At 36.5% G+C, this 144,179-nt stretch overlaps 6 protein-coding genes and 2 long non-coding RNA genes across 8 annotated transcripts; 7 read left to right on the forward strand and 1 right to left on the reverse strand.

Moving 5' to 3' along the window:
* The first annotated feature begins 14,321 nt into the window (after positions 1 to 14,321).
* LOC135740365 (uncharacterized) lies at positions 14,322 to 17,286 on the forward strand. Its single transcript, XM_065258659.2, has 6 exons — positions 14,322 to 14,500; positions 15,435 to 15,495; positions 15,626 to 15,991; positions 16,117 to 16,449; positions 16,540 to 16,641; positions 16,857 to 17,286. Exons 1-6 carry the CDS (start codon positions 14,498 to 14,500, stop codon positions 16,997 to 16,999), a joined length of 1,008 nt encoding a protein of 335 aa, XP_065114731.1. The 5' UTR covers positions 14,322 to 14,497; the 3' UTR covers positions 17,000 to 17,286.
* Positions 17,287 to 21,435: 4,149 nt separating this feature from the next.
* LOC135740361 (uncharacterized) lies at positions 21,436 to 26,136 on the forward strand. Its single transcript, XM_065258633.2, has 6 exons — positions 21,436 to 21,598; positions 24,529 to 24,589; positions 24,679 to 25,047; positions 25,175 to 25,507; positions 25,602 to 25,697; positions 25,912 to 26,136. The coding sequence occupies exons 1-6, from the start codon at positions 21,596 to 21,598 to the stop codon at positions 26,055 to 26,057; spliced, it is 1,008 nt and encodes a 335-aa protein (XP_065114705.1). The 5' UTR covers positions 21,436 to 21,595; the 3' UTR covers positions 26,058 to 26,136.
* A 2,783-nt stretch (positions 26,137 to 28,919) lies between these two features.
* LOC135738364 (uncharacterized) lies at positions 28,920 to 30,853 on the forward strand. Its single transcript, XR_010528692.2, has 5 exons — positions 28,920 to 29,560; positions 29,899 to 29,996; positions 30,137 to 30,222; positions 30,303 to 30,425; positions 30,564 to 30,853. It is a non-coding gene; the product is annotated as an uncharacterized lncRNA (long non-coding RNA).
* Positions 30,854 to 39,218: 8,365 nt separating this feature from the next.
* On the forward strand, positions 39,219 to 46,627 carry LOC135740368 (uncharacterized). The gene is made up of 6 exons (XM_065258674.2): positions 39,219 to 39,322; positions 44,770 to 44,824; positions 44,947 to 45,312; positions 45,445 to 45,777; positions 45,871 to 45,966; positions 46,142 to 46,627. The coding sequence occupies exons 1-6, from the start codon at positions 39,320 to 39,322 to the stop codon at positions 46,282 to 46,284; spliced, it is 996 nt and encodes a 331-aa protein (XP_065114746.1). The 5' UTR covers positions 39,219 to 39,319; the 3' UTR covers positions 46,285 to 46,627.
* Positions 42,669 to 43,714, forward strand: LOC135738358 (uncharacterized). Its single transcript, XR_010528691.2, has 3 exons — positions 42,669 to 42,712; positions 42,994 to 43,055; positions 43,215 to 43,714. It is a non-coding gene; the product is annotated as an uncharacterized lncRNA (long non-coding RNA).
* Positions 46,628 to 47,627: 1,000 nt separating the features above from the next.
* On the forward strand, positions 47,628 to 51,723 carry btg3 (B-cell translocation gene 3). The gene is made up of 5 exons (XM_065258620.2): positions 47,628 to 47,949; positions 49,633 to 49,839; positions 49,969 to 50,106; positions 50,195 to 50,396; positions 50,612 to 51,723. The coding sequence occupies exons 2-5, from the start codon at positions 49,667 to 49,669 to the stop codon at positions 50,822 to 50,824; spliced, it is 726 nt and encodes a 241-aa protein (XP_065114692.1). The 5' UTR covers positions 47,628 to 47,949; positions 49,633 to 49,666; the 3' UTR covers positions 50,825 to 51,723.
* A 1,296-nt stretch (positions 51,724 to 53,019) lies between these two features.
* On the forward strand, positions 53,020 to 94,943 carry cltca (clathrin, heavy chain a (Hc)). Its single transcript, XM_065258594.2, has 32 exons — positions 53,020 to 53,320; positions 63,010 to 63,217; positions 66,793 to 67,061; positions 67,176 to 67,337; positions 67,673 to 67,786; positions 67,871 to 68,044; positions 75,781 to 75,978; positions 78,466 to 78,666; positions 79,189 to 79,341; positions 79,654 to 79,776; positions 79,941 to 80,078; positions 81,837 to 82,001; positions 82,098 to 82,278; positions 83,081 to 83,244; positions 85,816 to 85,941; positions 86,018 to 86,160; positions 86,456 to 86,690; positions 86,787 to 86,909; positions 87,052 to 87,197; positions 87,367 to 87,550; positions 87,634 to 87,826; positions 88,025 to 88,182; positions 89,061 to 89,225; positions 89,312 to 89,419; positions 89,511 to 89,678; positions 90,959 to 91,108; positions 91,270 to 91,401; positions 91,508 to 91,618; positions 93,025 to 93,195; positions 93,293 to 93,514; positions 93,594 to 93,669; positions 93,757 to 94,943. The coding sequence occupies exons 1-32, from the start codon at positions 53,279 to 53,281 to the stop codon at positions 93,891 to 93,893; spliced, it is 5,040 nt and encodes a 1,679-aa protein (XP_065114666.1). The 5' UTR covers positions 53,020 to 53,278; the 3' UTR covers positions 93,894 to 94,943.
* Positions 94,944 to 95,326: 383 nt separating this feature from the next.
* Positions 95,327 to 96,025, reverse strand: ptrh2 (peptidyl-tRNA hydrolase 2). Its single transcript, XM_065258607.2, has one exon. The coding sequence runs from the start codon at positions 96,005 to 96,007 to the stop codon at positions 95,483 to 95,485; it is 525 nt and encodes a 174-aa protein (XP_065114679.1). The 5' UTR covers positions 96,008 to 96,025; the 3' UTR covers positions 95,327 to 95,482.
* Positions 96,026 to 144,179: the final 48,154 nt, after the last annotated feature.

The following is a 144,179-nucleotide window of genomic DNA, read 5'->3' on the forward strand; positions in this document are numbered from 1 at the left end:
AGTCTAAAGTTATTGGCGCGTTGCGCGTTGTTCATTATGCTATTTTAAGGGCGCATGCTTGACCATAATGTATAGCGTGCACAACGGGCACACACTTTGCTTATCTAATCTACACAGATGCAACAGTTATTTATGCAAATCATAAATTGTTACACTAAAAAATATTAATACACGAGATAAGGGGAATCATGGTGGTGAGCATTGTGGTGATAGTTTTTATTTATTGTGTGGCTGCGTTAAAAAATTCTCATGCAAATAACGATTAAAATATTTTCATAAGTTTGTTGTGTGGCTGTATTACGTTTATTTTATGTAAATAATAATTAAAATGTTTTCAAGAAACCTTAATGTATATGAACTTGATTTGTAAGTTTACTTTGGGGTTGGACTGCTTGTGTTTCTTGGGTCCGATTTCAAAGCCCCCAAACCCTTGCAGCGGTGAGGGTGGACGCAGCGATGTCTTCTGCTGGCGTCAGGTCCTGAGGCAGATCCACCTCCCGTTACACGGCGTGCCCGATTTATGCTGGCAAGCTTGGGATTCCCCCGTCTCCTGACATCATTGTAGCGCTTGGCGCAACGATGGGGATGCCAGCTGATGAGACAATTGTGGCTATTTCCTCTCACGCCTGTTTAACCTACGCTGATTTGGGCGGGTTTCTCCTATCCCCATACAAAACAACTTCTCTGTCTTTGACTGCTCTTACAAGAACGTCGATCTCCTCAGCTGTGAACCGCTCCTGGCGTGCGCCTGGCAAATCCGTCATAATAATAGCAACCCGCCATGGAACTTGCGCCCTTGCGTTTAAAGGGAATGTTGGATAGCGTTCTGATTGGTTTATTTGACGTTACGCCCAAACCACACCTATGAATAATGAACCTACTTCAGACCAACCCCTTATTGATTTGTGCCTGGCGCAAGAATTATTTCTACCGCCGGGAAAATAGCAACAGCGCCCAAGATCCGCCCACAAACTCACTTGCGCTTTGCGCTTCGCACTTGCGTTTCAGATCGTTAAAATAGGGCCCAATGTGTTCAGTACCTCATTTGGGTGGTGTGAAATAAAGGATTAAGTTAAAGGATAAAAGCCCTTGATCGAGTATTATTTTTTAGTTAAGTTTCACCAGGACCTCTTTAAAGTATCACAATTCAACAAATTGGCATAAAGTGTCAGATTCCTAAAAATCTGCCTACAAATCGTCCTGTAGATACTAGAGAATGTTAGTTCATCAACCAAGGTATAATTTCTTCATAATATTGTACCACTGTGTGAATGTTGTATAACTTCTCTAAAACTTTAAAACCACATTTGCTCATCTGACCTGATGACACTTGGGCTGCATTTAGCCCAGACAAAACGTTGCACAACGTTTTAAATAGAAACGGTGGTGCGTTGAACACCCTGTACTGATGACGCAAAAGTGGCAACTGTGGCAGCCGAGGTCATTATTTGTGTTGTTTCTGAAGAATTTTCCGAGCCTGATGAAGTCGTTATAAATACGTGTGTAAAATACATTTGATGTTACAGTCACTGCCCTTGCTGTCCATAATAAAAGATAACATATAGTGTGTAGCCCTTATGAAAATTAACCAAGTTTTTATTGTGGTTAAAGTGTAGTAACCATGTTTTTATTGTTTGTTTTTTGGTGTATTGATTAAAGGGGCAATCAGTAGGATCTACCCCCATCTAGTGGTGAATTGTATTTTGCATTCAAACGAACAGTGCTTACTAGCTCCTCCCCTTTCCAAATGCGTGTTGCAACTACGGTAGCCGTTATGTAATCGCTGATCTCCTTGTCCGTTGCAGCTGGTTCACGGGTTCTGAATGAAAACGTGTTGTGGAAACGTGTTGGTAGGCAAGTGCTTTTTGTCCCTCTCTGCTATTATAGTTTATCAATACGGTGGAACGATATGGATGCCTCCTTGGACTTACCCGTTCAATGTAAGTAAAGAGAAGAAATTCTAAGCTTACAAAGAAAAGTCAGATCACTGGCAGAGGTCATTTGACACAAACGAGGACATATTTATGAATAAAGACATTGATTTTGATTAATAAAACACTTAAAATCCTACTTATTGCCCCTTTAAAAACTGATTAGCCTACTTATTCATATGTTGCACAAACTTAATAGTTACTAAAAGAAGGCGAGAATTTAGCGGAAACTGTGAGCATCACCTCCCTTACATCTGTTTTGGTTTCTGTCCCGATGACATCAACATCTTAAAGAAATAGTTCAACTTAAATGTCATTCACCAACCCACTTTCTCCTTGAAACATGAAGTGCGTATTGACCAAAAACCTGCTGAGGTTTAAAAGACGTTTTACTCCCCCGCAGGAGAAGTGTAGTGGTTAATACAAAACCATCAAAGTTCATCATAATAGTTATATTTATACTCCAAAATAAGTTTAACATGGCTTTCATAAAGTAGGATTAGGCCTAAGTAGATCTCAGACATCTCCACTAGATGGAGACAGAAAGCAAACTTTCAGCGAAACATCGATTTTTACACTGTTTGTAGATGAAACCATGCATGTTCATTTATTTGAATTTGTCTACTGTATTGTGATGTATTTACTCTAAAAGTTTATTGAAGCTGCTAACTATCATAGACATACGAATTTGTGCAAAACTTTGCTGCAATAGACTGCTTTAAAAACAACCAAGACCTTACAATAAACTTTATCCTGAACTGAATAGGCAGCCACCTGAGCAAGCCCAAAATACGAAAAATATTCTCACACTGTTCTGCTATGCTGAATTAATGGTTGCATGAAAAGTTGTCATTGAATGGTCATCATACAGTACTTCTACTTAAAGCCACCCAACCTAAAAAATTCACTTTTTTTCTCTGCATTTAAAGAGTACCTATTCTCCGATTAATGTTTTTACATTTTCTTTGGCGTGTAGGTGTGTATTAGTACACGTTAACAATATGCAAAAGGTAAAATCCCCAATGTAAACAATGACGCGAGTTATCGTCTCCCATGTAAATCTCTTTTCTTGGACTACAACAAACACACGGATTGTAGGCAACAGTTTACTTCCTGGGATTGGTGATGTAGACAAGACCAACATTATCATAATTCCTCCTGTTTCAGACTCACAGCCTGTAAGTTAACTCCTGTTAGCATTGCATTGTGTGCGAATCTTTCAAACATGATAAGGAGCGTCACATTTCCGGCTGACATCAGAGGTATTCAGACCAATCACAATGTACAGATTAGCTGGCCAATCAGGGACACAAAGCTTTTCAAATCCGTGCTCTTCTGGAAGAGAGTGAAATCTGGAGCTACAAAAATTACGGTATGTGGAAAATAATGTGCTTTTAACCATAAACCACGCAAACACAGTGGGCCCTTTTTTAACGATCTGAAATGCAAGTGCGAAGCGCAAAGTGCAAGTGAGTTTGTGGGCGGATCTTGGACACTGTTGCTATTTTCCCGGCGGGAGAAATAACTCTTGCGCCAGGCGCAAATCAATAAGGGGTTGGTCTGAAGTAGGTTCATTATTCATAGGTGTGGTTTGGGCGTAACGTCAAATAAACCAATCAGAACGCTATCCAACATTCCCTTTAAACGCAAGGGCGCAAGTTCCATGGCGGGTTGCTATTATTATTACGGATTTATCAGGCGCACGCCAGGAGCGATTCACAGCCGAGGAGACCGACATTCTTGTAAGAGCAGTCAAAGACAGAGAAGTTATTTTGTATGGGGATGGAAGAAACTCGCCCAAATCAGCGTCAGTTAAACAGGCATGGGAGGAAATAGCCACAATTGTTTTATCAGCTGGCATCCCCAGGACGTTGCACCGCAAGCGCTACAATGATGTCAGGAGACGGGGGAATCCCAAGCTTGCCAGCATAAATCGGGCACGCCGTGTAATGGGAGGTGGATCTGCCTCTACACAGACGCCAGCAGAGGACATCGCTGCGTCCACCCTCACCGCTGAAAGCCAAGAAACGCAAGCAGTCCAACCCCAAAGTACTCTTACAAATCAAGTTCACATACAATAAAGTTTCTTATGAAAACATTTTAATTATTATTTACATAAAATAAACATAATACAGCCACACAACAAACTTATGAAAATATTTTTATCGTTATTTGCATGATAATTTTTTAACGCAGCCACACAATAAATAAAAACTATCACCACACTGCTCACCACAATGATTTCCCTTATCTCATGTGTTAATACTTTTTATTGTAACAATTTATGATTTGCAAAAATAACTGTTGCATTAGATAAGCAAAGTGTGTGCGCGTTGTGCACGCTATACATTATGGTCAAGCATGCGCCCAAAATAGCATGAACAACGCGCATCTGACTTTAGACTAGTTTTTTCTGGTCAGTGGCGCAATTGTTTTTTGAAACTGCAAAATAGCATCAGGGATGGTTTGCGCCGCAACACGCCACCTTTTATGCGCTGAACCGCACAGGGAGCGCAAGTTCATTCCCTAGTTTGCCGACGTGCGTCGGTGGAGGGAAAAACCCGCTGTGCGCCGGTGCCAATTAGGGCCCATTGTATTATAACAAATACCAAAGACTATTTCATTATTGCGGAAAACACCTAGGTCATGGGCCCTTTAAATTATCTCAGTAGATGCCATTCAAATAAACATACAACATGAATATATTTACAAACTTTGCACATGGTGCATAGATGCAAATATAAATTTACCCACTCCTGCCCACTCAGTGTTTGTGGTTAATAGGCACATATAATGCAAACTTTCTTTTACATCCTTTCTTAATCTTAACATGATGCAGTTGTAAAGTCACTTGCAAAAAACATAAATATAACCTCTTAACAAACAAAAAACCATGCTGTTTTAATGGAGATAAATCAGCGATGGTTGAAATATTAAGAACTGTTCCTATACGTCACATAACTTAAAGAGGAAATCAGTCTCAAAGCACAATTTCACACCTATGAGACATTTTCTTTAAACACACAAGACAGCAGCCACAACGTGCACTTTATCTGGACAGAATGATGGTGAGTTTGTTATTTTCATTATTACTGAGTGACTATCACTAAATGTAATGTTTTTTGACATTTGTGTATCTGCTATTCACTGTATAAGGCAACTATACGTTACTGATCAAGTGTTTACATTAATATTTCTTTACTTAAAAATATCTCTGTAAAATATAACTTTACCTCCTCACTCAATAAATAAGATTATAAAGTTTATGCAAATAATTTTATGCATCAAAATTCTTTACAGTGTTTCTCTTTGGTGTGTTGTATGCTTCTGTCTTCAATTTTTGGTAATGCAAATGTTTTTATAAATTATATAGAACATACTGTAGTAATATACTGTAGACATTTATTATGAATAAATTAATAAAGCTTGTTAAATTTATCAGATATATATTTTCCACATCAGAAAACAATATATAGCACAGGAAGCTCAAAATTAAGCTACAATGTGCAAAGTATGGGAAGTAATGTTGTTTTGCTGTTCTGTCTTTCACAGCTTTAGGAACAGTAAAAGCCGCTACAACTTTTTACTACCATCAAGGAGATTCTGCCAATATCAGCTGCAACTACTTGCCACCGAATGATGCTGATATTATGACAGTGGGACTTAAAAAAAATAAAAATGTATTGTGTTCATACATGTACATGCAGGGGAAGTCATGGATTAATCATTCGTGTGATGATCATATCAGATTTATTTGGATTCCAGAGACTAATGAAATATTATTTGAGCTGTCAGATCTTCAGATAAATGATATTGGCACATACAACTGTACTGTCACAAGACAGGCACCACCACCTGAAGTGATTCTTAGGGAAGAAATAACAATAATTCATGTTGGTAAGTCCATGGCAGCCTAAAATTATTCAAATCAAATTCCTCACAAATGCAACAGGCATATAAGCTATATCATTTAATCTTTAACAAGTTATTGTAACTCTTTAAGCGGTAAGTTTAGCACTATGCAGATCTTATTTATATAAGTACATGCATTATTTATTAGTCAAACAAATATTGAGTATGCAAAGTATGATAGTTTTTTTTAAAAGCTTTTGCGATGTCTGTGTATTTTTATTTTTTTGTAGATGTGACGTTGACGATTGTGTTGGTGTTTGTCATCTCTGCTGTGCTGATTGTATTTGTGATTATTGCAGTTATTGTGATCACACGTAAATGTTACAGTAAGTTTCAAACATAACTTCAATGTTAAGCACTTAGCATTTTTAAGCAGCCATATCACCCTGTAGCCCAAGGCTGGTGGTTGCCCACTGAAGCTAAGTAGGGTTGAGCCTGGTCAGTACTTGGATGGCTGCTTGTAGAGGTGTTAATAAGACCAGCAGTTGGTTTGTGTGGGTCCTATGTAAAACGTTAGGCGCATAGGTTCTTGTCACATGACCTACGGCAGTGGTCTCAAACTCCCGGCCCGCAGGCCATTTGCGGCCCGCCCTCCCCCTCCCCTACGGTCCTAAAGTGTGCTTGCAGCATTCTGAAAAGTTGAAATGTTTTTAAGAACATAGATGTTGGATATATACAAAGCAACTACAAAAATCACAAATGTAATGATTGGATCTCATCACTGTCTGCAATGACTCATGTTTTTTTTTTCAGAAAGAGCACAACCGCGGTCTGCTGTAGTAGTTGGTGTCACAGCTGACCCTGTCTACCAGGCTTGCCTGCAGTCTCCTGTATTGTATTCAACAATGGGTGATCACCATCCAATCCCATAGCCCTAGTGAAGTCTGGTCATCTTTAAATATGAACTAAACAATGTACTTGGCGTATGACATTAAAATATTGCAAGAATGATTTAAAAGCAGTCACTCTTGAGATGTCTTATGTCATAAATTGATCAATCTGCGCAGTGCTGCATGTGTTGCAGATTCTAACACGCCATTTTGTTGTTGTTTCTTTAAAAAACTTACATTATAATGTTTAAAACTGTATTTTATTATGTCATCCATGAACATGAGTCCTGAGTGTCCTGTTGGATTTATTTGCATCCACAGTGGAGGTAAAGACTACAACTCCCATCATTCAAAGGTCTTTCACAGTTTCATCAAGCTACGCTTTTTTAATTATACGGCGATGTCTAGGAACAAATATTATACAATATGCCTTTGAAAGCCAGCTGACTTGTTATAAATGAAAACCCAAATAAAATGCATTCCTTAATGCCTTCATTTGACACTTGCATTATTTTATGCACACAGAAAGGCTATCATGGTCTCTGTATAGTATCAGGGTGGCTACATTCAAAACACCTAAACCTAAAACTACGGTGTAACAGCTTTATATGACATTAGCTACAGTAAATGCAACTTGGTTAGTAATGCTCATTGTAAGTAATTAATTTCTTATTTGATATGCTCTGCTTTGACATGTTTTCTTTATGTGACCTACATGAATGTTCAGTTCACCTGCTTCAACAAATCTTTACCAGCCTCCTACAGTGTGTGGTTAAAGTACCCAGACCTCATTGCTTCTTTACTTCAGCTGAGTTGACCAATCAAAAGATGAAGATGATTCTCTTAAAATTTGCGTCAACTATTACTGGTAAAGACGTTTGCGATGCATCTGATTTTCCATAGGCTTAGATGCAATGTAAAATATTATCATGCCACAACATACCAGACACAATGCTTGCAGAGCATTGCAAACACTGTACCTCTGTCATGCTTGTCTCATCTGATCACTTCACTTACCAAAACCTCACCCCGTTTTGTTTTCATTAAAGATTAAGGACCTTACAAGACAAGGCCACTTCAATGCCAAAATCACTTTTTATCACCTACCACAAGATAAAGGAAATGATACCAATAGAAGAACATTATGTTATAATTATACCACAATATCATTTTACATGTTGTTTCATACTGCCATTGTATTAAACTCTGCCAACGGCTGTGACATTTACTTTTGCAGGTCTTTCCTTTTAAGACCTAGATTTTTTACTTCCTGTCACACCGTGTGGTTAAAATAACTAAACTTGCTTTAGTTTAGCTACCCAATCACAGATTGAGGCTTTGATGTCTTTGCTGCAAGAGAAACCATTGGTAGAGTCAATGGTATCAATGCTTGAAACTGCATATTCATAGATGTGTAGTCACACTGTCAGATAAAATGGTCCCTAGCTATCGCTGAGGTGGTACCCTTTCAAAAAGTACACATTTTTACCTAAAGAGTTCATTTTAGTACCTCAAAGGTCGATATAAGTACCAAACTCATACATATTTGTAACTACATGATACATATTATAACCTTTTTTAAAGACTAGTGACGGTTTTTTTTATTTTTATTTTATTTTTTAAGACTAATGACAGTTATTGGGACCATTTTTGGCCATTTATAATGACAGTGTATGCATTATGCACAAATATGAGGAATGTAATAATGAATGAAGTTAATGTATAAAACTCACGTTTTAATGAACTGATCATACTTCACAAAAAAATGAAAGTTTGTTTAGTAAGTAACAGTTCATCATTTAATTCCTATGAAATACATCAGCCATGCATGCTAATGCTGTTAAAACCTCAAACCACATTTGTTCATCTGATCTGATGTTACGGGCACTTTATTTAGGGCATATTGTCATGTAGAAGTGAGTTAGAATTGGTTTCAACAAATGTTAGACTCTCAAACACTCCTCTCTTTTCCCCTTGGTAATGAGAAGCTGCTTGTTTTCTGTTTCCTAAGATATATTTTCTAAAAGGTTTCTAATTTTTGGGCACGCCACTGCAGACAGACACATCCAGCATTACAGATCAAGGCTTCATTTTCATAGGAGAAACAGAACGACCATTATCAAGAACAGAGGAACCATCCGATAAAATGGTAAGAAGATGGGTTGTTTGGAAATCCTCACTTACTTTAAGAACAGATAATGTATATATTATTTTTAATAGGACATAATTAATACGTAAGGAATAATTTACGACGGGCTGTTGAATTATTCGAAAATAATACACACCTGAGGTGGTAATGCGTCACAAAGTGAAATTATCTTTAAAGTACATTTTCTTAGACAGAGACAGAAATATTGAGAAACTGTTATGATGTCTATTGAGTTGGCTTGCACTATACAACCCATTGCATGTAAAACCTGGACAATTTACATTTCTTCAAAGGAAAAAATGCATCTGTTTATAAATATAAAATACTTAAACGGATCTAAATAAATTATTTATGGTCATCAAATTAATGCCAATGGGGATCAGAACACCAACTCAAATTTAATATGTACGACATGAAAAATTTACATTTGTCCGAAGAAACAAAAACACATCTATTTATATTTTAATTTATAGTCATTAATTATAGGCACAAACTCAAATTTCACGTATTTATCCAAGTTCCGTCACTATCATTACATTGTCCGACCTGGAAATTTTACATTTATCAAAAAAAAACATTTTTGGCAAAAAAAATCTGCCAATGGGGTAAAAAACACTAAACACTGGTCTAAACACTAAAATTATTTTCTTGGGTCATTTTTGCTCATTAAGAAAATGCATCTTGATTAAGAATTGTTAGATATTTGTACTGAAAACAAAACAACAATACTAAGAAAGAAAGTATTTTTGCAGTATACCCATCCATTCCTTTATTTTTAAATCCCAATGTTTACAGGTATTCTACAGCAGGTACAATTAGTGTCCTTTTTCAGGAATGGTAAGGGGTTAAAAGATTTAATGAAATGTATTACTTTATTCATATGTTGCACAACTAAGAAATATTTAATAAAAGAAGGCGAGAATTTAGCGGAAACTGTGAGCACCACCTCCCTTTCATCTATTTTGGTTTCTGTCCCGATGATATCAACATCTTAAAGAAATAGTTCAACTTAAATGTCATTCACCAACCCACTTTCTCCTTGAAACATGAAGTGCGTATTGCCCAAACCTGCAAAGGTTTAAAAGACATTTTACTCCCCCACAGTAGAGAAGTATAGTGGTTAATTTCAAACCATATCATAATAGTTATATTTATACTCCAAAATAAGTTTTACAAGGCTTTCATAAAGTAGGATTAGGCTTAAGTAGATCTCAGACATCTTCACTAGATGGAGACAGAAAGCAAACTTTCAGGGAAACATCAAGATCAATGATCTTCTATTCTAAGTAGATGCCATTTATATAAACATACAACATGAATATATTTACAAATATTGCACATGGTGCATAGCAGCTTCTGCGAAAATGTCAGTAAAACTGACTATTATCAGCTTAAACCATAAATTCTGCTGCATACCAAAAAATCCTGTAGGAGAATGTCTGACCTCAAGCTGAAGTGAACTTGGGTTCTGCAGCAGGACAATGATCCAAAACACACCAGCAAGTGCACCTCTGAATGGCTGAAAAAAAACAAAACAAAGTCTTTGCAGTGGCTAAGTCAAAGTCCTGACCCGAATCTTATTGAGATGCTGTGGCATGACCTTAAAAAGGCGGTTCATGCTCAAAAAAACCCCAATGTGGCTGAATAACAACAATTCTGCAAAGATGATTGGGCCCAAATTCCTCCACAGCAATGTAACAGACTCATTGCAAGTTATCGCAAACACTTGATTGCTGCTAAGAGTGGCCTTACCAGTTATTAGGTTTAGGGGGCATTACTTTTACACCACTGTATGTTACATAAGAGGAAACCAGCCTCACAGCCCATGAGACACTTTCAGCAAAACACTGTTAGACCGCAGTCACGCTGTGCGCTTTCCCTGGATAGAGGGATGGTGAGTTTGTCATTTTTATCAACATACAGTACTGAGTGACTATCACTAGAGTATATGAACTATATGTGCTTACAATGCATGCTTAATTTTGTTTGTGTTCTTGCGTAGACATCTGTGTATCTGCAATTCACTGTACAGCAACTGATCAAGTGTTTCCATTAATATTTTTTTACTCAAACATATCTCTGTAAAATATTTCTTTACCTCATCACTCAATACATAAGATTATGAGGTTAATCCAAATAATTCAATGCATCAAAAATCTTTGCAGTGTTTCTCTCTGGCGTGTTGTGGGTGGATGCTTCTGTCTTCAATTTTTGGTAATGCAGATGTTCCTATAAATCTGATTTATAGAAAAATATAAATAATATTATGGCATGAAATTTTAACTGTTTTAAGTGATACAGTGTAACATACTGTATACATATATTATAAATAAATGAATAAAGCTTGTTAAAATGATCAGAGATATATTTTCCACATCAGAAAACAGTATACTGCACAGGAAGGTTAAAACGAAGCTATAGGAAGTAATGTTGTTTTGCTGTTCTGTCTTTCTCAGCATTAGGACCAGTAAACACCACTACAACTCTTTACAACCATCAAGGAGATTCTGCCAATATCAGCTGCAACTACTTGTCATCAAATGATGCTGATGTCATTACAGTGAAACTTAAAAAAAATAAAAATGTATTGTGTTCATACATGTACATGCAGGGGAAGTCATGGATTAATCATTCGTGTGATGATCATATCAGATTCATTTGGATTCCAGAGACTAATGAAATATTATTTGAGCTGTCAGATCTTCAGATAAATGATATTGGCATATACAACTGTACTGTCACAAGACAGGCACCACCACCTGAAGTGACTCTTGGGGAAGAAATAACAATAATTAATGTTATTAGTAAGTCAGTTGCAGCCTAAAATCAATCAAATAAAATTTAATTTCTATTCATCATTTAATTAATATATATTTATATATTGGTATCAGTTTTAAATCAGAAAAAAAGTGTATTTCAATGTTTTACATTGAGGCCCTAAAAATCTCTTATTTTCTATACATCTTTCCTCTTTCTTTAGTGTCTCCTGTATTGTTTATGTCCTGTGTGAGGAAGTCTAATGGATCACTAATGATTGTCTGTAGCACCGAGAGATTTTACCCCGCTGCTCTTCAACAGCTGTGGATGAAAGATGGAGAAATCATCATTAACTCAAACAACAATGAGAGTTACAGCACAAATACAGATGGATCTTTTACACACAAATCTTACCTGGAGTTGCCATCACAAATGTTTAATGAAACAATCTTCATCTGCTGGATAAACCACTCATCCCTAAATGAACCGATCATGGCAAAATTATCCAGCACTGCCTGTTATAAAACAAGCGGTATAACACTATTCATGCAGATTTGGCACAAAAATGTATTAAATGCATTATTTATTAGTCAAACAAATGTTGAATATGCAGTTGAGTAATGGTTTTATTACAAGCCTTTGTAATGTCTGTTTCTTTGTTTTTTGTAGATATGACTTTGATTGTGGTGTTTGTCGTTTTTGCTGTGCTGATTGTCTTTGTGATTATTGCAGTAACTGCGGTTACATGTAAATGTTACAGTAAGTTTCCAACATAACTTCAGTGTTGCACTAAGCACTCAGGCTTACTTACCATTGAGGTCAGGACAAGCAACGTCGTAAACAAGCAAAATGCTAAATTTTTCCAGATAAGACAGTGATAGTTTCCTCTGTGGATAATGAAAGTTATTTTTTACATCTAGCTGTAAAATAAGTAATGTATCACAGTAGGTACAATTAACCCTTAAATCTCCCACACTTAGTATCAGTTCCTGGTTTTATTATATGAGCTCAGTTGTCTATGAATCTGATCCACAAGCAAATAAATTTGTATATATACAAAACAACAACAAAACAAAAATGAAAAACGTAATCGGGGAACTCATCACTGTGTGCAATGACTGAACAATCTCTTGGGTTTTTTTTTTTTTTTCAGAAAGAGCACAACCGCAATCTGCTGTAGAAGTTGATGTCACAGCTGACCCTGTTTACCAAGCTAGCCTGCAGTCTTTTGAATTGTATTCATCATTGGGTGATCACCATCCAATCCCATGTAGCCGTAGCCCTAGTGAAGTCTGGTCATCTTTAAATACGGACTAAATACATTTTACAATGACAGGTCACTTGAAACTTTTATATTACCTTTACTACTGTCTTTTACCACCATAGAAACCATACATTGTGGGTGTGTTTGACTTCATGCAGCGCTGCACAGACCACTTAGCGTATGACAATAAAATATTGCTTTCTTCACTTCAGCTGCCCAATCAAAAGATAAAGATGATTCTCTTAAAAGAGGTCTCAGTAACAATCACTAAGAGATGTTTGCAATTCATCTGAATTTCTATAGGCTTAGATGCAATGTAAAATATTATCATGCCACAACATACAGACACAATGCTTGCAGAGCATTGCAACACTGTAACTCTGTCATGCTTGTCTCATCTGATCACTTCACTTACCAAAACCTCACCCCATTTTGTTTAAAGATTAAGAACCTTACAAGACAATGCCACTTTTTTCACTTTTTTATCACCTACCACAATGTAAAGGAAATGAAACCAATAGGAGAGCAGTGTGTTATAATTGGTCCACAATATTATTTTACAGTAAATATAAGTATACATTGTTTTTATAATAAAATATTTCATAATTCTCTATGAGCACATTCATGTTTTCACATATTGCCATTGTAATAAAATCAGCCAACTGCAGTGACATTTACTTTAGGTCTTTCCTTTTCAGATCTAGACCTTTACTTCCTCTCACACTTTGTTGTTAAAATAACTAAACCTTTATTGCTTCAGTTTAGCTGCCCAACCACGAAGTGACGCTGTGATGTTTTTGCTGCAAGACAAACTATAAATAGAGTCAATGGTATCAGTGTTTGAAAATGGTTCCTAGCTATCACTGAGGTGGAACTCTTTCAAAAAGTTTTTACCTAAAAAGTTTACATTAGTACCTCAAAGGTACATTATGGTATCAAATGTATATATATCAGTACCTACATGATACATATTAGGACCTTTTTAAAGGCTACTGCCCCAGTGACAGTTAAAGGGACCATTTTTGGCCATTTAAACTGACAGTGTATGCAGTATGCATAAATATGAGGAATGCAATAATGAATGAAGTTAACTGTATTTTAATGCATGCATTGTTTGACTCACAATGAATAAATCTGTTTTTTATGATGAACTCACTGAGTGCATGTAATCATGTAATAAGCTACTTCATTATTTTACATCAGTGTTGTTGTTATTATTGCAGAAGCAAAACTTATAAATTGATCATATTTCACAAAAGAAAACAAAAAATGAAAATTTATTAGGTTTAGTAAGAAACAGTTCACCATTTAAATTCATATGAACTACATCAGCCTTGCATGCATCATGCTGTTAAAACCTCAAACCCCATTTGTTCATCTGATCTGAGGTCAAGTGCACTTTATTTAGGGCATATTGTCATTTAGGAGTGAGTTAAAATTGGTTCCTTCAACAAATGTTAGACTCTAAAACACCCCTCGGTAATGAGAAGCTGCTTGTTTTCTGTTTCCTTAGATATAATTTCTAAAAGCTTTCTAAGATATATTTGTCTGCACGCCACTGCAGACAGACACATCCAGCAGCGCAGATCAAGGCTTCACTTTCATGTGAGAAACAGAACGACCATTATCAACAACAGAGGAACAATCTGATAGAATGGTAAGAATGTTGTGTTTTGAAATCCTTAAATCCTTTAAGAACAGATGTATATATAATGTATGTATATATATTTTTTAACTGGACATAAATAATATGTAAGGAATAACTGATGACGGGCCGTTAAATTATTTGAAAATAATGCACACCCAAGGTGGTAATGTGGTGCGAACGAAGTGTTGTTAAACCACGGTTGTGTGCATTATTTTCAAATAATTCAAAGTTAATTATTCCGCTTATACCACAAACATTTCTCTTGTGGTTAATTTAAGACATTTGACAGGTCAGGTGTGCGTTTTACAGAAAAATAATCAACACCTCCCTTATGAAAATGAACCATGTTTTTATGTGGAAAAACTGTAGTAACCATGTTATTTTGGTTTTAGTAAAACCATGGTTAATTTTCGTAAGGGCCGTGGGAAAATGTTGTTTCATGCATTCACAGCTTGCACTGGAACACTAACCACTTTATAATCTGTGTTTCAGAAAGACTTTTTAAACATAGTTTAAGGGCTGCAGCATGCGCTTAGATCCTTATAATAGGGCCCAGGTTGTTTCTCGTTTCTTGTTTGTGCATGTTTGTCTCCTTTTCTGGCTTCCTTCCTTGACTCACTTCTTAGCTCCACCCCTTATAATAAGATGTAAGGGAGAGATACACTTGTTTATCCTTATGACTGCTCATGAATCTTTCTTCTCCTCGTTCCTTACCTCCTCACTGTTGAGTTAGACAGTTGAGATCTTCTTCAAGATGGCTGCTGGATCAGTTTTTGGCTCATGAGCTTGAGGACAGAGCGGCCGTTGTTTGGCCATTAATGTGTCCAGCTTTCCACTTTTAATTTTTATGGTTAAATGAGTGCATCATCTGGGTATCATTAGGAAATTTTAAAAACACACTACTCACACTAGTTATATATAATGTTTTTCATTCTCTGTGCAGAAATCACCAACGTTTTTGACCTTTACCTGCTTTGTGTTGATTCTTCCATCTTTGATTATAGGTAAAAATACTTTTTGTTTATTTTTGAAGCTTATAAAACACACAAAAAATTTTGAAAACAAGATATTTATTTCCAAAATTACAAAAATACTGAGCAATAAAATGCATGTTCCTATTTTTTGTCCTATTAGGTCAGGAAACACAACACAGTGTGATGAACCGCCACCGGGTTTTTAAGGTTTATCGGGGAATGTCAGTCAATATCAGCTGTAACTACAACAAATCTGATGAAACTGAAACATTTCATGCAGCTCTACATTTAAATAGAAATCATAAATTGTGCTCATATGTTATTAATACTACTAGTAAAACAGGTATGCGTCGGTCATGCAATAGAGACATCAGATTTATCTCGATTACAGATAGTAAAAAAATAACATTTGAGCTGTCAAATCTTCAGATAAACAATTCAGGCACCTACAGATGTAATGTGTTTAGACAAATACCTCCTCCTGTTATCACTATAGGAGAAAACAACACAACTGTTCAGGTTTTTGGTAAGTCATTTAAACAATCCTAATTTTGCATGATTATTATTATTATATAATATACTGACATGGTTGTGCTCTTAATCATTGAGTGTTTTACTAACAGTGCCATGTTTCGTTAAACCCATTTCTAGCACGTCCCCATGTGTTCATGTCATGTTTGAAAGAGCCTGATGGACATCCCATAATTCTGTGCAGCTCTGAGGGGTTTTATCCTTCTGATCTACAGCAGGTGTGGTTGAGAGATGGAGAAATACTGAACATCTCTCATACACACAGCACTATCAGAAACAATTCAGATGGATCATTTACCCTCCATTCATACTTAAATTTATCTTCTGCCACATCTGATCCTTTAAACTACTCCTGTGGGATAAACCACTCATCATTAAACAAACAAGTTGTGCTCCATCTGTCTCTTGCAAATTGTAATGACAGGAAACAGGGCGATGTTATTACAAAAACAGGTAATCAATTATATATGTGTATATAAAAATATATGAATTAATCAGCCAGTGCAAAATATTTGATGTTATGTTTACTCTATTTTGTTCAAGAGCAATCTTTACATATAAGTAATAATATGAAGATTGCTCTGGTGATCTCTGCATTGCTGACTCTTATCATCTTGATCATGGCAGTAGTGCTGAAGCACTTCAGTGAGTTTCAAATACGATCTTATCTTCTAACACTTCATATTTTTATCCCAATTAATCTCATCACCTCCTCACTAATGTTAAGATGATGGCCGAAATAATAATGAAACAATAAAGCACAAGAAAACTTAAGTTTTAAGATCCTTTAGATCAGATATTTCTACATCAGTGTCTGTAAATACACATTGAAGTAGTTTGACAATCTCATGTTTCTCCAGGAAAAAACAACAACGGATCTCCTGCATCACCTATACAGTTTAATCTGCAGACAGAGGTTATTTATTCAATGCTGGGTGATGATTATACCGTCCCATGCAACCACCCTAACCAGACATCCACCTGCACATTAAACACTGACTGAAGAGACACCAAACAATGACTGACAGAAGAAAACTCCATGGATTGTTGTTCAGTTAAATTCTGAATCTCTTTCGGCATACAGTGTGCAAAGTTTGTTTAGTAGTGAGTGACTTGGTCACTGTTTGAAATGTAAGCTGTTTATTTAGAAGGGTTAAGTTTGTCTTACGCAGAGGGAACTCTCTTTAGTGAGTCAACAGATCGAATTCTTGCACAAACTATTAAAAACAGCTCAGTGTTGTCTGCAAATTCAGAAAATGTATATTTAGTGTGTGATTGTTTAATTCTCTATTGCGTAAAAAAATTGTATTTTCTTGGCTTTTGGTAAATTGCTTTGTGAAGACAATACATTAAACAGATTAAAAATAATTAAACAAACCAATAAACTGTCTTACTGCTTGGAGTTTTTTGTGGATATGTAATACAAAAATTTAATTTAATTTTCAGCTTTCATTTTAAGGGAGTCCAAAAACACAGTAGTGCATTTATGCCACCTACTGAGCCGCAGTGTGCACAGAGGCAATAACACAAAAAAGAAGATAGAATTTATATGATCTTAATGTATATCTTTTATATTTTCATGACATCACATTATGTCTCTCTCTCACACGCACACACACACATTCGCACACACGCACATCCTGATTGGTGTTTTCTGCTAATATAGCTCTGAAGTTTTCTTCAAGGTAAAGTAAAAGGTAGTTAATACTGAAAAAGAAGCAGATTTTTATAGGACAATGTTTCTGAGCTTTGTATTTGGTAGATCAAAATTGCATCGCAATGTAATACCCATCCCAATCTTTTTTATCAATAACATGTGGCTGCAAATTACACTTTTCACACGTTAAGACGGCACAATTTAGCCCAATTTCTAAAGCAAAATGTTTACATCTGCTTAAAGATTTATTTATAATTTATATTATGTCTTGCCTGTAAACAAAGCAATGAGTTTGTCAGTTAATGAAGTCTGATGCATACTGAGAAATTACAAACCAGTATGAAATTCATAATGGTTCATACTATGAACCAGTACATTGACTGATGGAGGATCAGTAAAGCAGAAACTTTATCTAATATCCCTGAACTACCTCAAAACAAGATGTGTTTAATCTGCTTAAAACCACCTCTGTCAACAATGACCCTGGACTCAGGGCCATTTCTAGGCATAAACCAGATGCAGGGGGCGCCAAAGAGCACATATACGTTTTGACTGCTGCTTCATTGACTTGAATGTCACGTGTTTAACAAAAATGGACAGCACAATATTTCACCAGCATCAGACAGAAGGTGGTGTGTGTGATTTGCTCAAAAGTATTGCAGTTTTTCAAGACTACAGCTTTGTTCTCCTCTATTTTCCTCTGTTTTTATTACATATTTTTATTACACGCAATGCACTTTTGATACAGAGTAGTGCTACAATTTTTTTCCAAAATATGAAATTGTTTTCTGAAAAGCAGGGTAAAGATAAATGTCCAATTATAACTTTAATACAGTAATAACTGAGTGTTGATTTGGAATGAATGTGTATTGACTCTTCAAAACTGTGGCCCTTGTCAGGAATTTGCAAGGAAGGAGAACCCAAATGCAGACACAAAATACAAATGACAATTTATTAACAAAAGGGAAAGAAAAAACCCACGAGGGGGCAACAAACAGGATAACAATTAAGTGGACAATTTATCAAAACGGACACTATATATGACTGAAACTCACTGATGATCTACAGAGACTCAAGACAGGAACACCGTACAACACGCAGGAAGAACCCGTAAAAAGTGACAAACACAGGAATCTTAAATAGGACAAAGTAAAATACATACACCAGTAAAATAATCACACGTAAGGGACCGGGGTAAAAAGTGACTAGACACTGGAAACACGTGGCAAGATACAAACAATAAAAAGCCACATGTACCCACACAGAACATTGTACTGTCGGGACCCTGCCATACAGAAATACCAAACAAGGATCTTGCAGGATCCCTACAGCCCTTCAGTCAAAAATATTTGCCTACCCCTAGTCCAATGGGTAGCCCAACTTGGCCACAGTCACCCTAAAATTGATTGATTGCTGCTCCCAGTAAAAAGCACTGCTTTGTTTAATTTAATGCATTTAAGATTTGAATGTTACATGATGCACATGACTTGATTTGTGTTTTTCATATGTAATATTGCATGTAAAATATAATGCATGTAAAAATATCCCAGTCATTTTTACTGTATGTCATTAAAATATTGCAAGACTGATTTAAAAGCAGTCACTCAATCTGCACAATGCCGCATGCGTAAGTTGCAGAATAGCACCCCTCTCTGTTGTTGATTATTAAGCCAATTACATTATAAATGAATGTACAAAACTGTATTTTATTATGTCATCCATGAGCATGCGTCCTGAGTGTCCTGTTGGATTTATTTCCATTGACAGTGGCGGTAAAGACTACAACTCCCATGATCAATCCAAGGTCCTTTACAGTGTCATCATACTACGCCTCTGTAATTGTACTGCGACCTCTCTAACAACGAATATTATACAATGTGCCTTTGAAAGCCAGCTGACTTGTTATATGTATCTGACAATACCAAATAAAATGCATACCTTGATGCCTTCATGTGACATTTGCGTCCCATGTATTATGGAATCTGTATAAGCTTTATATTACATTAGCTAAATGCAACTTGGTTAGTAATGCTCATGGTAAGTAATTCATTTCTTATTTCGTATGCATTGCTTTGACATGTTTTCTTCATGTGACCTACATCAATGTTTAGTTCACCTCCTACACTGTGTGGTTAAAGTAACCAGACCTCATTGCTTCTTCAGTTTAGCTGGCCAATCAAAAGATGAAGTTGATTTTCTTAAAAGAGGTCTCAGGGTAAACAATCTAGTAAAAGACGTTTGCAATGCACCGGAATTTCCATAGGCTTAGATGCAATGTAAGATATTATGACACGACTATACTGGAGAGCATTGCAACACTGTGTCATTCTTGTCTCATCTGATCACTTCACTTAGGCCCTGTTTACATGGTTATTTTGAAAAACTCAGACATTTCCCTTCGTTTGTGCCCTTCGTTTACACGCAAACGGAGAACTCGCCTCTGAAACCGATTCTTTCTAAAAACTCCGGCCAGAGTGGAGATTTTGAAAATTTTCGGTTGCATGGTTGCATGTAAACGGACAAACCGATGTTTAGGCAGCCAACGTCACTTACGCCAAAAATGCGACCTTGTTCAAAAGGGAAACAGGAAGTGATTTGTTGCTGTTTTCGGGATTCTGATTGCCTTACGTGAGCTTGAGTTTCTCATTAAATATACACCGGTACGTGTCAATAAACACTTTTCTGAAAACTGACATGTGTGCACAAAGTTATTTTTGAAACTGGAGAGGTTGAAATGTCTGTTTGTGAAAATAGCCGCCCACGTGTAAACGTAGGCTTAAACCTCACCCCATTTTGTTTTTATTAAAGATTAAGGACCTTGCAAGACAATGCCACTTTTATCACTTTTATCACCTACCACAATGTAAAGGAATAGAAGAGCTATACCACAATAATATTTACAGTAAATACAAGCATACATTGTTTTTCTATGAGCATATTAATGTCTTCACATACTTCCATTATAATACAATTTGGCAACTGCAGACACATTTGTAAGTCTTTCCTTTTCAGACCTACGTTAAGCCTTCATGTTGTTCTGAAACGTATACATCCTCTCACACAGTGTGGTTAAAATAACTAAACTTGCTTTAGTTTAGCTGTCCAATCAGATAGCGAGGCTTTGATGTCATTGCTGAGAGAAACTACTATTAGAGTCAATAGTATCAGTGTTTGAAACTGCATATTCATATAGATGTGTAGTCACACTACAAAGTCAGATAAAATGTCCCCAGCTATCACTGAGGTGGCACTCTTACACATTTTATCTAAAGAGTTCATAATGGTACCAAATGTATACATATCTGTGCCGAAATGGTACTTAGGACCTTTTTAAATGCTACTGCCCCAGTGACAGTTATAGGGACTATTTTTGGCCATTTATACTGACAGTGTATGCAGTATAATGAATGAAGTTAACTGTATTTAACTCACATTTTAATGAATGAGTTTGACTGCACAATGAATAAATCTGTTATTATGATGAACTGAGCACATGTAATTGTACTTTACATTACTTTACATCAGTGTTGTTGTTATTATTGCAGAAATGTAGCAAAACTTATAAACTGATCATACCTTACAAAACACAGATTAAAAGTTTAGTAACAGTTCATCATTTAAATTCATATGAAATACATCAGCCTTGCATGCATCATGCTGTTAAAACCTCAAACCACATTTGTTCATCTGATCTGATGTCACATGTATTTTATGGGGCAAACGTATTGTCACTCAGAAGTGAGTTAACATTTGTTCCTTTAATAAATGTAATGGTAATGAGAAGCTGCTTATTTTCTGATTCCTAAGATATATTTTCTAAAAGGTTTCTAATTTTTGGGCACGTTACAGCAGACAGACACATCTAGCATCACAGATCAAGGCTTCATCTTCATGTGAGAAACAGAACGACCATTATCAAGAACAGAGGATCTATCCGATAAAATGGTAAGAATGTGGGTTGTTTGGAAATCCTTACTTACTTTAAGAACAGATGTATACAGTACTGTGCAATAGTCTTACGCGACCATGCTACCATTAGATTTGTTGTCTTTGCAATTGTATCATATATAATTATTTCTCAGTCTCTTTATTAGAATACAACAAGAAAATACAGGAAATGCTATGTAGTATTAAAAATAGTATAAAAGTATAAGCTGATACTTGATAAGTGTCAAACTCCCCTTCCACTTGAGCAATAGCAGGAAAGTGCAGGATCTCTTAAACCTATAAAATTAAATCCTAATTTCTAAATCTAATCTATGACTTCAGCACTTCAGTTTCCTTAAAAAAGCTCAAGATGTGTTTCGTGCCGAGAAGGGTCACGCTAAATACTGACTGATGCCTGAAGAAGACATTTAGTTCTGAAAAAATTTTGTTTTTAATTTTGTGTACATATTTCCTGTATTTTCTGTTTGTGTCTTAAAAAAGAGTGAAAAATTAATAGTGATAGACATAAAACTTTGCTAAAACAACAAAGATGTGATGGTGGCCTAAGACTTTTGCACAGTACTGATATATTATTTTTAAAAGAACAGATAATACGTAAGGAATAATTGACGACGGGCCGTTGAATTTTTGAAAATAATGCACTCCCAAGGTGGTAATGTGGTACACCGTGGGTGTGCAATTATTGCTCTGGTGGTTAATTTAAGACATTTGACAGGTCAGGTGTGCGTTTTACAGAAAAATATTCAACATCTCCCATATGAAATTTAACCATGTTTTTTGTGTATTGATTACTATTAGCAATACCATGGTTTTACCCATGGTTTAACTGTATTTTTTTTGGTTTACAAAAGCTATGTTGTGGTGACCATGGTCTGCATGCAGCAGGCACTTATTTTGACAAGACATGTGATGCTCATAGGATCACTCGACATGTAGAACACATATTTTGAAATAAGGAACCACACACATGACGGGCTACATGCATGTTGTGACGAACTTCGCATCTAGCGCCCTCAAAAAAAGAAGTGACCGGCCCCCACTGTTTTTGAATAATATTATTTGAAGCTTATAAGCTTTACAGATTTTGAACAGTGGCTTTATGATAAAAGAGACACTCGCGTTTGCCAGATACTCACATAATCTCATGCGTAATCAGAGTTTACTGTTAACTGAGTGTCTTGTGTGTAGCCTATTTTTTGAAAATGAGCGTCTCTTTTATCATTTTACGCGAGTGCAGCAGGCACTTACTTTGACAAAACACGTGATGCACATGGTTCACATTACGCAACAAACACATATTTTGAAAACACAAGCAACACACATGACACTCCAAACACTTATTTTGAATTTGTGCCCCTCGGAAGTTTAAGTTTAGGGTACTTAAGTCGGCATTAAGTATTTTAATGCTTTTATAAAATGGTTACCACACAATAAAAATATTAAAGCCAAAATATGTATCAACACAACTTTTCAAGAAAATCGCTAAATGTAAATAAAACACAGCTATTGGCCAATCAGAAGCAAGCACTGGAACTAACTATTTTATAATATGTGTTTCAGAAATACTTTTTTAAAATAGTTTAAGTCCAGCTGCTAGTGTAATTTCATAGCTAATAACGCTTGTTATAAATCAAATGTAATTAATGTGCAATTTTAGTTTTTTTTTTTCTCGCTCACACATACAGATTAGTACTTTTCCACTTACATTTACATTAAGTCCTTTAGCTGACGCTTTTATCCAAAGCGACTTACAAATAAAGACAATAGAAGCAACACCTGACCACACCGGAGCTCATCCTGTTGAGTGGCAAAAAACATTCAACAAAATGGCTGGCCGTTCTAGCGGCGGACGTGAAAATATCAGTAACTGACAATTATCAATAAAAAATTTAAATTAGTTGGACTTGATAGTGACCCTAGCAACTTGTCAACCCACCTGTGGTCAATGAATGTTGGCAGGACGATCCATTTACTTCTCCTTTCAGTGTTTTTGCCAACCTGTAAAACGATAGCTCAGAATTTTCTTTTAAATCTGTTAGTTCAGTCTATTGCATTAAGTGTCTATTGTGTCTATTTCCGGCTGACGCTGAAGTCTGTCCCAAAATATGACTCCGGTGCGCCCTCTTGGGCCCTGTCCCAAATGGCACACTCTGGACTTGTGGACCTCCTCAGAGTTCACACTTTGATGACATCATATAGTGCAGACCTTAGGTACCCTTGACGCAAGTCGTATTTTGGGACAGACTCGAGTGTCACGCCAAAAATAGGAAGAGAAGTTGTCCATCAGTGTGAACTCCTCCCTTTCATCGTCTGATTGGTCAGACTGCATTATCGCAAAGACTTCTGGGTTGGTAAAGTGCGCGAAGCCTGCTGCAGTGGGGGCTTTGCCGAAAACCGCATCAAGGGTGCAAAGGGGGCGCTGATGGGCACATTTCGGAGCGTAAAAATTACAGATTGGACACCCTACAGACTCGTAGACTAAGCGAGCACATGCAATTTAAGGCCACGAGACCGAAAGTCCACATGAGGTGCGCCATTTGGGACAGGGCCTTGGACTTGTGTCAAGGGTCCCTAGGGTCTGCACTACATGATGTCATCAAAGTGTGGACTCTGAGGAGGTCCACAAGTCTGGAGTGTGCCATTTGGGACAGGGCCGTACACATGTGTGCCCTTATGACTGCTCAGGAATCTTTCTCACTCCTCGTTCCTTACCTCCTCAATGAGTTGGACAGTTGAGATTTTCTTCAAGATGGCTGAGCTTGATACATTTTTGGGTCATGAGTGATATTAGCTTTCCACTCTTATTTTTTATGGTTAAATGAGTGAATCATCTGGGTACCATTCTTTTAGGAAATTTCAAAAACACGATTCTCACACGTTTTACACTTCAAAATTCATATAATTTATGTTTTTCATTCTCTGTGCAGAAATCATCAAAGCTTTTGGCCTTTACCTGCTTTGTGTTGATTCTTCCATCTTTGATTATAGGTAAAAAATACTTTCTGTTTGTCTGAAGCTCATAAAACACACACTGATAACAAAATATTTATTTCCAAAATAAAATGCTCTTTTTTTAGGTCTGGAAACACAACACAGTGTGCTGAACGGCCACCAGGTTTTTAAGGTTCATCTGGGAATGTCTGTCAATATCAGCTGTAACTACAACAAATCTGATGAAACTGAAAAATTTCATGCAACTCTACATTTAAATAAAGATAATAAAATGTGCTCATATGTTATTAATAATACTACTAATAAAATAAGTACGTGTCAGTCATGCAATAAAGACATCAGATTTATCTGGATTACAGATGGTAAAGAAATAACATTTGAGCTGTCAAATCTTCAGATAAACAATTCAGGCACCTACAGATGTATTGTGGTTAGAGATATACCTCCTCCTGTTATCACTATAGGAGAAAACAACACAACTGTTCAGGTTTTAGGTAAGTTATTTTAAAAATCCTAATTTTGCATGATTATTTTTAATATTATATAATATACCAGCAACACGAACATGAATGTCCTCTTAATCATTAGTGATTTACTGACAGTGCCATGTTTCATTTTTAGCACATCCTCATGTGTCCATGTCATGTTTGAAAGAGCCTGATGGACAACCCATAATTCTGTGCAACTCTGAGGGGTTTTATCCTTCTGATCTACAGCAGGTGTGGTTGAGAGATGGAGAAATACTGAACATCTCTCATACACAAAACACTATCAGAAACAATTCAGATGGATCATTCACCCTCCATTCATCCTTAAATTTATCTTCTGCCATATCTGATTCTTTAAACTACTCCTGTGAGGTAAACCACTCATCACTAAACAAACCAGGTGTGCTCCATCTGTCTCTTGCTAATTGTACTGACAGGGAACAGGGCGATGTTATTACAAAAACAGGTAATCAATGAGAAGTGTGTATATAAAAAATATAATAATTAATCAGCCAGTGCAAATAGTGTTTTGATGTTATGTTTACTCTATTTTGTTCAAGAGCCATCTTTAAATAATAATATGAAGATTGCTCTGATGATCTCTGCATTGCTGACTCTTATCATCTTGATCGTGGCAGTACTGCTGAAGCACTTCAGTGAGTTTCAAATATGATTTTACGTTCTAACACTTCATATTTTTATCCAAATTAATCTCATCACCTCCTCACTAATGTTGAGACGGTGGCTGAAATAATCATGAAACAATAATGCACAAGCTAACTTAAGTTTTAAGATCCTTAAGATCAGATTTTCCACATCAGTGTCTGTAAATACACATTGAAGTAGTTTGACAATCTCATGTTTCTCCAGGAAAAAACAACCACAGATCTCCTGCATCTCCTATACAGTTTAATCCGCAGTCAGAGCTTGTTTATTCAAAGCTGGGTGATCATCGTCCTGTCCCATGCAGCAACCGCCCTAACCAGACAACCACCTGCACATTAAACACTGACTGAAGGGACACCAAACAATGTCTGACAGAAGAAAACTCCATGGATTGTTGATCAGTTAAATTCTGAATCTCTTTTGGCATACAGACAGTGTGCAAAGTTTGTGACTTGGTCACTGTTTGTCACATAAGCTGTTTATTTAGAAGGGTTAGTGTGAATGTTTCAGTCCCTATTGCTAAAATGTGATATTTTCTTGGCTTTTGGTAAATTGCTTCGTAAAACAATGGATTAAAATAATTAAACGACCCATTAAACAGTCTTCCTGTTTGGAGTTTTTATGAATGCTGATTGGATATGTAATGCTAAGATGTAATTTAATATCTCCATCTCTCATTTTAAGGAGTCCAAAAATGTAGTGCATTTACGCCACCTACTGAGCTTCAGTATGAACACAGAGGCAATAAAACAAAAAACAAGATAGAACTTAATCAACTTATAAGAAATAATTGACTACATGCTGTTGAATTATTTGGAAATAATGCATACCCAAGGTGGTAATGTGGCACGACCGCGGGTGTGCATTTTTTTCAAATAATTCAAAGGACCAGAGTTAACCCGTTTAATCCCAAATTTTTTCTTGGAATTTGAATACATGCAATTTACTCTTTAGACCTCCCTAACACACAAACTTTATGCCTTCTTTGATTTTATGTTGGTTAAGTTGGTGAAATATGGGTTTTATACTCGGTCACAAAAGTGACCGGGGGGAAACATCAGGACTTCATTGAAATTCAATTAGACATATTTACATTAGAAACAGTGTGTTATACTACCGGTCACATTTGTGACCATTAAAAAAATCCTCAAAATATATCTGTAGGAGACCCCACCTACAAAATTGATAGTTCTATTTGTTAAAATGTTCTGCATTTATTTCGTCTTTGGTTTTAAAAGATGTGGTGCAGTCAATAGTTTTATCGCATCTTGAGTACTGCCCTATAATATGGTCAAGTGCATCAGAAAAGCACTTAAAAAAACTTCAGATTGTTCAGAATAGAGCAGTTGGTGCTCCATTATCAATTTCAGGCCAGTGTTGCTGATATGCATACACAGCAAAATCACCAGTGTTAAATTTTCAGGGATGGTGTTAAATTCACAGTGTTGATGCTGTTTTAACACTATCTGGTAATAAAATAACACTGCCATTGCTAGGCCAGTGTTATATTCACGACAGTGTCAGTGTAAAACAAGGGTGTTATCAGATTTCACTCTGAGCGGTGTAAATCAAGCCACGCCTCCACTTAACATATCCTGTCAGGGATTTTACCGCCATTTTCTTTCACAGGAGGACTGAAGAGATCAGGTAAATCAGTCTCATAATATTCACATGGTTTAGCTAAATTAAACTGTTATTTCTCTGTCTGACTCTACGCAGCCATATGCCAAAAAACCTAAATAAGATATTTTCCCATTTTATTTCCCCTTTGTTCGTTATTTGGTTCAGTTTAATCAGAGCTAAGTTACCTTGTGTTACGTTGTTCCCTTGTTAGCATAGCTGCCAACTCTCACGCCTTCGCCGTGAGACTCACGCAATTGACCCCATTCTCACGCTCTCACGCCACACATCCATTTTCTCACGCAGGCTCGTACCCACCATTTAGATTCCCATTGAGTTTAATACAAGACATTAAATAATTTTATAAAAATACCTAACTGTAAATACTGTAAAACGCCTATCTCTATCTGGCGTGCCTCAAACAGCATAAAGCGCTCGTCAAAGTCAAAATGATGCGAAGGCGAATCAAATCAAAGAAGGTGGAGTTATTGTCTACAAATGCCGAAGCGCCAGCTACAAACTACAGAGAGCGAGTGCGCGGCTGCGCGATGGTGAAAGAGCAACGCACGATGTAAGTAGCTAAAGCAGTGCTCACAGTATTGACACTTTTATATTTTAGCGTACCTTCACTGTCTTATGTGCCACCACTTCTCATGGTGCTGGTACTTTGCTGCAAAGAGTCAAAGAGCATTTCACTTTATGTGGCGCTGCGCAGGAAGTTCGGCAGCGAGGACATCAGAGTACCGCGAGAGCAAGTCGAAATGTTACAAAAGGGTCCGCCTTTACCTTTGCTATCGCGTGACTCTGATGTCATACGCCGATCAGTCAGCTCCGCACCAGTCGAACACACAAAGCGTCAAGGTCTGGATGAAAAGCAGAGAATTGCCCGGATTCCACGCACGCAGATACCCTCAGAAAACAGCAATTTTAATCAACCATCACTCGCGTCACGTGTGTATGTTTGCAAGCAGTACAAGCCTGCGTGATGTTTGCGGTGACAGGTTTTAATAAAAGAGAAAAAGGTCAATTTATATTTGACATCTATAAACAATAATATATATGAAATATAATTATATGGTCTTGACGTACACATTATCTCTTGCTTTAGTTTAATATAAACTACTAATTTGGTTTATTTGATTGTGACAGTCCCTCTATCACCAATCACAAATCATCACTTTACGCTTCTCTTTCTCACTGGATAAACTGAATCAAAGCTGCTGTCATCTGCAGTTATACATTTTACAGAGACCAGTATTCATTAGATTTTAAGAACTTTTTTGGCACTTTTATCAGAAGGAAAGCATAAGTGTATAAAACAATAGTAAAGACTCTAATCTCAGGCATTTAAACTCAGTAAAAGCTTTTATTTCAATTTAATTTCTAAAATATGATTCGATTTGTATTGAACCATTTTAACGCAGTCTTTTCCAACTATTTAACACAGAAATAGCTAAAATCCACACTATTATCAATTGGCAAATGGTTAGGACTTATATAAAAAATTATTACCACAACCCCCCCCCCCAAAAAAAAAATCTCACTCCAAGCTGAACTCAGAAGTTGGTAGCTCTGTTTAGTATAAAGTTAAACTGCTAGCTAAAAGTTTAAAACCAAGAAGGATAATTTTAACAGGAGATATGAACGAAAGAATTGAACCATGATAAAACGCGACATGCACTACAAATTGAAGGTATGAAATTAAGTTAAATGAAAGCTCGTTTATTCACCATATGATGCTCGTTATAAGGTAATCATACAGGCTAGATACCTTGAGTTAACGAGGTCGTTTACATGCACGTGAGTGCACGGATATCGGTTAATTATTCAAATTACTGAAAAACACGGAGAAAACCGCAACCGCATCGTCATGTGTTTTTCTAAGATGTATGCAAACAGGGGAAATATCGCCAAACCCACAATTAATTTGACCAAAACCTCACATATCATCATTTGTATGCACAGATTGGATGCATTGTGTGTTGTAAGCTTTTCGTGGCGCTAGATGTCAGACAGATGCAAATGGCAAATACATACGAAAGTGTAAAACGTGTATGGCGAACATTTGTTTTTTTCTGTCATTATAGATGCTAGTTTGGTGAAAGTTCACACTGAGTGCTTCAAATCATTCAGAAGAGATGCTGTTTTTAGGGCAGTTTATTAAAGAAGACCTGACATGGATGACTTCCAATGAGAAACGACTGCTAATACTTATATAAATTCATTACAGAAGGTAAGTTTATATATTTATACATATAAATCATTTTATTTGACATAACTGAACAGTTAACCAATCTTTTTAGTATATGTAGTTTTGTACATATTATTATTATTATTATTATTATTATTATTATTAATCTGGAAAGAAACTCACATGACCTGATGCCAACTTTAATAAAAAGATATTATCTTCTCATACATCGTTTTGCTATTGATGTCATATTAAATAGCAATCAAATTGATTACTATTTTGAAAATGTATAAATGAAGATTCATATTGTCTTGAGTGCTGTTTTTAATATAAAAAGAATGTTGAGTTTTCAGAGTCTTTATTGTCATTTTTTGTGATAGGACCCTACCAGGCTATATTTGAATACGGCATACCCATGAATTCTGGAACTGTTATTCCTTAACCCAGTTTGGAGGATAAGAGCTTACCAACTAGTTATGTGAGTACACACAGTACATTTGTACTGTACACTGTCTCTAACATGATTTATTATACTGAGATGATTTTGATTCAAATAACGGTTAAAACTGCACCCTTTTTGGTATTTTCTTGACTCTTTTTGTCTTTGAAAATCTGCAGAAATATGCTGAGGTGATGTATTGCAAAATAGCCAACATACAACAATATGGATGACCCTCTGTCTGGTCAACAGGAGTTTAAATATGGTAAGTGTACATGGGTTTGCTACTTTTACGGTTTTAAAGTTTAACTGTATACTCATGGTGTTTAAATTCTGTTTTGCTAGGACGGGACAGTGATGTGGCAGCTCTTCCCTGGCTCATTCACCTCTTGCCTTTCATTTGTGAAAGGAAGAAAGAAGAAAGAAGAAAGAGGGTCAATGTGCAACTGAAGCTACTGATTGTGCTGTGTAAGTTTTTTTGGTATTTTGTTCTAGTTATTTATTCAGCAGTTAGTTTGCTTGCATTGTTCACCCCATGTAAATACATACAAGTTCATAAGTACACATCAAATACATTCATCAAATACACTCTTTTAAAACACTTAGGTGATGAGCATCAATCCATGCTTTGAGGGGGATGAATCAGCACAGCCCTGCCTGCACTGCATTGGGAACAGAAGTTGCATCCAGAATTTTTGCATCATTCTGGACCAAAAAGCCATTCCCTCCATGATGAAGACCACTGATGCAGCCTTCCGCTACATCATGAGTAAAACAACTACAGAACTAAATACCAGGTTGGAACGTATTTAAGAAAAATGAAACGTCTTTTTAATTGAAATGTCTGTTTTGTTATGGAAAAATCTTTAGTATTGTGAAGGATAAGCATTTCTGCCTGCCAGTAAGGTAATTGCAGTGTATTTTAATGTAGAGCTGCAACTATCGACTATTTTTTCAACCGATTAATCTATCGATTATTTTTTCGATTAATCGAATAGTCTAATGATTTTTTATACATAATTCCCCAACAAATAATAAATGTAACATCTGCCATTAACGCTAACATTTTATTTAAGCATTTTCTTAATTAAACAAACACACAAACCAAAATTTTCAACATGAAAAATAAAGTGGCAATGCCACTTTAAAAGAGGCATTATTCACCTTAAACAATAAAATAGGCATATATTAATATTTTAAACATTAGTTTATGATTAGTACATGCATTAACTCAGCATTAGTTCAGACTGAAGTAAAAATAAGTTCATTGTGATTCATGAACCCTTATATAAGATGTAATGGTTATATTATTACTGTTAATATTATTACTATAAGTAGTACTGCATTCTCATTTAACTTTAACATTTAACTTTTCTTAAGTTCCGGGTAAAAAACAAGTTCAGTTAGTATGATCTTCTAATATTTTATAAACAGCGTTTACGCCGCTGTTACTTTAAATAAACGCATGTCAGGAATACCTTACAAGACGAGCTTCTGTAATATCTGCGCACATATTCGCAAAAAAGACGTTCATTGGGAACTCCGCACTGCCAGCTGGCTTTCAGTGCACGCGGGCACATGCCTATTAGTTCTCAATGTGACAGTAACTTATTATTTCATAACTTCTTAATATAAAAACATGTCCTGCTCTTTATTTACTGTTTCAACATACTGCCCAGAAGCGATGCAATGTCACGTCTGTCAGGCGTCTCGCAGCTCGTATTAAACGAAGATGTAAACGCAGCTGTATTAAGCACAATATGTATTGATTCTATTGTTTATAGAGTAAGTATAAAAACTTACTGTAATAGTTCAAATTCTTACGCTGACGTCTCGTCATTTTGAGGTCGGAGAGCTCCAGGTTTTCTTCTTTTAGGATGATCATACACAGGTGTTGCGCTGCTGTGGTATGCCATTTCAGTTTTACACAGTATGTGTTTTATTTGGTCTCTGCTTAAAGTATTCCCACACTTTTGATCGCGTTCTGTCTGTTTGGTATAACACTTGTATCACCCGGTCGGAGCTGAAGCCGCCTTCATTTCAAAATGTAAACAGTGCGACGCATCGACGCATTTCCGGCAAATCGACGTAATTACGTAATCGACGTAATCGACTACGTCGACGCGTCGTTCCAGCCCTATTTTAATGTTCAAGTTTTGAGTAGGGTGGCTAATTTTTTTTAAACTCTCATTTGATATATTAAAGACCTTATAATAAGTGGTTTTCATGTCACTGCGCTGTGGTATAAGATAACTTTCATTATTCCATACTGTATTCTGTATTCTAATTGTAGCTGAGGTATTTAAATAAGCAGTGTTAAATGCAAAGTGTTGTGTGTATCAATGTAAATATTAAATGTGATGTACTTTAATAAAAAGAGGTTTTGCAATATTTCTTGTCATTTGTCTTTTATATAAACAACCCATTAGCAACAAAAGTGTGGCTATTAATCAGTATTTTAACACTTAACATTGTTGAATTCACATTACACCGGTGTTGACTTTAAATTAGGAGTGTTAATTTTTAACACTGTATTTCTGTGCCAACACCAGTGTAGTGTGGAAACAACAATGAATAGTGTTGAACAAAGTGTAAAATTTAACAATATTGAGTGTTAAATTAACATATAATGAGTGTTGTTAAATTAACACTACACTTTTGACTAAATTAACACAGTGTAGTGTGGACACATATACACACTTTTCCAGTGTTAAATTTGACACCCTGGGTGTTATTTTAACACCAGTGATTTTGCTGTGTAGAAAATTATCATGGCTTTTAGTGAAGGACAAATTACATTTACGAGTGTTGGTGTATTTTTATAAGGTAATCAAGTATCACACACACCATGTTTTTTCTTTGAAAAGCTTGTATATGTTGGTTTTAGACACGATCATAAAACACGTCAAGTGAGTAAGTCTCAACTGTTTTTACCATGTCCACAATCAAATTTGCTGAAAAAAACTGTATTTTATCGTGGCTCTGCTGTTTGGAATGTTGTTCCTATAAAAATACGTAACAGTAATTCTACACATGTGTTTAAAAGAAATTGTGAAAACATGTTGTTAACGGTATAACCGTACTTCTGCTTGTGCTGCAACTATTAATATTTATGGGTATAGTTTTGTGATGTGATTGGATTAGTAATTGTATTTTTGTTATTATTTTATTTGTTTGAATGATTTTTTTGTATTGTGCAACTCTGTGGACCCCAGGAAGATTAGCAACCACTTTGTGGAAGCTAATGGGGATCCAAATTAACAATAAACAATAAACAATTAAGATGTTTTACTTCTTTTTGTGGTAGACATCTTCTTCTAGATGTGCAAGCAGGAAGTAAACTGATCTGTCATGTGACCTTTCACCCTAGTCACATGACATTGATACATTTTAATCAAGACAATCTATTGTTTCATTTAAAGGTTTAATTTCTTGTCCAGAGCCAACATCAACACTTTTAGATCTTTCAGAAAGAAGAAAAAAACACGGTCACAAATGTGACCGGTGGGATAAGCTCCGGAACGGATCTGCAACGGATCTGCTCCGAAGCCGACAGTTCCGGTCTGGATCCGTTGCGGATCCGCCCCGGAGCCTATTGCTATCAGGGATTTAACTAATACCACGGTTACTTACCACAAACAGTCACAATATTTTACCAGCATCAGACAGAAGGTGGTATGTGTGATTTGCACAAAAGTATTGCAGTTTTTTCAAGACCAAAGATTTGTTTTCTGTATTTAACACATATTTTTCATGATATATTCTCAAGCAATGCACTTGTGACCATTTGCCCTTAAGAAAATTAAGCATGATTAAACTATAATAAACATATACTGTAGTAAACCATTTTATTTCTAGTACCCACAAATTTATGGTCTTCTCACAATAATAACAACAATGGTATTATATTTGTATAAAAACTATGGTAGTACACAAAATCAACATATAATGTGTTAAAATAACACATAGGGCCCTATCATAAACCCAGCGCAATGCGCGACGCAAATGTTTTGCGGCTATTTTGAGGCAACTAAAATAGACTACGCACAATATTGTTTTTGTTATTTAAAGAGCACGTTAGTGATATGCGCTTATAAACAGGACGACAATGCGAGTTTGCTTATTAAACACAATGGATGCGCAGCAGCACACAAACGTTTTTAAATATGACAAATTAAAGGATTAAAATGTAAAAGATTATTACTGAGTCTCTTGGACATAAAGGAGGACAGTTTACAGAAGACATGAAGCCGAATTAAGCTTGCAGAAGAGCTGCTTCACCTGTAGCTTGGAAAGGAAGCAGATGTTTTTGCTTTTATGAAGTGCTACTATATATTGCGTTTATTCTGATTTTTTAAATGCTACCCCCGGATATGTATATGATGACTTTGTACCTGAGAATATGGTGAGGTGAAACCCATTTTTAAAGTGGACATTTTACAAGACTTTATTAAGATGTCAAATAAATCTTTGGTGTCCCTAAAGTACGTTTGTGAAGTTCTAGCTCAAAATACCCCATAGATAAAATTATAGCATGTTAAAAAAGCCACTTTGTAGGTGTGAGCAGCAGTGGCAGCGTTACAGGAAAACCTAGGGTATGTCATAATTTCCTCTGGGCGTACAAAAACATTCTCAAATAACAAATCTATAAAACAACATTACATGTGTACATACTCCACCATCGATCCAACAAAGATTCACTTATACAACAACAAAAGCAATACAAATAAAAAACAAAAATAAATTTAAGTTTAAAATGCTTTTCACTTTCAAGTGCAACTCCAGCAACAGATAAACTAAAACAAGATATTATCAACACAAAACACTTAGGCCTTTACTGTGACATCCTTTCACAGCCAAATCTTGTCATGATAACCGCAAAAAAAAACAGATTTTTTATTTATGTTATAGATCAGTGGTTCTCAACTCCAGTCCTCTGCCCCCGGCCCTTCCAGGAAATTTTAGATGTCTCCTTATATGAAACTTGGCCTTGTTCAGACCACCACCGGCAAGAGCGTCAATAGCCGTCAAAAGTAGCTTAGCATAATTCATTGAATCTGATTAGTCCATTAGCATTGTGCCTAAAAAATAACCAAAGAGTTTCAATATTTTTCCTATTTAAAACTTGACTCTTCTGTAGTTACATGGCGTGCTAAGACCGACGAAAAATTTTAAGTAGCGGTTTTTAGGCAGATATGGGTTGGCTAGGAACTAGAGCTGCAACTATCGACTATTTTTTCAACCGATTAATCTATCGATTATTTTTTCGATTAATCGAATAGTCTAATGATTTTTTATACATAATTCCCCAACAAATAATAAATGTAACATCTGCCATTAACGCTAACATTTTATTTAAGCATTTTCTTAATTAAACAAACACACAAACCAAAATTTTCAACATGAAAAATAAAGTGGCAATGCCACTTTAAAAGAGGCATTATTCACCTTAAACAATAAAATAGGCATATATTAATATTTTAAACATTAGTTTATGATTAGTACATGCATTAACTCAGCATTAGTTCAGACTGAAGTAAAAATAAGTTCATTGTGATTCATGAACCCTTATATAAGATGTAATGGTTATATTATTACTGTTAATATTATTACTATAAGTAGTACTGCATTCTCATTTAACTTTAACATTTAACTTTTCTTAAGTTCCGGGTAAAAAACAAGTTCAGTTAGTATGATCTTCTAATATTTTATAAACAGCGTTTACGCCGCTGTTACTTTAAATAAACGCATGTCAGGAATACCTTACAAGACGAGCTTCTGTAATATCTGCGCACATATTCGCAAAAAAGACGTTCATTGGGAACTCCGCACTGCCAGCTGGCTTTCAGTGCACGCGGGCACATGCCTATTAGTTCTCAATGTGACAGTAACTTATTATTTCATAACTTCTTAATATAAAAACATGTCCTGCTCTTTATTTACTGTTTCAACATACTGCCCAGAAGCGATGCAATGTCACGTCTGTCAGGCGTCTCGCAGCTCGTATTAAACGAAGATGTAAACGCAGCTGTATTAAGCACAATATGTATTGATTCTATTGTTTATAGAGTAAGTATAAAAACTTACTGTAATAGTTCAAATTCTTACGCTGACGTCTCGTCATTTTGAGGTCGGAGAGCTCCAGGTTTTCTTCTTTTAGGATGATCATACACAGGTGTTGCGCTGCTGTGGTATGCCATTTCAGTTTTACACAGTATGTGTTTTATTTGGTCTCTGCTTAAAGTATTCCCACACTTTTGATCGCGTTCTGTCTGTTTGGTATAACACTTGTATCACCCGGTCGGAGCTGAAGCCGCCTTCATTTCAAAATGTAAACAGTGCGACGCATCGACGCATTTCCGGCAAATCGACGTAATTACGTAATCGACGTAATCGACTACGTCGACGCGTCGTTCCAGCCCTACTAGGAACTATACTCTCATTCTGGCGTAATAATCAAGGGCTTTGCTGTCGTAACATAGCTGCAGGGGGTGCAATTATATTATGTAGTGTCCGAAAATAGTCCCCTGCCATTGAAAGTTCCTAAGGGGACTATTTTCGGCTACTGCGGAATATCATTGCGCCTCCTGCAGCCATGTTACGACATCAAAGCCCTTGATTATTACGACAGAATGAGAGAACAGGCATTCATCTACCTGTGAATGCAACAAACTTAGGGAACTGTCGTCTCCACTCTCCAAAGACCGGACACAGATTGTGAGAGATGCACTGGAGTGGCCAGAAAAGACGAAGTGGATTTTCGGAATCAGTGGATCTTTAGTTGAGTTATAACAAAACACTTTAAGGGGGGTTGGCGGATGATGAGAAGGGGACCTCAGGCAATGACGGCAGAAAGGCGGTGCACTCTTAGAAAGGATTTACACATCTTTGTGCGTTAAAGGGACACTCCACTTTTTTGAAAATATGCTCATTTTCCAGCTCCCCTAGAGTTAAACATTTGATTTTTACCGTTTTGGAATTCATTCAGCCGGTCTGGCAGTACAACTTTTAGCATAGCTTAGCACAATCCATTGAATCTGGTTAGACCATTAGCATTGCACTCAAAAATAACCAAAGAGTTTCTATATTTTTCTTATTTAAAACTTGACTCTACTGTAGTTTACATCTTGTACTAAGACTAAGACTATATTTTTTTATTAGGCCGATATTGCTAGAAACTATACTCTCATTCTGGCGTCATAATGAAGGCGTTTGCTGCCATTACATGTGCCTGAAAATAGTCCCCTTAGTATCTTTCAATAGCAGAGGACTATTTTCGGGCAGTGTGTTATATCATTGCGCCATATCTGCCTAGAAAATCGCAACTTTAAATTTTCCGTCGGTCTTAGTACGCAATGTAACTACAGAAGAGTCATGTTTTATACAAGAAAAATATAGAAACTCTTTGGTTATTTTTTTACGCGATGCTAATGGTCTAATCAGATTCAATGGATTATGCTAAGCTATGCTAAAAGTGGTACCGCCAGAACCAGAGATCGGCTGAATGGATTCCAAAGAGGTAAAAATCAAATGTTTAACTCTAGGTGAGCAGGAAAATTAGCATATTTTCAAAAAAGTGAAGTGTCCCTTTAAGCTTTAACACATTATGTGTCATTTTGTGTTGATTTTGTGTTCAAATATAACACAAGTTGTGTTAAAAGTAACACAAAATGTATTGTTTCAATAATAACACAGAGATGGGTGGATTCTGTGACAAAGCATTTAGTGTGTTGTCCCAGAATCAACACTAATGTGTTGTTTTTAACACATTCATTTTAAGAGTGTGGCTCTAGCCACTGAGCCACCCCCCTGTGCAAGGCCCTGCCTAAATGCACTTAAGACCATGCGCTTAGATTGTTAAAATAGAGCTCATAATGTGTTAAATAGCATAACATAAAACAATGTGCGAACTAGTTCGCCTGAGCATTCAGTCTTTATGATTATGATAAACAAACTTGCATTGCTGTCCTCGAAGGGAGCTTTGAACCTTCAGAGAGAGCAAACCTGTGGTTGGAGCACGAGCCCCAAGTTCAATTTGTGAATTTCAATAAGGGCTTAGATGCATTGTTAGATATTATCACGCCACTGCATACCAGACATAATGCTTGCAGAGCTTTATTTTACCCCTTTATTTTCATTAAAAATTAAGGAACCTAATGCCACTTTTATCACTTTTTTATCACCTACCACAATGTAAAGGAAATGAAACTAATAGAAGTGCAGTGTGTTATAATTATACCACAATATCATTTTACAGTAAATATAAGTAAGTTTTTCATATTTAAATGTTTATTAATTCTCCATGAGCATATTCATGTTTAACAACTTCTTTATTACTGGCACCCATAAACTACTTGGGAGTTTGCATCTGTTTTCAATACACATTTATGTTTTCACATACTCCCATTGTAATAAAATCTGCCGACTGCAGAGACATTTACTTTTGCAGGTTTTTCCTTATCAGACCTAAGTTAAGCCTCCATGTTGTTCTGAAACATGTTTACTTCCTCTCACACTGTGTGATTAAAATAACTAAACTTGCTTTAGTTTAGCTGTCCGATCAGAGAGTGAGGCTTTGATGTCTTTGCTGCAAGATAAACTATTATTAGAGTCAATGGTATCAGTGTTTAAAACTGCATATTCATAGATGTGTGGTCACACTGTCAGAAAAAATAGTCCCTAGCTAACACTGAGGTGGCATTCTTTCAAAAAGTACACATTTTTGCCTAAAGAGTTCACATTAGTACCTCAAAGGTACACAGCACCAAATGTATACATAACTGTACCTACGTAAATACATATTACAACCATTTTTGGTCATTTATACTGACAGTGTCCATGCAGTATGCACAAATATGAGGAATGTGATAATGAACGAAGTTACTTGTATAAAACTCACGTTTTAATGAATAAATTTGACTGCACAATAAGTTTATGATTAACTCAGTAAGCACATGTCCTTTACATCAGTGTTGTTGTTATTATTGGAGAAATGTAGCAAAACTTATAAACTGATCATACCTCACAAAAACACAAATTGAGTTTAGTAAGTAACAGTTCATCATTTAAATTCACATGAGATCAGCCTTGCATGCATCATGCTGTTAAAACCACAAACCACATTTGTTCATCTGATCTGAGGTTATGGGCACTTTATTTAGAGCATATTGTTATTAGGAGTGAGTTAAAATTGGTTCCTTCAACAAATGTTAGACTCTAAAACACTCCTCTCTTTTCCCCTTGGTAATGAGAAGCTGCTTGTTTTCTGTTTCCTAAGATATATTTGTCTGCACGCCACTGCAGACAGACACATCCAGCATCACAGATCTACCATTATTAACAACAGAGAAACCATCGATAAAATGGTAAGAACATGGGTTGTTTGGAAATCCTTACTTACTTAAAGAACAGATGTATATATAATATTTTTAACAGGACATAAATAATACGTAAGGAATAATTGAAGACGGGTTGTTGAATTATTCAACAATAATGCTCACCCAAGGTCTTAATGTGTGAAGCAAAGTGGTGTTAAACCAAGGCTGTGTGCATTATTTTCAAAAATTCAAAGAACCAGAGTCAATTATTCCGCTTGTACCACAACCATTTCTCTGGTGGTTGATTTTAGACATTTGACAGGTCATGTGTGCGTTTTAAAGAACAATAATCAACACACTCCATGTTTTTATTGTGGTAAAAGTGTATAACCATGTTTTTGGTGTATTGATTACTATTAGCAATGCATGGTTAACTATGTTTTTTGAAAACCATGGTTAACAAAACCATGGCTATTTTGTGGTAACCATGGTTTTTTTACAGTAACAATGTTTTTTTTTTGTTTAAACTGTAGTTCAGTTCATAAGGGCCGTGGGAAAATTCTCAATTAATCAGAATAAAGCATTCAACAGCCCATCAGCAAAGTTTTTTAATCATGTCACTTTCAAGTCATTTCTTTTTATTCATTTATGGCTGCTATACCTATTGTTTAGTATACATTTTATACTAAACTTATTATTTAGTATAAAATGTTTACTAAACAATTATGATTAACTCAGTAAGCGCATGTACTTTACATCAGTGTTATTGTTATTATCGCAGAAATGTTCAGAGATATCTAATAACTCACTTGTGATAAATCAAATATATGTGTAATTTCATTATTTTTTGATTCTCGCTCACACATTAAGATTAGAGATCAAACCTAAATTGAAAGGGTGTTAAGTAAATTAATTTTAAATATTTTTATTTGGGGCATTAAAAAAATATATATATTTGCTTTTCACACTTGCAGATTGCAGAAGTTGAACCTTAGCATTTCATATGAATGTTTGCTTTGCACCGCCAAGTGTTGCACACTTAAGCTGTGTCCCAATTTAGAGGCTGAATCCTTCAAAGACAAAGGCCATTTCTCAAAGGGGAAACTGCATCCAAGAAAGGTTGCATTTATAGGCTGCATACATCATAAAGACTGGCATATTTTAGAATATCAACAAGTTGACTATTATTCTTAGTTTATCGTAAATTGTTGTAATTATGACGTGCAAATGTAATGCTCAACTTAAATAATCCAGGCTTGATGATGTATGCAGCCCGCATATGTGACCATTTAAGAAATGGATAAAGGATGTTTCTCGTTTTATGTTTTTGCATGCACGTCTCCTTTTCTCACTTTCTTTACTTACATCGTAGCTCCACCCCCATAAGATGCCAGAGAGAGATACACATCTGTATCTACACTGTTAGATTTAGCAGAACATTACTGTAAAAATCCACAGTACTATACTGTATGTGTACATTACAGTACAGTACTGCAGTTCATAATGCATTCTGGGTAAATTTGTTTGAGCGGGAAAATTTTACAGTATATTTTGGTCTTGATGTAACCTTGCTGTAGCCATTGCTGTAATGTGCCAGGTGTACTTGCAATAATCAGAGAAAGTGCGCCAACGTCAAATCACACAGACAGCACAACTCCTGGCTGCAGCTGAAGGAGGACGATTGATTTCTGGCAGTTCGGTAAGTTTGAAATATTTCTGTTTCATGAAAACTTAATTTTTAGTTGAAGAATGTTGTCAATAGTTTGTCACAATATTGTTTTAAACGTGCAATGAGAGAGAAAAACGGTCGCCAACAAAGTTTCAATCTCCCTCAGAAAGTAAGCTTACACACAGATGTCTACCGCTGCTTTAACTCGCTTTACACCTTTATTAATGAATATAGGGTTGTTTTAACTAAATTATGAGGGTTTTGGTGAGTTTATATTGTGTTGAAAGTGTGGTGACAATTAATATTTTTAACGAAATGGACAAAGACAACCCGCCAGCGCGGTCTTGCGGTCCCAGCATAATGGTCGTTTATCTCGGCGTTTCATCCGTTCAGTTAGCGTCAGAGAAAAGTATTAAGTTCGACTGTTTGGTAAGGCTGACTCGTGGTTGTAAACAGTCAGGACTTGACACGCCGTACACAGCATACTGTAGTACCGAACAGTGAAAACAAGAAACCTCATATTTAACTGGATACATACATCGAACTCATCGCAGCTTTAACTTCGACCAAATATAATTCAGACCTGGGCTCATCTTAATATCAGATGAACGTAAGGGATTGCCGCGTTTATTGTTGTTGTTATTACATATTACGGTATATCAGCAAAAGCAGAGAATATCTTCTCTAAAGCGTTTTACACGTCCAGTAAGTTGTCCAATACATTTTTATGGCATATTGTTTCCACCACTTCAGATGCATTACATGCAGTATATATAAGTTTCCAAAACGCATCAAATCAATGCACGAAAAGAGAATGGGCTCCGCATTTACGTACCTTTGCCTTCTCGTCTCTGTCATCTGATCCTTCATCTCTGGATGTAAAATAGTCCATTATAACATCGTGTAGGAAACTGGCATCACCAGGATTGCTCAGATTTAGGCGATCATGTTTATATTTAAAGTGAGCAGCTAGCTACTAACTTAAAAAACTTTGCGTGAAATAGCGTGTTACACCGCAGCCGGTCCGGGTTAAACATTAGGGGAAGTCTTTTTACCTTGTCACTATAAATCGCTATTTTCTGCACTAAACGAGACATTTTCAGATATTTTCTGTAGACAAGATGTTATAGAATAATAATAAAAAAAGACTTATTTAGATATTTATATATAATAAATAATATAACAACTAATATATATATATTTGTTTTACAACTGACTAAACACTTACAGAAAGGTTTGATTTGTTAGCATAACATGATATTAGATTTAAACACTTAAAACATTTTTAAATCAATCACTTTGTCTCTGCACAATGAACATTATCAAATATTATTAATGTTGTAAAATATATTGTTCATTGTTAGTTCATATTAGCTAAGGCATTACCAAATGTTAAGGAATAAACTATTGTAGTAAAGTATTACTAAATTTTCTTTTTCCATTTCCTTTACAATGTCTACTTATTTCTATGGCTAACAGATTTTGTAACATTTGTATTTTTTACAGTCTTACCATTGCTTGTAAGCTGGATTGGGTAAGATGGATCATCTTTAAAGGAACCAGGCAAGTACATGACGTACAGTTACAAGTCATGTATTTTTTTGACTGCAATATTAAATGCTTTCACGTCACATGTAAAAGTACACAGTAATGTGGCTAATCACTTTTTATTTGTAGTTTACCTGAGTGTCCTTTGCACTTTTCAGGAGTTAAGGCAGATGTGGAGGCACAACGGGTGACACCAGACACACCCAAGCACATTATGTTCGGTAAGTTTGCACTTTAACACTACAGCTTCTTTAAATACCCATGTATACACTCAGTCACTCATTCACACACAACACTGTAACACGACCATACACAACATGTACAGAATTGTCTTAGTTTGCCATGTAGAAATATACAAACAGAAATATTCAGACTTTGGTTATAAGAAATTTAATAATTGTATTTATTTAGCAGAGGTGTCCCTGGACTTTATTGACAAAAGATTTTGTTTTCAGAATAAAAAGTTGTGTCCAAATCAGTAACAATTGTACTTTCTGTTCAGGACATTCAATCATGACATGATTCATGTGGATGCTGTCCATTGAGGAAAGAGTTTGTTCAGCGGTAAGTGAATCTTCTGTATTTTTATGTAATTAGGTGTGGAACAGTAGAATAAGAGCAAAAGGTTTCAGAATAGGAGTAAATTCAAGGCTGAGTTTAGTTTTTTAAGAATCTTTTTCTATCTTATATTTGTTGACTTAATGTTTATGATATTTCTAACAGGTTTCTGGATAGAATTAATTCCAAAGATGGGAAGAAGTGCACATGCAGACAAGGAGCAAGCAAAAAGACAAGGAACTTGGTGCAGAGAAAAGCTGTGGCCATTAACCCCCATGTGAACAGCTTCATGCAGTCGCTGATTGAGTTCGAATGGACGACTTCAAAGTAAAGGCCACTGTGGTCTGTCTGCCACAGTTTAATTTTAAATTTATTTTTAGTGTTCAATGAAATTCAAGTAGAATATTTAAAACTATGGGCCAGTGTTCTTTTTACCACAGTGAAATGTTACCTTTTAGTCGATGATGGACTTTAAACTGAAAACTTCAAACTATGGACCAGTGTTCTATTTGCCAGAGTTAAATATGTTACAGCAGGGGTCTCCAAACTTGTTTATACTTGTTGATTTTATTTTATTTAACTTGTTTATATGTTTATTATTGTTTAAAATCTTGTTTTAAATATGTTTTGTTTCAATTAAATGTTTTTTTTAAATAAAATTTTGATACATACATTGCTTGGATTGCCTTTTAATTCATTATGTTTTAATGTAGCATTTTTACCATATTAACAACTATAGATTTAAACCTAAATATCTAGCCATTATATATAATATTATTGTATTAACTGTAATAAGTAATAAATAGTATTTATGGGTCAATATAGACATTACAGTAAATTACTGTAAAAATAGACTACTGTAATAAAATATTGTAAAATTACAGTACAGTACTGCTTTGTAACTATACAGTACTAGTTTGTGTACTGTAAAATGGTATTACAGTACAGTACTGTAAAACCAAAATACAGTAACTTACTGGCAACCGTGCTGCCAGTACCGTACTGTAAAAATACAGGGAAATCGTTAACAGTGTACACAGTAAAATCACTAGTGTTAAATGTACACTGCTGGTGTTTGCTACCTGGCTCTCCTGATTTTGCCAAGTGGTTGATGTCCTCAGGGCAACATTATGTTGACCCTGGGACAACATTTCAATCAACCAATCAGATTTCAGAAATAAGTTTACAGTTTGTATTAAATTTAAGCTTACAACAAGGATTAGCTGTTTCTAGACCATTGTTTTTCACTTATCATGTCCCTCTGATTTTAGGGTTTGGTTATGGTTGGTGTTTGGGGTGGGTTTAGGTTTTATTTAGAAAAATGTTGTCCTTGGGTCAACACAATATGTTGCCCTGAGAACATCAACCAATTGGCAAAATCAGTTCGAGCTTGGCGATTTTGCTGTCTATGACTGCTCAGGAATTTCACTTCTCGTTCCTTATCTCCCCACTGTTGAGTTGAAAAGTTGAGATCTTTCTCAAGATGGCTGAGCTTGATCAGTTTTTGGGTTATGAGATTGAGGATAGAGCAACTGTTGAGTGACCATTAACGTGTCCAGCTGTCCATTCCTAAATTTATGTTTAAATGAATGAATCGTTTGGGTACCTTTGTATCAGGAAATGTCAAAAATATGCTACTATTTATACTACAAAATAACATGTATAGGACATAAGTATGCAGTTTGTTTCATATAATTAATGTTTTTCATTCTCTGTGCAGAAATCACAAAACTTTTTGACCTTTACTTGCTTGATTCTTACATCTTTGATTATAGGTAAAAATACTTTCTGTTTTGTCTGAAGCTCATAAAACACACAAACATTTCTGAAAACATATTTATTTACAAAAGTACAAAAATACTGAACATTAAAATTAATGACTTTTCTGTCTTTTTAGGTCAGGAAACACAACATAGTGTGCTGAACAGCCAACGGGTTTTTAAGGTTTATCGGGGAATGTCTGTCAATATCAGCTGCAACTACAACAATTCTGATGAAACTGAAACATTTCATGCAGCTCTACATTTAAATAGAGATCATAAATTGTGCTCATATGTTATTAATAATACTAATAAAATAAGTATGTGTCAGTCATGCAATAAAGACATCAGATTTATCTGGATTACAGATAGTAAAGAAATAACATTTGAGCTGTCAAATCTTCAGATAAGCAATTCAGGCACCTATAGCTGTAAAGTGTTTAGACATATACCTCCTCCTTCTATAACTATAGGAGAAAACAACACAACAGTTCAGGTTTTAGGTAAGTTATTTTAAAAATCCTAATTTTAAGCATGATTATTATTATTATATAATATACCTATTACACTGACATGGATGTGCTCTTGATCATTGAGTGTTTTACTAACAGTGCCATCGTTAACCCCATTTCTAGCACGTCCCCATGTGTCCATGTCATGTTTGAAAGAGCCTGATGGACATCCCATAATTCTGTGCAGCTCTGAGGGGTTTTATCCTTCTGATCTACAGCAGGTGTGGTTGAGAGATGGAGAAATACTGAACATCTCTCATACACACAGCACTATCAGAAACAATTCAGATGGATCATTCACCCTCCATTCATACCTTAATTTATCTTCTGCTATGTCTGAATTTGTAAACTATTCCTGTGGGGTAAACCACTCATCATTAGACAAACAATTTGTGCTCCATCTGTCTCTTGCAAATTGTAATGACAGGAAACAGGATGATGCTGTTAGAAAAACAGGTAATCAATGATATGTGTGTATATAAAAATATAGTATTTCATCAACCAGTGCAAATGGTGATTTGATGTTATGTTTACTCTATTTTGTTAAAGAGACATATTTAAGTTATAGTATGAAGATTGTTCTGGTGATCTCTGCATTGCTGACTCTTTTCATCTTGATCATGGCAGTAGTGCTGATTCACTTCAGTGAGTTTAATATATGATCTTAACACTTCATATTTTTACCCCACTAATGTTGAGACAGTTGCCAAAATAATGATGAAACAATAAAGCACAAGCAAAGATCCTTAAGATCAGATATTTCCACATCAGTGTCTGTAAGTACATTTTGAAGTAGTTTGACAATCTCATGTTTCTCCAGGAAAAACCAACCACAGATCTTCTGTATCACCCAAGTCTGTACAGTTTAATCCGCAGTCAGAGGTTATTTATTCAATGCTGGGTGATCATCGTCCCGTCCAATGCAGCCACAGCACTAACCAGACAACAACACCAGCACATTAAACACTGACTGACGAGATACCAAACAATGACCGACAGAAGAAAATGGATTGTTGTTCAGTTAAATTCTGAACCTTTTATGCAAAGTTTGTTCAGTAGTGACTTGGTAGTAGTCATGTTAGCTGTTTATTCAGAAGGGTTAGCTTAAGGTTGTCTCAAGCAGAGAAAAACCTCATCAGTCAGTCAACAGATCAAGTTCTTGACCAGACTACTGACAAAACAGCTCAGTGTTGTGGTATATTGTGGTAAATGTATATTAAGTGTAGTGTAAATGTTTAATTATTGCTTTTTCTTCTTGGCTTTTGGTATTGTTTTGTGAAAACAATGTATTAAAAAAAAATTAAACGACCCAATAACAGTCTTCCTGCTTGGAGTTTTTATGAATGCTTAGTGGATATGATATTGTTATACTAATGTAATTAATATCTCCATCTTTCATTAAAAATGTAGTTCATTAATGCCAGGTATGAGTGACAGTGTGATCACAACGGCACTTATTGAATCATTTCCATAATACAAAAACAAGATCTTAATATATTAATGTACATTTTTTTATAGACCATTTCAAAAGATGTAAATAACACTGGTCCAGAAGCACTTCCTGTTTCAGTTTTTTAACACTAGATAAACGTTGGGATAAAATACAACCAACAGAACATAGAACTGAGTCAAAAAGTTAAACAAACATCTTAAAGATAATGATATATGTGTGAAATAAAAAAAAAAAACAGTCACAAAATGAAACCGGAAGTGCTTCAATCTGGACCAGTGTTGTTTACATAGATATGTATAAAGGCTAGATGGCTCGCCCGCCCTGCTGGCCAATTGAGTGGAACGTCTGCATTTTGGCGGCCATCTTAGGACAGGGCGCTCGCTCACTCCTAGCATTGAGTTTTAATGATGCAGGTACTTTTAAATGACCATAACTTGCTTAATTTTTTACCGATTTTCAAACGGTTTGGTTTATTATAAACGTCAAAGATGTAACTATGACACTGCATACCTATACTAAAAATATATAAAAAAATCATGAAACATGTCAAAGCATCCAGTATTATAGCCACGTTAATAACGTTTGTAAAAAACCAAACCGTTTGAAAATCGGTAGAAAATTGAGCAAGTTATGGTCATTTAAAAGTACCTTCACCATTAAACTCAATGCTACGAGTGAGCGAGCGTCCTGTCCTAAGATGGCCGCCAGGTGATGCCATTAGGGACTCAGCGGTAAGCCATCTAGCCTTTATACATATCTATGGTTGTTTACATCTTTTGAAATGGCACACGCGCACATGCACGCACATCCAGTTAGAAAAAAATGGCGTCCAAGAAAGCGTCTGGTGCTGAAATTTTGTGTAGTTTTATTTTAACTTTTTACACATTTTTATTGCATTTCAAGCGAGAAATTAGTTTTGCAGAGATTTTAATTTAATTTTGTGGACAGTGGGTGGGGCCTGGAGTCAAATAGGTTATTGTGATCCACTGGCCTGCTGTGAGCATTCGGGAAAGCTCCAAAGAATTAAAAGAATCGATTCAGCCAAGCATCGTTTGCTCTGAGCATGCGTAAAATACAAAATGACGTCACTCGATACTCACATTGAGCAGCAGATCTTGTCGCGTGTGCCAGGCAACAGGCAGGAGTTACCCACATGTGGATGAAAGGAAAACACGGTCAGTATCTTTGTTTTTTTGGTGGTATGAGATCTCTAACAGATAATTTATGCTTTACAACATCTAAATGTAAAGTTACAAGTGATTTAATAAAGAAAACATTCGGATAGAATATTTTTCAAATGACATCGAGGCCACGTTAACTTCGGCTAGTATGTTAACGTTACGTTTGCTAGCTCTGGCTTTAGTTTGTAATAATTATTTAATCCCCTATTAAAAAACGGGATTAAAAATATGATTTGTAGTGTGTAAATAAGGTCGTCGTTAACGCGGTTTGCTCACTATTCTTTGTCGTGCAACTGAATCAAATGTTTCCTGTGTGACTAACAGACCAAGCAAGCATTGGGACATATAATGAGTAACAGTTAGTTAGATAGACGCCACGACATAATACAAATTACAAAAGCTGCGATTTTAGCCAACATTTTGAACCTAATCACTAACAAAAAAAATGCGCGTGTTTGTAAAAAAACAAAAAACAAATCTTTTTAAGCCTCCAGACATTCAAAATGATGCATTTTTTTTGTAATAAAAATAACAATGTAGAACGTGAATATTATACGTTTTTTAGGGATGCGATAAAGATATCAGACTGAGTCATTACATTCATTGTGTTTTACTTTCATATTTAAACGGTTGTAATGTATTCAGCGCGCCAATCTGACGCTCTCTCCCGCGCGTTTGCTTTGTTAATACAGTACTTGTGTTTGGTTCAGACAGCCAAGACGTTATGAGCTTATGTTTCTGATACACGTGTAACTTAGATTTCCGTTGCTGACATTTCATATTTTAGATGTATCTGTTTCGATTACGTCATTAATGAAACATGATCTGACACGTGTTGCAATATACTTAAAATGCGGACAGAACATGTGACAGTGTCAAATAGACCATAATCAGTTTTTATTTATTTACTAATTGATTTGTGTTTCTATATGTTTAAAATGTTTTTTTTTCTGTTGTGTTATTTGATTTTGGAGATGGCCCCATTGACTTGCATAGTAGGACTTGAATACCATGGAAGTCAATGGGGCCTTTGATGAGTTTGCTCAATTCCTTAAAATATCTTCCTCTGTGTTCATCAGAACAAAGACATTTATACAGTTTTGTAGCAACATGAGTGATGACAAAAGTTTCATTTTTGGGTGAACTATTCCTTTAATGCAATTGCCCCAAAAACATACAAGAAAGCCCCCATTTTATGTGTATTGGTAGTTCAAAACAGATAAAATACAATATAAATCGAATAAAGTAGAAATCACATTCTTGTCTAGGTAAGATGTTATAAAGTGTCTTTTTACAAATACATTGTATGTAAACCCATAACTCTGCCTTCTATTTACGTATGACAGCAAAATGTGTAACAAAAACGTAATAGTTCACAAATATATTGTGATTAAATTCATAACTATGATTTTAATTAAATATTTTAACATTTTGATTTAGCCTAGCCCTCTAATACCACTACAGCCCACAGTTTAGGAAGCACTGCTTGAAGTAGATGTAACTCTTTTTTTTTACTCAGTAAAAGTCAATATACAGTAGTCAACATTTGAAGTGGATCAAAACCTTTACTAAAAGTTGTCTTAAAACCAATACCCAATACCCGTTCTTGTCTTAGGACGACTTTGATAAATGTTTTTGATCCACTTCAAATGTTGACTAGTATATTTACATTCACAGACGTTGGACCAGGATTTCAGCTGAACAGCTAACAATGAAGAAAGAAATCGCAGCGGTGGTGTTTTTTCTCAAGCGGTTAATAAAGAAGGCTGAGAAGTTGGATGCAGAAAAGATGGACCTGTTTGTGGAACGGTTAACTGTAGCATTACAGGAGAAGTACAAGGGTCATTGGTATCCAGACAACCCAAGCAAGGGCCAAGCATTCAGGTACAACAGTACTCCATAATACTTTGATAACAGACTGTTTCATGTCTATGTATTGTGTATGTTATTCTCTTCAAAACTATTTGATGGTTCACAAAGCTAAAATGTGCCTCCGATGTGTTTTGTATGCAGGTGTATCAGAGTAAACCGGTTTCAGAAAGAAGATGCCGAATTGTTCAGAGCATGTGCTGAAAGTGGAGTGCAATACAAAGATCTTGGTCTGCCTAAAGAGCTAACTTTATGGGTTGACCCTGGTGAGGTGTGTTGCAGGTAAGCTATCACACACCTTGAAAAATAGCGAATATATTTTTTTTTACATACGTGTTGATGTGTTTTTTCTTCTGAAATTGGAATGCAGATACGGTGAGAAGAATCATGGTTTCACTGTGGCGACTTTCTCAAGTGATGATGACGATGATAAAGAGGATGTGACGAAAAGGGTGACGAGTGCTGTGGAGAGGGTCACATCGGATTACCATTCTGGGTCATCTTCTGATGAGGACACTAGCTGTAGAGAGCCCCTGTTCACCCCACCTTTCCACCACCACCCTCCTTACCAGGTACAAATGTCCTAAATGTTGGAATAACCTGATGGGTGTAACTATTTTAACCTAAACTAATTGATTTAGGATTCAGCTAGAAATTTTGGGGTTTGGCTTTGACGTGTATACATCTTGTATACCTGATTATGCACTTTTTACTTTCATCTTTTTGGGGGTTTATGTTGTTTAATTTTTTTGTTTGTTTATATCTAATTTACTCTTCTTTTTTTAAGCTTATATATGCCAGTCCCCCAGTTTGGCAGCCTGAACCAAGGAAGAAATTTGGACCTGGGAAGGGGCACTACCCTCCACGGCCACACTACATGCCCCGCCCCCCTTACAGACCTAACCACTCCTTTAAACCTCACACCTGGGTCCAGCAAGGGTACCGTAGCAAGCACGGTTACTGGGCCGGTGCTCCGAATCTTGCACACCAGCTCCTGTGACCACTGCAACCATGTTTGTTATTTGATATCAATGTGATAGATGTTCAGTTGAAAATTGTTTTTTGAAGTTACCACTAAGATGACTGACCAAATTTTTTAAAAATGTATTTTTCTAGTTCTATTGTCACTTTTTTTGAATTTGTGACTGGTCTATTTTTAAAGATAACAGTAACTGTTTGCACTTTAGATTATTTGTAATAGAGTTTGTATCGTACATATTGGATTAGATGTATTTCAAGTATTTTGATATTTTTATGGTAATGGTAATATGTGCTGTATTTATGTTAAATGGGATCATTGTAATTTGATAACACTTTACATCGTTTTTGTCATAGTTTCAATGACCAAATGTATTATTTATTCACAGTAAAGTATTATGTATTACATAGACCACTTAAATTATGGATGACATTAAAAAACATTTTCAAATATCAAACATTTTAGATGTTTTTAACTTGATGTTTTATCTGGCTGCAGTTTTGTTAGTAAACCACTAGGTGGCAGCACAATATTAATATTTTACTACTTGGGCCTGCTAACTGCGCACTTGGGATACATCCAACAAGGACCTGGTGCAAATCATTTGTCATGTCTTTAAGGTAGTACAAGACATAGTGCAGTACTGATTTATTAAACCAGGTAGTGCTTCTATTCCTCGTGGAAATAGATGAATGTCCCAATGCACGAATATGTATAACTGCATTCTCGGTACAGATTTTCTTCTGCATGAGTCAGTTCAGCAAGTTCAATATACTGGCCACACCTTCCTTAACTCTGAGCCCAGCAAACTATCCACAAACTCTGTGACATTGTTAGAGGAAATGGCTACATTTCATGGCTGTCAGCCCCTACCATTACAGACTTGAAGAATTGCCTAATCGTTCACTTTTCCACACCCATTGTGTCCATAATATCCAGTCCAATTTACACCATTTGATAAACGGGTTGCTTTTGAGCTGTTTACTATCTGCATCAAGAAATGTGCTTGCTTCCGAGCATTTATGTTTCATCATATAATCATTTACTATAAGTGTTTTGTAATAGTACCCTCTTTCTGGTAATAGACTGCATAAAACCAATGACTAGAGCAACAGCGGTGATGTAACTGTACCTCTATGCAAATTCGGAGCACTGTGGAGAACAATAATGCACTGTAGTGTTGTTCTAGAAATGTAATAAGTATAATGCCATGCAAGTTTTTAATTAATGTACTTTATAAACGTAAATAACGTTGATAGAAATCAAATTATATTAGCATTAAGCTTGACTTGCGGTCAGGCTGATCTTGAATGTGTCAATGCAGCCATTTTGAATAGCAAAAGTCAATATTTGTGTTAGTTTGGTTATATTTTTAAATAACAATGGAAGCTTCAGGAAGAAAGCTTTAATGATGGTTGTGGAAAACAAAATGGTTAACATGGCCCTAATGTAAGAGTCTGTTGTGTACATGTACTATTCTGTTTGGTGAGGAAAAGGCCTATGAAGAAACCGGAGACCCTGATATGGTGATATCCAAATCCTGGGATCCATGAACAGGTGCACTAATAGGTGGGTATAATTATATAGGGTGAATTCAGGTAGATACACTTGACATTGATATGACTGTTTAAAACTGCCCCAACTTCTAAATTCTCAAAACAAATATATTTTCTATCGCTTATCATTTAACAGATATTTGTATACCCTAACCATAGAATATTTATTGTACACATTTATTTTTGTATTTTATACATAATTACGAGGCTTGCAAAGGCAATTTAATTCCACTATTTTAGATGCCATAGATAACAAAAACATAAATATTGCACTTATGCAACTTAGACAGACGCAAGTTTTCACATTAACAATACACGTCTCTACACTTTGCCTCTTTCAGCAATAAGGCCTACAGCTGAAAATAAAATACGAGAAATATTATCGGAACTGACGTCAGTTCACGAGGACGAATGATGTGGCAAAAAGCAAAGGGCGAATCGCGAAGAACTAGTACCTCGTATACTCATCGTAATTTTTACTACCACTTACCGTATCAACCTTTATAATAATTATAAGTGTATCCTTACACATAAACAATATTGTTTATATTTTTTCTTTTAAAAGTGATAACATTTAGTCGTCAAACGAAATTAAATTCCCTCTTCCGCACAGCGCTTCGTATCCCTCCGCCTCCATTGAGGTCTACGGCTGTTTCCGGTGCGCTTCTCCACCGGACGGGTTCCGCCGCCATTGCAGGTTTGTAGAGTTCCCTTCAGCGGCGATTGACATTCTGGAGTTGAAGCGCCTCATTTACATTCAGCGGGCGACTAGAGTAACCGAACACATCCCCGGCTCATCTCCCTTCCCCAAAAAAACACAAGACCACCTCCATTCACCCCCGTCTTTGGATCTGGTGTAGTTTAGATTAGGTGTAACAGTAGGAATTGGAGAGGAAAGCGAAGAGGAACCACCATCATCATGGCTCAGATCCTGCCCATCAGATTCCAGGAGCACCTGCAGGTAAAGACTTCATCATCTTCAAATGACAGTCGCTGTGGATTTGTAATGAAAACATACGTGTCCTTTTAAATAGACAGTCGTAGTAAAACCCACTCTAGCATGAATAAGACCTCCCATTATACAGGAGCCGCAGTAGCAAGGGAGTTAGCTTAGCAACAGTCGATTAAAACCAGCAGAATCATAAATATACTAGCTTGTAGCTTCTAAAAACCGTGTGTCGTGTCTTCACAGGCAACATCACATCAACATTTTGGTCATGTGATTATTGTTCGTAGAGTTTAGTTGAATTAACTGTGTAAATGTAGTGATTATTTCAAACTGTAGTTTAGCATGAAAAGATTTGTGGCCTGAATATGGAAGTGATTAAACTGAAAATAAATGGCAGGGTTTGGTAGTCAAAAGGTCATTGCTCTAAACTCTAAACAACTTTCTTACCCTTTGTATATAAAAGTAGATATCAATATACTTTACAGATATAAATATTTTTTATTGGTTAAAATGAACCACTCTATGCTACAGAATTGATGTATTTTTGTTTAACTTTTCTGTAATGTAAAAGGAAAGATTTTTAAATTAGACGTCGCGAATACCTGAGTCAGGTAGCAGGTGTAACAACGCCCCGCCTTAAGACGTGCGTGTGCTCCCATGATGTCATTAGGAAGCGTCACATTATGCTTTCTCAGTTCCTCTCCATTTGCACTTAAATAATGTATTGTTTAAACATGAATGGTTCTCAATGGTTTTAAATTACTTTCTTTGTTTTGGTCATCAATAATAATAAATATGTATTTTTATTGCAGTGTGAAAACCAGTTGTAATTCAGTGTATGCTGATTCTATGCACTTGCCATGGGCAATTTTATATGACAAACAGTCCTGCGGTTAAATCTATAAGCTATTGTTAAACTCATATTTACATAGTACCTGGTCACTAATGGTCTGTTATAAGACTTGCTTTTTATTGGTCCCTTTATTCTGTGCCTTCAGTGTTTTTATTTTAGAAATGAATAGGTGGATTGATAATGAAGTCTCATTCATTTGAATACATTAGATGCTGCAGAAGATATAGTTGACCAAATAGATCCTGAAGCTCTCGGGTGGTATTTTCATTTCATGAAATGAAAATGTGGTGGACCATCTCTGCATTGAACATTTACATTGTACTGTAAATGTACAGTGCAAATTTATGTTTGAGACTGAAAATCTCAGAAATAGTTGAAATAGGTGGTGGAAATATTTACAGCAATGGTCTCCAACATGGTGCACACGGGCACCAGGGTGCCCGCACAGAGTCTGTGAATTGCCCACCAAAGCACATTCTATTAATAGCCTCAATTTTAATATTTATTTATTTATTACATATTTTTATATTAGTTTAGCATCTTATGTATGTTACATATTGACAAAAAATATATTTCTCTTTAAGTAGACTATATCAAAAGAATAGCGTTCTGGATTGTTTTATATTGTGGTAGCCCTTGCTCACCAAAAGGATTGGAGACCCCTGATTTACAGCATTGAGGTCAGGTCACCAAAACTAAATCAATGTTAATCTAGAGACTGAATTTACTGGACTGTGTTTTGGGTATATTGTGGATATACACCCTGTGCATTCTGTGCTGTCTGTCTCAGTGTACATAATTTATAGGATGGATATAAAATTATGTAGATAATCTTAAAAGGTGGCCAAGCCAAGGACTATTTGTCAGATGTTGTGACCATTTTCCTTTCATGTTGCCCTTTTCAAGCATTGTGTAGAGTAAAAACAACAAAATATATTTTTTTTTAAGACATGCATGTTCACTTTATTAAAGCAATTTCAAATTTTCCTCATCGGAGTGCATTGAAATCCCTGCATGTTTATTTTCTTAGTTGATAACCAGAACTGAACAACAATGCAGCATGTCATTTGTTAAAAGTCTACAATGCATTGATCTTGCTGTAAATCACTTGAGTAATTAACTCAATATTACAAGAACAAGTCAGGTGATCTGCCTATGGAGCGATTGTGAGTTTTATGTTACATGCCCGTGTGATGCTGTTTAATACGTTACAAGCCCTGCAAATGCTTTTGCTCTTTGAACTCTAACCTGCTGATCTCACATGACTATCTCGTGTAGATGTAGATCCACTGTTCATTTTAGATTGCTCAGCATTGTATGTCTCTGCAATGCATACAGTAAATGTAGAGCAGATGTATTTTAAAGTTATTTTAAGGAAGCTCTGTACAGTGGAGTCCATGCATATCCATTCAGCCGTTTCCTTTCCCTTTCAACACTACTTTACTGTCCGCACCAAACCTGTTCGGCTGGTCACATGTCATCTGTGGTCATATGGTCACATCTCCTAACATGTCGATTTAGCTTTCTAGACAATAGGTCTCTGCTTCCTGTTATGGAGGACGGTGGCAGTGTGTTGCAAGCCTCAGCACATTGCGTATCCTTTTCCACTTTTCCTTGAGCCCTTTGCTGTCGTAGAGCATGCAGATTTTATGCTGAACAAGGTGCCATTTTCCCTGTGTACAGAAGGAAGGGGGTTAAAGCGGCAAAGAAGGTTCCTGTGGGCAGTTATTAGTCAAGAAAGAATGTGCTGACGCTTTTAAAAAGTCCTGAATTTATTCTTCCGAATTCAAAGGCGTTCATGTCATAAGGCCCTTCAAGCATTAGAAGGAAAGTGTCTTTCTTTGCACTGATTTGTGCAAGAGGGAGAGAGCACACCCTTACACCCATAGAAATGTGTTAAATGCATTAACACTCCAAATGCAGTGTAGGTCAGCATGACAGAATTACGCTCATGCTAGCCCTGTTAAGTTAAGAAGTAATTGTGGCCTTTGTTAATATACAATGAGAAATACATCACATGAATGGTTACAGGAAAATGCCAGCTGGTGGGCAAGAAAATTTACTTTATTGTACCCTGGTTGTATTTTTCAGCATATTTGTAATCTCGACCTATAAATTAGGTTAGATGTGAATCAATCACATGACTACTTGTACTTTTCTTTGAGAAAATCTTGCACTGTTGTACTTTGGATGCACCACAGGAAGCGTAATTCTGCTAACGGGTTCATACATTCAAACTCTGTCTTTCCTGTTATATCTTGCATGTATTTTATGCCAACTCACTGGTAATGTTTACAGCAGTGATCTTTATCACTGAACATTACACAATATAAAACAGGAAGTCAAGTTTACAACAGGAAAGTGATTGAAAGTTAATTTCTTTGAGAGCGCTAAGGTTAAAGTTAAGTTTTTTTTTTCTTTATCTTTGATACCATTTGGCACAATGTTTGTATTTGTACAATCTAATCCAAAAATGAAATTTCTGTCATTTACTCACTCTTATGTTGTTTTCACCGGTTATGAGTATCTATATTGGGTTGAACATAGAAGACTTAAAGGATAATTGATGACGGCCATTGAATTAATAGAAAATAATGCACACCCAAGCTGGAAATGCTTCACAAGTACACCACAGGTGTTTCCAAATTTTTTAAATAATTCAATGGACCAGAGTCATTTATTTAGCTTATATCACAATTACCACAGACATTGCTAAGAGGCCGTTTACACTTGGCATTAACATGCGTTTTCGTCGATCGGATCACAAGTGGACGACGTTAATGCCAGGTGTAAATGGTGTTTAAACGTTTTGAGCTCGTCCACTTTCGACCACATTCAGAGGTAGTCGAAAACACTTTAGATCGGATTGCTTTTGTAGTGTCAACGCACATGTGGTTGAATGTGTTCGGATAGCCACAGGAGACCGCCTTCTCTCCACCCATTTATCTAATCTGAGGTACTGAACAAAATGTTTTACATCTATTCTGACTTCTGGCGTAAACACACAGTGTACAGTACTATTTTTAGCTTTTCATTGATACATTTAAAAGTGGCTGATCTGCGCAGTTTATTTTTGCAAGTGTGTGAAAGTTGTGCGATCTTATTTCATCAATTGCGCTGAAAATTCAGAGAAGGCTCTAACATATGCATGTACAAACACTGTGCAGCATGTTTACTTACAACACAAGCAGCGGACTCCGACATAATATTAGTTTCCGTCAGACAACAGAGAGACTCGCCCACCGTCTCACACACCACCCCCTCACACTATTCAGGACAAAAGCGGTCAAAAGTGGACAAAAGAGACTGATTTAAATACCGGGTGTAAACGTGATGTGTCTCTCTCGTCCACTTGTGATCCGATCTACGAAAACACATCTTAATACCAAGTGTAAACAGCCCCTAAAACATTGCTCTGGTGGTTATTTTAAGACATTTGATAGGTTATATGTGCATTTATTGAAAAATAATGCATACCTGTGAAACATTTCTTAACCAATCCGAAAAAAGCACCGTGGTATAAATTTTGATAAATGATGGTAAACACACACTTGACACTTTCCCATTGACTTTTATAGTATTTATAGTATTTTTCCTACTGTTAAAGTCAGCTGTGTGGTTACAATCATTTATCAAAATATCTTCTTTTGTGTTCAATTTGTTTGTCAAATTTGTTTAGAACAACATAAGCGTGAGTGAATTATGACAGAAATGTCATTTTTCAGTGTACTATTTCTTCATTGTAAAAAATGTACATATTTAAAAATAGTATGCATGCTTTAGTAAACAAATGTAAACATACATTTTTATAAATACGCATCTTTAGTGTCAGCCTCTTGACTGAATTGTTTGCCTCTGAGCAGTTTTCCCTCTTCCATCTTGGACTTAAAGGAATAGTCTACCCTTTTTCCATATTAAACTATGTTATTACCTCAACTTAGACGAATTAATACATATCTATCTTTTTTTCAATGCGTGCACTGTACAGCGCGTCATGAATGTGTTAGCATTTAGCCTAGCCCCATTCATTCCTATGGTACCAAACAGGGAAGCCACCAAACACTTCTGTGTTTTCCCTATTTAAAGACTGTTACATGAGGAGTTATATCAGTAAGTATGGTGCAACAAAATAAAACTTTTTTTTGGTACCATAGGAATGAATGGGGCTAGGCTAAATGCTAACACATTCACAATGCGCTGTACAGTGCATGCATTGAAAAAAGATAGCTATGTATTAATTCGTCTAGGTTGAGGTAATAACAAAAGGGTAGACTATTCCTTTAAATTTCCATCCAGGATAAAATCAATATCACGTTCTGTTTTGCACTGAACGGAAATATCCACAATGATCCAGAAAGGAACTTGCCTGCTATTTTTTGCATCATTGTCCAAATGTTCCTTGAAGCATGCAGCGTGTTCTTGAAGGCCAGAGTATGACGAGTTACCTTTGGGGAAGGGGGGTTAGTTTCTGGGTATGTCTATCTGTGATGACACTGTATCGAGCAGAAGTTACATGCTGTGGATGATTCACGCTTGGCCCACGGCTAACACTACGGCAGTGAGTGTTCTCTCACTTTTGCTTGCTTCACTCTTGAGAGGTGGCAAGGGAAGGGTTACCCTCAGCCAATGAGAACGGAGTGCTCGGCACTGACGTCATTATGTGTGATGTCATCCAGAGATACAGGAGAGGGTAGGAAAGGTCAGAGATGCGTGTATGAGCAGGCTTCTGTTTACTTAATAGGGAAGTGATGTTTTAATTATATATTTTTTTAAAATGACTGTTCTGTTTAAATAAGAATGTAACATTTTGTTTTCTTACATAGTTTAATCATTTGGATCTTTTTCACTCCTATTGGATTTGGGTTAGTAGTTGAGTGATTGATAGTAGTTTGTGATGACGTGGCGTTCCGCTCCACATGACAGAAAAAATGTAGGTGTGGCCTCGGGCGTGTCAGCATTCGTTTTTTTCATTGATAAAAGGTCTCGTTGATTTCGTTGAGGTCTTCCCAGAAAATATTCTTCCTGTTTCATCTTGTTCTTTGATTAGGCTTGAAGTGCAGCATAAGACAGAGAGATACAACAGTACATTTGTTAGCTATTATTTAATATTTAGCAACATTAAGCAACTTATAATTTGCAAAACTCCATGTTTTGAAGAACTATAAAGTCTTCCTGTTTAGTGTGTTGAGCATTGTGTTAGCATTGCACACAATTCCCAAGAACACACATGCTGATTTATGTATGTGTAAATGTATAGCTTTAATGCATAAATGTAAATTTAAGAATTATGTTTTCATTATTTTTAGTATTGAGCCTAAACCTGTAGGTTGAGCCTTGCATGGTTACATTTATGCTTCATCTGCTTTAAAATAAATAGCATGGATAAAATATGATGTTATACAAGCATTCGGCAAATTTATTTATTTATTTATATATTTAAATCTCATGTTAAAAATCACACACAGAATTTGTTATTTTTAATCTGTTTTTAGACTATAGTCACAAATGACCAAAATGCACATTGCTACGTGCAGCCAGAATCACCTTGATCATATATTATCCAAACTTATCTAGACAAATCTTTCAACGTTTTATAGTTATTTAGTATCACAGAGGACTGTCCTTCATTTCAGCATCTCCATGATGAAAATTGTAAGTAGCGTTACATAAGTGCAGTGCTCCTCATGTCATGTGTCTAGCTGTCATCTCTGATCAATGTAATTCCCTTTTGGATGGCAGCTGGTGCACAGTTTATAATAGTAAGACCTTGACTGGTGATCTGTCTGTTGTGTGCTGGTCTACCGCCTAAATGTACCAGTATTAGATACTGGTGTCTGGTGTCTGATAAAACCAAGGCTGGGTTTTGGCTGCTGTTCAGTAATAAAGTTACAGTTTTTTTCTTTTGGCCATTTTGACTTGGTATTTATGTGAAGAAGAGTCATTTTAGAAGTAGCTGTCAGTTTAAGTAAAAATGCCTGAAATTGAGATGGTCCCCACAGCTAGTCAGCTTTCTCCTTTGCTCCTGTCTGTGCCAATTTCAAATGTAAGTCTGTTTTCAGATTTGATATTACATTTCTTAGTCCTGTAGTCTGAATTATACTTTTAGAGACAGACGATTTTAGAATTGGAATAATTTACTGTACATGAAAAGATCAGTTATGTATGAGTGTGTAGAGAAGATCAGGCATGTTTTTGGTAAGATTAAAACCATTTGTGTCTGGATGAATGTTTCTGAATAATCTTAGGAATTTGGTATAGAATAGGGATGTTCATTACAGTGAATTTTCCAGACCGACAAGTTAACCACAACTTGTTAACCGAACATTAACCGATAACTGATACGTTTTTAATATTAAATTACCATTAAGTAAAAATACAGTTGACTGTTGTCTATGACCTAGTAAAAACAATACAAACATTTTGTTTAATTTGAACGTGCAAGCAGCAGCAACAGATCAACAACAGAACCAGGATTCATACATTCATTAATTTTCAGTACATTACATTTTAACAGTACATTATCAAAGAGCATGCGATCAGTCCAGTGGATTAATGTTAAGAGAGGGCGGATTGTCTCTTTTTTTATCTACCACAGTGGCCATTTCTACAGACGCATTTCAAATAGTTTTGCTTTTGCGTGCTTTTTCTCTGTTTGTGCAAAAAGGAGATGTTTATTGTCAGGGTCTAGGACAGAGGCGATCAGCGAAGGTCTGGCCACTAATATGCGAGGACACCCTTGAGAAGGACCGCGTCGTCTTCGCACGCACACACACACACACACACACACACACGTGTCTCCATGCAGCTTTCAAACCATACTGGAGCACGGACACACATGCAGTACAAATGATTTCTCATACAAATGATTGTTGTATAAGACCATCAGAAATGATTCAAGTCATTTACAGGAGGAAATTCACATATTGAGGATCGAAAAGTGGCAAAATGTCTGTAGGCACGTGTTAATCGTGCGTAAATAAATATTTTTCTTTTAATTGATAGCATTAATCGGTCATAAATTCTTACCTTCGATTAACGATTAACCAGTCAATATGATCATCCCTAGTATAGAAGTCTAAGCTGCCTTTGTTTTTACTTATACGTTTAGGGGAGGCTTCAAGAAAAGGCTTAAGTCTAGTCCAAGACTAAAATGCTTTTTGTCCTAACTGAAAACAGCTTGCACTGACATATCATAAAATATATCAGAGCCATTGTTTTGTCTTAAAATGCACATCAGTTTGTAAAAACGACTTAAATGTCCTAATATAACTAAGGGCGCATTAACACTATCCAAACCAAACCATGCCCCAGCGCAATTGTCCCCCCTTCCTACTCCTCCAGGAGCTCACACTGTACTTTTATTGATCCGAGCTGAGGCTTGCTTTCGTCATTAGGATGTGATTTGTTTTAAACAAAGCAAGAAGTAAAGCGATCTCTTAACACTGGAACCCATCGTAATGTTAAGTCTGTGTTTGTTATTCGGAGTTGTTTGGTGCGCGATGACACACAGCCCTCTCACATGCCTATTATATTGCTAAGTTGATCTGCCGCGTAGACATTCATGTAACCCTGCTTCGTGAATCATAAGGTTTTAACATACTCAGATCAAGGAGAGTGTTCTGCAGACAGATCTGCATTCAGTGCATCAACTGGCATGCTTTCCAATTTGACACTCCAGAAAAGGTTAGCAGGATCAAAGCTTTAAGAGGACTGGATTGGGATCAGTTATTCTGGCGTGCACATGTTAAATAAGATATACTTTGGTACTCTGGAGTGTTTTTAGTGTCAAATTGTATGATATTTGACATCTCAAGTAAAATCAAACTGATTGCAGAGTTTGGTTTTAAAAGCATGCTAACTGTTTTCTGTAATGAAAAAAATGTGTTCTCGTTATGTTACTAAGCTGTCCCGATTAAAAATAGTCAATTTTTCTTGAATCTCTTTATTATAGAATGTGCTCAAGAGATAAACTCCTCAAGGTCATTTTACACAGTAGACCCATTTGTTTGTCTTAATAGGATGACAACTAGAGCCAAATGGGTACAGCTCCAATGGCCAGATATTGACATTGAAATAAAATGTTTTGTTATAATTGCGAGGACTGTTTGTTTAAATTATTTGTGAACCAGTCTGTGGAGTCATTTTTTACCATTTACTGTGTTTTTTCATGATTTCCAAGGCTGTGTATCAGCAAGAATCTGACGATACAATATGTACTGTGGTTGCGATGCTGTTAGCAGGATGATATATTGTTGTATTTCTTATTTTGGGAATAGAATAGGATATCATTTTAGGAAAACTGTCATCAAGAACACACCACCATATGCAAATCTTAGCAAGTAACTTCCTCTCAGTCTTGTAGTTTAGAGATGAGATAAGACTGCTATCTAGCGTTTGGGATGTAAACACAAAGCGAAACAATTGCCATGAATCTTGCATAATAAAAAATATTGCGTGTTAAATCGATACAGTATCGGCAAACAAAATATCCTGGTACGCATGTGTATCAATATTTTCTTACACACCTAATGATTTCTACATTCACATCATCCTACATAATGTAAAGAACATTCTGTGAAAATATAGCACATGATATCTTTAATACTGACTGAGTAAGGTCATGTAAAAGATTGAAATTAATGTGAATTACACATGAAATCAATCACTGAAATCAATCTAAGATGCTATAAATATCATAATTAGATTATGAAACTTTGGCCTGGATTTTACAGACAAGGTCACGTATATTGGCTTTATTGTTATCTTTAGCGTGTGGAAAACATTGCCACGGTCATTGTGTTGAGACAATATAACCTCATATAATTTAATATTTTACATTTTTCCCCAGCTCCAAAACTTAGGGATCAACCCAGCTAACATCGGGTTCAGCACCCTGACGATGGAGTCAGATAAGTTCATCTGTGTGCGAGAGAAGGTTGGAGAACAGGCGCAGGTGGTGATCATTGACCTGGCGGACCCAAACACCCCCATCCGCAGGCCCATCTCTGCAGACAGCGCCATCATGAACCCAGCGAGCAAAGTCATCGCACTTAAAGGTAGGACATTCACACTTTTTTTAGACACAATTAATTACTTTAATTATTTAATTATTTGTGGAAACTGCATTATTAAATTGATTGTTTGTAATCTAGAATGTGGTGTTGTCTTAGTTTCATTCATTCACCCAGAATCGCCCACAGACTCCCTTTAGTTTAAATTTCACTAGGTCAGATTTGATATCAAATATTTGATCATTGTAGACAACATTTAGCTCATGCTAACATGATATGTTATGTATTCTTGTCATGCAGCCATAATTGCTTTGTCTTTTTGTTTTGTTTCCTTTTGTGTTGCTGCTTTCTCATGTGTATGCAGACGGTGAGTTTACATTTTAGTACAATGATTTGTGCAAGTTATAATCCTGTTTCTAAACACATGTACGGTTGTTTGGCTTCATTGATTTTTCTAAACCAAGCACTGTCAAGCTAACATATTCAATTAGGCGCACACATATTGTTCTTCCAGACGATTTGATTCAGGGTTTTCTGTGTTTAATGTCAGCAATATTACTGTAAATGGATAGAAGGGGACTGTATAAGGTATAGGTCCCAAAACTATGATAGGCCGTGTGAAACAACCATTTCAGACATGTCTTAGCTTCTCTCTGATATTGTATACATAGATTAGGACTGTTTAGCCAACAGTATACATCATAATTTAACCCACTTCAGTTAAACAGGATTTTACTTTCACAAAATTCATAGATTTGAATGTTTACATCATGTTGATTTCTATAGATGTACGTAATCCTATTTTTCCTTCTGGGGGCTGACATATTGTTGGGTATATTTTTGCTTTTCTGTCCATTTTTAATTTGTGAATAATTTCACTAATTTCAACCGCTTGAGTCATTTCCCTCACCCTAACTATTTTATCTTAACATCAAGCGTCTCAATATTACCATATAAATGGACCTAGGTAAAGGTACAGTATCATAATAGTTTTTTAAGTCCTTTTTATACTTTATATTGTATACTCATTCGCTTTAACTCTACACAACTTGTGTTTAAGTAGCAACTGTGCGACTAACATGGCTTCAGTTAATGGCTATAAGCGATGTTTGAATAAATATACAGTAATACGAATTTAGCCATAACCCCTTTGGACAAAACTTAATTAGTGTTAAATTAGTCTAAGTATTGTAGCTTGAGCATTTTATAGTCTTCTCCCTAATCCGTAGTGCGTTATTAATTGCTATGATAAGTGAAGTTAATGGGTGACATTGCCATGATAAATTGAATTTTCTGCTTGAGCAAAGTTTATTTTTGGCATTAGGTGATTGGCGTGCCTATTCAGTAGAAAAAACAAGACTGTGAATAGCTGTCATTGTACAGTCGCTACAGTTTAAAATTAGATTGCCATGTAATCCATTGGTTGTTCGTGGCTACAGAATGCTTTGTTAGCTTAGTTTTGATTCGTAACATCCTATATAAATCAACCACCACATCACTTACAGTGATCAAGTCTCACCCAGTTGATACATTTTTTTAAAATCCACCATCCTACAGATGATAGTTCACACTACAATCTAATACACTTGAGTCACTGTTAATGTCTTCCTGTTAGATCCAGGATGAGAAATGCTTGAGTAGACCTTGGGAAAGGATTTAGCACCAATATACATAATTACAGACACTTAAGACTTAAAGGGATAGTTCACCCAAAAATGAAAATAAAGTAATTAATGACTCACCCTCATGTCATTCCAAACTCGTAAGACCTCCGTTCATTTTTGGAAACACAAAGATGTTTTAGATTTAGTCCGAGAGCTTTCTGAGCCTCCATTGAAAATCTATGTACGGTATAGTGTCTATCTCTAGAAAGGTAATAAAAACATAATCGAAGTAGCCATGTGACATCAGTGGGTCAGTTTCGTTGAAGCATCGAAAATACATTTTGGTCCAGAAATAACAAAAAAGATGACCTTATTCAGCAATGTCTTCTCTTCCGGGTCTGTTGTGAACCGCGTGCAAGAGACTGCAGTGACGCTGCTGACGTGTTATCTGGTGGCCCCAGCTTTTCTTTTGCCACCCGAGCTTTGTTTACAGTCTAAGGGAGACGCGCGCTTTAACTTTGAAAAAAAAAATCTTCGCAAACATGTCTGAGGATAACACGTCAGCAGCGTCGTACATCAGCAGCGTCACCTTGCATGCGCATTTGCAACAGACGCGAGAGAGAAGACAATGCTAAATAAAGTTGTAATTTTTGTTATTTTTGAACCAAAATGTATTTCTGATGCCTCAACAAATTCTAACCGACCCACTGATGTCACATGGACTACTTTGATGCTGTTTTTATTGCCTTTCTAGAAATTGACAGTATACCGTACATAGATTTTCAATGGAGGGTAAGAAAGCCCTCGGACTAAATCAAAAACTGTTTCTAAAAACGAGTTTGGAACGACATGAGGGTGAGTCATTAATGACATTATTTTCATTTTTGGGGTGAACTATCCCTTTAAATTTAGTTTTGGTTCTTTTGCTAAAATCTGTTTAGATCTGTAGAGTAGTCGCTCACTTTCTACATTGAGACGGTCTTGAATGTGAATTCATCCCTCCTCACTTTCTTTCTCATGCTGTCATGCTCACGCTCCCCCATTTATTGCTCGCCTCGTGTCTCGTGATTCAAGCATTAGATGTGAAACTGGTAATTTGCTTCAGAAAATTCTAAGTTTTCAAATAATTCCATATAAATTATAATTTCTGCAGAAATCATCTCCGCAGCCGGTCACAGTGCCGTACTAGTTCCGCTTCGGGTCAAAATCCAATGATGCACGTGCAAGAAAAATTATTGTGCTTACAGTCAACATGAAATTAAAATGGACCCCATTTACTTTCATTTTATGCGATTTATCAGTACAAAATAACACGATGTAAAAAAAAGGCTTGTATGATTTTAAGTAAAACCTAAAATAATGTAAACTAGTATGGCTGCCAAATGGCTATTTAGGCAAGTGTTGTAGGGAACACGGCCTTTCTAAAATATTTCCCATTGGTAATGAATTAATATTGTCGGTTAATAAGAAAAAAGGAAATTATAATGTCGGATTTTGATAAAAAACGATACCAAAATGGGTTGCGCAAGTTGTTTCATGTTGACTTCACAAACCTTTGCGTTTTTCTGCAACTTTCTGATACGTTTCATCAGCACACAAAGCTCAAATTCACTGGGGTCTTAACAATGTACTATGTACAATGTTTTTGTATCTAATTAGTTAAAGCTGAATAGGTAAGTTGTTGACAAGGTTTTATTTTTCTATAGCATACAATGTGTGCCCAGTAAGTCCTGTGCTATAATCAAACTCTTCAGTTCAATGCTTAAACAATTTCATCCATTTCCTATCAAGATTCAATTGTATTCGTGTTTGGCTTACTGTCTTTACACGTGTATTATACATGTTTATCGCTTCGCTTTGTGTAACTGCTGAATGAGCTTTCATAGCGGCCTGTCACCATGACTGACAATATTTCTATCTAGTTGCTTTTGTAATCAAAAATGTGTGTGTGGTGCATCCATAGATAAATTTTTTTCTTATCCAACCCTCCATGACGTTTCTCTTTACTTCTTCTAGCTGCCAAAACCCTTCAGATCTTTAATATTGAGATGAAGAGTAAGATGAAAGCTCATACCATGACCGATGATGTCACTTTCTGGAAATGGATCTCCCTTAACACGGTGGCCCTGGTGACCGATAACGCCGTCTACCACTGGAGCATGGAGGGAGACTCTCAGCCGGTCAAAGTGTTCGACAGACATTCCAGCCTGGCAGGCTGTCAAATCATCAACTACCGTACCGATGCCAAGCAGAAGTGGCTGCTGCTTATTGGCATTTCTGCCCAGGTGTCGCAATCATTGTGTTTTCCTTGTTAATCTAAAATTTCCTTTCTTTAAATAGATTGCATGACTGTTAAATCAAACACATTTTCTCAAACCTTCTCTTGTTTCTCATTACAGCAAAACAGAGTTGTTGGTGCCATGCAGCTGTACTCAGTTGACAGGAAGGTGTCACAGCCTATCGAGGGTCACGCCGCTGGCTTTGCCCAGTTTAAAATGGAGGGAAATGCGGAGGAATCCACCTTGTTTTGTTTTGCTGTGCGAGGCCAGGCAGGAGGAAAGGTACGTATATAGATGCATATCGGTTCTTACATTTAAAACTTTGTTTTATTAGAAACCTTTGTTCAACAATCAGGCTTGAAGAAAGAATAATTGATCGATACTTGTAACACACTGAAAGAGGAAGTACTCTGCCACAGTTTTATTTTTATTTTTTGAAGTTTTTGAGGATGTAGTCTTGCAAAATACAAGTTTCAATTCTTCATATTATTGCAGTGTTACTCAGTACTTATGTGATCATAATAAACAGCATATCATTGTTTATAATTGCAAAGCATTTTCTTATACATGCACTTAGTGTTACTACACAACATGAATTAATTATTATTGTCATGCAGCTACACATTATTGAAGTGGGCACACCGCCGACCGGCAACCAGCCATTCCCGAAGAAAGCCGTGGATGTGTTCTTTCCCCCTGAAGCACAGAATGACTTCCCAGTGGCCATGCAGGTATGTGGGTTATTTGATCGTACCACTGTCTAGGACACCATACATTAATTTATTCATTATGTCAATATTTTTCTTTTTAAACAGATCAGCTCAAAACAGAATGTCGTTTTTGTCATCACTAAATACGGTTACATTCATCTGTATGACCTGGAGACCGGCACCTGCATCTACATGAATAGAATAAGTGGCGAGACCATTTTTGTGACTGCACCCCATGAAGCTACATCTGGAATCATTGGAGTCAATAGGAAAGGGCAGGTATGTTTCAAACCTAAATTCCGATCACATGACACGACAACCGGATTCTTTTGTCTCGCTGATCCCCACGCCTCTGTGACGGTGTTGACGTTTCACAATCTTGTGTACTGTGTGTTCAATTACAGCTTGACTGATTGCATAGGGCAGCTTATAATTGCTTTTAATTGATGTTTATTTTCTGTCTCGGTAAGAATCAATGTATCAGATTTTCACAGCTCTGTCACTTTGAAAATTGAGATTTTTAACTGCAAGGAAGACTCAAGCTATGTAACTCGGCTGATTTACCCCACAGGCAAAACATTTAATGCCCTTAGGGCTGGGCGATAATTCGATAACGATAATTTTACCGATATAAACTTTTCCGATAAAACGATAAGGACAGTTCGATAAGTGATCGATAATGTTTAAGCACTGTGCGTAATGTTGCGCGAGCACTTCCGGATGCGGCACGCGCTCTTGGTTTACAATCACAGTGACAGTCAGACTTGAAGGAGTGGAAGATGAGGCAAGTTATTTATTTATTAGTAGAGACCTATGATTTTCGCGATGCGGATAACGCGGACGGAATCACGGAATCCAAATGCGCGGAAACATTTTCTTGTGTGTAATGTTGGACGCGCAAACAGGGTTCGTCAAACACAGCAGACACAGGTGCGTGCAGTATACTTTACTTTAATTCAGCGTCCGCCTTGCGCACGCACACGTCCGCCCAGCTTTAAAAGTATATTTACAGGACATTCACAAATTCAGGAAACTGAGGAAAAGCAGCAGATCCACCACTGCAGTGAATATAGTGTTTGGGTATGTGCGCTCCCACAGCAAAGTGACACCCTTGACATCCATTTATCAGCGTGTATAGCTCGTATATGTATAACACACGCGTGATCACTGAACTAAGTTTTCTTTCTTGTTTAAGTGAACATAAACAGCTGTTACTCAGTATATTGAAACTTAAAGCAGTCTGTCTTGGGTCTTAAAGGGACAGTAGTCTGCTGCTTTTGTGTCAGAAATGTGTTGATTTCATAACAAATAGATTTACATTTAATACAGATGCATTAAAACAAGATTTTAGTTTTTGTATTTGTCATGTTCTGAATAAAAAGTAGTTTAAAACCATTATTAACTGTCTGGTTTTTACAATTTTCATTCAGGAGCAAAAATCTGCCTTTAAATTTGACAGGAGTAAAGATTTGTTATTTATCATGATAATTATCGATATCGACTGCTATGGAAAACATTTTCTCGATAATTTTTTGAGTCATATCGCCCAGCCCTAAATGCCCTTATTGTACCAAGATATGGAATTCATCCCATTTTCCTCTGCCCATATCTCTCTCACTTTTCGACTGCCTGTCAGCACAGCCTTGGGCATCTCTTACTTTCTCTCTCTCTCTCTCTCTCTCTCTCTCTCTCTCTCTCTCTCTCTCTCTCTCTCTCTCTCTCTCTCTCTCTCTCTCTCTCTCTCTCTCTCTCTCTCTCTCTCTCTCTCTCTCTCTCTCTCTCTCTCTCTCTCTCTCTCTCTCTCTCTCTCTCTCTCTCTCTCTCTCTCTCTCTCTCTCTCTCTCTCTCTCTCTCTCTCTCTCTCTGCATCCTCCAAGATCATGGTTTTCCTCTTATTTTCTTTTAAAACTCCAAGATTAAGGCCAGTCCAGATAGTAATGACAAATTATTTCACAAGAGTTTATTTACTGAACATTCGGCATGCTGGATCTCTGGTTATAATTAGCCAGGTGTTTAGTGTGTAAGGTAAGGCAGTGCTCCCATCCACCGTCTCTATCTTTCACAATGTCCCATTATGAGCTTGTTAATGGATCCCATGAGCGGGTAAATAATTTTCCAGTCATGCTGGAGAAAGTCGTCAATTATTCAACGGGCGACCGAAATCCGATCCAGACCGTGTCAGGGTGAATCAGAGCACAGTTACCTCTCTCAATAATACAGAATCTCCACCTGTGTCAATCAGCCACGCCACACACAACATCACAAAGGTTGTTGGCCTAGCGGTAATAAATTCCTTTGAGTAGATGTTTGGCTTGTAGACATTTCACTTGTTGACATTTTACACAGATTTGTGGTGGAGTTATGACAAGTTTATCTAGAACTAATAGGGTATAGGATTGGTATTATTACCAATTCACATATCTTCAGAAGTGGACAGTATTGAAGTATTTCACTCTACCTGAGTATTAGGGATGCATAACGATTAATCTATAGCAGAATAAAAGTTTTTGTTTACATCATATATGTGTGTAAACTGTGTATAATAATAATGTGTATATATAAATATGCACACCAGCATATATAATTTTAAGAAAAAATATATATTTATATTTTAATTATTTATATATAATATAAATTATACAAATGTATATACACATGTAAACGTTTCTTAAATATATACATTAGGGATGCACCGATAGGATTTTTTTGGGCCGATACCGATTTAAACAGACAACTTCTGGCCGATGCCGATACCGATATTAAACACTTGTGTACAATACTATACAGTTGGTCTATTAGCTAGTTTGTTTCTGCATCAAATAATTTTTACTGAACATGGATTTGATCTAATTAACATTCAACTGACCAACATAATAAGAGAGGCACAAATTAAGCTAAAACAAATATAATAAGACAGCATGACAACCTTCAAAGGTGGTTTTTGCTATTCAGCAATTATTTTACATATAATGGATTTTTTTATGAAGTTAATTAATAAACAATCGGTATCGGCGGTTCTCGTGCTATTGCCGATATGCCGATGGTTTCAAATTCATAAAAAATCGACCGATAAATATCAGTGGCCGATACATCGGTGCATCACTAATATACATGCATGTGTGTGCGTTATCTATACAAAGTTTTATACACAGTTCACATACATAAATGATTTAAACAACTTTTATTCTGCTATAGATTAATTGCGATTAATCGTTATGCATCCTTACTGGGTATATTTATCAAGTTTTTTTCTTTGGAAAGCTTTAACTGGACTACATTATGCTTTATACTTTTCATATTAAATTTACAATTAAATTAAAAGTCGACTTTTGTACTTTCAAGTAAAGCTGCACTTTGTTAAAAGTAAAAAGTATTTGTTTTTTTATGTACTTGATGTAAAATATCTACTTGTATTTATGAAATGTAGTAGAGTAAAAAGAATGCTATTAGGATTTGAAACATAGTGAAGTTAGAGTAAATACTACTGTCCACATCTATATATATGAAGAGCTCTTTTCCAAAACGCTATAAATCCATTTAAATAGTTTTCAGAAAAAGTACATTTTTTACCTAGACCCACACATTTTGTGAATATTCAATTTATGCTGTTATAATGGATTTTTTGCTCAATCTGAACATGTTGAATAATGATTATTAAATCAAACAACAATATTGTTGATTATAAATTCAAAGTAATTTTATTTTTTTTCAAAACGCTATAAATCCATATATTTTTTCCATAAATGTATGTTTTTACTTTAAGAACAAAACAAAAGAATAACAGAATATGCAACATATACTCAGGGACTGAGTAAAGTAAATTATTCAGATTGTGATATACATTGGAGCCAGTATGAAATAAACAGAATTACACATAACTAACTTGCTATTACTCCCTCCACCATTTCAGTTTTCTCCTTAGCAGGGCATTAGGAACCCCTTTTGCTTGATATATTTCACCTCTCTCTCTCGTCTACACACAGTTGTATTATTAACCTCACACGCACACACAGCGAGCTCCCCTCGATCTGCTCTCAATGACATACCATGTAACAACGCGCTCATAATGTCCAATCCAAAAAGCAAAACTTTTCAGATGTCCCTGCATTGTTCACTACCCACATTTTGTACTTTTGCACGACATTGGTCAATGTATCAAACGCCAGTCTGTCTATGAGCAGGCTATCGAACTATTCAGTACTTTTCATGTTACGTTAGCAGGCTTCTTGACAGGAAAAAAACTTTATCGCAAACGTACAAAACGGTATTAAACGAGCCAGTTCTGAAACGAAAGTTGTACATACCAAACACTTTGATGAAGATCGCCTTGCAAACGGGTACCTTCTCCGGGTGCATAACATGACATTAATCCTCATTTTGAGTAATGAATGAACATAAACAAACATCTGTTCACAGCGCCGCCATTGGATTGCGTCGAACGCTCATCGAGTTCTGATTGGTCGAGAGGATAAATCGCGTTTAGGCTAAAAATAGGCTCGGCGCTTATCGCGTTTTGGAAAAGAACGGCATCTTGTACCTACATTTTAACAAGGAAATGTAATGATTTGACATAAAACATTCATGGAGCAGTGAATAGGTTCAGTACACAGCCAAATGACATGACAAACTCATTTTTTTTTAAAATGGCGTTTATCGCGTTTTGGAAAAGAGCTCTTCATATGTTAGTACAAACATTTGTTTTTAGTATTAGAGTTAGTATCAAGTCATTTGTCCAATAGGCACATTCACTATGAATATCACTGTGATACAAATAAGACCTGAGATTGTCTAGTTTATTGATTGTAGGTGTGCCTGTGCTGTCTGATACTACTGTAGTCTTACATCTAGGGACGTCTATCTCTAGAGACCGGAGTACAATTGAGATTTGAGGTTGGGCTCTGTTGATTTAAGACCAGTAAGCGACCACCTACCAATGCTTTACAAACCACCTTGAATACTCTAGCAGCCACAAAGCAATGCCCTGGCAACACCTCAGAATCCCCTAGCACTGTAAATGCCACAATGTGACATTTTGTAAGATCTATTATATAATAAAAGGATTCATTATTGAGTACACATCACACTGATGTACAGTAGCTGTGTAAATAATTTGGTATAATTAAGTTTAGGGAAAGCAAAAGGAAATATTAATCAGTCTTCCTGCCTACACTGGCATTCTCCATATTTCGGTCTTCGTTACTGGTGGGTGATGAAAGTCAGCTTCTAATCCAGCTGCATCTGTACCAGTGACCTTGAGAGAGAGCCTTCACTGAAAATAGCTGCCCAGAATACAAGAGGGAGACGGAAAGAGAGAGGGAAAAAAGTGGTGGTTGTCATGTGATCTTGCCCAACTAAATCCTTTTACGTTAACAAGGGCAGAACCTAACCACGAGTCACAGCCAATCACAGCCTGTGTAGGCAGAAAACATAATCCGGTTCTGATTCAATTCCTTTTCTTTACTGGTTCACAAGTAACAAACTCTCTCTATAGAAAACCCTGCTGTTTTTTCTTTTACACAATTAATATTCTTATGTTTGGAAAAAGGTTTTAATCAAGTAAATCCAAACATGGTTCTATGTGAATCCAAGCATCTTTTTTAGTCTTATTTTATGTAATTACAATTTATTCTTGCCATGAATATAGCCTTATGCTGCGTTCACACCAGCCGTGATAGAGGCGTCAAGCGTGAGTGTTTTCAATGTTAAGTCAATGTGAAGACGCGCTGATGCCTGTCTGGAGGTCTCGCGGTGTGAATGAGGCGTTTAGCATGGTGTGGATTTTTGCGAATGGTGCAAATTTAGCATTGCAGTGCCAAACGCACAAGTTGAAAAATTGGAACTTTGGCAGAAAAACGCATCGCGTTAACCAATCAGGAGCTTGCTCTAGTAGTGACGTGATTACAGGAAGCGAGCGGAGTCGCAGAAGCCCCTCCCATGACGCGAATTTCCACGTGTATGAAGCGAGCTAAACTCAAACTGTTCAAGCAGCAAACTAGGCATGGTACATGCGAATTTGACGCCTCAAGCGCGGCTGGTGTGAAACCATGGTTAGAAGCTGGTATGGCGTTTTAAAAGAAAGAAAGAAAAAGAATATTCCTATGTTAGCAAATATATTATTTATCAATTATGTTGATCATATAAATAAGTAAGGAATAAGTGACAACAGGAAAATAGGGGAAAAAATTATAAAATATATTAAATGCATGACAAATGTGAATTGAAAAAATCTGCATAATTTGTCATATTTAATTAAGCAGAATAATGTAGTTTTTCAAGGGGACTGCCAGGGCTATTTATCTCATCTGTTTGATAATGGAAGGTCTGGCATGTGCTTTGAACAGATGTTTTAGTTGTTTTCTTGTCCTCAGTAGGAGCAATTCATTATTGTCATCCTATCATCATCATCATCTACCGAGGCCTTGGGCTTTTACTGACGTCAATGCAGCTTTCGTTCCCTATTTCCCACTGCTGTCTGTCTGTTTCTCTCTCTTTATCACGTCACACACACACATGTAGTCTCTCGTTCACTTGTTCTCATTCTCTTTCATTGACTTGCTGGTGGCGAGCTGCTAAATACAAAAAGCTGCTCTATTTTTACTTCTTTCTTTAGTGTCCCCCCTCTTTCAGTGTGCGAGCTGACCCATATTGTTGTGGTTGGGCCATGCGGGTTTAAGTGGAGAGTGAGACGCATTCATGAAGAATAACGGTTATGACTTTGACCCGCTGATGCTGATCTAGAACACACAGTATCTTACACACTCTGTAGAGATGAGATTACAATATGTTTTTACAACAGTGTTACAATAATTTAGTAGACATCTACTTTTTAATGTGATGTTTGAAGGGTGTTGGTTTTATTCATTGATGTTTGATTGGATTATGTAAAGTCTACTGGTAAATATTATTGTCTTACCCATGTTGCCTTGGTTACATCAGTGTTTTCAGAAGCTGAGACCGTAAATACATTTGAATGAAAGTTTGCTTTATAATAATATGCACTGATGACTCATTCATAACACAAAAGACTTGAAGATAAATATAGGTTTGGTGATGGTCTCTTTTGACTTGGGTCAGTAAGCAGCCAACTAGCAATTACCCATAACACCCTAATAATTGCATAGCAATGCCCTGGCAACCGCTCATAGATTGTGCATGAATAATTTTATTTGGGCATTTCCTTAATTTAGGTATTGACAAAAATCTTGTCCAGTCTAATTTATTTTGACAATAGTTAAAATAAGTGTTGAAACAATGGCAAATAATTTTTTTAGCCCTTGGATGTCAAATGTATCACCTCAGCAGCCAAGAGAAAGGCTTTTCAGTCTTCAATGTATGTAATGTAGCTGTAGAAGGCATTGTGCAACATCTGTTGTGCTTTAAAGCTGTTGTCAAACTTTACAAGCATATCTCAAATAGCATTTTTGGTCGGTCATTCTTGGATTTAGCTGTTCGACTACAAAAAAGACACAGGCTGAGGCATTGACATCTTGAAATCGGACTCTCGTCCACGTCTAGCTGCACTTTTGTATCTGATCGTATTACATACTAGGGACGAGCATAAACCATCTTACCTTTAATGTGATGAGGTAAACTGATATGAGGTGTTATATTTTATCATTATGGTTCAGTGAAAGGTCTCATATTCTTTAATTTTCAAAATTAAATGGCTCTTTTCAGTTTTAGATATGTTAAGGGCACACAGGGAAATGGTTCCCTTTAAATTAAGCATTGGTTATGTCACTGTTTATCCTTTCTGGATATTTTCTTGCTCCTAACTTCCTGATCTGCTTGGAAGTTTTCTGAATCTCACTTACACTGAAGTTTTTCATTTATCTTTTTCAAATTTTGTTTTGTTTTGTTGTAGCTTTAATAAATTGATTGCAACCACTTACCTTAAAAAATTGAGTACATTGAATGAATACTTTTTTTTTGTGTATACAGATTCTTCCTCTACAGGTAAATTGTTTTAGTATATCCCAGACGTCATCTTTGCCCTGTGTCTGTTTGTTTCTCAGGTGTTGTCCGTGTGTGTTGAGGAAGAGAACATCATCCCGTACATCACCAATGTGCTGCAGAATCCAGATCTGGCCTTACGTATGGCAGTCCGGAATAATCTGGCAGGAGCCGAGGAGCTGTTTGCCCGCAAGTTTAACAACCTCTTTGCTGCAGGAAACTACTCAGAGGCAGCTAAAGTAGCCGCTAACGCTCCAAAGGTGAGGCGTGCTAAACATTCTTTTAAGGGCAGTTTCCCGGACAGGGTTTAGATTAGTCCAGGACTAGGCCTTGGTTATATTATGACATTTAAGTACTTTTCCAACAGAATTCCTTACAAAAACATTACTGGTGTGCATCTTAAGACAAAAAACAATGGCACTGATGTATGTTAAGATATGTCAGTACAAGGTGTTTTTAAATTAACTCTTTCCACGCCATTGAGTTAACTCGTCGATTGAGAGAAAACGCTCCCCTGCCAATGATGAGTTTTTCCAGCTTTCCGCAATACCGCAACTTATAAAACCCAGAAGTACTGCCCTAGGGCAAACAGCTGTATGTCCGTAAGTGATGCGCGGGTCAGTGTATAAACAACCCGCACCCGACCGACGTTTTCAACTAACCCACCCGCAACTCGGACCGCAAAAAAAAGGCTACCCAACCAGCTCCCTGGCCTGCTTTTTTTAAAAGTAGTAATAAACTGGCATCTTTATTTCAAACGACCCGACCGCGACCTGAATATCATTAAAAATATTTTTGGATAACTCGTAACCGTGGGTGACCACAGGCACCCGCTCATTTCGGATCAACCCGCGCATCACTGATGTCTGTGTATGTTTTGAGGACCGCTCTGCATCTGATCTCTATCAAAAGTCCTTCACAAAAATGGAATTATCTCAGCTTTTACTCAAAATTTGGTGTTTTTGAAGAAACCTGCCCCTATTTGAGAGGTGATAAAAAGAGAACTAACTTTAAAGAAAAAGTTAGTTAGGTTAGGAAAGCCTTAAGGCAGCGCAAACATGGATTTTAGTTTGGGACTAGGATAAGCCCTGTCCGGAAAACTGCCCCATAATGTTCAGAAAGACCTCATTTGTATAGGCTATGACTCTCCGTTATATGTAGTCCCATAGCTAAGCTGCTAAAACAAAGCACTAACATTGGCAATGTTATTGGTTCAATTCCCATGCAAAGGTTATCATTACCATATAAACGTTTGGCACACACTAATGCCGTTTTTTCTACTGTACACGACAGATGATGGCATATAAGCCGGAAGTCATTAATTTCCTATGGAGAGTTGCAAAAGGGCTGCGTGGGGTGCCGACCATCTACGGATGCATAATTTTTGGATCTGATTTAAGCTTTGGATATGTTGAGAGAATTTTTACTTGTGCAACTACATTAAATGCAACACACCGACCGGAAGTGATGTATTTCATTGTATTCCATTCAAAACACTGCAAAATGTGAAAATGAATTATCCTCTTTTGTTTAATTAGTTGTTTTGTTTAAAACAATGGAATGAGCTTCTCTCCCATGTTGACACAGATTTACAATGAAATTTTATTACGACTGCCACTAGGGGGCAAACTTCGACAGTCGTGTCCAAATGTCGTTTACAATGGAAAGGCAGCCTAATAGACCTGTTCTTAAATTGTTAACTTATGGCCAATACTTTATTGTATGATTAAATTTTATAGATATATGATGTAACAAAACAGCAAATACATGGTGTGTGCCAGATGTGTCATGACTCGCATCATAACAAGTGTTTTGTAACATCCATAACGTTGGTTCTTCCACATGAAACACTTCATTTTTTATATTTTATATTCAGACTCCTAAGACTCCTTTATCATGTACATATGAATACTTATACATTAGACCTTTAAGTTTATAGATTTTAAAGAAAATCTTACAGTCTACTGAAAATTGTAATTTCCTGTCACATCCATAACATATGCCTATTTGCCTTTTTTAAAGGGATAGTTCACTTTAAAATGAAAATTCTGTCATCATTCTGTCTCATCCTCATGTTGTTCTAAACCTGTATGAATTTCTTTTTTCTGATGAACACAAAATAAGATATTTTGAGAAATGATGGTAAACACACAGCAGACAGTGACCATTGACTTCCATAGTAGGAAAAAATATTTTGGAAGTATTGTGATAAATGATGTAGAAATTATTTTGATAAATGATGGTAAGCACACAGTTGATGGTACCCATTAAATTCCATCATATTTTTTTATTTCAACAATGGAAGTCAATGGTCACTATCTGCTGTGTTTACCATAATTTCTCAAAATATCTTCTTTCGTGTTCATCAGAAAAAAGAAATTCATACATGTTTAGAACAACATGAAGATGTGTAAATGAATTTTAAGTGAACTATCCCTAAAGCTAAAATGTATTTTAGAAAACCAGTCAATTCTCCAGAGAATATACATTACTTGTTTAAATACTGTAAATAAATGTACTTAGACATTTCAGCAGTCATTATGGGTTCAAATGTCACATCCATAACGCTGAAACTGCCCACAAATACGTTTTTTCCTAACTATTGTAAATCTCTTTGGATAAAAGCGTCTGCTTGATGCCTAAATGTAAATAAGATACAATCCACTACTATGATATAGAATAACAAGATCTCATCTAATATTAACCACTGATTCTTGATTACACTCTTCTTGTCATGTTTATCCCAGGGTATCCTGCGCACCCCTGACACCATCCGCCGGTTCCAGAGCGTTCCGGCCCAACCCGGCCAGACATCCCCGCTTCTGCAGTATTTCGGGATTTTGTTGGACCAGGGCCAGCTCAACAAATTTGAATCCCTGGAGCTGTGCAGACCCGTCCTCCAGCAGGGCCGCAAACAACTGCTGGAGAAATGGCTGAAGGAGGACAAGGTATGTGACGGGGGGGCAGAGGGGGTCACAAGGGAAATGGTTATCTTCATACACACCCACAAGAGCCTCTTCCTCTGAGTGGACTTGCGTGTGATGTAAGGGAACAGGGTGTGCTTTTTCAGAAGCGAAGAATGCCTTTTATATTTTTGTGACGAAGGAAGAATCTGTGTTCGTGTGAGAACAGATTGAGCATGTGTGTTTGAATGTTATCTAAGATGTTTGTTTTGGTGATGTAATAGGTTTGTAATGTGGGCCGTGGGGTGTTTGGGTGTTTTTGTAACACACAAAATAGGATTTTTAAGCATGCTTTTACAATCTACACCTTATGTAATTTTGTACTTTCTCATGGTTTTAAAACTAGCTATGTTTATGCTTACATAAATAGCCTTAATAGTAGTGAACACAACTTTAAATAATTCAAAAGCAATGTTTTTTTAGTGTTTGTTTAGGGGATGTTATCTAAAGCTTGTACTTCTCTCCTGCATCTGATGGTTAATTATGTGGTTTTGTTGTTTCCTTTAGCTTGAATGCTCAGAGGAATTGGGGGATCTTGTCAAAGCTGTGGACCCCACTCTTGCTCTCAGCGTCTATCTGAGGGCCAACGTCCCAAACAAAGTCATTCAGTGCTTTGCAGAAACCGGACAGTTCCCAAAGATTGTATTGTACGCTAAAAAGGTACCTTTCTACGAATGCAGCTTATGTTTTGTATAACTTGTAAGGACAGCTTCGAATTTAGACACAGCTTTTCAAAAATATTTACGATAAAATAACAGGAAAGATGTTAATCATGCAGGGACCAATTACATTATAGTTTTTACATGGAAAGCAAATTATTTAAATCTGGCAATTTTATATTAATGTAACCAAAAACCAAAAGAAGGTTTTGACTGCATATAAAACAGGTTATACATAAATTTTATTTAAAAACGTAAACTAATGCAAAACAAGATTGAAGTTAGAAAACCTAATTGGGTTTGGTGGTTGCAGGTGGGCTACACTCCAGATTGGATCTTCCTGCTGAGGAACGTGATGCGGATCAGCCCGGATCAAGGTCTTCAGTTCGCTCAGATGTTGGTTCAGGATGAAGAACCGCTTGCTGACATTACACAGGTCAGGATGAAGTGGATACAAGAAGAATGCTGAAAAAGATTTGAAATGAAACCCTCAGTGGGTTTGTTATGACTCATTGGAAATGTAATGTCCGTGAGCAGACGTTTCTGTTTATCGCCACAGCTGACAAACATTTGACCGCTGCCATGTGATTTTCTTCCCAGATTGTTGACGTGTTTATGGAATATAACCTGGTCCAGCAGTGCACATCATTCCTTTTGGACGCTCTGAAAAACAACCGGCCGTCAGAGGGGCCGCTGCAGACCCGTCTGCTGGAGATGAACCTAATGCATGCACCACAGGTATGAACCCAAACATGAGCGTTCACCATAAAAATGCACAGGGTTGTCGGTCAAATTAAAGCATTTCCTAATTGTGTACTGTGTAACTTTTAGGAGGTTTTCTTGACAGAAATGCAATATAAATTTATAACTAGATTTTCAGTGATGTATAAAGACCTTACATAATAAACTCTTTTGTTTTGCAATATTTTTTTGTTACGCAATAAATCCATTTTGACTTATTTGGGTAAAACGTGTTTTCTATAGACGATTTCAGCAGTAACAACATAAACACACGGCTTTCGTGGTCATCACGTAACTTCCGGTAAACTCGGCGAAGAATAAATGACAACAAAGTCCTTTTTAAGTAGTTTATTTATATAACAAGCTAAATAAACAACACGTAGATTACCTAGGAACCCAAAACATTTGTTATTTCCGATGAGGTATTTGTTTAAGAGTTCAGTTTCAGTAACTAGTCAGACCATTAAACAAACAGAAACGGGAAGTAAAGTTCGGACCAGACGCTTATCGCGTCACCGCACGTTCGCCCGATGAAACGGTCTATATCAAGAAAGTGACAAGATTAAAACCACTATTTTCTGTAAAAAAACTTCACATAGCATCTTTAGGTTATAATTACATTAAAATGCATAATTTGATTTTCAAAGATTTATTATAAAAACGGATTATTTTTTCATGACAATTATTTTTCAAAATGCTACAAATCTATTGAATCAATTTATAAATGTGCATTCATCTTTGCCATGTTATATTTATTTAGTTGACCAGTGTTATACACTTATTAAAAAAACATTAATAGCATTAATCAAAACACTTACTTTGTCATATTAAGAACACTGTCATTGCTGCTGTTATTCTTGGGATGCCGTCCCAATCGATCAGCTGTTAAATGTTTTGGTCCTTGATGCTGTTGTGTGAAAACAAGCAACAGCCGGCATTTTTTTTTTGTCTCCCGGGTGCCTCTCGCATAAATTTTTACATTTTGATGGCTTATGTTTCTTCCCCGCCACTGAAAACCACCACAGGTTTATCAATGCCATCAAAATTACTATTTTGTTTTTGTTTGTTGGTTGATCATGAAGTACAAAGTAGATGAGGAAAACTAGGACTCCGTGTGTATTCAACGTGCCGCCATTGTTGTTTAACCATGCGTGGAAAGGTGCGCTGTGATTTGTTGAGCGAATTTATTGCATTCTGCAGAGAAGGAAGACTGCCATCTAACGCGTTTTGGGAAAAAGGTAGAAAAGATGATAGATAACACAGCAGATAACTGATTTTGCATAAAATTAAGAATTTACTTTTTAATACTGACCTGATACAATACTGATTTTGGCAGTAACAATTTTTTTTTAAATGGCGTTTATTGCGTTTTGGAACCAAACTCTTCATATAATGTTATAAAGTGCGTTTCATCACTACATTGTCTCCGACGACATGTTTGTCTTGTGGTGGCTACCGTAGCCTCTCCATGCCTTTCGAAAGGGGGGGTGAGCTGTGGACTGAGCTGTTGGTTGCAATCTCACCAATAGATGCTGCTAAAACTACACAGTGGACCTTTAAACCAATTTCAATAACTCAGCAAAAAGTAACATGCCATAACACATACCTAAAAAGTAAATAATAATAATATATAGTCTTCATTCTAGTGAGAACAGAGACTTACTCCAATAGCAAAATAAAAATTTTTAGTATCGAAAGTACAATTTTTTCACAATAATAAAGTCCCTTGACTTACTGATTATATGTTTCTTGCAGGTTGCTGATGCCATCCTAGGAAACCAGATGTTCACCAACTACGATCGTGCCCACATCGCCCAGCTGTGCGAGAAGGCGGGACTTCTGCAGAGAGCTTTGGAACACTACACCGATCTTTATGACATCAAGCGAGCTGTCGTACACACGCACCTGCTCAACCCAGAGGTACCCGAACCCTCCCTTTAACCGCGCTGACGTCTTGTGTCTTTTATCATAGAGAATAATGTGCGAACTTTTTCGACTTATCTCCTAAACATCTAGTGGTTGGTGAACTACTTTGGCTCTCTGTCAGTGGAAGACTCTCTGGAGTGTCTGAGAGCCATGCTGTCTGCTAACATCAGGCAGAACCTTCAGATCTGCGTCCAGGTGGCCTCCAAGTATCACGAGCAGCTTTCTACCCAGTCCCTCACAGAGCTTTTTGAGTCTTTCAAGAGTTTTGAGGGTAAGAATTAAATCCTTCTTGATTTACAGCGCTTTCAATTTTATCTATATTATATTCTAGCTTCACTGGAAAGTTCAACCACTTTGTTTGCAGTAGTGGCTCAGCATTTATGTTGGATGAAATTTCGTTGCAAATTTGCTTACCACTTAGAGTTGCATGTGCTTTCATCTAATATGCCTGGATAGGCACATACAGCCAGAAAATCAAAATAAATGAACTTGTATCTGAACAGTGAGGGTTGCCTTTTATTATACAGCTTGTGTTTTGGCTGATTGAAGGTTATTTTCTATGTGTGCCTCAGCATGTAACCATCCGCTCTAGAATAAGTAGGACACGTTTTGGCACTTAAAGGAGACAGCAGCGCAGGCCCTGCGGCCACCCGCAATCCCTCAAGCCATTCATATAACCAGAGAGTTGGAGTGCTTTTGACAAAAGGCTAGAAATTAATGTCGAAACGCAATGTTAATGCTAATTTTGCAGTTTGATCTGTAATTTTCAAGGGTTAGTTTCACCCTGGCAGTATGACAGACTTAAATATGGTGGCAAAAAAATTACTCCGCTCTTTACATTTTATTGCCTCACATTTTGACCCTAGGCTGTCAAGCTCCACAAAAGTTTGAGTCCATATGGCTTGTGCTTGTCACATGAACCACACAATGGCTTTATGTAGGGAAGCAAAATTTAAGCGTTGAGCATTAAGTGTTTTTGCCACAAAATCTGCATATGTAAATAACCAACATAGCACCTCTGCTACCTCCAAACATCTGTCCGGTAATAATTTCTGGTTTCGTTTTGGACGCAGGTCTCTTCTATTTCCTCGGCTCGATCGTGAACTTTAGCCAGGACCCAGAGGTCCACTTCAAATACATCCAGGCGGCGTGCAAGACGGGCCAAATCAAAGAAGTGGAGCGGATCTGTCGGGAAAGCAACTGCTACGACCCTGAACGCGTCAAGAACTTCCTCAAGGTACTGCCAAGAGGCTGTTAGGGAACCCCGTCGAGAAATAATCCACGGTCCACCGCGAAAGCACATTATAATCTACAATTTCTCTTTCCATCATTTCTCTTTACCTCATAACATTTCCTGTTTTGTTCTCTTGATACTGATCTCTGGTCATTTCTGTGCTTGCCTGCTACAAATTGTTTCAAAATAGTTTGTAACTTCTTTGTTTCGTTTTTAAACGACATGAGCTTGATCTATGTTAGTTTTACAATATTGTCACAATGAACGTGGACCCAAATAGTATAAATACTCTATTATATATATTTATATATAAAATCACTTTATATTAGATGTATTTAAATACTGTGTGTACTTGAATAAGAAAAAGCATTCAATACAATGTGCTTGCTGTATGATACACATACATCTTCCAGGTCAAGGGTTTTCAAACTGGGGTCCCTATAAGGTTCTGAGGGGTCCCCAGAAAATTTCAGAGAAAAAAAAAAGCACAAATTAAAAAAAAATCTACTAAAGAGTCAAAAATTTGAACCAATAAGCTGTCTTTATAATATCAAAATGACGTTTATCTAACAATTTAAATATTTTTATACAAAAATATATAAATGGATATATATTTTAGGATGGGGGTCCCTTGCATAAGCTTTATCATATTTGCTATTATAAAGTTTAAAACTTCTGTTCTAGGTTGGTTTAGGTTCAAAGGTGTAATTTTCAGTGACTTTTTAAATACAAGTACAATTTATCAATACATGTATGCACAGTAGGTACATTGTATGAGTGTTTTCTTATGTAAGCAAATAGCAATTTAATTTAAAAGACATCTAATATAAAGTCGATCTAAATTTCAACCCTGTTATTTTTGACGTAATGACAAGTCATTCCTATATAGATTAGGGCAACCTTGTGCCTATAGTTTGTTGGGAGTTGATATGATCTTATGTTCTGATGGTGGCTGTTGTTGTCTCCCGTGCTTTGCCTTGAATTTTTTGGAATGGGCAGGACTTGTATCAGGTAAATGCACTTCGAGTACAAATTTCCCTTTATCTTTCTTTACTCCCTATATTGATATCTTTCGTCATTGTTTCTTTTCACCCAGTAATTAGTTGATGGAATAATACTGGGATTGGACTTCTTAAAACAACCCTCTGTTTTCCTGAATTTGATTCAGATAGTCATGCTGAGATTGATCTTGTGGTTTTGTGGCAGCGTGTTTATGTACGTTTTGGCTACGGTTGGTTTGTGGTGACCCCATTTCAGTTTTTCAGAATCTATTCCACCAGAGTCGGACCATACAAAGTTGACCTATTTGGATTTAGAAGGGAGATCCAAATAGGTCTTGGTGGGAATGATTTTGAGACTTTTGCTTAACGTTGTTCCGAATAAAGCGGCAAAGGGTCAGCCTCTCTAAACATGTTTGTAGACATGCTTTATGTTTCGAAGGTTATGGAGGTACGTTTCGTGGTGTTCCTGTGGAGTGAATTATGCAATCCCAGTTTATTAATCCTATGTGCGTTGTAAACGTAGTTGTAGCTAGGAATTTGGGAGTTGAACGTATATTTTTGGGTCAGTTTATACTAACTGAATTGTGGTGGGGGCGTCTGCACCTGTGGACCCCTACACCTTTCACTCCTATTAGCAGTCTGGCCCTGGTTATAAACTACAGAAGCGGCAAAACGGTTTCATGTTTTAGCCAACAGAGGGAGCACTGCTGCCACCTGACAGTCTGAAGATTTTTGCTCTGTATTCAGTTTTCCACTTTGTTTTTACCATTTACCACTTAGTTCCACTTAACATCATTAGTAGACTTCCCAGACAGTCATCCTTTAATCCCTTTATAACATGTTCATTTTGTCATTGTTAAGAAGCCACTCAGAAATAGCTTTTGCTTTAATGTTATTATTTGTTATGCATACATATAAATCACTTCTGATTTTATTTTACTGATGAAATTTAAATTAATAAATACATAAATGCATGAATAAATATAGAAATAAATCAATCAATATATGCATAATTGCATAAATAAATGTCTAAATAAATAAATGTAGTATAACACAAATGGTAAGTAAATACAATTAAAAGTTAGGACTTTAAACAAAACAATATATTTAATTATTTATATCTGCATTTAACTAATGACTTAATTTATGTATGCATTTATTAATTTTATTTATATCTGTATTTCTATATTTATTTGTGCATTTATTTATTAACACCTAATATATATATAATATAATATATATATATATATATATATATATATATATATATATATATATATATATATATATATATATATATATATATATATATATAATTGTGTATTTATTTATACATGTATGTATTTTCATTTATTTATTCCTATATTTCTTTATTTGGTTATGCATTTATTTACACTTAAGTAATAGTTCGTCCTCCATATGTGAAGAATAGTCATTACATAAACAATTTAATCTATCGAATATAAGTCATTTAAACATGAACAAATAAGTCTCTATGACTGCAAATTTGACTTTAACATATTCAGTATGTCTGAGATATGATGATGTCTTGTTCCCTCGATTTGATCAACAGGAAGCTAAACTTACCGATCAGCTGCCTCTCATCATCGTGTGCGATCGCTTTGATTTCGTCCATGACCTCGTGCTGTACCTGTACCGAAATAACCTACAGAAGTACATTGAAATCTACGTGCAGAAGGTGAGTTATTGCTAACCCAGTCGTGACTCTTGTATTACGATTAACAAATTATATATGGTGATCTGTGCGTGTCTAGGTTAATCCAAGCCGTCTGCCAGTGGTGATAGGAGGTCTTCTGGATGTGGACTGCTCTGAGGACGTTATCAAGAACCTGATCCTGGTGGTGCGCGGTCAGTTTTCCACCGATGAGCTGGTGGCCGAGGTGGAGAAGAGAAACCGGTATGAACCTAAATTAATTTTTGCATGTAAATGATAACATCAAACCCAAATATTTTAATATGCATTGTGCAGAAAATAAAGCAGTAGCTTCTCAAATTGTTAAAAACACAGATTAACATATATTTTAGGGCAGTTTTCCAGACAGATTTTACCCTAGTGTAAATTAATCTGGGAAACTGCACGTTTATGTTTAAAATACTTTTTTATGAGCAATCAACTATCCTGTCTTCTGTAAAGACACTTCCCCTCCATCTCGAAAAGACTTTTCCTTACCCTACCTGCCTCTCTTCCATAGACTGAAGCTGTTGTTGCCCTGGCTGGAGTCTCGTATCCACGAGGGTTGTGAAGAGCCAGCTACCCACAATGCCCTGGCCAAGATTTACATTGACAGCAACAACAACCCCGAACGCTTCCTGCGCGAGAACCCTTACTACGACAGCCGCGTGGTGGGGAAATACTGCGAAAAAAGGGACCCTCATCTGGCCTGTGTGGCGTATGAAAGAGGACAATGCGACCAAGAGCTCATCAATGTAAGTAATAAATGACAACAAATAGTCCAGTGCAAAGCAATATTAATATTTGCAAAGATTGTTGTTACAATTCTAAAAGTCTTTTTTTCTGTACAGGTGTGCAATGAGAACTCACTGTTTAAGAGTTTGTCACGTTACCTGGTTCGCCGCAGAGACCCTGAACTCTGGGCCAGCGTGCTTGAGGAATCCAACCCCTTTAGGAGGCCTCTTATTGACCAGGTAGACTAACTATACAGTATATAAGCTATGTTACCTAATTATTATCTGCTGAGTGTTTTAATAATTCCTCGCATTATGTAAACATGAATGTTGAGGTAGTAATGTATGTGCCGGTTAAAAAGTCGATCATCCTATCTTGTAGGTGGTACAGACAGCCCTCTCAGAGACTCAGGATCCAGAGGAGGTGTCTGTCACAGTGAAGGCATTCATGACCGCTGACCTACCCAATGAACTCATTGAGCTGTTGGAGAAGATCGTACTGGATAACTCTGTCTTCAGCGAGCACAGGTGCATAATCCCTTAAAGTATTTCAAAATATCAGGAGCTGTACTTTTTCATTCCTACCCCTGGCACAGTAATCCTTGGACAATCACATTTCTTGCACAAACAGGCCCAAACTACTTTGTAATATTCAGTATGATTCCTGAATTAAATTCAAACCGTGTCCCATTCCTAGAAACCTGCAGAATCTGCTCATCCTCACCGCAATTAAAGCGGACCGAACACGCGTCATGGAGTACATCAACCGCCTGGACAACTACGACGCCCCTGACATCGCCAACATTGCCATCAGCAGCGAGCTCTTCGAGGAGGCCTTCGCTATCTTCAGGAAATTCGACGTCAACACATCTGCGGTTCAGGTACACGGCGTTTAACAAACAAGCGGTTGCCGTAACTGATTGCGCTCAGATGAAGAAAACTAGACATATGTCTTTCCCCTCAGGTTCTGATTGAGCACATTGGTAATCTGGACCGGGCGTACGAGTTTGCCGAGCGCTGTAATGAGCCCGCTGTGTGGAGTCAGCTGGCCAAGGCACAGCTGCAGAAGGGCTTGGTCAAAGAGGCCATTGACTCCTACATCAAAGCTGATGATCCTTCTGCTTACATGGAGGTGGTTCAGGCTGCTGACCAGAGTGGTATGATCACTTCGATTCCTCTTTATAGTCAAAATATAGCAAAATAATGAACCATCCTCCTTGAATGCACTGCAAGTTGCTTTGGTTAAAGGCATCTGCCAAATGCATTAATCCGTACAAATGCAAAATGTATACTACATGAACTGTCCTATTAGGTTGCATTTGTCTCATTAAATCTGTATTAATGTTTCACCTCAGGTAATTGGGAGGACCTGGTGAAATTTCTGCAGATGGCCAGAAAGAAGGCCAGAGAGTCATACGTTGAGACTGAGCTGATCTTTGCACTGGCCAAAACCAATCGTCTCGCCGAACTGGAGGAGTTTATAAATGGACCAAATAATGCACACATCCAGCAGGTAATAATGACATCAATTAACACACACAGACAAAAGTACTCCTTATGAAATACACTGTCAAAAGCAGTACATCGGGTCAGCTTAATTTTGTGAGCTTTTCCACTGGGTGCAGTACGTAGTACCCAATAAAAATTTTTAGTACCACCTCGATTGGGGTTCCAAGCGACTCCAGCTGATCCCAAAACGTGATGTTGAAAACACTGTAGATCACTGATTGGTCTGAGAGAATCGTTACTACTAGCGTCATCGCTATAATGTAAAAGATTCGCTTTACCTTCATGCTAGCTTGCGCTGTGTCGAGTAAACCTGTTGTCATCTGTGCCTTCCTGTAAGTTCCCAAACTCCATTTTAGCGATGAAAAACATCCACAGGTTGAGAATCAGAAACACATAACAGTTTTTTTCCAGACTTGCGGTTTGTGGCGGCACATTCACGACGCACACGTCCACATGTATGCTTAAATGCAATTTAATTGAGGCTCAACGGAGCACGTCGACTGACGCCACGGGTGTTTGTACAGAAACTGTCATGCGAGACAGAGGTAGTGATAAAGGCGATGTGCAAACATCTATTTGTGGTGGTCAATTTTAATTTTGTGGCAGACTGAGAAATAAATAAATGAATGTATGGGAATGTACAACGACGCTCTCACTTGTATGATGTCACAGCAGTTGGCAGCGCAAATATAAAGACACACTATAATCCATCCCACTGCGAAATTATACTAAACTCAATGGAAAATCAAACCAAAGTAAATTGAGCTGACCCAAACCAAATCGTGATGTACTATGGTTTGACTCTATTGTCTATATTTTTTAGCTAAAATGGGAACCGTACGTTCGCAGTGATGTATAAACTGTGTTTTTCGTCTGTCACAGGTTGGCGATCGCTGCTATGATGAGAAGATGTATGAGGCAGCCAAGCTGTTGTACAACAACGTCTCAAACTTCGGGCGCTTGGCCTCCACGCTGGTCCACCTGGGCGAGTATCAGGCCGCTGTAGACGGAGCGCGCAAGGCCAACAGCACTCGCACGTGGAAGGAGGTGAGATCTGACACATCTTGAATATTGCGTTATTTTAAACTTGCACCACAATTCAACTTTAACACAACGTGCGTGTGTTTGTGCAGGTGTGCTTTGCTTGCGTAGATGGTCAGGAGTTCCGATTGGCTCAGATGTGCGGCCTTCACATCGTGGTCCATGCCGATGAACTAGAAGAGCTCATCAACTACTACCAGGCACGTCAAGACCTTTTAAAGAAGAACGGTCAACATTTTCACACATTCTTTTATCCACAAATGTATTTATTTATTGAATTGCTTTTTGTAGGACCGTGGCTATTTCGAGGAGTTGATCACCATGCTGGAGGCGGCCCTGGGGCTGGAACGTGCCCACATGGGAATGTTCACAGAGCTGGCCATTCTCTACTCTAAATTTAAACCACAGAAGATGAGGGAACACCTGGAGCTCTTCTGGTCCAGGGTCAACATTCCAAAGGTACACAACACCGTCTGTTGTGCTTCAATTAGGATAATTTCTGAACCACAGTATCAGTTAATTGAGATTTATGCTTTATTAGAATAAATAAGCTTTTCATTGATGTTTAGTTTGTTAGGATAGGACATTATTTGGCCGAGATCCAACTATTTGAGAATCTGAGGGTGCAAAATATTGATAATCGCCTTTAAAATTGTCCAAATGAAGTCCTTAGCAACACATATTACTAATGATAACATTTTATATATATATTTACAGTAGGAAATTTACAAAATATCTTCATGGAACATGATCTTTAATAATTTTTTGGCTATTGCTACAAATATACCTGTGCGATTTTGTGGTCCAGGGTCAAATGGATATTTTGGATGTTGATTTTGCATTATTACAAACATCCTGTACTTCTACAGAATACAAGTAAATCACACTTAAAGGGACACTCCACTTTTTTTTAAATATGCTAATTTTTCAGCTCCCCAAGACTTACCGTTTTAGAATCCATTTAGCCGATCTCCGGGTCTGGCGGTACCACTTTTAGCATAGCTTAGCATAATCCATTGAATCTGATTAGACCATTAGCATCATGCTTAAAAAAGAATAAAGAGTTGCGATATTTTTCCAATGATATTACGCAGCGCCCGTAAATAGTTCCCTTGGTAAGTTTCAATAGCTGGGGACTATTTTCGGGCGTTGCATATTATCATTGCTCCTATTGCAGTCATGATACGTCAGCAAATTCTTTTATTATTATTACACAAGAATGAGGGTATAGTTCCTAGCCATATCTTTTAATTTTCTGTTGGTCTTAGTTCACGATGTAACTATAGAAGAGTCAAGTTTTAAATAGGAAAAATATTGAAACTCTTGTTTTTGAGCGCGATGCTAATGGTCTAATCAGATTCAATGGATTATGCTAAGCTATGCTAAAAGTGGTAACGATAGACACTGAGATTGGCTGAATGGATTCCAAAACGGTAAAAATTAAATGTTTAATTCTAGGGGAGCTGGAAAATGAGCATATTTTCAAAAAAAGTGAAGGGTCCCTTTAAAACCGTTTCCGAGATATTTGCACATCCCTTGTATTCTGCTAAACAGGAATACTTTATTTGATGTTGAGGATTAAGAGAGCTGTTAGTTCCCCTCATCATCCCATTTCAGCAATAATGCAGTTCAGTTTGTAATCAGATATTCATCTTATCTGATGCACAGATGTTACAACGTCTGTCTCCCCTCCTCCACTTATCCGTCTATCTCCAACTTTCTTGCTTTCTCTCATCCAGGTGCTTAGGGCAGCAGAGCAGGCTCACCTGTGGGCGGAGCTTGTGTTCCTGTACGACAAGTATGAAGAATTTGACAACGCCATCATCACCATGATGAGTCACCCCTCAGACGCCTGGAAAGAAGGACAGTTCAAGGATATCATCACGAAGGTGAACTGTCAACTCGTATTCGAGATACATTATCCAGTACAGTTGCTGGTGTTATAATTTCTGAAATCCAATTTGGGTCCGATTTCAGTCTCGGCTGTGCTTTTTTGCTTTCTAGGAGATTGTGATTAAATTACAGTTATCATGTGTCTTGTCTCGGTTAGGTGGCCAACGTGGAACTGTACTACAAAGCAATCCAGTTTTATCTGGAGTTCAAGCCCCTGTTACTGAACGACCTGCTCATCGTTCTCTCCCCGAGACTGGATCACTCACGAGCCGTCAACTTCTTCAGCAAGGTATTGAAAGATGACGAGCCTTGTCCATGTGGTGAAAACCCTTTGACTGCAGCTTCTTTATAATAATCAGGATCATATTTCTCACAAGAATTTTTCTGTCCTCCAGGTTAAACAGCTTCCTCTTGTCAAGCCTTACCTGCGGTCAGTACAAAACCACAACAACAAGTCTGTCAACGAAGCACTTAACAACCTCTTCATCTCAGAGGAAGATTATCAGGTTAGACATTCGCATTGTTAAAGGAAAACACCACCGTTTTTCAATATTTTACTATGTTATTACCTCAACTTAGATGAATTAATACATACCCTTCTTTTTTCAATGTGTGCACTTTTAATCTTCTTTATACAGCGCTTCTTGAATGTGTTAGCATTTAGCCTAGCCCCATTCATTCCTATGGCTCCAAACAAAAGTTTTATTTTGTGCCACCACAAAATAAAACTACTCATGTTACTACTCATGTAAAACATGGAAGTGTTTGGTGGCTTCTAAATTCATCCCTGTTTGGATCCTAATGAATGAATGGGGCTAGGCTAAATACTAACACTTTCACGACGCGCTGTACAAAGATTTAAAGTGCATGCATTGAAAACAGATAGGTATGTATTAAAGGATTAGTCCATTTTCTTTAAAAAATCCAGATAATTTACTCACCACCATGTCGTCCAAAATGTTGATGTCTTTCTTTGGTCAGTCGAGAAGAAATTATGTTTTTTGTGGAAAACATTCCAGGACTTTTCTCATTTTATTGGACTTTAATGGACCCCAACACTTAACAGTTTTAATTCAGTTTAAAATTGCAATTTCAAAGGACTCTAAATTATCTCAAACAAGGCATAAGGGTCTTATCTAGCAAAACGGTTGTCATTTTTGGCAGGAAAAATAAAAAATATGCACTTTTAAACCACAACTTCTCATCTTACTCCCGTCCTGTGACGCGCCAGCCCAACCTCACGTATTATGTCATCACGTCAAGAGGTCACGGATGACGTATGCAAAATTACGCCCCAGTGTTTACAAGTGTGGTGAAAGAAGACCGTTCCAACATTGTTGTATGTGGAATGATACTAATTAATGTATTTGTGTCAGTTTATTGTTTAAATGGTCCGCAAATGTGCGTTTCATATATGTAACACGTGACCTTTCGACGTCATTATGCAATAACGTGAGGTCGCGCTGGCTCGTCACACCTGGAGGAAGAATAGAAGTTGTGGTTTAAAAGTGCGTTTTTATATTCTTCTTGCCAAAAATGACGGTAGATAAGACCCCTATGCCTCGTTTGGGATCATTTAGAGTCCTTTGAAACTGCAATTTTAAACTGCATTAAAACTGTTAAGTGTTGGGGTCCATTAAAGTCCATTAAAATTTGAAAAATCCTGGAATTTTTTCCTTAAAAAACATAATTTCTTCTCGACTGAACAAAGAAAGACATCAACAGTTTGGATGACATGGTGGTGAGTAAATTATCTGGATTTTTTTTTTTTAAGATAATGGACTAATCCTTTAATTTGCCTAAGTTGAGGTAAGAATGTAGTAAAATACTGAAAAACGGCTGTGTTTTCCTTTTATCTTTATGAAATATTAAACCAAATTCAGCAAAAAACACTTCCAATTTTTTCTCTCAGGCCCTCAGAGCGTCTATAGACGCGTACGATAACTTCGATAACATCTCGCTGGCCCAGCGCCTGGAAAAGCACGAGCTGATCGAGTTCAGAAGAATCGCCGCTTACCTCTTCAAGGGCAACAACAGATGGAAGCAAAGCGTAGAGCTGTGCAAGAAAGACAAACTGTACAAGGTAACCTTCGACATCGTACGAATATAATGCACTGTTTTGATTGGGCATGGCTGATCTGAATCACGGTGGCTGCTTTGGTTTTATTTTTTTTACCCAGGATGCCATGCAGTATGCATCCGAATCAAAAGACACAGAGCTGGCAGAGGAGCTTTTGCAGTGGTTCCTCCAGGAAGATAAGAAGGAGTGTTTCGCCGCCTGCCTCTTTACGTGCTACGACCTGCTCAGGCCCGACGTAGTGCTGGAGACAGCATGGAGGCACAACATCATGGACTTTTCCATGCCTTACTTCATTCAGGTGATGAGGGAGTACCTCAGCAAGGTGAGATGGCATTCCTACTCTAAATTTAATGTGGATTTGCTTATGCATATGGATAACATATGAAATGTTTCTTTTTTAGGTGGACAAGCTGGAGACTTCAGAGTCTTTAAGGAAAGAAGAGGAGCAGGCCACAGAGACGCAGCCCATTGTTTATGGTAAAACACAGCATGATGCCAACATATTTAATTATAATTTGAATTGATTGACAGTTTAATTAATGCAATTAATGTGATCTTTTTCAGGAACACCTCAGCTGATGCTCACAGCAGGTCCCAGTGTCGTCGTTCCCCCACAGCAGCCCTACGGCTATGGTTACTCAGCAGCACCTGGTTACACCGGGCCTCCTCAGCCCCAGCCTGGTTTCGGTTATGGCATGTAAGGACCTCTATCCTCTGCCACTTGGTTCGGACCAGCACCCCAGTCTTTCTCTTCCTCAACTCTTATCACGTTTGCTCCGTCCAGAGGATTTGAGCAAATATTCTTTTACTTTTTTTTATGATCGTTCTTGTGTATTATTGTGTTTTCTTTATACCACCATGAAGGACTTTATTTCTATATTGTCAGAGATTTCATAATTTCAAGGATTATTTTTTTCACATTCCAGATATCTGCTAGATTTGATTTTCCTGTCAGTCTGTTTAATTTTATCTGTCAATTTAAGGGGAATGGCATGTGTGTACAATGAAAGAAGACATCGATGCAAGTCATCTTAAATAAATAAAATGACAAAAATCTGAGATTTGCACTCTAACAAGATTATAAAACTATTTGTTTCATTTTGATGTCCGTGAGCAGTTCAACTATTGTATGTTCCAGAAAATAACACATGGCATAAATTTACTACGTACTACCACGTAAACAAACACTACTTAATACCAATAAATACACAGGGTTGTGTAGCTCTCAGTATATAGAAAGGGTATTTTTAATGCATACAGATTCAACCAAAAGGTGTTTCCCTAACCTATGCAGGTGTCTTTTAGTTTTCCATTTGATAAAGTTTTGTTGTGCTGTAATCCGTGCTTTTTGTGTGGGACCATCCATTTGAAGAGGGATAATGAATCAAATATATATATAAATATAAATATATATACACACACATATGTGTATTTTACTAACCTTACCTCTCTGTGCTGCAGTGTGTGTGTGCGTGTCTGCTGGTTGTTGTGATTATTTAGGTATGGCACCGATGTGAGAATAGAAAGCTGGTTATGCCTAAACTCCATTTATTCTGTATTTGTAAAGAATCACAAATTTGGTTTAAAAAAAGAAAGAATTCCCTGTGTCCCCCATACTCAGATTTAACTGAGTTGAGGTTAATTCTACACATGTTATAGTGATCAGATGTGCACAGTGAATAAGATTTTTTTCCTTCAGATTATCATATAAATAAAGGCTTCTTGTTTGTCAAGAAAGATCTGGTGTAAAAGCAGCTTCATGTGCCATGTTTTTTTATACACACATCCCTGTTTTCCACACTGCTGTTTCCGTCTTTCACTTTTACTCTCATACTCCGTGGACTGTTTTGTTCAGATGGGCATGACCTGTTAAGTTTGGTATTAGAAGACATCACGTGTAATTGTTAATACTCAGACTTCATTAAGCTTATGATCAGTAAGTAATATGATTATAAAGGCAATTTTGTTAATCCCACTGGGTATGAGGGGTTGTTTCAGCAGATATTGTAGAAGAGAGTAACTAACCTAATAGCCCATTTCTGTACATAGACTTCTAATGACAAACAAATGTACTCATATGTTCAATGATGAAATGGGTGAACTGTTTAATTAAAATAAATGGTCAAACTATAAATCAACTCTGTCTCATTTTAACCCTTTAATTTCACATCTTTCTGATTTTCTTCCTTTTATATAAAAAGAACTATAATGTCTAGGACTGGCCAAAACTGTAAACGTTAAGCCTCATCTTAGCCATATAGTCCAACAGTTGCTTTATTCAGTGTATCATTTAATATAGTTTTAAGTGTCCTGTAACTTGGTCGATGAGATCTGCTGGCCCAGGTCCCACACCAAGAACCGTCCGAGAACCTGGAGCGATTTGGGTTCTTCCGGCATCTTGGATCAAACTGACCGGCAGCCCGACCGCTTTGGCGTGGGTCAACAACTCCAACAGACAGTCCTCATCCGGGGCCTTGACCACCACTTTGGGTTGCCCGCAGTACTCCCACTGTTTCAGGAGCTCTGGGTTTCTGCGCTGGACCTGTTTGTATCCGGACACGGCGGCGTGAGAGCACTGAGCCGCCACTTTGCCTTTTCCCATTTTAAGATCCGTTCGGACCACCAGGATCATTTTGAACTCCCCGCTGTCTCCCATTACGCTGGACTCGCTGCCAGCAGCACTGCTGTTTTCTAAAGCGGCCATCATGGTTCGGGAAGCTTTGCCAAAACGTCCACGGAGGTGCCACCCAAAGAAAAGTCCACAGCCTACACCTGCAAGTAAACCTAAAGCTACAGGTCCATACAGAGACTCCATTCTCACATCTGAAACACAAAGAAACATCTTAAATCTTAATACTGATAATAAAGCAATTACTGATAATATAGTTTTGCATACCATATTGCATTTCTCTCAAGAGATCATTCTATCTAAAAGTTACACACTGCACCTTTAACTTAAAATATGTAATATGGCTTTAAACGTTTGACATTAAAATACTTTAGTATGGTACTATATAGTAATTACTACACTTTGTAAATGTATACTACAGTATTTTCTAGTAGTAAACACTGTAGTATGCTTCAATGCTTACTGTTATAAGGTTTAGAAACACTATAGTGGCCGTTTCTCAATCCGAAGGCTGCAACCTCCGGAGGTCGCATATGCAGGATGCATACGTCATTAATCCTGGTTTATTTAAGTTAACTGAGCATTACATTCGCAAGTCATAAGCATATTACAACAATTTATGATTAACTAAGAATAACAGTCAGGTATATACCTATCTTGATGACGTATGCAGCCTACAAATGCGACCTCCGGAGGCTGCAGCGTTCGGATTGAGAAACGGCCAGTATCTAGAAAATAAACTACGTTTGACCATAGTGGATACTATAGTACGCGGCAATATTATTTTCATGACTCACATTAGTAACCGTAACCATTACAGTCACCACTGTACATTTTCGTAATGTATACTATAAAATGCATTTCAACATCTAGTAAAATTGATCACTGTCAGCACAATCGTGTGAATGTTAAGCTCCTAAAATGGGTGTTTATAGTCCCTAGCATTGTAGTGCTCACTAAACAACGATCTTTTATTAAATACATTACATAGAAAGACTATTTAACATAAAAGTGTTTGTCCGAGCATTGAAGAACAACTCACCTGCATCAAATTGATCTTACAGGATGAAGCTTCCCGCAAACTCCACAAGAGCCGCTTCAGCGTGCCGGCGCGTGCTAATGACGTCACATGCTTGAAGACGCAGGAAAAAAACGTACAAATAAAATATCAATTCAGGACTGGTTGATAGAAAAAGAAAAAGAAACAATTTTGCATCTGTTTTATCATTGTATCTACTCAAGACTTTTCTGGAAAGATGTGGAAAATTATATTAGCAGAAAATTGGGTCGTGTGGTAGAAATTGGTGTGTTTGATGTGTTTTTTTTATTTTGAGAGAGATCATTTTGAAAGTAATGAACAATATATTATACAGCTATTTATTGTATTAGGAAAGTATCATATACACAAAACAAAATGGGCCCTTTGTAAACCAAACCTGTCACATTTTATAAATGATTTCAAATTATACAGTACCCCTTTGGAAAAAGTTAAGAACAAAAAAGCTCAGAAAACATATAATATTTTAAAAATACTCAACTTTTTGTAAGTTTTTTCTTTTTCTATTTTTATTTATTTATTTATTTTTTCTGATAACTTGTGAACAATGTGTGTGTAATACCTCATGTTCATGTGGCATTGAACAAAAATGTGTTTTGTACTTCCTTGTTGATGATATTCAATAATAAAAAAAATAATTGGTTGATAGAAAAAGAGGCGGTTATTAACAACATTGTAATATATTAGCTAATTTTTCATCCATTAATGTAGATTCTTTAAATCCCCCCATTCAAAAATGACTTAAAATGTTTTTCCAAAGCCCTTGATAAGATGAAAGGTCAGAGTGCTATGAAGCTGCTTTATTTATTGACATAATTTAATTTATTGTGATTCTGCCCCTAATATTTATCTTTATTTAATTTTTTTTCTTTTACTCACTATTTACTACACTGTAAATTTATATTTGCTTTTGTTAGTTATATACTTTTGTATTCGAAAAAAAGATGCTAAAGTCGCAGTTACAAAACTTTAAAAAAACCGTAAAAATAAATTAAAATAAAATAAAAACACAATAAATACATAGGAAGAAAACGACAAATAAAAAAAGTTTTAATTTGTATTACATAATAGCATATACTAAATGAAACACATGAGAGACGTTTTTATTGGTATTATATAATAATAGCATAAATATATAATAATAATAATAATAATAATATAAAAATAAATAATGTAAAAAATATATACTGTATTTAAACAGTGATAAGCACAATGCTGTCAACTGGTCATTGGTTAGACACATAAACAATCTTCCAATGACTCCACATAAACAAATCTCAGTTGGAAGTGAACATCCTTATGCCCTACTCATGCCAAAGTACAGCTTAAAGTGGGAACTTTAGAGGGAGAGTGGCAATTGTATATTTTAATGTAGACGGCGGGCCATTCAATTATAAGAAAATAATGCACACCCAAGGTGCAATGCGAAGCGGACCGCGGGTGTGCATTATTTTCAAATAATTCAAAGGACCGGAGTCAATTATTCCTCTTATACCACCGTTACCACAAACATTGCTTAAGACATTTGACAAGTTAGGTGTGCGGTTATCAAAAATTAATGCATACTCATGGAACATTTCTCAGCCAATCAAATACAGCATTCAACAGACCCGTAAGGTATAGTAACAAACTATAAATGACTAGTCTGCTTCAAAAGAATTTCTCTTTCACAGGTGCATCCTCAATATCAGCTCACACGATGATCCAATGATCATTACTACTAATTCTTCACTCTATTAAGCTCTAAAGACCCAGCCTAATTTAAGACAATGTAAAGAAGCTTTGAAACCAAACAGTGTTTTCAAACTGATTCTCACAGTTATACCATAGACTGGAGGGTTATACACCCTCAGTGTACCCCTGAGAGAGCAGGTGTGCTCAGGACTGTGAATACTGACAAGATGTTCTTGATTTTGCCATGAGATTACTTACCCAGGCTGTTTATCAACAGGTGTCCTATTCATCCCTCTATGAAGCCATACGTGAAAGCAGTCATTTTAGGTAACACTGTAAAGGTGTTATAGTTATGTTGATTTTGTCATTTATGTTATGCTACCACATAAGAACATTTTTAAGTAACCTAAAAATATTTTTTATTCAAGAAATATAAAATGCATTTAGCTATGTTTCAGTTCAGTGCTTTTAGTTCATTTAGAATATGCATTTAAGAGCAGTTAATTGAAATGTAGCTGGGAATAATCTTTGTGTAAACAGCATAGTGAAGTTACAGTCTCAACAAATACTGAAAGTTCGAGAGAGAGAGAGATTAATAAGAGAGAGAGAGGTGTGAATAAGATTAGGTTCAAGATAAAAGCATTTTTTATTCGCTTCTGGCAGAACTGCTATAGAAAGATCTTTGTTCTTCTGGTGTCAAAACTCCACATTGCAGTGAGTTATTTTCGGCGAGTTTGTGGTGGGCCTCAGGGTTTTTTTGTGTAGTTGGTAACTGACATGTCAGTCTTTATATAGACTGTAATGCCGCTGGCCTATTTAGTGTGCATGTGAGATCTCACCAGAGGATCGTTAAGCACACAAACACACATCTTCCCTGTAAGTTTGCCATCAACGTGCATCCACATTTGCAAGATTTCCTGGAAAATAAAATGTCTGTCAGCATTGCAGGGTATCTCTCACCTAAAATACACTTCACCTCAAACCCAAATGACGCGCTTTCATCCTGAGAACACAGAAGACATTTAGCAGAACCTTAGAGCTACAGAAAAACTAAATTTTAAACTCTACATTTATAGCAAAGACATGCACAGAGGACAGGTGAATAAATTAGTACAAATTAGGGAACTATCACTTTAAAGGTAATGACGAAAAGCTGGATAAAGTCATGGAAATCAACAGGCGGATTTGTTGATTTTAGCTTGGTTGGCACTGTTGGCTGAGCGTGCACTGGCCCGGCACAGGGTTGTTTCTCTGGATCATGTACCGGTCTGATTGGGTTACAGTAATTTGCAAAACAGCAAACTGCAGCCGTCAGAGTGATCAGAGAGCAGACAAAACCATCATTTCAGTTTTTTCCGCTACTGCTTGTTTATCTCAATCTCTCTCGCCCCCTCTCTTTCTTACCCATTTAAACAATGTATTTTTTTCTCTATCCCACAGATGTGTGAATATCTGTAATGAGATGACTGAAAATGGGACAGAGTTGAAGATTCCTCGAATAAGTGAGATTGGTACAATCTGAATTCTGGTATGAGGCAGATCAGCCCTGCAGGCTTTTTTCATTGTAAACTCTCAGAAAAAAGGTTGTCACTGGCACAATACCTTTTAAAAAGTCCTAATATGTACCATTTTGGTAAAGAAATGTACTTTTGAGGTATCAGTGTGTACCTTTGAGGTACTAATATGCACCTTTTAGATACAAAAGTAATTTTTTTGAAAAGGTATACTCTAAAAAAAAAAGGGGGTGCTATATAGCACCAAAAGTTGTTCTTTGCTCGTAATCATAGAAGAACCGTTTTTAGTGAAGGTGAAGCACCTGTGTAGAACCATATGGGGGCCATATAGCACCACTATAGCACCAAATATGGTTCTACATGGCACTATGTGGTTCTACACAGGTGCTTCACCGGTGGCACTAAAAACGGTATACCACACCAATCACAACCTTTGTACTGTTTTGTACCTTAATTCTAAGTGTACATATTGAAAAACTTTATTTATTACGAATAAAAAATGACACCATTATTCTACATATTCAAACAGCCACAGCATTTGATATCAATGATATCAACCTGAGAGCTGCCGAGCTGGTGTTTATTAAAATCCCCAGAGATTATTTTCATAGATCATGTTTCACTTCTGTCAAAAAGGCTTGACATGGCTTAGGTTGGTAAAACGTTACGAAACAGCCTCGGGTATGTAATGCCACTGTTAAACACTTTTTGAGGAGCTAAGGGCCTCATTGTGGTTTTCTCCTCCAACGCTAAATGTGATAGAGCGTGTGTTCTGCATGTTTTATCAAGAATATGTACTGTTCAAGTAGGCAACTTCATTGTTTACATAGTGTAATGCACGTCACACTTTATAAAATTTCGGTTTTTAAAGGGTCCTTTGCAATGATCCAATAGAAAAACCTTTTTTTTTTTTTAAGGAAGCATTTCATTCTTACATTTTTATAGCCCTTAATAAAACTTTTATCCTTTACAAATAAACTTAGTTATGCTTTTATTTTTAAGTGTATTTGAGATACATTAAAACACATCGTGCAAAGCTCAATTTATTGACTGACTGTTTCCAGCTTTGCAGTGATAATGTGCAGCTTTAATTGCGCCTGAACTGGCAAGTTTGATCGGAAAAACACATCTTTCATGCGAGAAACTCGAGTCGGTTCAAGTGTGCGTGTGTGGGAGCATTTAATCAGGCGAGTCATACTGACTCGTAATACTTGCGTGGAAATGATTCTAATATGACTAGGTCTGGCATTCCCAGACCATCCGTCTGACTTTGGCTTTTCCAAAACTACATTGACGCAAGTAACTGCAAAATAGGCCAGCTGATGTACCATTCTTCTGAATCTCATTAAATGATGTTTAGCTTGTTTTTTGATATGAGATGGAAACTTAAGGTTGTACAGAAAAGTAGATGGGGCAATAATAAGGTTTATTTTCACGAAAGATGATTTAATGCTATTTGTTGTGTTTCATGTTAGAACAAGTATAGAAGAAAGATCATTTAAGATGAGCTGAGATATTAAATTGGGGTTGATGGGATGTTTAAACAGCTGAATAGCTTTTCAATGAAGATATTCTTGATCTAAAACCATCATTTATAATGCTGCAATGTTGATCTTATTATAAAGATTTATTGTAGATCTTTGTTTGTATATGTGGTTGCGTAATGTCCTATCTAGCTCAGCACATAAACATGCCTTGACAACTCTCTACCTCTTTATGACAACCAACTCTCATTATTGCTAAATCCCCGACACTATTGATTTATGAGAGATGAAATTGCACGTTTTATACCAACCCTTACAGCTCCTACCTGTATCTTTTTAAAACAAAGCCTAACTTATACCTTACGGCAATATAAAAATTTGGAAGTCAACAAGAGCTCATATTTGTCTACATATATTTATTCATCTCTAGAGGAAAACAAATTTAGGAATTTGTATCATGTGTTCAAAAACTTAGATTTTAATGAAACCCTTGAGCAGTTTACCAAACACTACTAACCCACTTCAAACTTAAATCCAGACCAAATCCTGACCATATCCGAAATATGTGATCTTGAACATGTTACACCACCCATGCTTTGATCATCTTAATGTGAGGGCTGCATAAATCAAACATGTTGTGTAAAATAAAAAAATATTGAGAAAATCTAAATTTCTCAATTAATTGTCTAAACAACCTGATCTCACAGTTAAAAGTAGATTTGTGAAAAGTAATGCATGAGCGAGCAAGGGAATGTGACAGTGGTAGCGAATGTTTAAGTAGAGGAAGCTTCCCTGGAATTCACTGGAAGAACGGCATTTACTGTTCTGTTTTCCTGGAATTCCAGTGATGCAGATCTCTTCCAGAAACCTTCAAATGCTTCCATAGTAATCTAAACCCACAAGTTTCACTATGACGGCAAAACAGCCTGCCCTGTTCCCAAACAGAAGAGAAGGAGGGATCCAGAGGTTGTTTACATCTCAAGAGACTTAATAGACCTCTAAGTTATGTTTCATTCAAGTTTACACGTTGTCTCAGATGGTTCTCCTAAAATTCCTTATTGGAGAATATAGAAATATCAGGCATTGTTGACATACATTGAGATTTTAGACATACAGTTTACAAATGTTTGGACAGAATAGCCTAAATGATTTGCTCAAGTATACTTGGAAATCTCTGACTATTGAAATATATGAGTTGTTATCTAAGCACAAGTTAAGATATAGGAGACAGATATGTGGGGATATGAGAAAAAATCAAATAATTAAAAATGTGATTTTATTTCCTATAACATAAGTATTGAAGAGAAAAAAGAGAAACAAAAAAGAAACAGAAAGTATAATGAACATGTGTGCCATAGATGCAGTGAGCGAGCGAGTGAATGAGAGAGAGAGATGGGAGAGAGAGAGATGGGGAGAGGGAGGGAGAGAGAGAGAAGAGGAACTTGTTGCCCCTGGTTTGGTGTTGTGTAACACTTGGCTGGCTGTAGCAGAATAACACTCTCATTCTCTCAGTGCTTTGAACTCCGGTACCCACTAGCTGCCTTCGACCACCCCTCTCTCTAACAGCAAGAGCTCACACTGAGGTGCCCTCACTCACTCACTCACTCACTCTCTTTCTGTATCTATCTATTTCCCTCTCCCTTTCCTGCTGTGTCGCACTTCTCTTTACCCTCTCTCAAGTCGTACCTCTCAGCTCTTTTCTCTTATTCCTATTTCATTTCCTTCCCCATTTGCGTCTATATCTGTTTCCCTTGCTGAACAGCTCGTGTAAGAAGTTTTTGGAGAAGGTATGTTTATGCTTTATTTACTTTTTTGTGGTTCGACATGCATGTGTTTTCACACCACCCTGCATCTGGTAAGTACCTGCACCAGTTCTGTCTCATATCAACGTGTGTGTGTTTAGAAACAAGTGTGTGTTGTTACCTTGCACGTGTTGTGATTTGTGCTGCTGTATTTTAAATGCGCCATACGCGCGCGCGTCTTCCTGTTGGAGTTTGTATAACAATCTCTTGTATAAGAAATTGTATAATCCGACTATTGCTTCCTTGTTGCTAACGCATGTGTGTAAACAGTCTATGTTGAGACTGTTGGGCGAATCCACGTGCACGCGCATGTAAGAGGATGCGTGTTTCTGCGTTTGAGGTTCGCAGGTGTGCGCGCGTTCATAACGGATAGTGTTTGCTTCCGTGCTCGGTGTTTGTGTGTCTCAGAACGGTACACCGTGTTTTGGATCGGTTGTCATTTCACGAGGTATGAACGAACCCGTTGACCCGCAGTTTAACTGAGGGTATACACGCCCCCCTTACGCACTGACGCACGTCCCTATTTTTTTTGTTCTCTCCCGCCCTCACTTTCCTCACCACTTTATTTATTTCTCTTTTCTTCTCTCTCTCTTTCTCTGTGATCCTCCTTACGATCTTCTTCTTGTTGTTTTTCTTACTATTTTACTTTGAGACTGGGAGTCGAGTTTTAAAAGATTCGATTCTTTGAATCAAATGCATTGGGGAGTCGCTTTCTCTCAGGGGATTGTTTTGATTGATCACCCAATTAGGTTCTGGTTAGAGGGGATACAGCTACGACCAAATCTCGCGAGATGTTTGTATTAGCGTTATATTAGAGGAGGCTGAAAACAACGATATTTCACGAGATTTTGGCAGTAGCTGTATCCCTTCTAGCCACACCACCAAATTGTTGCACATCCCTTGGACTGGATTGATTCATCAAAAGGACTCATTCAGATTCATTTACTGATGACTCTGTGGCGTTTATTGCGCGCGCGTGTATTATAGAGTCACTGAATAATTTACTTAACCGTCAAATAACCTCTAGGGAGCGCTTTGTACGTTTATTTTGACGTTATTAAAAAAACATCTCAAACTGATTGACCTTTCAGGTAAGTCATAGCTAATTCCGATGCATGCTTCTTCTACACCTACATTTAAATGGACTTATTAACGTCCTGTACGTTATTAGAGCTCTAATATCACCCGCCTCCAATCCCAGCTCCACCTGTCCAAATCTGTAAATGGGGGATATGTGTCTATCATTGCACCAGCATCACTTGCATGCACGCGGCAGCATGTGTATTAACATCAGCATAAGTCTTCAACGGAAGCAGATTTAATTTCACCAAGATCAAATATATTGACATGCAATGATGACCATGCTCAAATTGATCCCGACAGGTGTCATGACTGAAATAAATCTGTCATACTTTGCCTGAGTAAAGATGATGCGAGACTGTGCTTACAAGGGGCTTTAAAATGTATTTTAATAGGAATGTAATGTCTTTGCCATTTAGTCCTTTATACTGCACAGTTTATCATACTCACTCTGCCATCTGCTTTCGTATCTGAGAAATTCACATGTCTGGGATTGTCTGCACCGATTCCAGTATCGTTATCTTCTCTATCAGACAGTAGTTTACTTAAAGCTTCTGTTTTGACATACAGGTGCTGGCAGGGCCACAAAGAGAGGCTTCAAAACATCTGGTAGTTTTTAGTAAAGGCCTGCCTAGGCCTAAATATCCCTGTGCGTCACACACTCACTACAATTTCAGTGTTTTATTTGGCACATTCTCTGGGTTCAAGTGGAGAAAGAATGTACTAGAAACTTCCTTTGGAAAGAGCACTTTACTGCTCTTAATGTAATCGGAGAAGACTTATTTTTTGTTCTCTTTTTACTGTTTGGCATGTTGTTATGAATTACTTGTTATCTGCTAGGGCTGTAGCGCCATCTTATGGTTAGAGTTGGTAAAGTAACAGATGAACCCAATGACCTCTGTGATGCATTGAGGTTTACTGGGAACTTATAAATTAAGAAGGAATTCTTGTCAGTCAGTCTACAGGCATACAACTATAGGCATTTATTTGTGGTGATTCAAACCATGGTCTTAATTTAAAGGGACAGTTCACCCAAAAATGAAAATTCATCATTTACTTACCCCTATGTTGTACGAACCTGTATGCGTTTATTTCTGCTCTTGAACACAAAAGATGATACAGTTGACACACTCATTGACTTCCATAGTAGATAAAACAAATGCTATGGAAGTCAATGGGTACCGTCAACTGGATGCTTTTTCGTCATCGATCAAAATATCTTCTTATGTGTTTAACAGAATAAATAAATTTATAGTTTTAAAACAACATTAGGGTGATTTATTCTTCGTACATACGCATGTATGGATTAAATGCTTATTAAATATATAATAGATTAGTGATTATTAACGTGTTGGATATGAATTAAAGAATGAATAGCCATTGCTCATCCTCCTTATCCTCATCATTGTCATGCTCATTTTTAAAGGGGGGGGGGGTGGGTTCAGTTGCACACAATGTCCAGATGATGGCGCCACAGACTAGGATCATCACCAGCCAGCACATCTCTCAGTCAGGGCCACAAATTGTTAACTGTATTAAAGAAATTGTTAGACTTTTTATTGTTTTAATGATACTAGTTTTATTTTAGTAACGCCTTAGTGAACAAAACAAACACTGTTTGTGCTAAAACACTTTGCTGTCCATATACAAACACATAAACATGTCAAATAAAACTTTTCCCATTGCGATTGTTTGTTAATGAGAATTAATCATGAGTTAACCATGACTATTAGATTATAATGTGAAAAAAATCTGTATTTCTAATATTGTAATATTAATGACCTTATCATTAAAGTATATGCAGTAAAAAAAAAAAAAAAAAATATATATATATATATATATATATATATATATATATATATATATATATATATATATATATATATATATATATATACTGAGTACTCTAAAAATGTCTGTGTTATTTTTTTTAACCATAATGGGTGAATATTGGACAGAACACACCACTGGGTTAAAATTGACCCAATAATGGGTTGGTTTAACCCAACTGTTGGGCTATTATAATTCATGGTTGCATAACAACAACCCAACATTGGGTTATTTTTAACCCAGAATGGGGTAATTTTTAACCCGGCATGTGTTTGTCCAATATTTACCCATTATGGGTCAAAAATTGCCCAGATATTTTTATAGTGTATATATAATTTTTTATTTAGTTTACAGAAACTAATATGGTTTGATATGGCTTACATTGCAAAGTGTATATTTAAAGTATAACTATAAATAACCATCAGGGCTGGAATTGTTTTAATGAATTTAAATAATAATAATAATAAATAATAATAATAATAATAAATAAGGAATTTACTATGATGGTTTGGTATATATATACATATATGAAAATCATTATATAAATAAGTAAATAAGCATTGTTTGTCAACAGTTAAATTATAACCTTGGCTACAACTAACTACAACTCATTCATTCACTTTATTACTTTCAGAACCAACTTTGCTCTTTTCTGATCAATTTCAAAATGTATAAGCAACAATGACTGCTGCGTTGCTATTTTTATTAAAGGGCAAGTATTTATTTATTTTTATTGTCCAGCAGAGGGTGAAGGGTCTAAATATTTTAAGATCACCTGATGTTATTTCAGTCCCATTATTCTCAAGTCATTCCTTCCCACTCGCCACTCTATAAGAAATACGGTGCATTAAACCGTGCCGAATACGTTCGGTATAAATTTATAGTGTTGTAAGTTTTTATTGGCCTGTAATGAATGACAGGTGACCCTATCAGCAGTCCAGCCGGAGCCGCGTAACAACATTAATCACTGAACAAGGCGTGTGATAAACGTCCGTATGGAGCTGTATGGTGATTTTTGTTCTGATGGCTCTTTTGTCTGATATCTCAACCTCGCAGTCTCTGCTTATATGAGTCAGAGCTCGACCCCAGCATCTCTCTTTGTCTGTCTTTCTCTCTCTGTGGGAGTCAGGACGACATGTACTATACCCCTTCTTAGGAAAGTCAGATGTTAAATTCAACAGCCTGCAATTTCACAGACCGACTCGCTGACCACTATTTTGGTCAAGTTGTAAATATTGTACTCCGTCTCATTGCTTTCGATTTCAGAGGCACCGACTACTACAAGTTACTAAACCAAGCTACTGGTAGACTGTGATTTGAATAAGCCTTTAAACAGCCTTACGTACAGTTTGCAATCATATGGCTATTGTACTAACTGTGTTATGTTAATGTAGTCATGGTATTATCATAGTATATTGTATTTCTGTTGTTCTTTATACTTTAAGGCCTGGTTTCACAGACACGGCCTTAAGTAAGCCTTAGTTAAATCGGGACATTTAAGTTGATTTTATAAATAAAGAGCTTAGATGCAAAACCTTCTAAATGCATCTGACCTGTTTTCTTGTAAATATGAATTTTTTTTTATTAGACTTATAATTAATTTTGCCAACAAACTGGTATTTCTGAATTGCCTGAGGCCGGGATTAAGCGGATTTGAAGCATGATAAACATATAATAGATGCTGAGAGCATTCGGTTAATGTCATTTTTTCATTATTGACTGCGGTAGCGTTAAGCGGCTTTTGCATCTGAGCTCCTCAAATGTGCCTTAGAAAAAGATTTTTGCTGCACACTTTGAGACAAAGCTATGGCACTGATATATTTGAAGCTGTTTTATATATTTTAAACTTTTTTCATTTAAGACGGTTCAAACATGTATTTAAGTCTGAGACTGGGGTTATGCCTTGTCTATGTAGTGTATAAGAAGTAGTCATAAATCATGGTAATTGAGACAAATGTTTTGTCATTAGTTACTTGTTTAATAAGTTGCTGACAGAAATGACTACATTAGCCATATTATGGTCAGCTTTGAAATAAACACTTCACTGTAATTTAGCATATCCCAGTATAAAAAAACAATGTGGGGAATGATATTTTAATGTTTGCACTTGAGTAAAAGACGTCATTTATAAGATCTGCCGTGTGTGTGTGTGTGTGTGTGTGTGTGTGTGTGTGTGTGTGTGTGTGGCCTTTTTTCTTCAAGCTATTTACACAGTGGTTCTGCGATGCAATTTTGCTATAATCAGCTTTGAAACATGTTAGCGTAGGAAAAGGCTGTTCGTTTATTTAATTAGTTTGATTTAAAGCCTCTCATGTTTCTGAAATAACGCACCTGCTTTCCAGCAATAAAAGAACGTACGATGTACTTCTCTATATGATACTTTTCACCATAGAGTTTTATACTCTCCAGATTACATTAGAAATCACGAAATGTGTTTGAAGGTTTATGGAATTAAAATGCCTGAAATAAAATTGCAATTACACCCTCGGGTGCTTTGAATCTGTCATCATCTATGACAATATAAATGTCAGGGTTGGGCCAGTGCACATTGATATTATGTTGCAGGATTTACAGCGGAGAGCCAGGATCATCTAAAAGATTTGACTTTGGGATTTGAAAAGGGCAGTTATTTACAAACGTTCATACATTTTGCTGAATAATGTATAACATGTTTTATCCGTTTGATAGGTATATATATATATATATATATATATATATATATATATATATATATATATATATATATATATATATATATATATATATATATATATATATATATATATATATATATATACACAACAATTTCATGTGCAATAAAAATAAAATAAATATACTCTAGTATTTATGGTCATATAGATAGTGAAAAAAAATCTTGTTTGTTTCTATGGCTTGGCATATTTTTGCAATTTTTCTGGAAAATGTATAACAAACTTTTAATGCAATGTACAAATATTTAGGTTTGGTGCTTAATGTCTTAAAGATTTGTTAATGTGATAGGGGTTTTAAGATTTCAGGTTCTTAACTCAGTGCTATTATTAATATTTTGCTATATATGGCAAATACATTTGGCCAAAAATATATAGCTTAGTTAAAAATAATAAAACATTTACGCAGATATATTCATAGATGCACACATTTAGTTATCTATTTTATTGTAACCAAACACATTTTTTTTTCTAGAAGAAAATGTTTTCACATTTTTTTTAAATAAAATAAATATTTTTCTACATTTTAAATAAATAATTTTTTTACTTTTCTTTTTTAGGCTGTCCCAAAAAGGAGATTTTCCCAGTTTTATTTTACTTCGGAGGCCATTTTTCAAATTTATCTCAAGGCATCACAAGGCTAGACAGATGCATACGAGTGAGTACCCCTCTTAGTTTTACTTTTAAAATAAGGATAATATTATCCTTTTAATACTCACACACCTCTAATCCTTTCCTCATATATATAGTTTTAAACAAACCTGTTACATTATTTCATTTAAAGCAATGCATGATTTGATTTGATGTATTAGCTTTTCAAATGATGAAATCTACTATAAAGTGTCCCCACAAGTAATATATTTGATATGTATTGTTTAGTATATTTGTGGTGACATTTAACAAATATTGTGGTTCTTGTATATATACCCAAACACACACACACACACACACACACACACACACACACACACACACACACACACACACACACACACACACACACACACGCACAATCAATACGCCCTCTATTGACCAAGATGTTGTCATACCTTACCATACAACCCTACTCCTGAATCCTATTGCCCAGGTGCATGCCTTACCCCGCCCTGCCCCATCTTTGGACACACAATGGCCCTCTAATCGTGTGTGCATTCTGGGTTGTGGGCGGGTTTGAGCTGTGAGTCAGATCTGTACCTGCTCAGGGCCCTGAAACCACATTTAAGACACACGGAAGGAAACGGACAATTCATACGGGCAATGTGACAGGTGTGAATGTGTTCAGAGATTGCTCAGTAAAGGTGAAAACACAAACGAGTCTCAATGATCTGTCTTAAGATTCTTTGAATTTTAATTCAACTTTTTCATCATTTGAATAAATGTTCAGTATGCCTAGTGAACCTAGTTCAAAAGCTCTTTGCATTTGACGTTATGAATGGAACAGACTTGATTCATTTTGTTCATTCACGAGTAGGAAAATGACACAACATTCATCCAGTGACTAACTTATTGCTGACAAAACTCAATCGTATGACGTGTCTGTGTGTGTGTGTGTCTGCTTATTTGTAGTTTAGAGACAAATTGAACCCAAAACCTACCTTTGGGGATTCTAAAAGTATAGTCAACAGGTTTATTTATTGTAAGGCAGAAAGTTTATTGTTAGGGTTAGGGCTAGGTTATAGTTTTTGTAACTAAATGTGAATAAAATCAAAAGTGTGTGTGTGTGTGTTTTGTATGCTCTGGTCTTTACAAGGAAAGTGTGTTACAATGAAAGTGAATGTTGACCAGAAGGTTCAAAATACAAAAAATACACCATAAAAGTATTGTATAAAAAAAGTATTATAAAGTCAAGCTTTCCGTATGAAACAAAAAATTAAGCTATTCGCTGAAAACATTTCTCTTGCCAAAGCACTGAAATCTCATTTGATTTGAATTTGTGCATATAAAAATGTGGCACATTATGATAACTGTTAATGCTTGACATTGTTGTTTGACCTGTTGTAACAAATATTTATGTGTTAATGATGAAAATCAAGTTTTAATTGTTGTTTATAAATCTGTGTGGTGTTTTAAATATGCTTTAAAACAAACCATGTGCAAATTCATCATTCAACACATTGGTTGCTGAGTATTTTTCTCCATAAAATTTAATTAATCTAAAGACAGTCTCATTCCCGCAGTTTGAAATCATCTTGGTTTCCTAGGTCACAAACATGTAACCAATCACTTCATCAGATCAGTAGTTCAAGCCACAGATATTATATATGGATGCCACACAGACTGTACGCTGAAACGATTGCAGCACTGCTGCTTAAGTGAAAGCTCTAACCTGTTAACATCAGTGATAAAAAAAATCTGCTGCAAATGCTCAGTTCATGTGTGCATTGTGTGAAACCGGACTTAGCAGTTACTGTCTGAAACTGCCGAATGTAGCATCTATTTACATATTACTAACTGAGGCAAGGATGTAGAGTTACATTTAAGCTCTTTTAAATCATGCAGAAATTACATGCAGGAACTTTTACTATTATGAAGCTCAAAGATGAGTTTTAAAGGTGCCAAAGAATGCATTGAAAAATCTGTTCAATTGTTATCTAATATCTACGTAGAAGATATGCGGCTTTATTAAGTGCAAATTATCCAGAAACGCCCATTTGTCCATTTACAACCCTAGGATTTGACTTTAGAAATAAATGGTCTATTATTACCTTATTTAAAAGGGTCATTAATAATAATTTTGAGCTTTGCTCTGATTGGCTGTTTCACAGAGCAGCTCCTTTCAGTAGCTCTTTGTGTGTGTAAAGAGACCTTATGTTTGAGCCTGTATCAGCCGGAATAATCAATTGTTTGGAGATTGTTATTTCTATGTCGTAAGTTTGTGGGGGGGTTTTTTTCAGTATGGACTATAAAAATTTAATTATCTTTTATCTCGCCAATGAACAGTAATTGAAATGCCTTATTTTTGCAAATGTCACTTTAGTCATTTCACTGTAAAATACATGCAATCTTTTTTGGCAAAAACCTCCACGTCTAAACAATACTTCTTTGGACAAGACATTAGGGGGCGCTGTGATCCATTTCACTGCCAAATGCAGGTTGTATTTAGGTCCAAGTACTCACAAGGGACACAAGTTTGAAAGTGATCTATGCTCGTTTCAGGGGCTGTTTACACTTGGTATTAAGATGTGTTTTCATCGATCGGATCACAAGTGGACGAGAGAGACACATTACGTTTATACCTGGTATTTAAATCCGTCTCTTTTGTCCACTTTCGACTGCTTCTGTCCTGAATACTGTGAGGGGGTGGTCCGTGAGACTGTGGGCGAATCTCTCTGCTGTCATTCAAACGTGAGCGGGAGTAATTATGAGTGTCGGAGTCCGCTGCTTGTTTAGCAAGTATACATGCTGCACAGTGTTTTGTACGTGTATATGTTAGAGCTTTCTCTGAATTTTCAGCACAATTGATGAAATAGGATCGCGCAACTTTCACGCTTTCAAAACTAAACTACGGAGAACACCGCAGTAGTTTTATCAATGAAAGGCTAAAAATAGCGCTGTCCACCGTATGTTTACACCAGAAGTCAAAAAAAGACGTAAAACTTGTGTTTAATACCTCAGATTAGATAAATGGGCGGAGAGAAGGCGGTCGCGTGTGGCTGTTCGAACACATTCAACCACATGTGCGTTCCGCAACTCCAAAGCGATCCGATCGAAAGTGGTTTCGACTACCTCTGGATGTTGTTGAAAGTGGTCGAAAGTGGACGCGTTCAAAATGTTTTGAACACCGTTTACACCTGGCATTAACGTCGTCCACTTGTGATCCGATCGTCGAAAACGCATGTTAATGCCAACTGTAAACAGCCTCTCACTTGCCGTCGTTCATCCAATTGATCTTCCATACACAAAAAAATCAACGTTGTGTTTAGGGGATTCTGCCAACACACCGGTATTTCTAACTTATATTTAAAGCAAAGGTATTTGATGAACAAATAATACGCACTGAGAGCATTTGGTTGCTCAAATGTAAATTGTCCTAATTGGCAGACTTGATGTGTCTTGATAACTAAGGTTTTAAGTTAAAAAGTTTTATATTTAAGTTAAATGTTTGCTATATAAAAATGTTTCAAGCTCAATTTACTATTTAAATATGCTATAAACTCTATAGGTAGTTAAAAGGACACTCCGCTTTTTATAAAAAGTAATTATCAAGGCATTTGGTCCCGTATTATGGCTTCAGCAGGCACAATAATAATACGCAGCGCCTGAAAATAGTCCCGTTGGTGACTTTCAATAGCAGGGGACTATTTTCGGCTGCTGCGTAATATCATTGTGCCTCCTGCAGCCATGTTACGGCAGCAAAGTCCTTGATTATTACGCCAGAATGAGAGTATAGCTCCTAACTATATCTGCCTAGAAAATTGCAACTTTTCTTTTTCCGTCTGTCTTAGTACACAATGTAACTACAGAAGAGTCAAGTTTTAAATAGGAAAAATATCGAAACACTTTGGGTATTTTTGAGCGCGATGCTAATGGTCTAATCAGATTCAATGGATTATGCTAAGCTATGCTAAAAGTGGTACCGCCAGACCCGGAGATCGGCAAGAGATTGAAAAGTAGAAATGTTCAATTGTGTCATGACATTAAATTAGAAGCTTACAAAATAAACCAGGCCTGAGAAAACAATATTCTCTAGTCTGGAGTAAGGTGACAGCTGTTCCCAAACTTTTCTGTTTGTTTGCTTCAAATATTTTCTGAATGAAAATGATGAAAGCTCTCCATCCCATTTGTTTCCCCTTGACAATGTCTTTATCTGTGTCCAGTGGCATTACAGTGGGTGGAGGCACCGGAGTGAGCTCATGTGTTTTAAAATCCCACATTGATAAATCATAGAGCCCCCCACCCAACCACACATAACTTCAACCCAGGAGATGCTGTCTCATAGTCACCTCCTATACGCACACATGCAGTACAGTCTCACTCCAGATTGCAAACCGAACGTCCCCCATCGTCATGGGATTGATCATGCGGTTATTCGTCTCTTTGTCTAGTCTTAAGTGATTTGGATGACGTTTCCTACACGTTACATGTAAAAAATGTGTTTTACTGCATTAATGTGAGTGCCACAAGCACAATGATGTCACCAGTAGTCTAAACTAAAGTGATTATCTAAATAGGATGTTAAGCTGATTTTTACTCAGTAAAACACTTTCTCCAAACACATCTTAATACGTAGAGACAGCTGTAAGTAAGCCGTTTGTAGGTTGATTTTCCTGAGAAGTGTAAACATTGCGGCTCGGTTGTGATTTCAAAACATTGCTCTGCATGTGTCAGCAACCTACGCAGGCATGCTGACTCAACCAATGGCGTGAATTTGGGGCGGAGTTACTTTTTGCCTATCCAGTGGCAGATGAAAAGTTTTTAGGAAACCTGTTTGAAATCAATTACAGTATTTTTTTTTCTTCGGAGTGACGTACATATTTGATTTAAGAAAATAGTTGTTTATTGTTAAAGTTGCATCAGTTGCATATGCGGTTGCCAGTTCACACATCTTAAATGAAGGTTGCCAGATCCCAGCCCCTTCCCTCCTGTGTGGCAGAGTTGGCTGCCTTTTCCTGTTTGAATGTGTGTACGCTCCGCTAGGGATCTGACCTTTCTTTATTGCTCGGTTTCTGTGGGCCGCCACAAGAACGTCTGCTATTTCATTTCCATTATCCCATTGCTTTGGATTCTGGGTCGCTGCTCGGGGCAGACAGCTATTGTGGAGGAAAAAAGACAAGTATTAGGCCATTTTATAGACTTCACAGCTGCTGACATAATTCAGCTTTTTTCCCGCCACAAAACGTCAGTCAGGGTAAACATCTCCCTGTGTGGAAACCGTTATTCCGACAAAACCCCTCTTATTTTCCTTCTGTCTTCCCATTCACTCCCCTTTTCTCCACTCCTGCCCTGCGTTTATGTTGTTTTTGCTGGACAGTTACGAACTCCTACTCGGGTTGAGAGCCAAGTGTCTGATTCTCAGATCCTTAGTCTAATTTTGTTACCTATAAATCTGCTCTTTTGCTCCATATGGCAGCTGTAGCACTTAAACAGGTTCACACAAGAGGAAATCATAATATTGGTGAAACTGCCTGTCATGTAGCAGACGCGAACAAGATACATTTGTCTTGTGGACATGTTTTGTTTCATGCAGGGTTGAAAATAGTCAAACAGTTTTACTTTATCTCACGGCGCGGATTCTGATGAGAAGCGGAAGTGCGGAGTGATGGTATAAAAGTCATTGATACGTATTGGCGGAAGTGATCAAGAGACTTTAGTGTATTGGAATGACAATGGCGTTCAAAAGAGAGCACACTGAATACTAACAAAGATTTAAAAACTTAAAGGAATAGTCTACCCTTTTGCCATATTAAACTATGTTATTACCTCAACTTAGACAAATTAATACATATCTATCTTTTTTCAATGCGTGCACTGTACAGCGCGTCGTGAATGTGTTAGCATTTAGCCTAGCCCCATTCATGCCTATGGTACCAAACAGGGAAGCCACCAAACACTTCTGTGTTTTCCCTATTTAAAGACTGTTACATGAGGAGTTATACCAGTAAGTATGGTGCCACAAATTAAAACTTTTTTTTGGTACCATAGGAATGAATGGGGCTAGGCTAAATGCTAACACATTCACAACGCGCTGTACATTGTACGTATTGAAAAAAGATAGGTATGTATTAATTTGTCTAGGTTGAGGTAATAACATAGTTTAATATGGCAAAAGGGTAGACTATTCCTTTAAGTAAAACGCGGCACCTACTGCATTACAGCGGAAATACGGATTGACGTAAAAACTCGTCTTTGGCAGGGAAGCGTTTTCTCTTAAAGAGACACTCCACTTTTTTGAAAATATGCTCATTTTCCAGCTCCCCTAGAGTTAAACATTAGATTTTTACCTTTTTGGAATCCATTCAGCCGATCTCTGGGTCTGTACGGGTGGTACCACTTTTAGCATAGCTTAGCATAATTCATTGAATCTGATTAGACCATTAGCATCGCGCTAAAAAATAACAAAAGAGTTTCAATATTTTTACTATTTAAAACTTGACTCTTCTGTAGTTACATCGTGTACTAAGACGGACAGAAAATTAAATGTTGCGATTTTCCAGGCCGATATGGCTAGGAACTAAACGTAATAATTCTGGTGTAATAATCAAGGACGTTGGTGACGTAACATTGCTGCAGAAAGCAAAATAATATTACGCACTGCCCCGAAAATAGTCCCCTTGGTAACTTTCAATAGCAGTCGACTGTTGTCGGACACTGCGCTTATTTTTTTAGCGCAATATTAATGGTCTAATCGGATTCAATAGATTATGCTAAGCTATGCTAAAAGTGGTAGCGCCAGACCCGAAGATCAGCTGAATGGATTCCAAAACGGTAAAATCAAATGTTTAACTAAGAGAGCTGGAAAATGAGCATATTTTCAAAAAAAGTGGAGTGTCCCTTTAATTGACGATAACTCTGGGAAAGAGTTAAATAAATAGAAAAACAAAACTAGTGGGTTTCCAGCATTATCTCACAGAAATTCGTAAATATTTTACGAGTTTGCTATTTAAAGTTTCATCCTATCTTCATTTGTTTTCTGTTATAACACTTTCATTTTTGTTTTTGGTTTCTTTAAAAATACAAAATTTTAAACAAAAAGCTAAAATTATAAAAATAAAATTAAGTGCTTTTGTTAGCTTTTGTTCAAGCCTTATCTCACAGGAATTCTTAGATATTTTCCGAGTTTACTTATTCATATAAATTTGTACGAAGTGAGTCGTGTTGGGGGTTGCTGCATATTTCTCATACGGTGTAGACAATATGTTTTGCAGGTTGATTACTTGTTTTTTGTTGTTGTTGTTGTATTGTTTACCTGTATACATTAATTTGATCAAACACCTATACCTCCGATTTGCCAACCTCAGTGCCAGAACAATCAAAAAACTCTCATGTAATAAAATAGCTGCCCTGTTTGCGAATTTTTGTATTTTGTTTTTTGCATGCAGATGGCATTCCAAGATGATGGCACACTGAATGTTAAATATAAAAAAGCAATGATTTAGACCTATTACAACATCCTGTGTCAAAAAATCTTCGATATCGCTTTGGAATTACACCAGCTTCTCTGGCGTAACAGGTTGTTGCGACAAATCCTCTCTTAAGGTAGAAGCTGCACCTCGAAATCCCATTGTTGTGTAATCCTCACAAACACACAATAGTTTTCGAGAAGTTTTATCCATTGCTCAATATGAGGATTCTCTGACTCATCAGCAACTGTATGAAAACTATTTAAGATAAGTGACACTCTGGTATGATTGAATGTATGATTTAGACTTGTGGAAGCAATCCGGAGCGGATATGAATATGCCAGCCGGAGTTATCGCAGCTAGTACGGCAGCTCCCGTCGCGATAGTTTTGGCCTCCTTGTACCGGAAGTTGGGGACCCGGCCCTGTTACAAAGCATTTCTTCACTTCGCATTGCATAATTCTCTGGTAGGATGTGCGTCATCGAGTGCTTTCTCTTACACCCTGTTAAACAATCAATCATAAGCAAACTACACCTGCGAGTGCCCTCTGTTTACAGAGCGAAAGGCCCGTGGTATCAGGTGCCTATGTGTGCGTGCATGTACAAGCATGTACATTTTGTGTAGTAGCGTCACATCGTCAATTTAGACTTTGTACTGCTCTCGATTTGTCGGGACAAGCAAAACGTTGATCGCCAACTGCGTGTGAGGTGCGTGATGTGTTGTAACAAGCTTAGAATATAAGAATCGGTTTTCTCTTGATGTGTTAAGTCATCTTGAACCCTACACTACACTTCTAGCTGCATCACGTCGAAACTGATGAGGCTTTACTCCTAACTAGAAGCTCATGCTCGTTCTTTTTTAACTATTACTAGCAATCACTTGAAATATATTGAAAAATTTGATTAAGTTTTGTGCATGGTACCTTCAGGTAGCATCACGGTACCATGGCACTGTCAGTATTGTGGATTATACAAATTTAAGTGTTCTCTTTAAATGCTGATTCAGGGTCAGTTGTTATCTTTGGTATCCCCATGTGAAAAGTTGCAGATTCACTGAAGTGCCTTAAAATGCACAGCTTTGTTTTAAGCTTTGGTGTCATTTCCAATGAAACAGGAAGTTAGAGTGGGATGTGTTGAGTGGCCCCTCCCCCTTTTTAAAATGGCCAATAGCCATTACCGCACAACTTGGAATCTGAAGTGCAGAATAATGTCAGACTGTAAGTTTTGAGTGCATTAAAATGTTACTTTATAGACTAATGTATTTCTACTCAAAACCAAAATACTACAATTATATTCCATAGGGATTTTATAAGACATTTTTGATTGAGGTCACAGGGTCACGCCTCATCTCCCCTCCCACTCTCATCACGCCTGCCTCCCTATACAAAGCAACAGTTGGCTGGTGACACATCATTTCTGTGTTTGTGATATGAATGGACTACAGAGAATCAGTGAGCGTGTGGTCCTGTGCCCTTGCATGCGTGTGTATAATGGAAAGTTTCTGATGACTTTCTAGTACAGGTGCACGACTCGCCCCTGGCAACGGCCGTTTCTTCCCCAGAGTTTCTTTTCTACTTTGATCCTGAGCTTGATTTTGCCCCCCCGGGTTTCCAATTATCTACCGCTCAGTTTCTGCCTCCCACCCATGAGTTACAAATAATTTCAGATCACATGTTGATGTACAGTCATTGCGAAATCAAATTTTTTTATGCCTTCTTTTTTTAATGTGCATTTTGCAGGATGCATTTATTAGATGGTGTCAGTTTATACTTAAGCTGTTTTGCATATGTGGCATCATTTGTGTATCAAGTGCAATGTGCTTAGCTGTAAGTTTTGTATTTGTTTGTCCAGAACATAAATTAACTATTATATGCATTATTTTAATCTACTCTCTATTTTAATCTATTAAAAGTTTTCTTTCTTGGCTAATAAATACATTTTTGTTCTCCTGTAGGGTCTTCACGTAACCAAAGCAGGGGCTTGATGTGTCTTATTTGGCTGTTCTCTTTAAGGTGCATCTATAGCATGTAAGTAAGTTGCCCTTGCCCTTCTTTTATAAGTTGCCAGAGTTCCCTCTGTGCCATTTATGGGTTTGATTAGGGACATAGTCCCCACAAGATGCAAAACTTGATGATTTGTGTTATCCCAACAAGATTTGAGTGTCACGAAAGCAACATCGGATGCTGTAACATAAGCAATGATATATTTTGTACAATACTGAAATAACTTATTAAAGGGATAGTTCACCCAAAAATGAAAATTCTGTCATCATTTACTCACTTTCATATTGTTACAAACCTGTATAAATGTCTTTGTTTTGATGAACACAAAGGAAGATATTTTGAGAAATGTTTGTAAGCAAACCATTCATGGACCCCATTTACTTACATAGTATACTTTTTTCCTACTATGGAAGTGAATGGGGTCCACGAATGGTTTGGTTATAAACATTTCTCAATATGTTTTCATTTTTTTGTTTGTAACAAAATGAGGGTGAGCAAATGATGGCAGAATTTTCATTTTTGGGTGAACTATCCCTTTAAATAAGTGACTTGCAAGTAGATACAGGGAAAAATCTGTTCCTGTTGCTCAGTTGGTAAAGCATTGCATTAGCAACACTAAGGTCAAGGATTCGATCCACAGGGAAAACACAAAATGGATAAAATGTTATTCTATAATAAAATATAATATATAATAATATTTTAATTATTATTATTATTATTATAAAACTTTGTCTGCCAAGTGTATAACTTGGTGGTGGAGCAAAAGGTCACGAGTTCGAACCCAAGGAAGCCACATGCTGATAAAAAATGTAAACATTGTAAATCACTTTGGATTAAAGTGTCTGCCGTATGCATAAATATAAATGTTAAATGTAAGATCCTAATCAGTCATTATTCAGTTTACATCATAACATATTTTTTAAAAATGAACGGTGTTTCTTTCCAGGTTCAGATTTGATTTAGTACATTGTACATCTTAAAGGTGACATAGAATGATTGATCGGAGTATTTATCCTTGTTCTGTGATGTGACATGTAGACAAATTTTTTTTTGTTTGGGTCTGTAATGCCTTAGAAGCTTCCTAAAAACCTCTCTTAGATAGCTCTATTAGGGTGGGGGATTTTAAACAAGTGGTTTTGCACCTATTTGGCTCCCCCTACTGGCTTAACTTGGAATCTCATTACTGATTGGCTGACTTTGCTGCCACTCAAAAAATGTAGCCAATTATTTTAAAGTGGAGGGGCAGTTAGATGCCCGTGATGTCATAAGCATCAGCTTTTCAGATTGGGCCGTTTTCTGGCTGACATTTCTAAAAGAGGAATTTCTATGAGACTGAGATGTTTAGCATGTCTAGCACTTTTTGTATGTTTGTGAATGCGGGTAGACCATTATTCAACAAAGACAAGGTTAAAATGGTTTTTCATTCTCTGTCCCCTTTAGGGCAGAAGTACGCGTTGTACGTGTAGGTCGCGCATGCGCCTATAGGAAAACATAGTATGTAGCTCAAGAGATTCATTGCATTTTGTCGAATGTCTGTGTACACGAACAAGTCGAATAAAACTATACTTTGTAAGGCTGTGCGCTCACGTAAAAAACAGAATATACTCCAGGCTTTAGGTTTCAAAAGTCTTTTAACCCGTTAACTGGCGCTGTCCCGTGAGCCGGACACCTAAGTTTACTTCCATATTTTTCATGTAAATGTTAATATATCATGACAAACTATATATTTAAAGGTCTAAGAATGTAGTTTTCATATTTCAAAACCTTTTAGCAGTAATAATAATGCACTAACTGTAATGTATTTATTTGTGACAAGAGTATGCAGCAATCCAACACAAACCTCAGTTTTTTTGATAATTTTATGTGTTAAAAATAATACTATATTGCATTTTTTATTTATTAAAAATAAATGTAAACTGCTATAAAAAATTATATTTTCACTTCCATACACTTCGTAAAAACCACTAAAGTGTCTTCTTTAAAACAAGACCAAAATTTGACTTCTAGACCAAAAAAAAAATGCCAGTGTTATATTAATTTAATGGTGTTACCCCCCTTTTCAGTATTTTAAAAATTCTGTACCAATGTACTGTAGTTTTACAGTTTTTAAATAAAATTCATCTTTAATTAATCTTTAGTTTTAGTCTTTATGATAAAACCCTAACCATGAATGAACATAGCTATAAACTTACATGGCGTTAAAAAAAATGAAAAACATGCTGCATTTTGGCTGATTTGAGAATGACTTTAGCTACTGATAACAGTTTGGGCCTCTTAGGTCTGTTAATATATTTGACCATGTTTTATCTATTCCACCAAGCCAATATCGACGCAGAAAAAACAGTTAGTAGATTCTCTCAGGGACTCCTGATGATTCACGGCTTAGATTCCTGTGATTAATACTGAGGTCTGAATTCATTGAGGTCTTTTTTCTCAATGATAAGTGTGTGCGGTGGGGAAAGAACCTTTCAATGTTTGTGAATTTCCCCACTGCTGCTCACTAGCGGTTTCACACTTTACACATCAGACCTGTGGTTTTGCATTTTTTTTTTGTTACTATCAGTACTACACACTTTGCCTTAGAACACACGCACATACACAAACTCACCCAAGACCTAAAGAGGAAGTGATTCTATTGACAAGGCAAAGCTGGTACAAACTGAACCCGAAATGTTCTTACCATCCTTCCTGTCATTCACCTCATTTATTATGTGCGTATGTAGAGTGCCTGCTTACGTTGTGTTTGTGGCTTTTATGTTTAAAGATCAGGGTCATACTTTTTCGAAATCAAAAATGAACTGCGTGGTTTGTGCTTCACTTGCATCACCAATGTGAATTGCAAATGTTTTTTAATATAAAGCTAAAATAACGATTGTCAATAACTGGTTCTTAGAAAGGTTAATATGAAGTTAATTACCAAGAAAAGTGAATCTGAAAAGAGGACATCCAGTAAATGATGCTCTTGAGCTATTTTTCATCTTCCACTAAAAAGAAATGGGAAGTGCTCTATGCGTCTGTGATGATGTTATCAGCTCATGTCTGTAAACATGTTTGTGCAAAATAGATTTTCTCCGGAACTATAAAGGTTTGAGTCCAGCCTACGTCACGACTTAAACCCACCTTTCTGGTTTCCTCTTTAAAGGGGACATATTGTAAAAATTTGACTTTTTCATGTTTAAGCGCTATAATTGGGTCCCCAGTGCTTCTGTCTACATAGAAAATGTGAAAAAGATCAAACCAGTAAACCATTCTCTGCAAGCATGTGAAAAAATATCATTGATATTTGGCTCCCCTTATGATGTCAGAAGGGGATAATACCGCCGCTTAATTTGCTCTATCCAATCACAGCACTGCCATTTAGTTCAAAGATCAGCTCATTTGCATGTTAAAGGACACACCCAAAATGGCACATTTTTGCTCACACCTACAAAGTTGATGATTATATTTTGAGCTTAAACTTCACACATGTATTTTGGGTACATCAAAGATTACTTCTACATCTTAAAAAGTATGTCCCCTTTAACAAAACAATAAGTGAAAGTCTAACCCACTGTAAGGTTAATGCAATGAATTGATTTTTGCAATGATTATTAATATGAATTAGATTTTTATTAGTGCTTTCAAATCCTTTTGAAATGTGTGGGAAAAAAATTACAGGTTATCTCGTTGTCCTTTTTTTTAAAGGTTGTGTCTGACCTGTTTTAGTTTCGTTTCAGTAAAGCAAGCAGAAAGGTGGGTTGGAAATCTGGGTCTTAATCGAAACACCTGGCAGTGCCAGACTGTTTGCTCGGCTCCACCCATTCCCAGGAGACTGGCAATGCTCTTCTTTGCACCATTATTGGCAATGAGTGTTATGGTGGAGGGGACATTATCAACATAATATTATGTGTGTGTTTTAGGAAAAAATCAAAACTGTAAATCAATAACAGACTAACTAGGTAGCTTCCTCTGAAGCTAAAGCTGCATGTTGGGAAAAAACACGTTTTTTTTACTACATTTAGGTACGTTCACACAATGGTGATGTTAAAGGTGACATAGAATGATTGAACGGGGTATTTATCCTTGTTCTGTGATGTGACATGTAGACGAATTTTTTTTTGTTTGGGTCTGTAATGCCTTAGAAGCTTCCTAAAAACCTCTCTCAGATAGCTCTATTAGGGTGGGGGATTTTAAACAAGTGGTTTTGCACCTATTTGGCTCCCCCTACTGGCTTAACTTGCAATCTCATTACTGATTGGCTGACTTTGCTGCCACTCAAAAAATGTAGCCAATTATTTTAAAGTGGAGGGGCAGTTAGATGCCTGTGATGTCATAAGCATCAGTTTTTCAGATTGGGACGTTTTCTGGCTGACATTTCTAAAAGAGGAATTTCTATGAGACTGAGATGTTTAGCATGTCTAGCACTTTTTGTATGTTCGTGAATGCGGGTAGACTACCATTATTCAACAAAGACAAGGTAAAAATATTTTTCATTCTCTGTCCCCTTTAAATTTTGCATACAAATTAAGACAGATTTGCGAAAATGCCTTAAACACTTTAACATGCATTCCAGTCCAGCAGTTGGCAATGTTGATTGCCGATACAGTTGTTTATAAATTCGAGTTTTTGAAGTTTACGCAGAAATAAGAGTATCATCCTCTTTGACACACCATTTTAAAAAGTTTGCATTTTTAGGCCCTCAAAACTCATGAGTGGCTAAAATGCATAAATTGTCTGTGACATTTGTGTGGGACACTGAGACACCTTTGCTGAATGTGTTAAATGAATAGTTCTCCCCAAAATAAAAATGAGCCCTTTAAGGCGGGGTGCATGATCTCTGAAAGCCAATGTTGACATTTGAAATCACCTAAACAAACACGCCCCTACCCCAATAGAATCTGGACCTTCTTATGATAGACCCGCCCCACACATACGCAACCCAGGCAACAATGTCAGTTAGTAGACACGCCCATCACTGCTGATTGGCTACAAGTGTGTTTTGGTACTTGGCCTGGATCCCTTTTTTTTTTCAAAAATCATGCACACTGCCTTTAAGCCAGGTGTATATGACTTTCTTTGTTTAGCCAAATGCATTTAAAGTTATATTAAATAATATTCTGGCTCTTTTCAGCTTTGTAATAGCATTAGGCAGGGCCCCATTTTTAAAGCTCTAATTAGTGCATCCATCCATCCAAAACAAATACATGTGGTTATTAATGTCTTTCAAAGTGAAGCGATGTGTTTTTGTAACGTCAACTCTTTTGTAAGCCAGTTATTAAGATTTATTAAGTTTGAAATATAAATTATGTGCTTTTTGGTGCTTCAAAAATGGGGCACTATCCAGTGCCATTATAAACTTGGAAAGAGCCAGGATATTATTTAATATAAGTCCGACTGTGTTTGGCTGAGTAAAATATTTTCATTTTTGCCAATTTTCAAGTTTGACAGCTCTTTGTTTTTATTTTAAAGCAGTGTTCGGTCTAAATCTTTTCTAGTAACTCTGAACCTGGCTTGGGCACTTATGCTTTACACCTGTCTCTAGATGGGAATTTTTGATGTAACAGATCTCACAGAACATACACATGCTCTCGCAAACACGTGTTCCTGTCTGTTGAGGTGAGGGCCAAAAGTTATTTTTTGACCTTAGTTGCCCCTCAGCACTTAAATAAGCGAACTTAGCGATTGCTTCCTAAAGTGTGCCACACATGTACACGCATACGTGTTCACACCCATCCGCGCTGGCAGCAGTTTATCAGGGAAAGTAGAGCTTGCCTCCCCGTGGAGCTCATCTGTTTCTCCACCACCCTTCTAACCCCCTGTAGACATTAGTGGGCTTTTTGCATTCCCCACCCGAGGGGCAGGTGGAACACACACACTAACCAAACACCTCCTACCGAGTGGCATTGAATAGGACAGCTGCCCATGAGATTAGGGCCAACTGCTTTGTGAGTAATGCAGCGTCGGCCGGCATCAAAGCCAGTTGTTTTGAAGAGGCAGGATGTGTAAGAGGATGTCCAGATTAAATAACAGACCTATTAATGTCAACCTGACAACAGCGGGACACGGAACAACTTTTGACAACGTTTTGGGTGTAATCATTCGATACACTTAGGTTTTGCTGCTTGTTCGGTTTAGTTCATTGAAGTGAGTTTATGCTATATAGTTTATTGATGGAAATGTATGCAATCATAGATGACCCTTCGTGTGAAAGTCATTTTGGTGACTTATAATGTAAAGAAGATCTTTGTCCAAAGTGGTCCAAAATGTGCGCAGAATTCACTGCTCATATGTTTAATATGGCAAAACAATATGAATTAATTTAGTTTTAATGCAATGGAACAGAAAAGCCAATTTTAAAGAGTGATGAATTGGTTTTGTAAAAACACCACATTTTTGTATAAATTGTGGTACCAGAAAGGGACTGGATGTCCCCCCGCAAACCTTAGCTTGGTCTTTCTGGTAAAGCCGGTTTGACCGAGGAAATATTACTGGTTAGGCATGTTTAGAAAACTGGGGAGACCAACACACCAGCATGGGGCCATGCTGTGGCTCAGCATTTAAAACAAAACATATGCCAGGGGCCGGCTAACTGTATCATTTCTGATACCAAACAGTTTCTCAATGTAAATTCATATTTGAGAAGTGTGCATGTTACTCACTGGACAGGTATGAACCTTCAGATAAACTATACGGTTCATAGATGTGTTGTTGCTTGGCACCTTTTTGGCACAGAGTGGTTTATGGAAAACCTCTGTCACGGTTTTATTATTTCATGTTCATCTTTGTTTCATGAGGAGCCATTTGATGTAATTTTGTCAGCGTGTGTTTGTGTTCACAGGTTGTGGAAACTGTGATGCGTACCCCGTGGTTTGGGTGGCCCAGTTCAGTCATGATCGGATGATGAAGACCTCGAGAAGCTCGCCCCAGACGGTCCATGAAACAATGGTAAGATCGCTCAGGTGGGTCGTATCACATTCGTAGGCACCTCCCTTCCCCGTGACCTTTCAATCTGTGCACTGCTTATTCTTCTCCAAGTGGATGTACAATCTTTTATTTCAGCGCTCCTTTTATTCGGTCCTGCATTCAGTCCATAAGACAAACACAAAGCCACACCCACTTTCACTATTCAATTGCCTTACTACCGTTCATAAAACTTTCCTGATATAATAATAATTATTATTATTATTATTAGAGGAACTCGGACCATGCTTTGTGCTGTGGACATGAATGAAATTGCACATTGAACAGTTTGAAATAAGAAATGGGGCGGTTAAAAGTGAAACTTAAAGGGAAAGTTCACCCAAAAATGGAAATCGAAAGAAACTCATTGTTTACTCATCAACATTAAGTTGTTTCAGACTTGTAGACATTTCTTTGTTCTGAACACAAATATTTTGAAAAATGTTTGGAACCAAGCAGAACTGGGGCTAGATTGACTTCCATAATAGGACAAATTAATAATGTGGAAGTGAATGGTGCCCCAGATCTGTTTGATTAAAAAAAATTATTTAGTGTTAAAGGAAACCTATACAGGTTAAGGGTGAGTAAATAATAACCTAATTTAGATTTTTGGGTGAACTATTCCTTTAATGCACGGGCAAGCACATCTCCTGTTTTCTTCTTTCAACACTTCTTAATAAATAGCTTTGCCTCTCATATTACAATTTAAATTAGGCACTGTGTCAGTCACATAATTCACCAGGGAGATATGCCTTCCTACCTAACATTCACAAGCATTCATCTAAGGAAACCTATTACATGCATTTATCCTAGTAAACAAGCATGCATAATTGTCAACCATGAGATGATAAACATTTATATAGCTTTCTGTTTAAAATTCTCCAAACCTGTATTTTCATGCAATGATTTAGCATAAAAATGAAAAAAAAAAGGTCTGCATGACAATATGTTTGTGTTTTCCACCCACCCTCTTCATGTAAGCAATAATCACATGCACATTGTGTTACGACAGAGGTAGGTCTTTCTCAAGAGGTTTTTCACACGAAAAGGAAGTTTCAGACTTACAAGGAACCTTTATCTTGGTTGTTAACCTTAAACCGTCAATGATGGAAGTCTATGTGACTCATTTGTCATGCGGTCACTTTCTTTCTGAATTACTCTACAGCCCAACAGCCAATGGCTTCACAAACAGAAAACCTGTCCGTGATTACGTAACAGCATTACTGCCCCAGATTAAATAACATCAGCAGCTTCCAACAAGTGTACAAATCTGTTTTTGTTTTGTGTTTATGCAACATTTGTTTTGGTATGATTTTTAGATCATTGCTCCTGATTTTGTACACGTAGAAAGGTCTGCTACTGTTCGGCCACCTATAATTCAACTGTATTTGTCCTGTAGTGTATAGTACCACATATATATATAAATACTTAAAAAATGTTGGGTTATTTTCCAGTAAAAAAGGTGAAAAATGCACACAGACGTTGGGTTAAAGTAACCCAAGAAAGTGTTTATATTTGACCCAACAGTGCGTTAAAACAACCCAGAATTTTGGATTTAAACAACCCCAGCATAGGTTAAGTAAAAGTAATTTATTTTTATTTTCCAGCTCCCCTAGAGTTAAACATTTGATTTTTACAAATTTTTTATCTGTTCAGATGATCTCCAGGTCTGGCGCTATCACTTTTAGCATAGCTTAGCATAATCCATTGAATCTGATTAGACCATTAGCATTGTCGTAATAATGAAGGACTTTGCTGGCATGGCTGCAGCAGGCGTAGTGATATCACGCAGTGCCCGAAAATAGTCCCCTTGATTACTTTCAATAGCAGGGGACTATTTTTGGGCACTGTGTAATATTATTGCACCTGCTGCAGCCATGGTATGGCAGCAAAGTCTTTGATTATTACACCAGAATAAGAGTATAGTTCCTAGCCATATCTGCCTAGAAAATTGCAACTTTTAATTTTCTGTCAGCCTTAGTACACGGTGTAACTACAGAAGAGTCAAGTTTAAAATAGAAAAATAACAAAAATTGGTTATTTTTAGCGTGATGCTAATGGTCTAATCAGATTCAATGAATTATGCTAAGCTATGCTAAACATGGTACCGCCAGACCCAGAGATCAGCTGAATGGACCCCAAAATGGTAAAAATCAAAAGTTAAACTCTAGGGGAGCTGGAAAATGAAAAAAAAAATTTTTTCAAAAAAGTGGAGTGTCCCTTTAAAATCAATTTTGTATATGTATTATAGTATATGTTGTTAATATATAATGTATAATATATGCACACTAAAAAATGCTGGGTTATTTTCAACCCAGCGTTGGGTCAAAAAGGGTTAAATTAACCCAGATAAAATTACTGTAGAGTTCATTGAAGGTGCAACCTTTGATGTCAACAGTAATAAATATGGGATGTTTTTCCTTCCGTTTAAAAAGATAAGCACATTTATTTCTGCTGAACTAACTATACTCCATTATATTATGACTTGCATATTATTATTATTATTATTATTATTAATATTTTTTTCAGAAATGTTGTGTTATTTTTAACCCATCTTGTGTCAAAAAGGGACAAAGCCACTGGGTTGTTTTAAACTTTTACTGGGTTAAATATAAACATTTTTGGGGGGTTAATTTAACCCAATAGCTGGGTTCGTCCCTTTTTGACACAACACAAATAACCCAGCATTTTTTATAGTGTATGTAGCAGTTTTTTTTTTTGGCACAACCCTCTCAGAACAGCCACTGCTATATCAACATAGTATATTTGTTTACCTGTGTGTTTGTGTCTATTTGTGTTTGCCCTTTCCACACACTTCTCAGCTACACTTGCAGGAAAGAGAGGGAGTGATGTAGTGCAACAGAGAGCAAAATTAAAGGGACCTAAAAGCAGAAATAAGAGAAGATGGATGAAACGCAAAAAAGTTCGACATTTATATCGCATGATTTTTGCATTTCGTTTTTCTCTACACTCTTCAGTCTGTTCCTCTCTCGCTCGCTCTCTATCTCTCGCACTCTCTCTCTGTTGCTGTGAGTTTGGTCATTCTGACGTTGGCGTCTGGGTCGTAGCATCTCTCTTTAGCGCTGCTGGAGAGTTCTCTCTCTTTTTTTTTTCATCTCGTCTCAGTTATACAAACGGAGCCTCATATCTTTTATGAATGAAGACTGCTTCCTCTGCGGCTGAAGATTTCTAATACTGCTGATCTGTGATTGGCCGCTCGAGTCCCATTTGTCTTTCAGATGTCATCCTTCGGTAGCGTCGCGTGCGAGGTTCCTATGAAACGGTCCCTTTCTCTAATGCGGATTTCGAAGCTCATTTTCGTAATCGCTGTTTTGTCGAGGACGGTGTGCGAAATTGCTTTTCAAAAATTGAATAATTTCATAAACGGCTCAGTTTTTCCATTTTCCTGCATTTTGGCAAAGCACAGGAACCGGTTAAATGTTTTTTGCGTATGCGTGTGTTTACAAATGTGTTTGTTTTTGCATGTCTGGAAACACTTGGGCTTTTAGCCGTCCCCTGTCTACAGGTCAAGGGCGTGGGATTATGTGTCAAGTGTCTGTGTCGTCAAGTTGGTTTCCATTGAGCGCCGAACGCATTGCACGTGTGTGACTCGCTGGCACGAAGCTGTTCAACGCACATCATCACCAACATCTACAGCTGTGCTTTAGTCACTGAATGGCATCATTCCCGATTTTTTCCTTCCTTGTTCTCGTAATGGCATTCTTATGTGTTTGGTCTTTGTTTAAACCAAGTCATAAAAAGAGGCTTATGGTTAAAAAAAGACTGAACAGCGTTTAAATGATGGGAACACAATAACACACAGGAGTTTATTTATATTTCTTTCCAGCACGCAAAGGGTTAGGTAGTCTGTGAATTCTCCACTGCCAACTCCCAGGCAGTTGAGTAAAGTAACCCGATTCAGTGGGATCTGTGCTGGGAAGGGCACGTATCCGCCTCCCCCTCCTTCTTTTTTCCCCATTCCTCACCTCCTCCCGTAGCTGTGGTTAGCCCCGCCCTTTCAGGTCACGTGACTTCTCTGAAACTCCCTCCTCCCCCTGCCTCCCCCCTTGTTTCCAGTAAACCGCTTGTAAGGAGGGGCTGAGTCAGTCTGCAACCAGCTTCCCTTTGACCACATCTTGTTAAGAATTTGTCAACGTGGACTCCAGGGCGCATTTTTTTTTCTTCTTTTGTGATAGATAGATTTGAATTTTTGTCCCTCCCTGGAACGGTCTCTGTGTCTGATTACGTCACGCACCCATAATCACTTCCTGTGCTTAACCATGTAAAACAAGAGAGAGAGAGAGAGCGCATGTAAGCAGCTCTCATAATGGACTTTGATATTTTGCGGCTTGTGTGGCACGTGTATTTGTCTTGAAGGATTTCATTCAGGAAAAAGAAATAATAACGCGCACATAATTTATTTCTGACCTGATTACAGTCGTCTGCCGGGTCTCCCGCCTGGCAGTCGGATTTTTCCGGATCGCATTAGGTCATCAGTAACGTTTGCTTTTGCAAACTCACTTGCTCCACAGACCCACAAATTAACATTCCATGCAAATTAAAACGGAAACTGAAGCCATACAAAAATAACTTCTCAGCTACCTCATCTAAATCTATTAGTTGTGCTTATTTAAAATACACACATGTGCGTGTGTGTACGTACTGTATAAACGCTGTCTAAGTGATCCTTTGCCATTGGCAGTGGTGGAAATTGCCAAGATTTACCAGTGGTAAGCTTTCCAAAAATTTTATATTAGTACCTCAAAGGCACATATTGGTACCAAATGTGTACCTAATGGTGCATTTTAGGATCTTTTTAAAAGGTATTGCCCCAGTGACAGCTGGGGTACATATTTTGATCATTTTTTTAAACAGTGTAGATGGGGCCATCATACTATATGTAATGTATGAATTTGCACACCGTTTGGAGGCTATTGCGCATAAAAGATGAAAATCCTCCACATTTTTTTTTACGGGAACTCCCATCTCATATAAATTAACTTCCTGAACTCACTCCCCCGAGCCCCCCCCCACCCATTTCCAACCCTTGCGGTCAGGTATGTGTTGATGGTTTATGTATAGGAATGTTGCTGTTGTTACTAATGTACCATTGACGTAAAGGGACCGTGGGGAAGCAAGTGTGTGTTAGCCTAAGTTAAAAGCGCATCGGAAAGAGGAATAATATTATGAGGTGTGACTGTAGATTAAGGAAATACTTTTTTCTTGTATATGCGTCAGTCTTGGGAACTTCTGTGTCAAGAATAACCAATCACGATCCAGGCTGCTACACTTTTACAAATAATTTTCTAAAAAGGTACTTTGGAGGTTCTCCAAAGTTAACAATTTCTTTTTTTACAGTTTTATAGTCTGTGGAATCTTTTTTTACTATACTCCTAAAATAAAGGTGGTACACGAACCATTTACAAGAACCAATATAAAATTGATGGTACCCTAAAGAAACTCTAACATCTAAAGAACCTTAAAAATATTTATTTGTAGTGGAAAAAAGCACCCTAAAAATAAAAGTGGCTAAAAGATTATTTACAGTGATGTTATAGAAGAACCATTTTTGGTTCCGTAAAGAATCGTTTCTTTTTTACCTTTTTATGTAACAGAAAGGTTCTTCAGATGTTAAAGGTTCTTAAAGGGACCATGGCATGAAAATCTGACTTTTTCCATGTTTAAGTGCTATGATTGGGTCCCCAGTGCTTCTATCAACCCAGAAAATGTGCAAAAAAGACCAACGTAAGCAAGTAAAAAAATTTGTTCATTGAAATTTGTCTCTCCTTGTGATGTCATAAGGAGCTCTTATTATAGTAATACCGCTCCTTAATCTGCACCATCCAACCACAGCACTGCCATTTAGTGCAGAGAGAAAGAGAGAGAAAAAAATAATTGCCAGCACAATTAAGTTTGAATTGCATAAAACCACCATCATTGCGATCAGTGTTTGCACTCAAAACTGCACATTTTCACTCAAACCTACAAAGTGTCAATTTTAACATGATATAATAAATGATCTATATGGTATTTTGAGCTAAAACTTCACATACGTACTCTGAGGACACCAAAGATTTATTTTACATCTTAAAAAATTATTGTGACATGGCCCCTTTAATGAAACCATTCAGCCAAAATGGTTCTTTTATGGCATCAATAATGGCACCATTATTTTTAAAGAGTGTATTAAAAGTTAAAAAATGGTTCTTTTTAGGAACCTTTGACTGAATGTTTTTTAGGAAACCAAATCTGGTTCCTCTATTGCACTGCTGTAAAGAACCTTTAGTGTAACAATCTTTTGTGCAACAGGTTGAATGTTAAAGGTTCTTTATGGAACCATAAAGCTAAATAAATACCTTTTAGGAACCTTTATTTTTAAGAGCATATGCTAAATATACTGAAGTACATGGCAAATAAATTTTGGGGAAATCATTAGTGTTTTAAGGGTACTTTAAATGCACTTTAAAGGGGTCATATCATGAAAATCTGGCTTTTTTCATGTTTAAGTTCTATAATTGGGTTCCCAGTGCTTCTATTAACTTGTGACAAAGAACAACCCAGTAACTTAGTTTTGGTAAACCATTCTCTACAAGCATGTGAAAAATTATGTCATCGAAATTTGGCTCCCCTTGTGATGTCAGAAAGGGCATAATACCGCCCCTTAATCTGCACTATTCAACCACAGCACTTCCCATTTAGTGCATTTTGAGCTAGAACTTCACAAAGGTACTCTGGGGACACCAAATATTTATTTAACATCCTAAAAAAGTTTTATTGATACAATATTCAGCTTTTACGCTGCTAAACAAGAAAATATAAACAATGGTAACACACATTAAAAGACAAAGAACGGCATAGAAAAAAAACTTCACTTCAGAGAGCCGAGGCTGTCTCCCATGGTTTTACTGAAGGTGCACCTTTGACAAAATCTCTTAAATGTAATTGCTGGTAAACGCCGCCCAGAGGGACTGCCAGGTCAAAAGGCAGTGGACTGTGGTGTCTGAACGGTTTGCCAAATGGTAATTTTCCATGTGCATGAAAAAATAGGAACAGGCAAAAAAGCAGTCTTGGTTATTCATCCGACATGTCAGAAAGCCACTGTTGTGGTCAAGCAGGGATGATTCTCACTAGAAGTATAAATATGTCACAAACAGTCATGATTACATGTGTACAACTTTATAAAACACAAAAATAGATGCTTGATTTAGCTTTCGTCAGTGTTCCCGGGCTTTTAGGTTAAGGTTCGGTGGTAACGTCAGAAAAAATGACTAAGTGGAATTAGTCAGAAGCGCAAGCAATGCAACATACTATGAATAACTTTCAGTCTTTATAAACAAGTATTTGTTGGGGTCCGTTATGTTCGGTGAAGAAACGCATTTGGTGGGTCTATTCAGTGCTTGCAGCTGGAAGATGGGTGAATCGCGTTCGCAGATGTCTGGAGATAAAAGATACCTTTGAAAACAGATAAGGCATTTGTGATTGGACCTGAATGCAGTGATTTAGTCTTGACATTACTCAGCACTTTCACATGACCATTTAAAACTGACTCACCGCTTTGAGCAGAATGATGTGTTTGTGATGCGGATGGGCATGAATGCCAAATGCTTTTTGGCATTTTTATTTATAAATAAACTCTCTATGTCTGACAATCCTGACATTTTAAACAGCAATTTTGGTGGTGAGAAACCGAACAGATGAATTTAAAAGAAGAGGAGAAATACAGTAAGATGCTTTTAAAAAAAAAAAAAACTGGAATGCACCGTGCTGTTGCTATTTGCCCAACACTCTCTGTGATTGGACAGAACAGATTCGGATTTTTAAAGTCTGTCCAATCAAAACACAGCTGTTCTGGCTGGTCCCCTGCATCACCCCTCCCTTTCCTCCCCTGCAAGCTTTTCTTGGACCGATTTAATGTCCTTATTAGGTCTGATTTAGTAAAATCCCCTCCCATGCCCCTCAACTATTGTATCAAGTGCTAATGTACTTTTATCTCGGGTGGTGAGATGCGTTTTCAGTATATGTACAGTAAATGAATTAAAGATGATGTCATTGGCCCATGTCATCAATATATTAATTGGATTAGCCACCTGTCAGCAGTTTTAGCAGTACCCCGTTCCTCTGTATGATCAGATGTTTATTTTTAATCATACGATGTAATGGCAGTATTGAATGCACTAAAGAGCAAACAAATTTATTAAAAACATATAAATGCATTGATCCTGAGATAATGGTTATTATTTTCTTATAATATTTAATTATTAATAGTAAAATAATTATTTCGTTAATCTACATCTGAAGATTTTCTCAGTCTCAGTAATTTAAAAAAAAAAGGGGTAAAATAATATTAATGCACAATGCATTTATTTCTCACTTTTTAGCCTGGTCTGGTAATCATTTAAATCATTTTTTTTATAGGCTAATGAAAGTGATAAGAGATATTATAAAGTGCATTTTTAACAAAGCACAAATCTATCTGTACATATTCTGCTTAATAAAAACTATTAACTGGCAAATCTTTACCTGGTCTGCTTTTTGACATAAACCTTTAATTAAACCTGCTGTGAAGTCCAAACTTCAAGTGGATGTTCATTTAAATAAAACTAAATAAAAGTCCAGATTGTTACTTAAATAAATAAAAGCATTTTACCTTTAAATCTTCTGAACATTAATGCTGACTCAATTTTAACAACAAATGTTTTCATAAGAATATTCCAGTGAGTCTTTTCTTGCTTGAACTTTTCTATATTGCGCTTATCCGCCCCTCTTCCCAGCAAAGGTATAATCAGGAAAATCTATGTCATTTCAGTTAAGGAGTCTTTTGTGTGAAAGTGAGGAATAAATCTGAAAATATTTCAAGCGTTTTGTGACTCACAGGATTTATCTAGGCGTCGTGTCTTGCTCCCTGCTGTTTTTATTGTAATGGAATTTGAAAAAGTGTCATTCAAAGGTTCACGGATGTTTCTGGTAAGGGTTAAACATTTGAGCATTGCGTGCAATCTATTAGTTAAAATGTAAATATACTTATATTCTAATGTCTAATGCTTCTAAAAAATTATTCAGCAAAACAAGTAAGTTCATGTAATTGGTAAAAAAGTAGATACAGTCTCTCTCTCTCTCTCTCTCTCTCTCTCTCTCTCTCTCTCTCTCTCTCTCTCATGCTCTTTTCTAATTAGGTAGAATTTTCTTCTCATTTCTGTGATGAAGTCATGCAAAAAAATGTACAGGGATAGCAAATTAGATGAATATAAACACACATTTAAGGGTGCTTAGAACATGTCTGTGCAAAACAAGAAGTGTCATCCACTTTACTTATGGTTTATCAGTATAAAGTTAAAATCCATCACAATCTTTCCTTCAAGTTAGATTTGTAAAAGATTTGTTCTGTTTCATCGAGGACAGGTGATTTTGACATTGCGTTACCACAAACAGTTTTGACAGTGCTTGTTTTGCAAACCAAATATTTATAATTCTCACAAAATATGTGGCAACATGCAGCAGGCGTTTACAGAATCCTGTCTTCAGTTTCATGTTTAATAATAAAAACTATTTATTTATCAGGATAATAAATGTTAAAATGACTTCATAAGAAACAAAATAAGCAAATGTTTTAAAAATAACAGATACTGATTTAATAGTTTTAATCTTTTTCATTAAGCTTAATTTGAAACAGAATCTTTGAGTGTTTTTAAACATTAATGTATTGTAATACCTAAATGAACCCCGTAAATAAATATACTCCTTAAATTGAAGTTTTAACTTTTGTTATTATTTCATTAAATAAATAGATATAGAACTCAGAAATGTTCATTAGAAAGTTTTTAAATAAGGTTTAAATCTTGATCTATTAAAATATCTCTTTAGCATGCAGTCTTATACAGTATATAAATATATTTTAAAGTGTATTAAAATCTCACATTTATTGTATAGGTTTAGGCATTTGTTTATTTGTATAGATGAAGAAGATTTAATATTTATTATAAGATAATGTGACCGTAATGTATTATTAAATAAACATTTAAATCAAACTATTAAGATCATTTACATAATACGATTAAAATATAGTGTCTATTAACTTAATTTCTCTTCACCTGTTGTTGGAGTAAGTAAATAAATATTTGCTAATGTTACCTTATTGTTTTAACTTTTATAAAACCTTAAAAAGATATATTGAAGCAGTTACTCTGAAAAGAGAAAAGCAACATGTGTGTGTGAGGTAATAAAAACTATTAAGTTTTTAAGGTTTTTTATGTCATCTTTTCTCAGATGTATAAAAACAATTTGAAAAAAAATGTTGTGCTGAAATTAATTTATTTAAAAAATTTTAAAGCTCTGTTTAATTTAGTTTTTTATTATTTCTTTCCCCCAAAAACCCCACATATTATGTCATTTAAAATCATTAAACACAAACATTTAAAACTCTGAAATACTATTAATATTTAATTATTAATTTAAACAGCATTATCAAAGTTTTATTTTCATTCAGTTACATTCTCATAAGATTTATAATTATTATTCATCTGTATTTTGAGATGGGGGAATAGCAGCGATTTCAGTTTTGTCTCCTAATTATTGGACACTCATTATCACTCAAATATTTTAAATTATATCTTGCTTTTCTGGTGGCTGTCCTTGGTCATATTCATCATTTGAACTCTTTTTATTTTCTTTAGACTGCAGAACAAACTCCTGTTTGAAAAGATGCTCCAGAAATCTTTAGGAGTCTCTGCCTGCGTCTCTGTGAGTGTTCAGACGAACAAAAGTGCTTTCAACAGGCTATTAGTAATAAGATAAATATGTTATTGAGTATTTGGCAGTGACACGTAGTTTTGTTCAAAGCATTTATTACAAATAAATCAATATTTTATTATGATGTCACAGATAAATAGATACAGCTCTGCCTCTTACAGTTTTTCTCTATCTTCTTCTGACAACTTATATGTGCAATAGATCAGTTATTCAAAATTAATAAAAATAATGCAAATAACTAAAACTAAACATATTACTATTCTATTACTTTATTACTACTATATTACATTACATTTAGTTCACATATTGAGAAGAAAAATGACAAAAGATGTTTTCTAAATGATTTACTAGATCTTTATAATTTTCCTGTCTATTTCAGGTTTCAGATCTGTTGTTCAATGTGTCAGGGATAATCTCTAGACATCCTCCAAACCATTTGTGGACTTTATTTTCAGTTCCACGGGAAAAGTTGTTGTTAAGACAAGCAGTACGGTGAGTTAGTCACATGACATGCTAATTCCCCAAAAGAAACAAATTTTTTAATGCAGTCTGTGCATATTGATAGCTATATCCATTGCATTATTTCCGAATATTTAACATTATAAACATGAAGCTGACTTCAACAGAAGTTAAGGAGTAAAAACAGACATTAGTTCTTATGTATTTAAATGCAAAAAATCTAATAAATAAGTAAAAGAGTAAAAAAACATTATTGGATGGAAGATGCACATATATTAAATGCTCATCTGATTGTACTTAAATCCTCACCTATATATTTACATTCATTCATGCATTTGGCAAACGCTTTCATCCACAGCGACTTCAATGTATACATTTTTTTGTTGGTATGTGTGTTTTTACTGCGTTCGAATGCTCTATCACTGAGCTGGAGCACATATAAACCTGCACTTGTATATAAATATGCATCCATTGATATTTGCATTCGTATATAACCATAAATATAAGGTATTTATATCTTTTATTATATTAAAAAACTACAGAATATCCATAATGTTGTATTTGTGTAGTTAAGAGGCCAGCAGGAGCATTTAGACCAACCATAACTCTGAAGTAAAGTCAGAGGCGGCCATTTTGTGTTTTATCCGCCTCCATTTTGTAAAAGTTGCAGCTGTGATAATCTCTCAATTGAGACACCCAAACACTTATTTCACATTCAGATGTATTAAAGTATGATACAAGTGATCAACGTTTATAAGACTGGATAGATTGTCAAGCTTAGATATATCTGTTTATACCAGTTGCACTAGTATATAAAAAAATGTATTAATGTTTTAAATACCTAGACTAAATCGAATAGAAATAAATCTTAATATTGCCGCTTTATATTTATTATGTGGTGGGAAAAGACATGAAAAGAAGTCTTTTATCAAGCAGGGTTTATTAGGCCTCTTGCCTGTTGTGACGGTTGACAATGTACTCAAAGTGAAAATGAAAAGATATGTAAATAAACATTCTCTCACTGACACACACTAACAATAGCAAGCCCAATGAGGAAATGGGTAGTTTTGTTTCAGTCAATGTTTATAAAGTACTTTTATTAGTTTGCAATAAAAATATTTTTTCTTACATCACAGACAGAACATCCTTAAATATAACAATGTTTATTTTTGTCTGTGTACATTAAATAAAATGATGTAATGATAAGAACTGATTTGAATACAATCATGTTGAAGAAATGTAATGTGTGTGTGTGTGTGTGTGTGTGTGTGTGTGTGTGTGTGACAGAAAGAGACATACAGTCAGAAAGAGAGATAGTAGGGTGTATAAGTAAAAAAAAGAGATTGATAGTGCGAGTTGTGTTGAGAAAGAAAAAAGTGTGTGTGTGTGTGTGTGTGTAGATGAGAGAATGAAAGGATGCAAGAGAGGCAGCGTTAGTCATACATCTAAAATAACCCAATAGCCTTTTCAGTTTGCACCTTACCTGGGGATCAGGTGTATTCTGACACACAATATGTTTTTGTATACAAAGTGACACACTCGTCTCAAATGTTGTCTTTTATTTCACTGTGATTTACCCGCACCTAGTGGGACACGCTTTATAATCAAATACCTACTGGTGTTTAAACCGTTTTTAGTATGTTTAGTAAAAAAAGAAATGTTGTTATATTCAACATAACTGTGTATAGACAGACAAACCTGCACCAGTGTATTATGTAAATCTGAGAAAAATAAAAAGTAAATTAATTGTAACTTATATGCAATCTTATTATTAAAAAACGAATAAAAATGTACTAATTTGCTATACGCCATTATGAAGTAAAACAAATATTAAACTTTATTAGTTTAAAATGTAATAATTTAAGCTTTTTACTCTCCGAAAATACGAAACATTGCCAAATAGCTTGCAAATCTTTACTGACCAACACACAGTTTCAGTCAGATGTGCTTTTTTAAAGAATTTTGGGATTTATTGTGGATATATATAGTAGACACCTGCCCACGACACCCCATATGTGACCCTGGACCACAAAACCTGTCATAAGTAAATATATATTAACTACAGTTTATCAATTCACTAGTTAGTACTACAAAAAACTAAACAGTAGTAGCATTTTTATAGTTAATATAGTGTAGTAATTATGATAATGTTTTACAGTATACTACAATTTTACTATAGTAAAATCTAAAGTATAGCACAATGTTTTTCATGTAGGAGGCTACTGTTACCAATTCTTTAAGAAAACATGTGTAAGACTTTACAATAAGGTTGTATTAGTTAACATTAGTATATGCATTAACTAGCATGAACGAGCAATCAACAAGATAGGTTTTCAGCATGTAGCAAGTACTGTAATATTCTACAGTATACTACAATTTACTACTATAGTAAATATTAAGGTACACTACATTATTACTACGTGCTTTTTATATATATATATTAGTAGACACCTGCCCAAGATACCCCATATGTGACCCTGGACCACAAAACCTGTCATAAGGGTAATTTTTTTTATTGAGATTTATATAAATAAGCTGATGCATGGTATGTTAGGATAGGACAATATTTGGCCGAGATACAACTCGAAATTTCAAAATCTGGAATCCAAGGATGCAAAAAATCTTAATATTGAGAAAATCACCTTTAAAATTTGTTCCAATAAAGCCCTTAGCAACACATAATACTAATGCTTAATACATTTGTAATATATTTATGATAGGAATACCTACCATATACAGTATATCTTCATGAAACATTATCTTTACTTAATATCCTAATGATTTTTGGCATAATAAATTGATAATTTTGACAAATATAAATATACTTGTGCGACTTCTGTCTTATTTTGTGATCTAGGGTCACATTTGAAAGAGGGGTGTTCATTGTAATGATAATAACAAAAACTAAAGTGTTAAAAAAAAGGTTTCCATTCTGTTATTGAAAAATGAAACATGTAGCCTGTGGATGCACCCAACGTTCTTTCTCAAAACGAAATATTTGTGTGCAATAAAAAAATTATATGACATATATCTGCAAAAGTGCTGACACGGCACTAAAGTCCAGATGTGTCACACAGAAGTCCAGACGTTACGAGAGGTTGTTTATGCGATTCAATCATGATGGTTAAAGGAAAACACTACTGCAGACAAACATAATGAGTAAGTCAAGACTGATTGAGTTGCACCCTCCACGAAAACACCCCCCCCCACATCCACCCATCCTGCCTTTTATCACGCCTGATCGGGAATTGTGACTCAGCAGGATCTAGACTGGACAGGATTCATCTTTGATCCTGATTTACTTCGTCTGCTTTTCAAAAAATGTTTTTGTCTTTTTTTCACGACCCTCACCCCCCCTCTCCCAAATGTATTAGTTGTAGCCCTGGGCCCTGTAAGACTCACGCCATCTGTATATATTGCCTCTCCAATGTCTGTCAGCGTTGTGTTTTAACCTCTGATAAAAAAGCTCTCTTTTTGCTGACCGCCGCCTGCTCATTTGCCGTGTTGGAAGGCCCATAGGGGGGTTAGCTGATGTGGTTATGAGTGTATCACCCAATACCACTCCCCAATGGTTAGATGGATAACTTGATGGAGTGACTCTGTCTCTCTCTCTCTCTCTCTCTTTCATACAGAAAGTCTTTGTGATCATTACCTTCAATGTGAACGTAATGGAGCAGATGGTGGCCCCTTATTGGGTGAGTAATTCAAGACATTGACTTATATCTAGGGGCCCGTGAGCAAATGGAAAGGCAAAACGGTGTCTGTGTGTCACTGTGTGTGTGTGCGGTGTGTCAAAGAGGGTGGGTGGACGTATAGCGGAAAATGAAAGAGTTAAATGAAAGTAAAGAGAGAAAGTAACAGACAAGTGTGCCTTTGAGCTTTTTTGTCTGTTTTCTGACTGGGAAAACCCTTCACATGCTGTGTGAGATGTCTACCTACAGTTCCCAAAAACATCAAATTGACAGTTTAACTGTGGAAATTTCTATGGTGGTATTCTTAAAATACAGGTCAGAGTGAGATTTAGGGGTGCAGACTTTATTTTTCCTTGTTTGCATTGGTCAGCAGCCTAAACAAAAGGCAATAGTTAACAGGCCCTTACTGCGCATTGACTCATATTGGTGGTGTCACATACATAGACTAAGCTTGAACTACTTCACTCTCGAACCTAAATGACTTCAATTATCTGGATGCATCTAGTTGGGTGGCATTGTGCATCAGTGGACGGTTAAACAGTTACTAATACAACACATACTGGAACTCTGTGAACATGCATAACTAAACTTTCACACGAGTTTGTTGTCCTTATCCAATGTAGGCTACAGTTGCATGTTAACATTTGCATTGTACACTTGTAATAAACTTCAGTATGTACTATAGTAAAATTCCTAGATACTTTTTGGACCATACCATAGTTAATATGAAAGTATACTACAGTATTTACTCAAGTTTATCAGTTCACTATAGTTAATACTACAGTATACTTTAACGAAATGTAGTAAGTACTATAATATTCTACAGTATACTACAATTTACTGCTATGGTAAATATTAAGATATACTACAGTATTACTAAATTACTACCATATTAAATAATAAAGTAGGGGAGGGCGGGGCGGGGCAAAACCTAACGCTTTGATTTTGGCTCAATCATACAAAAAATATTTGAGTTTGATTAATTCTATTTTTACACAAGCAACACACACATCTCTGCTACAAATAAACATTTGAAGTTTGTTTCTATTACTTACCATTCTTGGACAATTACACCAAACGTGACAGAAGGGCAAACGTTACAACTTACCCCATAGGTGGGGTTAATTGTAACAGGCAGGGAGTTAGTCGTAACACTTGCTAAACATTAAGTTTGCAGGCAAATATTTCAATACTATTTTGTCTATATATTTGAAGTGGATATTGTTTATATATCTGTCTTTAATAGACAGGTATCCACACTGTATTCATTCATCCAGCCATTTTCTAACAATAGTTCAATTATAAATGGATACAAATGTCTAAATATGTGAGAAAAAGCAGCACAATTATGACAAACATTTTTTTATATGTGACCCAGTCTGTAATAACTATACTACAGTTTCAAAATCAATTTCTGAGATAATGAGCATCAAAGTCTGATTTTAGCCATTAATTTCATTATGATGTTAGTCTTTGATGTGACCTCCTTATTCAATCAATATTAAAGATATGAACAAAAATTTATTTGACACACAGTTTTTGATAAGACAGGCAAATTTATTTTGTTGACAGCCAGCAGTCATTCATGTGTAGACTATTTAAAACAACGGCAAGGATTACGCTAACGTTAGCGGTTTTCATATCGTAAGTGCTGAGGGGTTTGTTGTAACACAGCGTTACAATTAACCCCGCTGGGTCAAAATATTTTCAAGCCCACCAAAAAAGTTGCTAAGAGCTTCAGACATATTTCAAAACGATGCTTTGTTTTAGTCAACAAGACATGGATTAATATGACATAGCATTGGATTTGGTATCTTACACACCCAACTTAGAAACCGAAAAAAACAAATGATGAAAAAATTTACTTACATGCCACCAAAACACTCGATCATCAATAACTCTCTGGAAAAACATTATACATTTACAATAACTTGCGGGAGATCGTCTTTTGGCAGCATGAAAAAATACCAGAAAATTAAAAAAATCAACCTTGTGCAACAATGTAAACACTCCGTGTTACAACTAACCCGCGCTAGTTTTTGCCCTGCACACCCCTACATGCATATCACAGTACTTGCTACACTCAATTCACTTTAGTTAATACTACAGAATACTATATTGTACATTAACATAGTGTAGTGATTATTATAATTTTCTCCACTATATTATAATTTATTATATATTAAAGTATTAACTACAGTTTATCAATTCACTATTTAATACTACAAAATACTAAACAGTAGTATCATTCTTATAGTTAATATAGTGTACTATATATTATTATGTACTATAGTAAAATCTAAAGTATACTACCATGTTTTTTGTGTAGGAGTCTTCTGTACCCAATTCTTTAAGAAAACATGGGTAACACTTTACAATAAGGTTGTTTTAGTTAAAATTAGTAAATGCATGAACGAGCAATGAACAATATAGTTTTCAGCAGGTATTAATTCTAGTTAAAGTTAGTTAATGTCAATACAGTTACTCATGTTAGTTCATGGTGCAATAATTAATGTTAACAGTTAAAATGCTTAATTTTATATTGTATATGTATTAGAAAATGCTGGAATGAACATGAACAAAGAGTATTAAATGCTGTACACTCGGATGTGTTATCCTTTTGTGTTATGCTTTTAACACATTATGTGTAATTTTTGTTAAAATAAAACACAAGTTGTGTTAAATGTAACACGTAATGTGTTGATTCAATAATAACACAGAGATGTGTGGATTCTTGGACAATGCATTTAGTGTGTTGTCCCTAAACTAACACTGATGTGTTGTGTTATAACACATCCGTTCTAAGAGTGTTAAAGTATTGTTGTCAGTTCATGTAGGCTAATGCATTAACTAATTTGGTAACCTTGTTGTAAAGTGTTACCAAAACATGCAGAAAGTGAACATTGATTGGTTGGATGGATTTAAGGACCAAAAACACCTGAGGGCCCTCACTAAAATGCATCGCAGGCCCGAATGTGTCAAAAAGTTGAACAACTGATTTTGTCTTTCCCGGACTGATGTGTAACCCCTGTTGTTCTTAGTTTGTTTGTTGGTTTATTTAGGGGATGGATTGTTGTATTGGCTTTTGTTAACAATGCAGGATGGTGATTTTGGCTCGGTCGTCTAATGGCTGTAGATCTGACGTCGTCTCTGTCATTGCTCTGTGGCATGTGGTCCTTCTAATCTGAATATGTGACGCCAACCCAGAGTGCTTCATATGAACCACCACTTCACATAAAGATCCCATAATGGAACGATGACTGTTTGGCATATTGTGAGTGGGTGTGTGTGAGAAAGAGGGAGAGCATTAC

Source organism: Paramisgurnus dabryanus, chromosome 10 (genome assembly GCF_030506205.2).
Source record: "Paramisgurnus dabryanus chromosome 10, PD_genome_1.1, whole genome shotgun sequence".
Classification (NCBI taxonomy): Eukaryota; Metazoa; Chordata; class Actinopteri; order Cypriniformes; family Cobitidae; genus Paramisgurnus; species Paramisgurnus dabryanus.

Coding starts and splice junctions, on each gene's coding strand:
- LOC135740365 (XM_065258659.2), top strand. Junction 15,992..16,116: donor CACAACTGTTCAGGTTTTTG/GTAAGTCATTTA, acceptor ACCCATTTCTAG/CACGTCCCCATGTGTTCATG. Junction 16,642..16,856: donor AGTAGTGCTGAAGCACTTCA/GTGAGTTTCAAA, acceptor ATGTTTCTCCAG/GAAAAAACAACAACGGATCT.
- LOC135740361 (XM_065258633.2), top strand. Junction 24,590..24,678: donor TCTTCCATCTTTGATTATAG/GTAAAAAATACT, acceptor CTCTTTTTTTAG/GTCTGGAAACACAACACAGT. Junction 25,698..25,911: donor AGTACTGCTGAAGCACTTCA/GTGAGTTTCAAA, acceptor ATGTTTCTCCAG/GAAAAAACAACCACAGATCT.
- LOC135740368 (XM_065258674.2), top strand. Junction 44,825..44,946: donor TCTTACATCTTTGATTATAG/GTAAAAATACTT, acceptor CTGTCTTTTTAG/GTCAGGAAACACAACATAGT. Junction 45,313..45,444: donor CACAACAGTTCAGGTTTTAG/GTAAGTTATTTT, acceptor CCCCATTTCTAG/CACGTCCCCATGTGTCCATG.
- btg3 (XM_065258620.2), top strand. CDS start 49,667: ATGAAGAAAGAAATCGCAGCGGTGGTGTTTTTTCTCAAGCGGTTAATA. Junction 49,840..49,968: donor AGCAAGGGCCAAGCATTCAG/GTACAACAGTAC, acceptor TTTTGTATGCAG/GTGTATCAGAGTAAACCGGT. Junction 50,107..50,194: donor CCTGGTGAGGTGTGTTGCAG/GTAAGCTATCAC, acceptor ATTGGAATGCAG/ATACGGTGAGAAGAATCATG.
- cltca (XM_065258594.2), top strand. CDS start 53,279: ATGGCTCAGATCCTGCCCATCAGATTCCAGGAGCACCTGCAG. Junction 83,245..85,815: donor GCGTCAAGAACTTCCTCAAG/GTACTGCCAAGA, acceptor TTTGATCAACAG/GAAGCTAAACTTACCGATCA. Junction 93,515..93,593: donor TGAGGGAGTACCTCAGCAAG/GTGAGATGGCAT, acceptor TTTCTTTTTTAG/GTGGACAAGCTGGAGACTTC.
- ptrh2 (XM_065258607.2), bottom strand. CDS start 96,007: ATGGAGTCTCTGTATGGACCTGTAGCTTTAGGTTTACTTGCAGGTGTA.